Raw genomic sequence first — 144179 nt, forward strand, 5'->3', positions numbered from 1 at the left:
CAGCTCATGGAAGGTGCTGCGTGTAGTATGGCTCCTGTCCTCATCCAAACAAGCTTCATTTACTTCCATATTGAGAACGGCTGAATTCATGGTTTGGAAGGTAGACCTAGGGATGACCCTCTGAGGAGATACAGAGGTGGACTAGGCAGTCCATTTGAATATGGACAGGCCAAGAACCTGGGATCAGAAGTGGTGGAGTAGGGGGTAAATAGAATCAGAAGATTATGAAGAAAAGTATCTTTAAAAAGATTTCTGGGGCAGGGCGTTGGTGGCGCACGCCTTTAATCCCAGCACCCGGGAGGCAGAGACAGTGGATCTCTGTGAGTTCCAGGCCAGCCTGTTCTCCAGAGTGAGTGCCAGGATAGGCTCCAAAACTACACAGAGAAACCCTGTCTTGAAAAACTAAAAAAAAAAAAAAAAAATTTCTGGGTAGTAACTTTGACAAGAGACTGTTGTGGGATATTTTCACACTGTGTGAAGGTGTATTGCTATGACTGGTATAATATAAAACTGAATGGCCAATAGCTAGGCAGGAGGTATAGGTAGGATTTCCAGGGAAAGAAAAGAAGAGGAGGAGGAATCTAGGTGCACAGGAGATGCCAGGAGACGTGGAGAGAAGGAACTAGGAAGATGGAAGAGAGGTAATGCCACATGATAGAACTTAGATTAATATAAATGGGTTAATTTAAGTCGTAAGAGCTAGTTAGGAACAAGCCTAAGCTATAGGCTGAGCTTTCATAATTAATAAGAAGTCTCCATGTCATTATTTGGGAGCTAGCTGGATAGAAAAAGAATAGTTAAAAGAGACTCTCCTAACATCCCAGTGTGCATAAAGGCCACCACTCCAACCTTACACAGAGCGTACTTCTATAGGGACATCTGCCTAGCAACTGTTTGTTCTCCCTGGGACTATTACCACTCCTAAGACCATTGTAAAGCTGGGTTTTTGTGGCTCACACCTGTAATCCCAGTGCTTTGGAGAGTGAAGGGAAGGATCCCAAGTGTGAAGTCAGCTTGGGAATACATATTGAATTCCAGGTCAGCATGGGCACATGTGGACCCTGTTTAAAAACAAAAATAAGGGGGTGAGGGGAGGGATGGCTCGGTAGTTAAGCACACATGTTTTTGCAGAGGACCTTAGTCTGGATTCCATTATTCACATGATGGCTCATGACAGTTCAACACCCTCTTCTGACCATGCACATGGTGTACATACAAAACATCCATGCTCATAAAATAAATATACAAAAACAAATGAAATGACCTCACTCAAATGAGGATTACATCAGATATTTTAAAAATGACAGCTATTATATTTTATTTATAATTTATTTTACTTATACCTTCATGTATTCCTGAGACAGGAGAGCCCAGGTGAGGATGACCTTGAACTTTTGATCCTCTTACTTCCACCTCTCAAGTTCAGGCTTCATGTATGCTAGGCAGGCACTTTACCCACTGAACTACGTCGCAGCCCTTATTTATTTATTTTATTTATTTATTTATTTATTTATTTATTTGAGATTGTATGTCATGTAACCCACTCTGGCCTCAAACTTGCCAGGTAGCTGAGGCTGACCTTAAAATTCTGATCCTTCTTTCTTTACCTCCTAAATGCTAGGATTTACAGGTATGCACCTCCATGCCTGATTTACATGGTACTGGGAATTAAACCCAGGGCTTTGTACATGTCAGTCAACCATTTTATTGATTAAGTTGTATCATCGGTTCCCTTAACAAAACTTTTTTGCAGATTCTTGATATGTAGCCCTTTCTACTCTCTGATTTCCTAAGTAGTACCGGGATGGCCTAAATTTGTGGTGATCTTCTTGCCTCTGAATCCTGAATGTTGGGACCATAGGTATGTGCTACCATGCTTAACTTTCCTACCCTAATTTGCCTACCCTTTCCTTCCCTTGGGTAGGTAAGAAGGCTCACTGAATAAGGGCACTCACCACCAACTCTAATCATCTGAGTTTGACCCTCAGGACTCACATGGTGGAAGAAGAAAACTGACTTTTAAAAGTCATCCATATGTACAGGTTAAATAAACAAATAGATGTAAGCTGAACTTTCTGGTCTGTGCCTTTAATCCCAGCTCTAGGCAGAGGCAGGTGGATCTCTGTGAGTTTGATGCCAGTCTGGTTTACATAGTGAGCTCCAGGCCAGCCAAGGCTACAGAGTGAATCCCTGTCTCAAAACAAGCAAACAAAAACAAAAATAAGTGTAAAAAGATTAGAACTACAACAACAACAACAAAACTGGCCCTACCTGCATCAATTTGAATATGCTTACAGTTTACTGTGACATGCCATAGTTATAAACATTTCAATGCTTTACTATTCCAAAATAAGTCCTGTAACAATAAGTCTTTACTCCAAGACACCTGAGCCCTGCCGCCATGTGGGTGCTTTCTGCCAGCTGCCCGAGTTCTGCCTGCCGCCACTTTAAGGTCCCAAGTAACACACAGAGACTTATATTAGGTACAAATGCTGCTTGGCTAATGACTAGGATTTTTCATCTGCTAGCTCAGTCTTAATTATCATAAATCTATATATTTTATCAGACATATTATAGAGGATGCCTTCCGCTGGCACCCTCTTTTGCATGGCAACTCCAGAGCTCAGACCAGGAGGAAGAGAGAAGGGAACTTCCTTCTTGCCCTTGCTTATATATGAGTCTCCCTGCTATGTCACTTCCTGCCTGGATCACCACTTCTTTACTACATTTCCCAGAATCCTCCTTGACTCCTAGTCCCACCTAACTTGGTGCCTCATTGGCCAAACAGTACTTTATTTATCATCCAATAAGACAAACACATGCACAGAAGCACTTCCCCCATCAAAGTTCCATTTCTTTGGACGCTCTTTCTCTCTTGGTTGACAGTTCTTTTAGTTATTTATTTTCTTTTATGTGTTTGGGTGTTTTGCCTACATGTATGTATGTACACTACATTGTTCAGTGCCCTCAGTTTTCCTGAAACTGGAGTTACAGAAGGTTATAAGCCACTATGTGGACACTGGGGATGGAACCATGATCCTCTGGGTGCTCTTAACCCTAAGCTATCTCTCTAGACCTGGGCTGACATTGCTGTATGGGGAAAGGAGGAGTGTATAGAAGCCCTGCAGGAAGAAAACCAGCAAGATCCTGAGGACTTGGGTGGTATTTTCCTGAGGTGGTAAAGTTCACTTTGTGTCCTGTGTGATGAGTAGGAGAGAAAGTACTCATTGTTTTAATTTGACTTCTGGACCCAGAGCATTGTGGCTTGTGTGTCAGTTGGAGAGAAAAGAGAGTGGGGGGTGGGGATGAATTTATTTTGGCTCATGGTCTGGGAGCTGCAAGGTTGAAGGTGTGCATCTGGTGATGATCTTCTTGCTGGCAGAGTCTAAGCACAGGACATTGCAAGACCAGAGATAGGAAGTGAACATGTATATGCGTTATGAGTGTATTATCTAGTGCTATGTTATAACTCAGTAGTAGAGTGTGTGCTTATGATGCAGGAGGCCTGGGTTTAATTCTCAACACCAACATTTTTACTATGGTTTTATAATAGGTCTTTCTTGTTAAAGCTCCCCTCTCTCCCCCCCCTCTCTGGAAGACATGGTCTCACTATGTAACCTTAGTTGGCCTGGACCTCACAGAAATCCAGTTGCCTTTTCTTCATGCCTATAATATCAGCACTGAGGTAGGAGTTTGAAGCCAACCTGAGCTATATAGTGAGTTCCAGGTTAGCCTAGGCTAAAGAGAAAGATCTTGCTCAGCAGAATTAGAGAAAGGTTTGTTTTAAAGAGAGGTCAACTGAGTAGGAAACAGATTTATTCTTTTTTCTCCTTTGGGTTTTCAAGACAGTGTTTTTCTCTGTTGCTTTGGAACCTGTCCTGAAACTTGATCTGTAAACCAGGCTGGCTTCAAACTCACAGAGATCTGCCTGCCTCTGCCTCCCCAGTGCTGGGATTAAAGGTGTGAGCCACCACTGCCTGACTTCCTCTTTTTTTTTTTTTTTAGATTAATTTATTATATATGCAGTATTCTGCTTGCATGCAAGCCTGAAGGCCAGAAGAGGGCACCAGATCTCATTACAGATGATTGTGAGCCATTATGTGGCTGCTGAGTATTGAACTCAGGACCTTTGGAAGAGCAGGCAGTGCTCTTAACTGCTGAGCCATCTCTCCAGTCCACAGATTTATTCTTAGGGCTTACTAATAGCTAAGAGAAGAAAAATGATGATGAAGAAAAAAGCGGGGGGAGGGGGTACTGGGGACATGCAGAGGTTTACCTAGCATCAACAATAATGAAAACTATAATGCAGACCCAAGGAGGCACAGAAAGGGGAACCTGTGAGAGACAAGTCAGGAAAAGGAAGGAAAAGGAAGAGCCACATAAGCATGACTAAGGGTGGTGTGACAGCTGGAGAAGTCCCCTTTCATTTATAGTGATTTCCTACTGAGGCTGTTTGTGTTTCTTTTTTTTTCCTTTTTTGGTTTTTTGAGACAGGGTTTCTCTGTGTAGCTTTGGAGCCTATCCTGGCACTTGCTCTGGAGACCAGGCTGGCCTGGAACTCAAAGAGATCCACCTGCCTCTGCCTCCCGAGTGCTGGGATTAAAGGCATGTGCCACCAACGCCCAGCATTTTCTTTGATTTATTTATTTATCATGTATACAGTGCATGCCAGAAGAGGGCACCAGATCCCATTACAGATGGTTGTGAGCCACCATATGGTTGCAGGGAATTGAACTCAGGACCTCTGGAATGACAGCCAGTGCTCTTAACCCCTGAGCCATCTCTCCAGCCCCGCTGTTTGTGTTTCTAATAACTGTAACTAAGAAAAGAAAATCCTACATAGGGGCTAGGGCTATAGTTAGTTCAGAGAGTGCTTGACTAGCATACAAAGCCTGGGTTCAATTCCCAGCATAGCATAAACCAGGTGAGATGATGTCCACCTGGAATTCCAACACTCAGGAGGTACAGACAATAGGAGCAAAAGTTCAAGGCTGTTCTTATCTAAAGAACAAATCTGAGGCTAGCCTTGGCTTAAAGAGACCCTATCTCAGTTTATTTGTTTGTTTGAGACAGTATTTCTCAATTTCTCTTTATAGATGCCTTGGCTGTTCTGGAACTTGCTCTGTAGACCAGGCTATCTCAGTATTAAAAAAAAATCTGGGTGTGGTAGCACACACCTTTATTCCCAGCACTTGGGAGGCAAAGGCAGGCAAATCTCTGTGAGTTTGAGGTCAGCCTGGTCTACATAGTGAGTGAGTTACAGGACAGCCAGAACTACATAATGAGACCCTGTCCAAAAAAGAAAAGAAAGAAAAAAAAAAAAGGAAGGAAAGAAGGAAAGGAGTGAGGGTGTTGTTGGCTCCTATATTTGCCTTGTGTTGGTTTGCCTTGTTTGGGATGGGGTAAGATAGTCCCAAAGTTGACCAGTTATGGAAACATCTGACAGCCCTATTGCATAGGTTTAAAGTTCTGACTTATGGCTTTAGAGCCTCGGGGCTTGCGGTTGCTAACAGCTATCCCCTGGCGTCTTGCCTCTTACCTCTGACCTCACAGAGGCCATCAGGGCTTCATGCTTATAGCTGCTGGGAATAGCAAGGCCCTGTCACAGACTGGCTGACTGCCTAAGTGACAGCTGAATATTTGCCCTACCCTACTCTTATCTTTGACAGCAGGCTGCCTGTAGGCCAAAAGTTGCTGTTCTGGTAGATGAGCCAAACGTGGTAAGAGCTAAAATGGCTGCCAGAGTATCTTCAAGACAATCTCGAGTTTCACAATTCCACCTTTCATGTTAAATGACACATGCTCTAGTGCACGGCCAGTTGCCATGGTTACCACCAGACTCATAAAGACAGTGGAAGAATTCAAAGTCCAAATTCCTAGAGAAATCGCCATTCATTCCCAGGGTAGACATGGCTATTCCTTCTAGTTACTGGCATATTCCTCCAAAAAATATTTTACTCTGCATTTATTACCATAAAGCATTAAGATTTGGAAATTTGATTTTTTTTTTCTTTTTCTCCCCTGGCTCCTCCATCCCAGGCTGGGCTTCTCTGTGTAATAGTCCTGGCTCTCTGGGGACTCTGTAGATCAGGCTAGCCTCAAACTCACAGAACAGAGATCCACCTGCCTGTGCCTCCCAAGTGTTGAAATCAAAGGTGTGGGCCAACACTGCCCAGCCCAGCCCAGCCCAGGCCAGCCCAGCAAGTTGATTTTTTTCCCCAGGAAGTTGATTTTTAAGTGTGTCTTCTAGTTGTGTTCCTGGCCAAGCATGAAAGTCTCCTTCACTGTTCAACTGCTCCCTTATCTTGTTACTGGTTCTACAATTCTGAGAGAGAAAAAGAATCAGGTCACTGTGGAGGTTTGTCACCATGGACTGCCCTAGTCACCCTCTTTCCAGGCTATACCAGGTATCCTGGGGAATCACAGGCTCAGAGGACAAAAACAAAAATTTAGTCTACAGATCATTCTTGACTTTATTTGCCATTCCAGAATAAGGCAACACTTTACTCCCCAAACACATGATAAGTGATCTGAGTCTGGTGCTGTAGACCTGTAGTCCAGAAGCCTGGGTAAAAGAATTGAAAGTTCAAAGCTTCCCAGACAATGAAGTGGTACTTTGTCTCAAAATTAAAAAAAAATACATAAATAAAAAGAGGGCTAGGGATATAGCTCAGTGATAGAGGACTTACCTAACATGCCTGAGGCCTTGTGTTCCTACTCTAGTGACAAATACAAAAGAAGGAAACAAGCATCCCCAGGGTCTAACCAAAGGACACTGGTTTTACAGACAAGGAAGGACTTGAAGAAAACAGAAACAACGTGTGGGTTGTCATTTCAAAATTAACAATAGTTCTTATCATGCCAGTGGAAACTGGTCTGTTTGGAAAATTTGGCCATTATCTCTCCACCCCATACTTCTCTGGAGGTCTGATGAATGGCTGTTTCTTTCTTCTTTCTTTTGTTCTTTTTTGGGGGGTCGAGGGACAGGGATTACAAGACAGGGTTTCTCTGTGTAGCCCTGGAACTAGCTTGGTAGACCAGGCTGGCCTCAAACTCAGAGATCTGCCTGCCTCTGCCTCTTGAGTTCTGGGATTAATGGTGTATGCCACCAGTGCCTGGTCCCCCCAAGCCTCTTTCTTTCCTTTGATTTAGGATCTTGTTATATAGCTCAGGTTGCCTTGAACTCACTATGCAGCTCAGGCTGGCCTGGAACTGGAGGTAGTCTTCCTGCCTTAGGCTCCCCAGAAATTGGCATGAGTGACTCTGTTTTGGTTTTTCATTTGGTCTGTCAAGAAGCTTGCTCTAAAATAATAGCCTTCTGTGAGGCAGAGTCTCAGTACTGAGGCTGGCCTTGAACTCCTGACCCTCTTGCCTGCATCTCCCCAGTGCTAGGATGACAGATGTGAGTCACTACTCTTCTAACTTTAATTTTAAGACATTATTTCTGGCCTTGTTTTTCACAAAGCCATCAGACACTGACTTACCCAAACAGCAGCCTCTCATGGACACCACTGAACTAATGACGCAGAGCTCTGAGGTTGCCTGTTCCAGATTCTGTAGAGTTTAGCTGTTAAGAGTGCTTTGTGTTTTTTTAGAGGATGAGAGTTCAGATCTGAACCCTCACTTCAGCAGGCTCACAACCACCTATAGCTCCAGCTCTGGGAGGTGCTGCACCCTCTGCGGGCCTTGCACACAGGTATGCAAACACACATACACACACATACACAAATAAAAGTAAATTTAAAAAAATCTATCTCACAAAAATGGAGAGAATGGAGTTACTGTTGACCTGCCATTCCACTTTCAAGAATTTGTCCTAAATAAGTGCATATACTAAATACCACATATATTCAAATAATTAAGAGACAGAGGGGAAGTTGAGAATGTTAACCCCAGCACTTAGAAAGCAGAGACAGGAGGATCAGGAGTTCAAAGTCATCCACTGCTACACAGTGAGTTCTAGGACATCCTAGACTACATGAGAACCTGATTTTATAGTTAGTTACTATGTAGGTTATTTTTATGTGCATTGGCGTTTTGCCTGCATGTATGTCTGTGTGAGGGTGTCAGATCCTCTGGAACTGGAGTTACAGACAGTTGTGAACTGCCATGTGGGTGCTTGGAATTCAACCCAGGTTCTCTGGAGGAGCAGTCAGTATTCTTAACCACTGAGCAATCTTTCCATCTTATGTATAGGATATTTTTATTTTTAGACTTTTTTTCCTGAATTTGGAAAATGGGCTACCTCCTGAATTTCAGGAGTGTATACCATTAGTATATAAATATGTTTGTATCTGGGTCTCAAATTAGAGAAGAATGGTAACAACTTTCTCTCCTCCTTGTTTACAATGATCCTCTAAGCAGATTCGGAAAGTCTTCCCCATCTCGAATGCCTACAAACTCCATTTTCACAACATTCTGTACACTTTCACACAGCCTCACCTCTTGTCCCGTTCAGATCTTTCCTGCTTGTTGAAAGCATTCTATTACATTTATGTATCTTATTTGGTGTAAGCATGAAGGCCAGAGCAGGTAGGGGTTGGAGTCCCCAGGAGCCCTTTGGCTCCTAAGCTGGCTGGCCCTTTCCTAGCTTTGGCTAGGACTTCTGTGCTTCATTCAGCTCTACACCACTTTCTGTCCTGGTTTGATGACACTTTCCATTTTGCTCTCCTACTTTGTTCAGACATATCCTTCAGCATCATCCCAAAAGGGGACACAGAAGTGAAACCTTAGGATATTATGCATGTCATATTCTAAGTTAAAATTATTCTTAATTCTGAAGTTTATGAGCAATGAAACATTGTCTTCTGTCATGGAGAAGTTCAGTTTATTCTAACTCACAAGGGGGCTTGCTCTCCTTTTTTTCCAACCTTTGAAAGATTTGCCCCTCCCCCTTTGCCCAGTGTTTAGGGAGTTTGAACTGGGTAATACCATCGGGAGAGAATCAGGAGGACTGCCAAGAGTTCAAGACTAGCTTGGGCTACATAGTGAGTTTTAGATCAGCCTGCCCCATAGAGTGAGATCCTGAAAAACAAACAAACAAAAGTAATAGTGACCCCTTCCACTCAAAAAAAATTTTTTTTGGTTTTTTTTGAGACAGGGTTTCTCTGTGGCTTTGGAGGCTGTCCTGGAACTAGCTCTTGGTCTCGAACTCACAGAGATCCACCTGCCTCTGCCTCCTGAGTGCTGGGATTAAAGGCGTGCGCCACCACGCCCAGCTTCAAATAAAATTTTAAGACAATTATCTTTCCACCCCAAGACAAATTTTGTTCCTGGGATAGAGTTTCATGAAGCCCAGGCTGGCCTCTAATTCTTTGTGTCCCTGAGGATGACTCAATTACTTCTAATCTTCCTGCCTCCAATTCCCAGAGTGCTGACATTCCAAGTGTGTGTCTCCACACTCAATTTATGTGATGCTGGGAGTTCGTAGTGAAGGCTAGACCTGCAGTCTACCAATGGAGCTCCAACCCCACCCAGCTCATTCCCTCCTTCCCCTTCTTTCTTCATCAGTTTTCTTTTCATCCCTCCATCCCCCCTTTCTTTCCCTCCTCATAGGATGTGAGTCTTCTGCTGTAAAATCTTAACCTCCCAGAGTGTAGTAATTTACTTTTCAAAATTCTTCCTCTGCCACCTGGATTATCTGTTATCCCTCAGATCTTCTTTTCTCCTCCAGCTTGTTTGTTTTGGTGTCTGTCTTGTTGTTGGAAGCTTTCCTCTAAGCCTTAGAGGCCTGTTGATCCATGATGTCTGTTCTGGCTTTCAGTGGACTTGTTGCAAATCTGATTGGAAGCTCGGAGTGAGGAGGCAGGTCTAATTGCTGTGAGGTTATTTTTAGATTGATGAGGTAGCCAACCAGCTTGGGTGGGGGTGTTCCTGCATGTGCCTGTTTCTGTAGGTATTTTCTCCGTAGCAATTTAGATTTAGGAGAGAGAGTTGCTTATCTCCTGCCAGGAAGAATAACCCTGACTTCTGGTGTTGTGGGCCAGGGAAAGGAAGGAAGGAAGGGAGGATTTAGTATCTGCCCACTGTGCCTCAGGCCACACATTTGGTTCTCCTCAGAAATGGACTGTGGGGTGGAAAGAAGGTTGTTTAACTGATGTAGGGCCCTCTCCCTCTCTTTTTCTCCCTGTGTCTCCCTCTTCTCCTCTCTCCTAGGCTTCTTTTCTTCACTCCCTCCCTTCCTTAGTGGTCAATACTTGAACTTATTGTACAGCCCAGGCTATCCTCAAACTCTCCATCCTTGTGCGAGGCAACCCCCCACCCCCGTCTCCCCAGTGTTGGGTAACAGATGTACCCACCATGCCCAGCTTACCCCTTGCTGATGGCAATGTCTCGTTCCTAATACCGTCTTCCTAATACTGTCTTCCAGCTTTCAGTTGCTGAGGCTTTCTGGGATGTGTGGCTTTTCTCTGCTCTCCTAGTAGTTACCATTCCTCTGCTTTTAGTGTTCATGTGATGTAGGCTTGTGGCTACAGATGTCTCTAGTTTTATGGAAAGGAGGTTTGTTTCCATTTATTTTGCTTGTGTTTCTGAGAAGTTTTTGAAAGAAAAGGTTAGGGCCAATGAGGTGGCGCTATGGTTAAAGGTACTTGCCACCAAGTCTGTGACTCAAGTTTGATCTCCGGGACCTCATGGTGGAAGAAGAAAACCACCTCCCTCAAGTTGCTCTATGGCCTCTACGTGTACACCATCAAAGGTATGTGCAGCACATGCCATGATTTTTTAAACAGTCAAAGACTATGCATAGACATATCTAAAGGGAGACATACAAATTTTAAAGAGCTATATGAAAAATTCTCCATATCACTAATCATCAGAGAAATTGAAACTCAGCCACAATGTGTTATCATCTCACTTCTATCAGAAGATGAGGGATTCTATTGGAGAAGACAGAGGAAAGGGAACCCTAGCATACTGCCGGATGAACGGTAGTTATAAACAACACTGCTGAGCCATCTCACCAATGCCAGCATTGTTTTGAGACAGGCTCTCTCACTGAACCTGGAGCTCAGCGATTGGCCAGGCATGCTGCCCAGCAACTAAAGAGCCACTTGGCTCTGTCTCGAGAGCACCGAGATTATGGTTCTCCTGGGTTTGCATTTGGGTGCTAGAGATCCTAATTCAGTCCTCACACCTACCTACCATACACTTCACCTGCTGGCCATCTCCTCAGCTCCTGAGTTAATTTTTATGTGGAGGGAAAGATATTGATTTGATTTCATTCTTTTGATGGTGAATATCCAGTTTTGCTAGTGCCATTTATTTAAAAGCTGTTGTCCTGGCTAGTTTTATGTCAACTTGACACAAGCTAGAGTCATCTGAATTGAGGAAACCTCAACTGAGAAAATGCCTTCTTAAGATCCAGCTGTAAGACATTTTCTTAATTGGTGATTGATGGGGGATGGTCCAGCCCACTGGGGGATACACCACCACTGCCAGGCTTAAGTAGCCTAAAATGAAGCCAGGCATGGTAGCACAGGCCTTTAATCCCAGCACAGATGGATATCTGAAATCAAGGCCAGCCTGGTCTACGAAGCAAGTTCCGGGATAGCCATGGCTACATAGACAAACCCTGTCTCAAAAACAAACAAGCAAAAAAGTATCCTAAAATGATCTTAAACTAGCTCCTGATCAATCTTGCTTCTACATGCCAAGGGCTAGATTTACAGATATGTAAAGGTTGCCCAATGCTTTTTGTTTGTGATTATTTTGTTGTCAAATTTTGTGTCTGTTCATCAATGAAATTGTTCTACAGTTTTCGTTTTGTTATTTGTTGTTGTCTTGTTAACTGGTTTCAGTACTAGGATAATACTAAGTTTGATCGTCTTATTTCCCTTTCGATTTGTGGGAATAATTTGAGAAATGTTGGTGTTATCTCTTCTTTAAAGTCTGGTAGACTGTCCTGGAACTCACTGTGTAGGTCAAGCTGGCCTTGTGCCTTTCTTGTTTCCAGCTACTCAGTGAGAGCCACAACATGCAACAGGACTGAAATATAAATACATATGTTAATATATATACATATATAATTCATTATTTCTGTTCACTAAGAGGGACTAGGAATAGTGAGACCTTGTAGCAATACGTACACCTCCTACTCAGATCTTGGTTCCTCAATACAGCTCTTTAATTAAAAGAAAGGACCAGGAGTGCCTTGGAAAAGTACTTAATTCTAGGACTGGGACATATTGAACCTGGTACATCTTAGGTACCAGGAAATAAAGAAGTGCTTGAGGCCGGGTGTTGGTGGCAACATGCCTTTAATCCCAGCACTCAGGAGGCAGAGGCAGGTGGATCTCTGTGAGTTCGAGACCAGCCTGGTCTTCAGGGCGAGTGCCAGGACAGGCTCCAAAGCTACACAGAGAAACCCTGTCTCGGGAAAAAAAAAAAAGTGCAATGAAAAGTAGAAATATCAAAAGGACGCATGAACTAATGAACTTCTCTAAGTTTCCACTGCCAAACCTGAATGATTTGAGAAACAAAATGAATAAGTATAATGCACAGAATAAAATCAATGTCCATGAATCCATACTGACATCAATATAATTAAATGAATGGATGAGAGTTAGGAAAGGGTGTTTGTCACTGATGATTCCAATTAATAGATGCGAAATGAATGAGGGATGTGGAGGTTAGGAGCGCTCTTCCTTAGGCAAGCACAACAGAAGTAATGGTTGTTTGCAAGAGCTGGTGATACATGCTAACATCACGGCTGCAACACTAAAGAGAAATAACATGTTTGCCTACTATGAAAGTATCTCATATGTATGAGCCTGCCACCAGGAAACCTACTATTTTGTACAACTAATGTATGTTAATAAAATAAACAAAATGTCTTACCTAAGCTAGATACTATCAGTGCAAAAGAGAAAACAATAACTTTACTGTCTGGCTTACACCAGCTTAATGCTTCTATCAAGAGTAATGTTACCAGTAGTAAGATATTGATGTCATGAACTTAGAAAACAGGATCTCTTCAATGGTATTTTTGCCAGAAATCCATGGCTTCAATCAAATGATGAGAAAAATACAAGAGCCAACTAAATTCAGAGACATTCTACATAATGACTGTAGTGGATCCTCAACTTATGAGGGGGTTACATTTGGATTAAAGCAGTCTGTGATGGTTCCTATAGGGTGTCAACCTGACTAGATTGTAGGATGTCTAGAGAATTGTTAAAGTATGTTTCCAGAGAACATTGGTGTATGGATTAGGCGTCTGTGGTTAGACCCTCAATGTGATCAGTGATCCAGTCAACTAGAGCCCACACTGAAGAAGAAGGGTTAAGAAATGGACTCTGACTCTTCTTGGTGAAGTGGGCATGCCTTCTGGGCCATTGCTTCTAGACATCAGACTCCAACTTCTTCAGCTTCAAACTGTAGCTTGCACTAGCAGTCTTCTTTGGCCCTTATTGGCCTTTGGTCTCAGACTGGGGGCTGCATACCCAGCCTTACTGGTTCTGAGACTTCTTTCTTGTGGAAAATATTCAGCTTCTCTGTGTGAGCCTGCCCACCAATAAATAGCAACAACAACAACAACACACACACACACAATGTGTATAAGTTGAAAATACAGCAACTTTAAAATGCGCTTATATTTTCTTATTTGGTGTGTATGATGTATCTTTGTTATATGGAGATCAGGGTACAATTTATGGGAGTTGGTTCTCTGGTTCTCTTCTTCCACCATCCTTCAGGGACTGGGCTCGGGTTATCAGGTGTGCTAACAAGCACCTTTACCCGTTGAGACATCCTGCCTGCTCTGAGAAACATTTAATATATCTAAGCTATGGAAATTCTTCATTGACAAGATAGTACACTGTGTGGGTTTGTAATCCCATGGCGGATTAGGAGCTGCAGTTTTCTCCTGCTGCTTAGTGTCATAGGAGAGTTTCCTACCATGTACCACCAGCTCCAAATTCAAAACTCCAAGTAAAATTTCTTCTGAATGTTTGTTGTTTTTACATCTTCTTCAAGTTAAAAACTGCATATTGAGCTCTTGTAAATTGCAGACTGTTCAAGTCTTGATCAAATGTGCCAAGATCGTGAGAGAGGAAAGGAACTATCATAGATGGAAGGAAACTAAGGAAACAAGACTGAGTGCTGTGTGGGATTCTAGAATGGATTCTAGAACAGAAAAAAAAAGAACATTAGGAGAAAGGTGGTTAAATATGCATAAAGTATAGTTGTTGTGCTAAATATAAAATTTCTCCCTAAAATGAATGCGTGAAAGATGTGGTCACCAGCTAGTGGCACTATTTCGAGAAAACTTTAGGAGTTAGGCCTAGCTGAAGGAAGTCAGTCACTTGGGACATGTCCTTGGAGGCTGTTTTCTCCTCCCAGACCCCTGTCTGTGCCTCTTGTCAACTTCTTGGCTGCCATGAGGTAAGTAGCCTCTTCCACAGACTCCCCATCCCCTGATGTCTTATCTCAGACACTAAGTAAAGGAGCCAGTGTACTTTGAACTGAAACTTGTGAAAGAAGGCTGGAGAGATGTTAAGATGTTAAGAGCACTGGCTGCTCTCCCAGGGGACCTGGGTTTGATCCTCAGCATCCACACAGTAGCTCACAATGTCTGTAACTCGAGTCTCATGGGATCTGAAACCCTCTTCTGGTGTACAGACATGCATGCAGACAAAACACCCATACACATAAAATAAATAAATGCATTTTAAAAAGGAACTTGTGAAAGAAACAGGGAGGCAAAATAAGTCTTCAGTTCTTCAAACTTTTCTCTTAGGCTTCTGTCATGGTGCTGAAATGCCCAGAGCAATAGTTTCTTTTGTAGTAGTACTACCCTATTAACAAGCTGGTTCTGAGGACTGTGCTTATGCAAGTTGAAAATATGGGAAGCTGGGTGGAGAGTGTTATGTGAACTCTTTTTTAAAAAAAGATTTATTTATTTATTATGTATACAGTGTTCTGCCTCCATGTCTGCCTGTAAGACAGAATAGGGCACTGGATGTCATTACAGATAGTTGTGATCCACCTTATGGTTGCTGGGAATTGAACTCAGGACCTCTGGAAGAGCAGTCATTGCTCTTAACATCTGAGCCATCTCTCCAGCACAAACTCTTTATTTAATAACTTTTCTGTTTGTGTGAAATTATCTCAAAAAGTGAAGGTTGTGGATGTGACTCAGGTTATAGAGTGCTTGCTTAGCATGAACAAACTCCCAGTACTGTATAAAGTGTGTGTGGTAGTATATCAGAACATGGCCCAAGAATGAAGTCATGTAAGCAGATTTCTGAGTGATTGTGAGAAAGCTCCAAGAAACCAAGACAAGAGTCTTGTGACCTCAGTTTCTTCCAAAACACAGATTTGTTCTTGGATTGTGCTTCCCCTCCCAAGTGTACTGGATATGAATGAGTTTACTTCAGATTATTCTTTACAATTGGCTATTGTTATTTGTTTAGATACCTCTATGGAAGAACATGTTTTTTGCCATGTGTGGCTTTCAGCTACATGTGACTTGCCCTTATGATAGTATACTTTACTCATGTGACTCCTCTTAATCCTAGGAGTATAAATTGTCTGATGCTCTGAATAAAATTGGCTATTGCATGAGACTTTAGTCCACCTCCCAGGTACCACTGCCTCTAGATTGTAAACAGTGGTGCATGCCTGTGATCCCACCACTCAGGAGAGGGAGGTAGGAGGATCAGAAGTTCAAGGACATCCTCAATTTGAGGCTATATCTCATACTGAGCAAAATGAGACCATCTCAAAGGAAAAGGGGGATCGGGCATTGGTGGCACACGCCATTAATCCCAGCATTCGGGAGGTAGAGGCAGGCAGATCTCTGTGAGTTTGATGCCAGCCTGGTCTACAGAGCAAGTTCCAGGACAGGCTCCAAAACAATACAGAGAAACCCTGTCTCAAAAACAAAACAAAACAAAAAACCAAAAAACCCCAGAAAAAAAAACAAAGGAAAAGGGGGGCAGGTAGAGAAGAGGGGTGATCCAGATGAAGAGCTGGATACAAAGGAAAGAGGAGCTTTTGGAGGAATGATGTCCCTCCCTCAGAAAAGTTGGCATAAAGTATGAGTGGTTGTGGGGGGCTGGTTTACTGATTTACTGGTAGGGAGCAGATAGAGTTCAAGGACACACTACAGCTGTACCTTCAATATCAACTCAAAGGGCCTACCATAGAGTCCAGACTCAAGTGATGTTTATTGACTGTGCTTGCATGTGAGATATTACCACAATATGATGCAATCATTAGTTCTAGCTGTGTGGCCTTAGGAAAGTTACTCTGTCTGAACGTCAATTTCCTCTGAAAATGGAGATAATTATCCCTATTGTCAAGGAAGAGATTACTATGTATTTGATAAAACCTGTTTCTACTTCTTATGGTCACATAACTAGATAATATTTGCCAACTTCTAAGTAGAGTTGTCACATAAATGACTGTACCTCAAGTTACTGTTCATCTGTGTTTGATGACTTAAGGAAAGAATAGAACCATTGATATTCATTCACCAAAATGAACTTTGATTGGTGATTAACCCTTCTTGTTGTTTTGTGCAGATTCTCACACTGTAGCCCAAGGCTGTCCTGGAATACACTCTGTAGCCCAGGCTGACCTCAAACCCACCTTGGTCTGCCTGTCTTAGTCTTCCAAGTGCTGGATTGTGCAGACTGGCTTTGAACTCACTCCATCTCAGGCATGCCTAAACTTGTGTTCAGTTCGTCTCAACCTCCCATGTAGCTTGGATTACATTCCTTTGCCATTAGGCCTGGCCCCTCCATCCCTTCCTTCCTTCCTATCCCCGTCCCCCCGGGAAAAAAAATCTTTAAGTTAGCCAAGTTTGGCCTCTAACTTGCAATACTGCCTCAGCCTCCCAAGTGCTGGCATTGCAAGTGTGTACCAACTTCCCCAGCATTAGGTTTTCCTCGACTTTATCAAGCTAAACAATTATTGAGCCACACAGGTAGTTACAACCCATCAGCCAGCTTGTCAGGAAGGATGAGTTGAGAAGTAGACTTGTGTGGCTTTGCCCTGGCTTCTTTTGTTCTTTGGCTAAGAATAAAGGACATGACTTATTTTACATAATCCTAATTGCTAATGACTAATCCTTTCCCAGTTAGGAGCCATGAAGAAAAAATCATGTATTCTTAATTCCCTCTCATTGGATAGAACTGTAGGAAAATAATAGCTGTGGAAAAAATTTGCTAGTATGTTTCTTTCTTCATCCCCTTGACTGGTCTGAAGAAGGAAACTCTGAGAAGCAGTATAAGGATAGTGGGGTAGTTGTGCTTAGAAAATGGGAAAATTGAACCCCAGCTAATAAAAACTTGCTACAAGATTGAGTCTTGTAGGGTTGTAGGAACTTGGATCAAACCATCATGGCTCAGATTCCAAACTTGAACGTCTCTGACTCAATAATGTAAAAAAAAAAAAAAAGAAAAAAAAAGAAAAGAAAAGAGGATCCATTCAACAAATGTGTTGCATGACTCTGTGGGTTTTCATATTGTCTCTTGCAAGCCAGTCTATTGATTTATTATATTAAGAATATAAAGCAGATTGCTTGCTTACCACCTACTTCAGACACTCTTCTTCTGTAGAAAAACCTTCAAGGGAAGCCCAATCATAGACTATTTTATGGTTAATGGCAAGTTGGAGCAAGATGGCAAGACTAGGGTGAGCAAGTTATGGCACACCAATGTCTTAGTCAAATGACAGGAAACCATATAGTCAGACACTTGCAATATGCCCTCAGTTCTTAAGTATCATGGGACTACACAAAACTGAATGCAACCATCTTTGCAATAAGGATAGAATTTCTAAGATATGCTTTGTTTTTCTTCCTTTTCCTTTCTTTCTCTCTCTTTTTTTTGAGATGTAGTCTCTTATAGCTGGCTGATCTCAAATTTGATGTGTAGCCAACGTTACAAGGCTAGCCTTGAACTCTTGAACCTCCTGCCTCCATCTCTTAGGTGCTGGGATTATACATGGTGAACTGATTCTTCTATGCTGATACTATCTTTCTTGGGAGTTGAGCTGAAGTGCTGTAAATTCTAGTTTTTTGCTACCTCTTCACTGATTCCAATTGAGGGGAAAGAGATGCTTACCAAATAGACTCTGGAAGAACAGCCTACACTTGCTGGTCTCAGCTCTTCTTTCTCTTAAGTAAATCTGCTCTCAGAGGGCACACAATTCCTCCAGGGGTCAGAGGTCACCATGGCCAATTTCTCTATCACCCAAGGAGAGACTATGGTTCTTTCAGGCATCCATAATGATTTTTGTATTTCCTTTAAAATCAGGAGGAAAAGAAAAACATTTGTGTTGGCACAACCTGTAATCCTGGTATTTGGAAGCCTGAGGCAGGAATTTTGCTGAGACTTTCCAGTCAGCCTGGATTGTACATTGAGTATCTTCTGGCCAGGGTTACATAGTCAGACCTTGTCTTAAAAAGACAAAAATCAAAAAACCTAATTGGCTAGGGAAGAGACTCAGCAGTTAAGAGCATTTACTGCTCTTGCAGAGGACCTGGGGTTTGACTATCTGCACTGGTGCCTTGCCACCATCTGCATGTGACTCTAGTTTCAGGGGATCCAATACCCTTTTCTGATATCCTCGGGTACCAGATACATATGTGGTGTACATAATATATTCAGACAAAATCCTCTTACATATAACCCAGCACTTGGGAGGCAGAGGCAGGTGGATCTCTGTGAGTTCGAGGCCAGCCTGATCTTCAAAGAGAGTTTCAGGAAAGTCTCCAAACCTACAGAGAAACCCTGTCTCGAAAAACCAACCAACCAACCAACCAACCAACCAACCAACCAACCAACCAAAGAATGAATAAATTAAAAATAGAGCTGAGAAGATAGACTGCTTCCTTAGATATTCATAAAGTCTCATGTTTCGTGTTAAGCAGGACATATGACAGGCTTGGTCATGCAGGCTTGTAATCCTAGAATTTGGGATGTGGAGACCGGAAGACCAGAAATTCAAGGATAGTCTTGGCTACATAGAGAGTTAGTATACATGAGACACTATCTAAGACATGACAAGCAAAAGAAGGGCAGATAGGACTGTTCAGTGGTTTGCTGTGTTAACATCAAGACCTAAATTTAATTCCTGGAACCTACATAGTGGAAGAAGAGAACTGACTCCCATAGTTCTCCTTTGACTGCCACACATTCACCATGGCACACATGCATCCATACTCACACACATATCACACACAGTCATCACACAAATACACAATAAATATTTTAAAAAGCAATTCTTAATGCAAAAATTAAAAGCAAGAGGAAGTAGCAGACTTTTGTAAGCCTAAAGTAGGGGTAGCTGGCATGTTTGTATACGCCAACACTTGGAGGCTGAGAGTGGCTTCAAGTTTGATGTTAGCCAGGGTTACATAGTGAGTCTTACCACTTCCCTGTTTTTTTAAACACATAATTTTTAAAAAATTTATGTGTGTGGGTGTTTTGCCTGCAGAGGTGAGAAGGGAGTGTCAGATCCGGTAGAACTGGAGAACCTGGGTCCTCTGGCAGAGCAATAGGTGCTCTTAACCTCTGAGCCATCTCTCTAGCCCCACTTCCCAAAGTTAATATGTAATATCAATATATTTCCTTAATACCATCATAGCTTTACATTTTATTATACTTATTTATATGTGGATGTGTATGGGTATATACATGCTACATGTATGTGGAGGTCAGAGAACTTGTGGGAATAGGTTCTTTCTTTCCACTGCATGAGTCTTGGGTTTAAACTCAAGTCATTAAGCTTGGCTTGACTGGATCCTGTCCCAAAATAGGTTCTTTTTCTTAGTTTTTCAAGACAGAGTTTCACTGTGTATCTTTGGCTGTCCTGGAACTTACTTTGTGGACCAAGCTAGCCTCAAACTCACAAAGATCCACCTGACTCTGCCTTTGGAGTGCTGGGATTAAGGGGATGGGCCACCACTATCCATCAGGAAGAAATATCTTTTAGTTACTGTGGGTGTAGCTTTTAACTAGAGGAAAATATCTCACAGTTTTAGTTAAAAATATGTGTGTGTGTGTGTGTGTGTGTGTGTGTGTGTGTGTGTATGTATGTGTATGTGTGTGTGTGTGTGTGTGTATGTGTATGTATTCCACCCCCCTCATCCAATAAAAAGCTACCATTGCAATGGAAAGACAGAAGAAGAGGGAATATAGACATAGAGGAGAAAGAAACAATTCATTGGTTTGGACATCTGGGAAAATTTTACTGGAAGATCATTTGAATTGGATTGTAAAGTTACAGATAAGTGAAAGTGAATGGTGAAACAGGCACATGATTGATTGTTGGAAACAGAATGTATTGGGAAGATTTTGATTATTTCAGATGAAAGATATATTAGAGAAAAAAAATGTCAGATGTCAAAAGGCCTTGGATTTACTTCTTAGTACCAGAAGGAAAAAAGTGAGCGTGACTCACCTGTAATCCCTTGACAATAGAGGTTGAGGCAGGAAGATAGGACCTAAAACAACCATTGTGTGTATGTGTGTGTGTGTGTGTGTGTGTGTGTGTGTGTGTGTGTGTGTGTGTGTGTCTATGTAGGTATTTGCACACGAGTGTAAACACCTAAGGAACACAAAGGATTAGAACTCCCTGGGGCTGAAGTTACAGGCTGTTGTGAGCTGCTCAGTGTGGGTGGTGGGAATGAACTCAGGTCCTCTGTGAGAGCATTATGTGCTCCTAAACACTGAAGATCTCCAACTTCAGAAGATCAGGATTTTGAGACCAGCCTCAGCAATACAGTGAGACTCTATCTTGGGAGGAAAAAAAATCACAGATAAGGTTATAGGTTGCAGAAAAAGGATACAGTGTAGTGAGTCTTTTTCTGTCTCATCTGACAGCTCTCAAGTAATTACATGGAGACTTCTTATTAATTATGAAAGCCTGGCCCATATCTTAGGCTTATTCCTAACCAAATCTTATAACTTAAATTTATCCATTTATATTAATCTATGTTCTATCTCGTGGCATTACCTCTCTTCCATCGTGCACCTCCTGTTTTCTCTCCATGTCTCCTGGCTTCTCTTGAACTTAGTGCCTAGATTCCTCCTCCTCTTCCTTTCTCTCTCTACCCAGAAATCCTGCCTATACCTCTTGCCTAGCTACTGGGCATTCAGCTTTTTATTACACCAATCACAGCAATATATTTTCACACAGTGTACAAATATCCCACAATATCCCCCTTTTGTCTAAATAAAAAGGAAAGGTTTTGACTCTCATACAGTGAAATTATATACAATAAGAACAACTATCAAGTAAGAATTATACTCACAATGTCCATCCATTTATATTTGTCAAATTTGAAGAAATCACTCATTACATATTTAATCTTGATGAGTCCATCATTTTATACCTAAACCAATTTCTATCATCACTTGTATTACCATCCTAAAAATATCTTTCTAGACCTTAAAACATCTTAGATAAACAACTTAAGCATTAAGTTTTTCAACCTTATAAACTTTACATGTCTTGCCGGGTGTTGGTGGCGCACGCCTTTAATCCCAGCACTCAGGAGGCAGAAGCAGAGGCCTTTGAATCTCTGTGAATTTGAGGCCAGCCTGGTCTACAGAGAAAGTGCCAGGAAAGGCTCCAAAGCTACACAAAGAAAACCTGTTTTGAAAAACAAAAGCAAAAAAACAAAACAAACGCACTAAAAACCAAAAAACAAAACAAAACAAAACAAAAACAAAACAAAAAAAACTTACAATGATTTGGTAACAAGGAAAACTAACTACAACTATCTTCAATTCCATCAGAGACATGAGAAAGTATATAATATTACCTGAGTAAACAGGAAGTACAGAGCAAGCAACTTCCAAAACTATAGAAATGACAGAGACAGCTGACTGCCTGGACAGTCACCCAAGGTTCCTCTGCAACATTGGGGCATCCAGCCTAGGCCTACAGATCTATTCATCTGACAGACTTTTTTGTGCAGCAGGAAATGTTTAAAGGAGTAGCCTTCCTTGTCTTGGCAAAGTTCAGCAGCCACCCTCTTGTGTGTCCTGTTTGTTCAGACAGCATACTGTAGAGGCAAGGGCAGTTTCTTGCCCAGTGGCTGACTTTTCTACAAAGAAAGCAAACTCCATATGGAGGTTCTTCAATGCCCATCATCCTCCTTTGAAGTAGATTGCTGCTGCCAGGAACAGATATAGCTGACTGTCATGAAAAGCCTTATGTTATTAAAACATCTTAAATGCCATATTCTGTAGATCTCTTAAGTGTTTGAAGACCATGTATTTAAAATATATTTCTGTGTGATCTTTAAACCATACCTAACATGACTACAAGTTTGACTGTTAGATGACTAACTACTAACCTGCATTTCTTAATTATCCTAAATAGCTTCTAAGGACTAGAAATTTTTTTGAGGGGGGGTTTGAGACAGTGTTTCTCTGTGTAGCTTTGGAGCCTATCCTGGCAGTCGCTCTGGAGACCAGGCTGGTTTTGAACTCACAGAGATCCGCCTGCCTCTGCCTCCTGAGTGCTGGGATTAAAGGCGTGTGCCACCAATGCCCTGCAGGACTAGAAATTTTACATTATATTTTAAATGAGTTGCATAGATACAATTCCTTAAACAGGAATAGGAACATATATATAGTATAACAAAAATAACCTTAAATTTGTATAACTATACAAAAATCCATACCACGTAAAATATTTGAGACTAGTGGTTGTTCAAATGTAGACTCAACAATCCACCCATTCATCCCATCATTCTATACTATATCCCTTTTTTCTCTTCATAAAGAGATCTCTGAATCTAATCTCCTTTATTCAACTTTTTTTCCTCATCACTACCAATAACAACTTGTAAACACTTCCTTAAATAATGATAAACATTCATAACCCATTGAATGACCCCAAACCATCCACCCCACCTCTTGGGAATGTGGGTATCATGTTCTCAAGATTGCTTCCTATTGTTTGATGGTGACTATCTTTAGGGGATTCTGAGAAAATTGGAATAATGGTCAAGTCCTGTAAGAGCTAGCTGTATTATTTTTTGTTTAGTCTCTGTGTGATGGGAAAATATAGAGCTTATCTGAAGTCTTGTCTAGATAGTCCGTGAGGCTGAACCATCTCAGCTAGTGGCTTTGAAGTTGTTCTGGATGCAGAATTTTGAGGAAACTAATAGGCATTCTGAGAGGCTGGATCACCTGGACTACTTGTCTTTATTGGTGTCTGGTCCTTTTTATCCCCTGAAAACATACAGTCTCAGGGCTATTCTCATGTAGAGGGAATCAGCATATACATCATTTGTCCTGTAGTCTTTCTTGGTTTCTTTTTTATGTTTTAGCCAAGATTTCCAGGAGGTCTCCCCCAGTCAAATCTGATCTTCATTAATTTGAAAAGAACCATAACTTTCTTCCTGTGCAAACAAAGGCATAACCTCTCTCCCAACACATCTTTTTTGACTTCCATTTTGAAGTTAAGCATTTAAAAATATATAGCTTGGTTTAACTTAGCAGTTTCCTATTGTGAGAAATTACCAATACGGAGCCAGGTAGAAATATAAGGGTATTTAATAGGGAAAAAGCCTGACTTACAGAGTGACCTAGCCAGCCGGCATGGCAGCAGTCTATACAGCAAGCCGAAAGGGAAAAATGAAAGTGCCCAGCCACCTGAAACTCTCACTCCCAGGCGTGGTCAGACACACCTGTAGCCAGCCCCTAAGTAGGCGTGGCTACGGCTTCCCCTTCAGTTGCCATAATCCAATGTCTCTCAGCAGTCATTTTTGTTTGTTTGTTTTGTTTTGTTTTGTTTGTTTTTGAGACAGGATTTCTCTGTGTAATGGTCCTGGCTGTCCTGGAACTCATTTTGTAGACCAGGCTGGCCTCAAACTCAGAAAGAGCTTCCTGCCTCTACCTCTGTCTCCCAAAGGTGTGCACCATCACTGCCCGGCTTAAGCTATTGATTTTTGTACATCAGCATTTAAAAAAATTCAAAGTTAACAAAGCACCATACAGGATCCAGTTGCCCTGTGTATTTCCATCCTTACGTGGCTCTTTCTTTCTTTCTTTTTTTTTTTTTTTTTTTTTTTTTTTTTTTTTTTTTTGAGACAGTGTTTCTAGGTTCAGCCCTGGCTGTCCTGAACTCACTCTGTAGACCAGGCTGGCCTCGAACTCACAGAGATCTACTTGCCTCTCCCTCCTGAATGCTGGAATTAAAGGTGTGTAGCACCACCACCCTCCCAGCCCATCACTTATTCTTTTTATACCCATTTTCTTTTTCTTTATTTAGCATCTAAGTACATTTTTAAACACACTGTAATCTGTTCAGAGGTTGGCCAGCACCTTCCTTTGTTATTTAATTAAATTAATTTATTTTTGTGCATCTGCAGCCTCCTCTGACCACACAAGCCAAATCTTAAATTGCTAGGCTACTGCTGCAGGGCTTTGCTTAGCATGTGGCTGGTTCTGCCCTCCCCCTCTCAGTTCCCTGACAGCCTACTCTCATGTTGGCTGGAGCCACATTGCCAGGCCCAGCTCTGGGAATTTGTTGTGTCTGCCTGAAGCAGGAGTTTGTACTAATGAAAGACCCCCAGACCCCTAAGGGCCTCAGGATCCCAAGGAGCCCCTGAGACTCAGAAACCAGACCAAGAGCTGCAAAAGCAAGAGGGTTTATTGAACAAATGCACATTCGGGTGTCAGCAATATCAGGAAAGCTGTACACTCTAGCATGGTGTGCAAGTCCTTATATAGGAAAAAACCGCAGATCAGCATACAGGCAAGGGCACAAAGTGATTGATTACAGAGTATGATCTCATGTTAGAGCGGTCACCCAGGTGTGACCTGCTTTTCTACAAAGGAAAAACCACAGAACGTACCCTGAAAAGTCCTTGATTGTCTGTTGGCCAGCCAGGTGTGACCCAAAGAGGGTTGTCTTGGCGATTGCCCCCGTCTAAACCATAGGATGTGCCCAGGTTTGGGGCCAACTTCCTTGTAATGGGCCAAGGCCTGTGGGAAACTTCTCTCTGTGAACTAAAATCTTTTAAAACTTTTTCTCTCAGCAAACGAAAACTAAATGCTGGCTGTTTAAGTGCTCAGCTGTACAATCGGGCCTCTTAAAAGAGTCTCACCTCTGTACACCAAGCCTACCCAAGAGACAGCTTTCTCAGGCCTTTTGTGAATATTCAAGCTTTCACGTTGGACACCATATGTAACAAGTCTTTTTCTGTCCCTCTAGTCAGCTCCCAAATAACAACATGAAGAATTATTAATTATAAAAGCTCAAAAAGGGGGGGGGCTGGAGAGATGGCTCAGAGGTTAAGAGCACCTGCTGTTCTTTCAGAGGTCCCGAGTACAGTTCCCAGCAACCACATGGTGGCTCACAACCATCCATTATGAGATCTGGTGCCCTCTTCTGGTGTGCAGGTATACATGGAAGCAGAATGTTGTAGACATAATAAATAAAATCTTTAAAAAATAAAAGCTCAGCCTATAGCTTAGGCTTGTTCCTAACTACCTCTTATAACTTAAATTTATCCATTTATATTAATCTATGTTCTATCTCATGGCGTTACCTCTCTCCCATCTTGCACCTTCTGTTCCCTCTCTGTGTCTCCTGGTGTCCCCTGCCCACATAGATTCCTTTCTTTCTCCACTCAGAAGTCCTGCCCATACCTCCTACCTACCTATTGGCCATTTATTTGTCTTTTATACTAATCACAGCAATCTATTTTAACAGTGTATAAATATCTCACAACAATATAGTTTCCTTCCTGGTTAAAGGTGATGGTGGTGGTGGACATGTTAAGCACTGAGCTATATATCCCCTGCCAAGATGTGAAAATTCATAGTTATATAAAGCAGGCAATATAATCATAGCCATGTCTCCAGTCTGAGATATGGCTTATCATAAAGTTCTCACAAAAATTCAGAGCTTATCCCAGAAATGAGGGCACTATCCTTGGCATACCTAGCTGGTTTTTATTTTTTTAAATAATCTTTACCAATCCCATTTCTGTCCTTTTAAGATTAGAGTCTGTTGCATGCTTGTCTATTCATGTTGAGAGATTGGGTAAAACAAACGTCTGTTTCTCAAGAGTGCCTGTTTCAGGTCCATTTCTGCAGGAGTGGCTGGCTGGATATCATCATTGTAATATTTCTGGGGAGTGGCTCTATGGTCTCATGCATCCTAGGCAAGTGCTCCACCACTAACCTGCATCCCAGCCCTCTACATTGGTCTTTATATTGTGAGACAGGGCCCATGAAGTTGCCTGGGCCAGACTTGAAGTTAGATCCTTCTGAGCTGGGGTGTGGTAGTGTACACCTTTAATCCCAGCACTCAGGAGGCAGAGTGCCTAGATCTCTGTGAGTTCAAGGCCAGTCTGGTCTACTGAGTGAGTTCCAGAATAGCTATAGCTGTTACACAGAGAAACCCTGTCTCAACCCCCACCCCCCAAAAAAGATCTTTCTGTCTCAGCTTTGCAAATAGCTGGGGTTTCAGGCCTATGCTGATGGGCCTGGCCTGAGTAGCAGGATCTGGAAGCATGGACTATCAAATGAATAGATAAATGTTTCTTCCTGAATACAATCTGAATAAAGCCAGAGACACTTGGTTGTAGTCAAATAAGTTTGCAGGTATTTATTACTACAACTCTCTCTTAAAGTTCATTATCATATGAGTATCTTAAAGGCTCTATGAATTAAGAGGAAAAGCACAGAGGACTAAGAAAAGCTCTCCAGTTTAACAAACACATATGGTATTTACTCTGTTTTTTCATAACTTTGAGAAAGCCTATTTTTAAATCACCTATTTTAATTTCCTTATCCTTTGTGTATTTTCTCACAACTTTGAAAAAAGCAAGCATAGTGGTGAGTGCTATGTTTCTGAGGAGAGACATACTAAGTTTTGTGTTTTTCATGAGGTTTCACTCATGTCAGAGTTCTTATTGGTAACTCCTCTGGCTGGGTGGGGAAATGTATGCCTGTGACCCCAGCATTCAGGGGGCAGAGATAGAAGACCATGAATTCCAGGCCTACTTGGGTTAATTATTGACAACCTATCTTAAAATGAAGACAAAGCTGGGCAGTGGTGGAGCACTCCTTTTTAATCCCAGGCAAGGCAGACAGATCTCAGGGAGCTCAAGGCCATCCCAGGCTAGAGTGAGTTCCAGCACAACCAAGGTAACACAGAGAAACCCTGTCTTGACAAACAAAACCAACCAACCAACAAAAAAAGGACAAAAACAGGGGGCTAGAGAGATAGCTCACTGGTTGAAGAGAGCTTATTGCTTTCCAAAGGACTCAAATTTGCCTACCAGGATGTTGGACGGCTTACAACTTGAGTGCCTGGGACTCCGATACCTGTGTCTGGCCTTGGAGGGTGCTTGCATGCACCTGACATGTACAATACACAGAAAAATACATCTTAAAAATAGGAAACAAAATTGTTTTTGCTCTTTTTGGTCTTTTTGAGGTCCCAACACCCAGCTCCCAAATAAACCACACATGGAGTTTTATTATTACTTATGAATGCCTTGGCTTGTTGCTAGCCAGCTTTTCTTATCTTAAATTATCCTGTCTCCCTGTTGCCTTTGGGCTTTTCCTGTTCTTTTACTTCTGTAAATCTTACTCTTACTCCATGGATTGCTGTGTAGCTGTGTAGCTGTATGACTGTGTGGCTGGCCCCTGATGTCCTCTTTTGGGGCTCTTGCTCCTCCTATTTTTCTCTCTGCCTGCCAGCCCTGCCTATCCTTGCTCTCCTGCCTTGCTATTGGCTGGTCAGCTCTTTATTAGACCATCAGGTGTTTTATTGGACAAGCAAAGAATCACAGCTTCACTGAGTTAAACAAATGCAGCATGGACAAAAGTCACACACCTTAAGATAATATTCTACCACACAAAATCTCTTCTGATAGATGCTCATAGTGTTCAGTCTTTTATTCAGGACATTTTTTTTTCTTTGTACTGTATGGGTGAGTGTGTGTGTGTGTGTGTGTGTGTGTGTGTGTGTGTGGTGGGAATGTGTATACACAGGACCAAAATTGACCTTGATCACTCTCATGCTATTTAATGAGTCTCTTGAGCCCAGAACTCAATTGGACTAGTCTGGCCTGCTGAGTACATGGATCACAGAGGGACACCACATCTACCCAGCTTTTATGTAGGCTTTGCAAACCTGAACTCTATTCTTCATGCTGACACAGCAAGCACTTTATCCACTAACCATCTTTAGCCCATTCACTGAATTTTAAAAGTTAATTTTGTAGGTTAGGATACAAGGTAATGGGTTTCATCATGGTCTTTTCTGATTTGCATGTGTGCTTGTATGCATGTTCACATTTGTGTGGGTGCATGCATGTTTGTGGCTAGAAGCCAACATGAGGTATTTTCATTCCTCTCCACTGTGTGTATTAAGGCAGGATCTCTCCCTTGAACCTAGAGCTCACTGATGTGGCTATTTGCAGGAGGGATCATATCTCCACCTTCTGAGTGTTCTGATTATAGGGAGGTTTCCATAACTGCTGTTAATCTATGTCCTGGGGATTTGAAATCTGGCCCTTACACTTTCATGGCAAACACTTTACCCATTGACTGTATCTGTCCCCAACTCCTGACAACTTTAAGTGATTCTATCTTCCTTTTATAAATAATTGTAGAAAATTGTATTTTTTCATGACTGAGCCCAACATATCTATAATAATTTATTGAGCTTCTAGCATGTGTTCATTATTTAATTAATCAAAGACTAGAGATACTATGAGTTTCAACTGAAAGTTGAGGAAACGGGAGTTTGGGGTACTAAATTCTCCAAGGCGGCAGAACTACCATTGTCTGAGTGTGTTAAGAAGTTTTTGTAGCGTCAAGGCTTCACACACTAAGCCAGAGTGGGCGCTGTTACTGAGCTACAACCCAGCCCATATGAGACCTGAAATAAGACACAGGATTTCAGTGTATGTTGTTTTATTTTCTTTTAATAACATCCTAGCAACAATTTGAAGTGTTAATTGGGAATGAAAACAATTGATCAGCTATTATGTAAGTAAGGAAGAAAAACCAGACATATTTTCTTTTGATTTGCCATCTGCTGTCATAGGGCATGCTTACTCCAGCTTTCACTCAGCACATTGCTTATGTTGTACAAGTATCTGGGTTTGGCAGTGAGGAAAACAGCTTGAGCAGGAAACAATTTATCTTCCAGGAATTGATAACCCAGTAAGGGAGATCACACAATATGTAAATAACTAGAATTAACCAGAATGCTGTAAATCAAGGGCAGAGGAATATAAAGGTGCCAAAGGTTACTTTAGTTGGAATGAAATCATACTTAGGTTCTAAATGCAAATATAAACAAGCAGGTTTAGAATTTATCCATTACATCTGTCCAAAGTGGCTCCAGAGAAAGAGAGTAATAGATTTGTGATGCCTTGGCAATTTTATTCACAAAATTCGATGCTATTTTCCAAAACATTTACAAATTTCACTATTTCCTTAAAGGTTAGTCTCTTAACTAAAATCTGTGGACTTACCTCATTAATAAATTATTAGTAGGCATTTTTGCCATTCTTCACATTCACCTAGTATTTTAAAGAAACATTACTTTCACATAATTAATTATAGCCAATTATACTAGAGTCAACTGGAACTCTGCAGAGGGTGGATCATGAGGAGTAGCACCCATCAGTAATTCAAAAAAATCTTACATTTCTTCTTTGAAATTACAGGACACATGAGCTTGAAAGAGAATGAATGTGATAAACAATCCATTTATTCCAGTGCTCTCTCCCCCTTTGAAAGATGTGTTGTACTTTTCCTATTGGTTTAGAATGTGAACCAATAAGGAACCAGGAACCTTGTAACTATTCATAAAGCAAGCCTGGCATTGTGAACGCTGGTAAAGATTGCTTTGTTCTTTATGTCTGATTTTCAGGATTTTATGGGGTTGACATTTTCTTTTGAAATAGTAAGCAAAAATAATTCAGTTTGTATGGCGTTTGCCTTGAAATATATTCTCTAATGTTAATTCCTTTTTTATTGTTCAGACTTAAGATGTGATAAATCTTTAACAGATGTTCAAAAGAAAATCAAGAACTTAAGTTTTTATCATGTTGAGCATATTTCAGCTGAACAAAATTAATATAAATTTTCTAGATTTGTTTGAAGTTTATAATTACTAAGGTTTTTTCATTTCAAAAGTGGCATATATTAGCTATTAGCCTCCTAATAACTGCCCGGAAGCAGAGTTAATGTTAGGTTCTCAGCAATAGATATTTATGCTTGGGATTATGATTAACATTTTTATGATATTTAGAAAACGCCTTAATAAAGGTGTTTGCGTAGCATTTTTTTCAACACTGAAACTCAAGATCTCTAAAAAAGACAAAAAGAAAATGAAAAAAAAATCCTTTTATATTCTTCTCTGTGTAGATTTTTCAGAAAATTTACCATCCTAAGGTCCGTGCTTAAATGTACTCTTCTAGAAAAAAACCCAGTAGCCCATCTTCTCATTGTGAATGTTCAAACCAGACCTAAAGGAAGGGAAAATTTTCAATTGTATTCTCTCCAAATTTACATTCAGTTTAAGTAATTGCCGTAACAGCATTGACAGATAATCTGTCTCTTTGATGTAGATGAATACTTTATCATGAGGTTATTTTTGCTGCGGCGGGGGGTGGGGCAGTGAAAGACTACAAAGTAATTGCAAAGAAAGAGGAAACTCCTGAAGAAAACAGAAAAGAAAAAAAAAATCGAAAGGGCCAGTATCAGAAGGCTAGTGTGAGACACTTTTGTACTCTGAAAGCACCGATCATTTCGTGTCAGGACAGAACAAATTAAACAGGGAAGTCAGAGTCCAGCAAGGAAAACATGGAGCGGGCTTAAGGGAAGGGCTAATAACCCTGGATCGCAAGAGGGAAGGGAACACTGTTGCTTTTTCTTGGCACCTGAAAACTCCAGCCCCACAGGGGCAAAGGCCGCGGCTCTTTTGGGCTCGGGCCAGCGTGTTCCGACCGTACGTTGGCGGCGCGGGCCGGGTGCCGGCAGCCTCCGTCCGAGTCGCTGCGGCCGCGGGGCCCTTTGTTCCCGCGGGGCGCCGCCGCCGCCTGTCTGCCCCGAGCGAGCGGCCCCCGTGGGGGCAGCGCGGGCCCCATCGCCTCGCCCCGCCGACCTCGCAGCTGCAGCCCGGCCCGCCCCAGCTCCCAGTTCCTCCCTCGCTGCCCGGGCCAAAAAACGACCTTGTTTTGCTTTTCGGGTTCGGGAGAGAGGGAAGGGCTTGCCCTGGCCCCGGGGCTCTTTAGCGGGCCCCGCGTCACCGCGAAGGGACCCGCGCCCGCCCTCTTCCCCGGAGCCCGAGGGGACGAGGGAAGCGCTGCAAGCTTCCGGGAGAGCCCGAGGGGCTGCGGGTCCCAGGCTGCGCCGCCCGCCAGGCCCGGGACTCACTTCTCTTAGGGAGCCGGCGTGGTGCCAGCACCGGTGGGCCCGGGTTGCGGGCCCGCACTTCGGCGTGGGCCGACGCACTCTGGAGGAGCCCGGGGGATTGTGTAGCAGAGGTCACGGCCCTGAGCCCGGGCGGGGGCGGAGAGCGACGATCCACCTGGCTACGTGGCAGCCATTGCGGCGGCCTCGAGACCCCTCCCCACGCGGCCGCCCACCCGCCCTCTCGCGGCGGGCTCCTGCGCGCGGAGGGCTCCGGCGAGGCTGCTCTTCCCGGGTCGGACGGAGAGCGGCAGTGTGATCCCGCTCCGCACGCTCCGCTGCTGCGTCTTCCCCCCCCACCGCGGCCACAGCTGCTCGCCAGCCCCGCGCCGCGCCGGAGCGCGCAGTGGCGGCGGCGACGGCGGGAAAGGGTTGCGGACCCGCGGCGCTCACTCGACGACGCGGCCCGGGCCTCGACGTCCCGCTCCTTCCCGCGGCAGGTAAAGACGGAGAGCGGGGGCGGAGGCGGGGGGAGGCAGGCGACGGGACCGGGGGAGAAGGGGGACAGCGAGGAAAAGAGGAGTGTGTGTGTGGGATCCCGCGAGCGCGGAGCCCCAGAGGAGGGCCCGAGGCGGGCGACGAGCTACGCGGAGCCCGGGCAGGCGCGGGCCGGGCGCCGGGCGGAAGGGGAGTGAGGCGTCGCGGGAGGCGGGCCCTGGCGCGCGGCCCGAGGCCGAGAGAAGGCGGGCGCCGCGGCCGCTTCCCGGGCCTTCAGCGCCTGGCGGGCCTCCAGGCCGCGACACACCCCTCCCGCCCCCGGGGCTCTCCCGGTGCCTTCTCGCCCCGACTTGACCCCGCGCTCCCGCCAACCTTCCGCCGTTTCCCAGGCCGAGCCTTCTGGGAACTTGGGCCGCCCGCCCGGGCACGTAGTGCTAGTAGAGGTGTTTATTTACTCACTCCCAAAGCACACACGCACGCACGCACGCTCGCTCTACACCGGCGGGCTGGCCTCCCTCGGGGAGTGTGCGCCTGCTACCCCGGCCCCTTCCCAGCCCTAACTTTCCCTCCCGCTCTCCCTGACCCAGTGCGAGCTCTCTGGAAACCGGGCTTTGAGTGAGTGAGTCATCCCGAGGGCAGAGTTTATCCCGTTTGCGCTTTTTGGTTACACTTTGATTCCCCCAGAAAAGAGAGCCGCAGGGATTTTTTTTTTTAAGTCGATGCCATATTTGAGCTAAAGCTGGCTGGCTCTAGGGAATCCTTCCGCAACTGTCTTTAGGAGTAGGAGCTGGAATTTGCTGCACCGACAGGTTTGTACACATTCTTGCCATGCAGTGGTTGTAATGTCTCCATAGCACAGTTCTGAATCGGGAAGGATTGGCTGCTTTTTCTACTCCATACCTCCGAGCCAATCAGGAAGCGCGGCTTGCCTGGAGACTGGTTAACTCAGAAAAGGTGGGGATTGGTTGAGCTCCGAGAAGAAAATCCCGGAGATAACCTGGCCTTTTAGAAAACAATGACTGATTTGCCGCTGCCTCACTGCTCCCACTTATTTATTTTAATACGTTATCCTTTGATAACAATATTCGCTTTTGCAGTTCTTTAAAGATAGCACTCCCACTGTTGTCTTTCAGATTAGCTCTCGACTGCAACTCATTTGAACTCCTATGGTTCAGTTTTCCCTGAGATAATCCTTACGTATTTTAAAGGGATATAAATATGCGTTTTGTGCTTTGATAAGTGTGGTTCAGTTTTCTTTCAGCCGATTTTTTTTTTGTTGTTGTTGTTAAAGGTCACAAATGAAGTCAATTTTCAGTTACTATGCCAACGTATTATTTAAATGTTCAGCGAGGATGGGGGCTCCAGTGGTGGAGATGGTGGGAAGAATTAGAAAGAAATGGCTGCTGCTTCTCTGCAGAGATACAGTGATCTAGTTAACGAGGAAAAAGCAAAACACCAACCTGGAAAGCAGTAGCAGACCTGCCTCCCCTGCAAATTAGCATACAGTACTCAGCGGGTCTGTGCACTTGTTGGCTTCAGTCGCTGTGAAGGGGAGACAGTGACAGTACAGTACTTCATAGAAAAACTTCATAGAAAAATGACAAAGGCTTGTATCTTGTACACAATTAGAGGCTAACTACTATCATTGTAAATGTGTTTTTAAAATTCTTTTAAAACCTCCATTATTGCCAGGCGTTGATGGCTCATCCCTTTAATCCCAGCACTCAGGAGGCAGAGGCAGGCAGATCTCTCTGAGTTCAAGGCCAGCCTGGTCTACAGAGGGAGACAACCTCCAAAGCAATACAGAGAAACCCTGTCTGGAAAAACCAACCAACCAACCAACCAACCAACCAAACAAAATAAAAAAACTCTATATTATTAATCCTGATTATCCTTGCCTTTTGATATACAAAGGAACCTTGTGGTCAATCACTGAGCCTCATTGGATTGAAAATAGTTTGTGTAGGAATTGAGATTGAAGTTTTGATACTCCCTATGCTAGGCAGAGTAATACCTCATTCCCTTTATCGTCTTCATCATCATGGCAATAAAATCACACAGGTACTGATGCCAGGTACTGTGGTAAGGACTTTATGTGTAATATTTGTGTTTAATTTAAATTCATCACATTCTGAAAAATTTGCATGCATTGTTATAATCTTGTTTTACAGATAAGGAGAGACTGGGAACCATTCAAATTACTAAAAGTCACCCATTTTTATGATTCTAACCTTTTAACACATTTCCATGGGCCTTTGAAACTAGAACTTAATTTGCTTTTTATCTGAGATAGGGTCTCACTATGTAGCTAGCCTTGGGTGGCCTCCAACTCATAGAGATCCACCTGCCTCTATCTCCTAAGCTAGGATTAAAGGCAAACCCCATCGTGCCTGCCCTAAATCTTTGATACCCAGAAAATAACTACATTTTCAAAAATCCATTTAGCCTATCAATTATAAGATATTTTATGTGCTAGCATGAAAAAAATATTCCAAGTAAACTGACATGTCATTGTTGGGTCAGTTACCAACATCTACAAATATGTCTTATGTGGATGAAATAAGATATATTGGATTCTCACCTGAACATTTTTCCTTCTGTCACTTTAGTTTCCCTCTGTATAAGGGTAATACGATTTTAAAAATGGTTAAGGATAGTGGTTATTGGATTTACTTGTATCCTCCTGCCTGTCCTCAGGAGGTCTTCAGCCCAGGGTAGGTTTTGCATCGATTAGAAGAAAGGCCTTCAGGAAGCTGGAGGTACTTTTCTTCTTACCCCAGAGCTCAGAGCTCATTGCTGTCCAGTAATTATTAGTATATCTAGACTACAGTTAATCGATTCTATTCAGAACTTAACAAATTAAAAGAATACTTCATTGATTTCGGCGGGACATTAAATTGATGAGTCAGCTGGATTTTTATGACTACTGATCAATGGAATAACCAGTCAGATATCCTACATTGCTGCTCCTGTTGAAGCTGGTTAGTATTGCCAGGCTCACTGAAAACACCTAGACTGATGGTTAACAGTTCATTGTTTTAAATGTGGATTGTTGGTTCCTACACTTTTGTTTTTTGACACAGTGTTATGTAGCCCAGACTGACCTTGAATTCAGTATGTGACTGAGGATGGATGGTCTTGGGTCTTGCTCCTGATAAAAACTATATCATATTAAATGTCCCAATAGATAATGAGAGAACTGCAAGAGAAATCTAGTCTAGAAATTATTTTGTTTCAGAATTTAAATTGTAATTAAAATAGGATTACTAAACCCAAAAACAAGCAGAGAGTGGTGGTTCCCACCTGTTATCTCAGGACTTGGGAAGCTGAGGCAGGAAGACTGCCACAATAAGTTCAGGGTTAGCCTGGGCTACACAGTCTGAGCTGGAAATCCTACCTCAAAAAGCTACCATCCCTGGCCAGGATTTTCTGCTGTTATTATGTATGTACTGATAATTGTGTAACTATTTAGCCCAAAGCTCTTTTCCGGTATCTGGACATCTGTCTTAATGACATGCCCATTGGATATTCTTTCAGGTGATTCATACTCTGCATATCCCAAGGCTGTAGTCATCATCAGCTATCCCATCCTCACACCAAAAAAGTATGTAGGACTGTCTTTTCCATCTCCTATCTCTAGGAGATTAAACTAGGTAGTGCATATATGTATACACTATGTGGCAGAAATATAAGCTATTCCATGTATTCCTTTTCATTTTACTTGTGGTCAATCACTGAGCCTCATTGGATTGTTTCTCAGATAATCTCTTGGATATGTTTCCTTATCCTTAATGTTGCCATTGTATTCCATAGTTAACATTATCTCAAATTGTTTGCTGTAATACCTTCTTCACTGGTCATCCCGTTGGTTTTTGTGTGTTTTCACTGTAGCCAGAACCATTGTTCTAACATATTTGAGTTGAGCAAGTAACTTGATTGTGGGATTGTTTGTTTTTGTTTATTTGAGACAGGTCTCTCTGTGTAGCCCTGGCTGTCCTAGAACTCCGAGATCTGCCTGCCTCTGCCTTCCAAGTGCTGGGACTAAAGGTGTATGCTACCACTGCCTTGATGGTTGTGGGTTTTTGTTTTTTGTTTTTTTTTTTTTTTACTTTTCTCTTCATTGCTCATGAACTAAATGTGGCTTTCAGGATCCTCATAATTGGACTTCAGATGAACTTTATCCTCCCTTGCCCTTCCCTTTCCCCTCAGTGAGCTAGTCTTACTCAGTCACTTACTCAGTCCCTTTAACATGCTGAGTTCTTTAAATCTAGGCATTATTACAGAAGCTTTTTCTGTCTTGAATGCCTCCTTACTTCCCTAGTTACCTTCACTTTTGTTTGTTAGTCATACTTGTCTGCCATGTCCCAGTGTGGGTGGTACTCTACTAAAGATCTCTACTAAAAGATCTCTTTGACACAAGACTGGGAAATACAAGCCCCATGTTTCCTTAGTACTCTGTGTTCTCTTAATCACACTGTAATTGCTTGCTTATTTGTCATTTCGCCATGTACTGGTTTAAGGTATAACAAAATGCTTGAAAAATATGATCTGAGTTGCATTGAAATATAATAAAAAAAGCAATTAAATAGTAATTTGGGAGCTTACTTAGTAGAAAAAGAACAGAGACATTGGTTCTAATAGATGAAAATTATCTAAGCCTGAATATAAAATATTCTTTGACATCTAATTTCTGTCTATTCAGTTTTCTTGTTATTAGGTAGGGCTTTTTGGAGTTGATGTTCTGGAAATGGCCTGTGAGGGTGGGTGTTACTGGCTCATATGACAATATAATAGAACTTGTATGGTGAAGGTGGCCATGAGGGTTGGAATTTGACCATAGCTGGGCCTTTCCTGTACGTAAAATGTATATGGGCCTCATTTCTCCTGCTGAGGATTCGACCTGGTTCCTATCAGCAGCACAAGTTTGTTTACTTAGAGTCTCTTCATTGTTTGATGGCATTATTTGATGATAGCCTGTGTTCTCTTAAGGAGGAAGCTGACCCCTGATGGAGGAAGGGATGTGGAAAGAGTTCTGGGCAGGTATAGAGAATGTCCATTTTCATTCTTAGTTGCTTGTCTCATCATGAATTGTTTTTTGTAGGTACTTTTTATTTGTGGGAAGGAGGTGTTGTGTATTATGGACTTGAGTATTCCAGGTGCTGAAATGGTAAGTCTACTCATTTGTTTATTTTTTTATTATCTATCTGTCTGTCTGTCTGTCTATCTATCTATCTATCTATCTATCTATCTATCTATCTATCTATCTATCTATCTTTGTTCTTTTCGAGACATGGTTTCCTCTGTGTAACAGTCCTGGCTGCCTTGGAACTCTCTGTGTAGACCAGTCTAGTCTCGAACTCACAGAGATCTGTCTGCCTCTGCCTCCTGAGTGCTGGGACTAAAGGCATCTGCCACCAGTGCCTGGCCCAGTCTACTGTTTTAAAGAACTAGCAGTAGTTTGGTTTACACTAGTTAGTATACAGGATATTTATTGATTTTGTTTGTTTGTTTGTTTGCTAAATAATACACATACCTGCTTTCGTAATAGTATTCTAAAGTGGGGATGGAATGATGGGTCAGTGGTTGAGTGCTGACTACTCTTTCAAAGGACCCAGGTTCAATTCCCAGCACCCACATGGCAGCTCACAACTGTCTGTAACTCCAGTTCCAGGGGACCTGACTCCCTCACACAGACATACATGCAGGTAAAACATCAATGCACATAAAATAAAAATAAATTGTTAAAAATATAGTCTAAAGTCAATACAAAGGTGTCAAGATAAAAGTGTGCTTAGGATGCAGTGGGAGTTGAGTTGAAATCAGACTTTGGGAGATTGAGTAACTTTTCTGAAAGACAGTTAATTGAGCTAGGAAGTATGGCTTTGTGGGGGGTGTTATAGAGGGACATCTGGGTTGAGCATGTATGAGGCAGAGATCCATGATATTGGCTTACCTCTTGATAGAAGCAAGCATGCAGATACAGATGGAATAGAGCGTATGTAAAGAGGGTGCCTCTATTAAGGTGAGGGACTAGGTCATAAGAGTCCTTGAATGCATTACTAAGGAAGTAGAACTTCTTGTTGAAAGCTATAGAGTCATTAAAAGTTTTTAAGTTAAAATACCCATGGAATATTCATGTGGCAGTTAACTATATAATTTGGGAGAGAATTCCTTAATAGAATTAGTTATAGCTGTTGAAGCTATGAGCTTGGATAAACCTAGACACAGTGAGTAGAATAGAAGACTGGTGATGTGACACAACCCAGGAGGAACAATGACATGAAACAAGTGAGCAGGAGAGAAGTCCATGGATGAGACTGAGAGTGCTAGCTAGCTAAAGAAAACCGGTGGAGTAATCGCCATTATGCACTGGGGATATATTCCAAGACCCTAAATGGGAGCCTGAAACTGCAGATAGTACTGAACTGTATGTGTATTATATTTATCTTTTTTTTCACTCTATATTTATTAAAAGTTCCCATGTAAAAAGCACTCTGCTGATGTTTTGTTGTATATAAAATATGCTTTGTTTTCATGATCTCAAAGTCTAATTAGGAAATGAATAGTGAATGAATAATGACTGAATACGAATAAAGGGACCAGCAAGATGGTTTGGGGGTAAAGGAACTTGCTGTCAAGGCTGATGATTTGAGTTTAATACCCAGACCTTACATGATAGAAAAAAGAGACTAGATTGCTTTAAGTTGTTTTCTGACCCCATGTGCACAGCATGGAATGCACACGTCCACATACGTGCATCATACATACGCATGAAATTAAATAAATAAATAAATAAATAAATAGAAAAACATCTTAAAAGAAGAACAAAAGAAAGCAAGAAGTTGGAGATGTGGTTTGAAGGCGACAGAGGAGATAGAGGTGGAGGGAATAAGGATACATCTGTATGAGAGGATAAGGCTAAATGATGGTTTCAAAGACCATCACAGTCAAAGTAAGGAATCTCAGGGTGGTGCTTCACTCTTTTGATCCCAGCACTCTGGAGGCAGAGACCAGCCTGGTTTTTAGAGCTCACTGCAGGACAGCCATGGCTACAGGAAGAAGCCCTGTCTTAAAAAGCAAAATAAAACAAAACAAAAAGAAAGGAATCAAGGATTATTTTTGCTAAATATATGGCTTGAGCCATTGGGGAGTGGAAGCAGTTTAGGAGATTGAGAATATTATTGAGGGCAGAGGTATAAACTATGCATTGTGAAACATAAACTCTGAGATGGTTTTAGATATGTAGTGCATTAGGAATCTAACTGGAGGCAGGACACTATGACATGCACGTGGGAGGTAAAGACAGGAAGATGCTCTCTGCTACATAGCAAGTGTTAGGCCAGCCTGAACTACATAAAACCTTGTCAGAGTGGGAGAAGGAAAGGGAACAAGAGTACATATGTAACTTCCAGGTTCAGTCCTCACTACCACTACAAATCAAAACAAATAAGCAGAAACCTAAGTTGAAGTATAAATACAGATACCCATATAGAAATACATATTGTTCAAGAAAAAAGGACTTGGGCCAGGCTGTGGTGGGTGAATGCCTTTAGCTCTAGCACTTGGGAGACAGAGGCTAGCCTGGTCTGCAAAGTGAGTTCCAGGACAGCTGGGGGCTTTTACACAGAGAGACTCTGTCTTGAAAAAAACAAAAAACAAAAACAAAAACAAAAAAACAAAAACCAACCAAATGGACCAAAACAATAAAAGAAAAAAGGACTTGCACTGGAGGTCTTACTCTGTGGTAGAATACACTTCCTACCATGTTTTCCCCATATATATAAATACCTACAATAAAGTATAATTTATGACTTAGGCATAGTAGGAGATGAGTAACAACAGGGAATAGAAATGGCAAAATAGAAAATGGTAGAATGGTTCTAACAATATATTGATATATGAGGCTAGTCTGGTCTACAGAGAGAGTTCCAGGATGTCTAGGATTACACAGAGAAACAAAAACAAAACAAAACAAAATGCTATATGAATGTGATCTTTCAAATAATACTATGGGGGCTGGAGAGATGGCTCAGTGGTTAAGAGCACTGGCTGCTCTTCCAGAGGTCCTAGGTTTAATTTCCAGTATCCACACGGCTGCTCACAACCACTTGTGACTGCGGTTCCAGGAGATCCAGTGTTCTCTTTGGGCCTCTGTGGGCATCACACGTTCATGTGGTACACAGGCATACATACATATAGGCAGAACACTCATACACATAAGAAAAAAGATTGAAAGATCACACTCCTACTTCTTGTGATAGGAGGTCAGTTGTACATAAGTGTGATGAGATAAACTTGCCATGACCCTCTTGCCTCTGTCTCTGAGTGCCAGGATTACAGATGTACAGTGTCATATCTGGCTTTCAGAGGACCATTGTGAGTAGGGAGGAAAGATTTATTGTCTCTGGCTCATGGTTTCCAAAGTTTCAGCTGGCCCTGTTGTTATGGCCTACAATGAGGCATGGCATCATGGTGGCTGGAGTATGAGACAGAACATGATTGCTCACTTCATCCAACCAGGAGGCAGAAAGAGACTGAGAGGGGGCCAGAGACAAGATACCCTTCATATGACATGCGTCCCGTGACCTGCTTCCTTTGGCCAGGCACTGCCTCCTAAAGTTTCTACCACCTCCCAAAACAGCACCAGCTGGGGACCAACTCTTCAGCGTACAAACCCATGGTGGATATTTTCTATTCAGAAATCAAATTTAGGCCTTGTACATGCTAGGTAAACACTACCACTAAGCCACTTTAAATAATGTTAAGGTAAATAGTACCTAAAATGAAATGTATTGTTCTGTCATTTTAACGCCTCTCCTCCCTTTTTATGGTTGAAGTTTTTTTTGAGATAAAGTCTCACCATGTAGCCCAGTCTGGTCTCAAACTTGTTAGGAAGTTCAGGCTAGTCTCAGACATTGACACTCTGTGTTAGCCTCCAGTGTGCTAGGATTTCAGCATAGACTTCCACACCTGGCTATACAAGGTCAATTTCTATCAACCTTTCTAACAATGGTCTGGAGAAGCAAAAACAAGCAAACAAACAACAACAACAAAACCAACAAAAAAAGGTGTGCTCTTATTTTGGATTTTTATATATTTAAGATTATAATTTGAATGCTGGGTATGGCAGTACACATACGCCTTTAACCCCAGCATTTGGGAGACTGAGAGATGATGGATCTTTGAGTTCTTGGTCAACTTTGAGTAAGTTTTGGGGCTACATAGTGAGACTCTCATGCCCCCTCCCAAATTGTAATTTGATATGGGTGTGCCTTATAAGCATATTTAAGTATGCTCTTGTAGACCAGGCTGGTATTGAACTTACAGAGCTGCCTGCCTCTGCCTCCCGAGTCCTGGGATCAAGGGCATGTGCCACTACCATTGGGCTATTTTAAGTATACCTAACATTGCATTTCATTATTTTCTAGTAAGAAGACAGTTTTAGAGTTACAGATGTCAACTGTGGCCTTCCTAAGCACACTGGTATCACCAATGCCAGCCAGCCAGACAAGACAGTAAGGACTACTACAATCATAGGGGATGAATATTTTACAAGTAAGTTTTCAAGCTTTCATTTACGTATTTGAGTGATTAAAAGAAAAATCATGAGAAAGCAGGTATCAGAAATGTTGGTTACTGGAATATGTGGAAGAGCTTGTGTTAGGGTTGTAAAACAGTGTTGACTTTAACAACTTAACTGTATTATGGCCCCAGTTTTTCCATTTAATGAGTGTTTTAGTCTCTCTTTCCCTAAAATTTCACTTCTTGATCTTTCATATTTACATATCTTTAGCCATGTACACATATCTTTCATGTGTCTTATGTATGGGACCATGTTAAGAACATGATCTGTGTTCTCAGAAAACATGCTTGTCAGGGAGGTGAGCATCTCCAGATGAAACTGTGTGGATACCCTCGTCAATCACTTTCTCCAGGTTCTGTCATGTAGGCAGCACAGTGCTCTGTGCGACGTGGTACAGTGCCTGCCCAGTGTTCAAGACGAAAATGAGCTTTGTGTTGTTCAGCACTGTGGATTCCTCCAGCCTGTCTGGGTTCTGAGGGACAATGTCAGAGAAGACTCGTCGATCAGGTGTATATAAAACACATTACATCTAAAGATACTACAGAAAATACAAGTTAGTGAATTAATGACGGAAAGCCCTAAAACAAGCAAGATGACTATTGCAGTAAGTAGGAAAGGACCTCAGAAAGTGTTGGAGGATTGTAGAGAGGTATAGCTTCTGTCTTTTCTAAGAGCAGGGTGTCTCAGAGCTCTCAGGATTCTCCAGAATACTGTATTCTTTTCAATTGCTACATAATACTTACAGGGTATTATTGCCATAATTTAACCATTTTGTTTTCTGCTGATATTCAGCATGTCTTCATTTATCAATTACTGTCGTTTTTATGATATGTAGGTGTATGTTAAAGACAATTGGTTTTCTTTTCTTTCTTTCTTTTTTGGTGTTTTGAAACAGGGTTTCTCTGTGAAACAGTCTTGGCTGTCCTGGAACTTGCTTTGCAGACCAGTTGACCTCAAACTCAGAGATCTGCCTGCCTCTGCCTCCTGAGTGCTGGGACTAAAGGCTTGTGCCATCACCCCTTGGTTTAGCATCATATCTTAAATCAAAACAAATAAACAAAATCCTCCTTTAAATATTATCTAAAATCTGGACTCTAGCAGCTTGGGAGGCCAAAGCAGGAGAATTGGAAGTTCAAGGCCTCCCTCTGCTTGAGTGACTTTAAGACCAGTTTGGGAAACTTAATGAGGCTCTATCTTAACATAAGACAAGTGAGAAGGGGTCTGAGAATGTAGTTCAACAGTAGAGCACTTGTCTAGCATGTGTGAGGTTCTAGTTCAACTCCTAGTAGTACAAAATAACCAAAATTTAGCCCTGATTGTTCTGGAACTCTGAAGACCAGGATGGCCTTGAGTTCAGAGATCCTCCTGCAGGGGGGAGGGGGGCCCTCTCCCCCCATTAAAGGTGTGTGTCACCACTGTCTAGCTTATTCTTTAAATAAAAAAAAAATACTTTAGATAATTTCTTGCTGTGTTGCCCATGCTGATCTTGAACATCTATACTTGAGCAGTCTTTGTGCTTTATGCCCACAGTAATCTGGACTATAGCTACACTCTTCTACATTCAGCTCAAAACATAGTTTTTAGTGACTGCCTGTCTTAGACACTGTCCTTTTGCTGTGAACAAACACCATGGCCAAGGCAACTCTATAAAAGAAACCATTTAATTGGGAGCTTTAAAGTTTCAGATAGTTCATTATCACGGCAGGGAACATGGCTTTGGGCAGGGGTGGTGGTGGAGAAGTAGCTGAGAGTTACATCTTGATCTGCAAACAGAGAGGGATTAGGACTGAGGCAGGGGTAGAAACAGAGACTGCAGAGCCTGGTCTACACCTCCTAATCCTTCTAGCCCTTCCCAGATAGGGCCACTCCCTTGTTATTAAGCATTCACATATTTCTTAGTCAGACCACCACACTGCTTAAAATTCTGTCTTATTTAGTAGAGCCTTGTATCTACTTAGCAATAAAACAACTCTATTTTATTTATTTATTTTTTAAATAACCTTATTATATTGTTGTTATATCCTGAAATGCTTTCATCTCTGCTTGCATAGTTTGGGTTACAATATACAGGCCATCTATACTGTTAGATATGGCCTGAAGTGCTTGTGCCGTTTTGGAATTTCCTGTTTGTATCTGACTTATTTCTGCTTTTAGAGGTTCAAGCATAGCTGCTGCTATACCTCCTCCCATAAGTCCTCCTAATAATGCTCCTACAGCAAATGCTCCTGCTGCCAGGAACTGTAGGGGTTTCCTGCTTAATTTTGTGGGCGAGGAGTATGATAGGTCAGTAAGGCCTACAGCAGCATCTACTGTGGTGGTGCTTTTAGTTGTGTTAAATCTAACTTTATAGATATTTTCCTTATTCTAGGAAATAAAATGACTGATGCCATAGTTTTTAAATCTGGTACCATCATTGGTGCTTTCACCATAGTTGGGTATTCTATTTCTGGCATTATATCTATTACTTCCTTTAAGGGTGATTTTCTATTTAGTCTAGGCCTATTATTTAATTCATATACTGCTATCTCTAAGGCCAGAGTTATCTTAGTATCTCTCATAGATTCTAATATTTTTCCTTGTATATATAGAGTTTATTTTTTTCACTTTTATCATTTTTTTATTTGAATTAGAAGTAAGATTGATTTACATGACAATCCCAGTTCCCTTCTCCCTCTTGTCCTCCCCTAACACCTCCCCCAACTAAAACCCTATCTATCACATACCCTTTCTTCTAATCTACACCTGACTCAACCTTTCTGCTCCCTCATGACCTCTGCATCCTTACTCTTCTTCCCTTCTCATTCTCGTAGCTCCCTCCCCCCTCTTCCCATGCTCTCAATTTGCTCAGGGGATCATGACCCTTTCTCCTTCTCCAGGGGACAATGTTTGTCTTTCTTAGGGTCCTCCTTGTTTACTAGTTTACTAGTGTGGATTGTAGGCTGGTAATCCTTTACTCTATGTCTAAAATCCACATATGAGTGAGTACATATCATGTTTGTCTTTTTGTGACTGGGTTACCTCGCTCAGAATGGTTTCTTCGAGTTCCATCCATTTTCCTGCAAATTTCAAGATTCCATTGTTTTTTTCTGCTGAGTACTACTCCATTGTGTGAATGTACCACATTTTCTCTATCCATTCTTTGGTTGAGGGGCATCTAGGCTGCTTCCAGTTTCTGGGTATTACAAATAGTGCTGCTCTGAACATCGTTGAACAGATGTCTTTGTTGTATGAATGTGCTTCTTTTGGGTATATGCCTAGGAGTGGAATTGCTGGATCTTGTGGTAGACTCATTCCCATTTTCTTGAGGAGTCGCCATACTGATTTCCAAAGTGGCTGTACAAGTTGGCACTCCCACCAGCAGTGGAGAAGTGTTCCCCTTTCTCCACATCCTCTCCAGCATAAACTGTCATTGGTATTTTTGATTTTAGCTATTCTGACAGGAGTAAGATGGTATCTCAGAGTTGTTTTGATTTGCATTTCCCTGATGGCTAAGGATGTTGAACACTTTCTTATGTGTCTTCAGCCATTTTAGATTCCTCTACTGAGAATTGTCTATTTAGTTCTGTACCCCACTTTTTAATTGGATTGTTTGGTGTTTTGGAGACTAGCTTCTTGAGTTCTTTGTATATTTTGGAGATCAGCCCTCTGTCAGATGTGGGGTTGGTGAATATCTTCCCAGTCTGTGGGCTGCCATTTTGTCTTGCTAACTGTCTCCTTTGCCTTACAGAAGCTTCTCAGTTTCAGGAGGTCCCATTTGTCAATTGTTGATCTCAGTGTCTGTGCTACTGGTGTTATGTTCAGGAAGCGGTCTCCTGTACCAATTAATTCAAGGGTATTTCCCACTTTATCTTCTAAAAGGCTCAGTGTGGCTGGGTTTATGATGAGGTCTTTGATCCATTTTGACTTAAGTTTTGTGCAGGGCAAAAGGCTTGGGTCTATGTGTAGTCTTCTCGATGGGGTCTGTATACTCACACATAACAACTCAGTTTTAAAAGGAGCAAGTAATGCAACTAGACATTCCTTCAAAGAAGATACACAAGTGGTAATGTACATTTAACATTGGTCACATTAAGTGTTAGGGCAATGCAAATCAAAACTAACTTGCCAGAGTAGATAAATCTAAATAAAATTGCCATAATTAAAAAGAAGATGCTGGGCAGTGGTGGCACATGCCTTTGATTTCAGCACTTGGGAGGCAGAGGCAGGCAGATCTCTGTGAGTTTGAGATCAGCCTAGTCTACAAGAGCTAGTTCCAGGACAGCCTCCAAAGCCACACAGAAACCCTGTCTCAAAAAAACAAAACAAAACAAAAAAAACAAAAAAAAAAAAGAAGAAGAAAAAGGAAAAGGAAAAACAAAAAGAAGAGCAACAACAGGTATTGGTGACAGGGATATAGTGAAATTGGAACCCTTGAAAATTTTACTAGGAATTGCAGTGATGCACCTCAAGGAAGAATAGTCTAGTAGTTCCTCAAAAGGCTGAACAGTTACCATATGATTTAGAATTCCATTTTAAGGAATGTGAAAACATGTATCTAAAGCTCATTCAGGAATTTTCGAATGGGGCTGGAGAGATGGCTCAGTGGTGAAGAGCACTGGCTGCTCTTCCAGAGGACTCAAGTTCAATTCCAAACACCCACATGTTGGCTCACAACAGTGTCTAATTCCAGTTCCAGGGGATCCAGTGTTCTCTTCTGGTCTCCTTGGGCACTGTACACATGTGGTGTACTTATATACATGCAGGCAAAATACCCATGCACATAAAATAAAATAAATACTAAAAAAGAATGTTTAGAGTAAGATTATATATTATAATCAAAAGTAGATATTCTAATTTCCATCTTTTGGAAAGTTGTTAAATATGGTGTGATGTGTTCGTACCATAGCCTTTTGCTCAGCAACAAAGTGAATGAAGTGCTGCTGTTATAGGCTACAACTTAGGTGAAGTTTGAAAATGTTAAGCCAGTGAAACAAACCAAAAATGTGATAAAAAGGCCATATTGCATGGCTCCATTTGTACAGTTTCCTGAGTAGGCACTCTATATAAATAGGGTGAGAGGAGGGGAATGGGATTAAGCACTCATGGACGAGGATATGTTAGGAATGTTCTGGGATTAGATTGTGATAGTTGTACAGTTCTGTAAATAAACCAAAAAGCCTCTGAGTCGTGTGCTTCAAAATGAATTTTAGTCTAGGGGGGGTATTGGCTGAGTGATGGAGCACTTGCCTAATATATATGAGGCCCCGGGTTTAATCCTTTGCGTCACAAACACCAAAAAACCCAAACAATAAATAAAAACAAAAAAACCAAAAAGAAAGAAGAGGTGGCAGAGGTGTAGCTCAGCAGTTATATAAGCACTTGCTGCTCTTGCAGAGGACCAGAGGACCTGGGTTTGGCTCCCAGCATCCATTCTGTGCAGTTTACAACCACCTGTATCTCTAGTTTCAGGAATTCTGACACATTTTTCTGGCTTTTGAGGGCACCTGCACATGTGTGGTGCACACATAGGTAACCAAGCCCAAACACATACACAACTATAAATAAAGAAAAAGAAAAACACCCCTAAATCAGTGGTTCTCAACCTGTGGGTTGTGACCCCTTTGGGGGGTTGAATGCCCCTTCTGCCATGGTCACTTAAAACCTTTGGAAAACACAGATATATTAAGATTAATAACAGTAGCAAAATTATAGTTATAAAGTAGCAACGAAAATAATTTTATGATTGGGGTCACCACAATATGAGCAACTCTATTAAAGGGTTGCAGCATTAGGAAAGTTGGGAACCACTAGACAGTGAATTTTATGGTATATATATGTATATTCTGTTTTAATAAAGATGATATGTCTAGACAGGATGCTGTCTTTAATCCAGGTGGAGATAATAAGAATTGATTGGATTATCAAATGTATCTTTTTAAAATTTTTTTCAAGACAGTGTCTCAGCTGCCCTGAAACTCATGATGTAGACCAGGCTGGCTTCACGGAGATACACCTGCCTCTGCCTCCTGAGTACTGGGATCAAAGGCATTACCCACTGTGCTTTGCTACAAACATATTTTGAATTTGGACCTATAAGGTTTTATAAAGTGCTTAAGATTTGAGTTATAAGGGAAATGGGAGTCGAGCTGCTCATGTGGTACCAGCTTCTAGTCCCAGCACTCTGCTAGGTGGATGCCAGCTGGGCTTACAGTGTAACACCATAAATAAAAGACCCAGAGACTGATATTGGGGTTCAAACTTCAAGCTGACTAGCAGAAAAGCTAAGCAGCTGGCCACTAGCTTCTTACCTCTCCCTCAGGCCGAATGGGCGGATCCTGTCTCCACGAGCTTTCATCAAGCCTCAGACTGTAACCTCTCTTCAGTGTGGCTGGAGAATGAATGCCTGATACTGAGATCCTGCTCCTATCTTATTTACCTCTCTAGTGCTGGGATCAAAGGTGTGAGCTATAATTCTCTTTTAGACTGATTCACTCTTGTGTCGATCTGGGTGGCCTTGGACTCACAGAGATCCATCTATCTCTTAATCTGAGTCCTAGGATTAAAGGTTGTACTACTACCTCCTAGCTCTGGCTTCTGGGATTAAAGGTGTCTGCCTGGCTTCTATGGCTTGTGGCTGACTTTGCTGTCTGAAACCTAGGGCAAACGTTAATAAATCATAAATAATATGTCACTACACTACTGAGTGTGACATCGTCTCCAAACAACAACAGAACAACTATTAGGTTTTTGGTTTCAGCAACTGGCAATTGCTCTTAGCTGATATTTACATATAGCTGGCTTGGATGTTTATTGAGTACTGTGATCGACGAACAAGCAATGGAGGAAAGAGTTTAAGGAAGGATTTATGCAGCACCTTGTTTCCAAGGCTTCTGGCTCCTTTGATCCGGGCCTCCGGTGAGGCAGAACACCGTGGCTGGAGCATGTGGAGAGCAGCAGAGGAGTTTCCTCCCTGGAGTGGAGGAGTCAGGTAGGGCCAGACAGACTCTTCATGTCACACCTCCAGTGGCAGTGACCTACTTCTACTTCCTCTAAACAAGCTTCACCTCCAGGTTTCTACCATTACCCAATTGTTAATCCATCCACGTATTAATCTTGATTAGGTCGGAGCTCTCTCCATCTAGTCACATCTCAACCATCGGATCTACCAGCTGAGGACCAAGCTCAGTGGGGAGTGTGACATCAGGGGCAGGGAGAGTTGCTTGCCAAATTAGAACATGTTAATTTATTAGCATGTTGCTTGGGTTTTAAGCAATTAGTTTGAATGAAACCACCAAAGAGTAGAGGAAACAGACAAAAAGAGGTTTTAAGACACTCCATTGTTTGAAGGTGAGCGATGAGAAGACCCTGAGAGTGGTAGTGTCCTTAAGAGGCTAAGATCTCAGGATGAATTGAGCAACTGTGGAAAGGTAAGGATGGAGAAATGAAGTTGAGATTTATATTTTCCTGACTTCTCCTCTCCCTTTGCTCACTGCTTCTCTTTTCCTTCCCCTTTGATATTTCAGATAGATCCCAGAGCAGCCACATGCTTACTGGATAAGTGTTACACCACTGAGCTATTTCCCTAGCCAAATTCCCTTTCTACCTGTTGCTACTATACAGGAATATAGATGGGGCTAGGGTAGAGCATTATTATACAAGCCTGAAGGTCTGAATGCGATCTGTGGAACTCATGTAAAGGTGGAGGGAGAAAAACTAACTCCACAGTCTTCCCACCTCCACATGTGTACTATGGCACACACACCCCTACCCTAGCCTCAGGCACATGTAATAATAACAACAACAACAATAAATTCATTAAAGAAATGCCATCAATCTTGCTAAATTACCCGATGAATTCAGTACTCTATAATGATAGTTCTTTATATGTATTTCTTTATGTTAGAACATTTCATTTTTCCTGGATTTTGGAGCCATAGCCTGGCTGTCCTGGAACTCAATATGTAGACCATGCTGGCCTGGAACTCCGAGATCTGTGACCTGTCACACCTGGCTTTTTCCCCTAGACCTTTTATTTCCTTTTCTTCTAGCCTTACCCGCTGCCTGTGACCTCTGGTACAGTGTAGTAGGGAAGTGATTGTGGCAGGATTCTGCTTTTCTGTTTGCAGAAGGAAAGCTGTCAGCAGTTTGGGGCATTTTAAAGTGCCTTCATCAGTTCCTTTGTGTTTCCAGTTTGTTCGAGTTATCTTGAGCACCTGTGGATATTTTTTCAGATCAGTGGCCTATGCACAGTGAGTTGATTATGTCATTTTCTTTTGCTTTGTTTAATATGAGGAGTTGTATTAATTGATTTTTCAAACATTAAAAAAGTCATAGTCAGTAAACTGATGCATTGCATTTTTATGTCCCTAATGTAACTTAAGTGGTTTACGAATGAAGTGTCTAGAGGGATCTGTGTTAAAGGCTTGGTCCTTAGCTGGTGGACATAGACTTTGAGAGGTGATTGGATCATAAGGGGTTTGATGTAATCATTGGATCAGTTCACTGGTTAATTCATAATTTGGCATTAATTTAAAAGGGTGGAAACTAGGAAGTGGGTCTGTGGTTGGAGGAAGTAGGTGATGAGTAGGGAGGTCCCAGCACTTGTCATTTCTCCAGGAGCTGGCAGGAAGCATCCTCCCTACCTGCTGTCTGATCTGCCTCATCATAGGGGGCATAGCAATGGAGCCTTGAGACCAGAAGCTAAAACAGGAAACCATGGCTGAAAATAAATAATTCCTCTTTTAGTTTATTGCAAATACTTTGTCACAGTAATGAAAAAGTGTAGCTTATCTGTTACTGTTTTGATATCTGTTTGTATTAGTGAGATACTCCTATAATTTACAAATGTAATGTCTTTGTGAGTTTCATTTTCATGGGTTGGTGGGCTGATCGGCCAGTCAGCTCCAGCTCTCTTTCCTTGCCTGCTGTGGGATTATAAGCAACTGTACTATGCCTAGCTTTTTATGGGGTTCTGGGGCCTGAAGTCAGGTCCTTATGCTGGTGCCCCAAGCTTTTTACAGATTGACCTATCTCCCTAGCCCCAAGACTTGGTCTTTTTGATCAGTTAAAAGTATGTTGCTCAGGTTCCAATTGTTTGAAGGTTTTCCTGTTTCTGTTACCGATTTCTAGTTTGTCTCTGTGGTTAGAGAGCTTATCTTTGGAGCTTGTTAAAACTTGTTATGCCATATAGGTTATGGCTTATCATGGTAAACTTCTGTGTCCCTAATTGTTGGTGGTGTTGAGTTCTGTGTTCTTGGGTATTGTCTAGTTTTTCTACTGCTGATAGTGCAGTATTGAGATCTGGACTAAAGTGAAATTTGTTTACTTTTCCTTTTAGTTCCTTTTCTTCCCTGCTTGTAGTTATGTTTTTGATGTATAGAATTTAGCTTTATAGCTTTATATTTTTTTCTGGTGGATTAGTCCTTATTATTACACAATGACACCCCCCCCCCGATAATCTTTGATCTAAATTCTACTTATATCTGATATAATATATAAAAGTAATTTTCTTTAATTTTAATTAATTTAAATTTAGGCACATGTGGCTGGTGGCTGTCATATTACTGGAAGGTGGAGGGAGCTATGACACAAATTTAATTAAAAGGTAAATTTTATAGTATGTTAAAAGATGTTAAGAGCAATGAGTTATTAGCTAGAAAGGGGAGCTTGAGAGATGGAGTGTGGGATATTTGACTTTGAATTGGATAGTCAGGGAAGAAATTCTTGAATATGACACTTGAAAAGAGAACAAAAACTTTAAGAGTGAGAATTATCAACGCTAGTAATCATGGCTGGCAGGGAGGCAGGCCATTGCATGAACTTGAGCTTTTACTCTGAATGACCTGGAAAAATACTTGAGAGCTTAGAGTAGATACTGATCCATGCCAGCTTGGGTTGTATAAAGATTACTATGGCTGATATGTTGAAAATAGACACTAGAGGAATGTGGAGACAAGTTAGGGGATAGGAATGTAGGAGCAAGATGAAGGTTGCCAGACCAAGTGGTTGGGTTGGATTTTGGGAAGAATATTAAGGCATTTAATTTCAGAGGTTATCATCTTTTAAAACCTCTGTAATTAAAGATAATTAATTTTAGAGATGTTAAGTTGGAGGTGTTTATTAGACATATCCAAGCAGAGAAAACAAGTAGACTGTGGATGTACTCCAGATCCACAGTCCCTCTTGTTGAACTTACATCCTACTGGATATGGTAAATAAACACAGTCAGTGAGTAACATACTAGAAGATAACAAATGCTTAGGAAGGAAATCCAAGTAAGAAATGAAGTATGTTTGAGGAAAGTGAGGATGCAGCTCATTTAGTAGAATGCTTGCCTAGCATACATAAATAAAGCCCTGGGTTTTGATCCTGGCTCCACATAAAACTGAAGGTGGAAGCAAGAGGCTCAGAAGTTCAGAGTCATTCTTGGATACATAGGGAGTTCAAGGTTACCTGGGCTACATGAAAAAATCTTCTTGTTCTGAATTAACATTATGGTCACATTTGAGTAATAATAAGGTGATGAGAAAATCCATCTTATAGATAGATACCTGGTAGAAAAGTAGGTGGAGGGAGCCAAAGTGGTCCCAGGTGGGAGCATGGCTGAAACCTTGAAGAGGAGCAGAAGAGCCAGGAGGCCTAATGTGCTTCAGGTGGCAAGAGCAAAAGATTAGGGAAGGTACTACCACAATGGCAAGTGTTTGAATGACAGGCTATTTTAATGGCACTCTGTCTGAGTGAGATGGGAAATTAGAGACACTTTAGCAGAAGGAAAGTGGCATCCATCCTATGGATTAGCTGTCACTGCTTGTGTTAAGTAGGCTGAAAGAAAAAGAATGGAAGTGGGGTGATTGTTCAGTCTGTTAGTGCAATCTGGTAGAAAGGTGGTTATAATTAAGTCTGGGGGGACGGCAGTTGAGGGGATAAGGAACACGCTTTAGAAATTGCATTGCCAGATTGTCTTTCCACTTGGATGAGAGGCAAGGATTATTCCAAGACTTTGACCTGAGCATCTAGAGATAGAGTTATATTAACTGAGATGGAAATACCAGGAGAGCAGGTTTGAAGGGAGTGATGGGGGTGCTTAGTATTAGAGATGTTAAGTTTAGGATGTTTATTAGATATCCAAATATATATGTTCAGTAGACATTCTGGTTTAAAGCCCCTTTTATGCTTAAGAGATTAACTAATAGTATTAAAACAGTAATTTATTATTTAGAAATATGTTATGCTGTGTTGTTATTTTAATTTTTAACATGTTCAATACTGACAAAACTAGAGTGTTTTGGAGATCAGGTGACTTGCTTTTGGCTTTGCTGCCAGAGTTGGTGGGACTTTCTTAGAGTTACACAGAGATGTCATTCCATCTTAGAGGTGGAAATATAATTATGTAGTCTGAGTATTTTTACTTGCTTTCTATTTTAGGTCCTATTACTACTGGATTTGCAAGATTTTTAATACAATTTTTCTTTGAGTTATGATTTAAATGTCAAAAATCTTTAAATTTTTTTAAAAAGGGAACTATTTTAGTTTTGGAAGTCAGAATGCCAAGGAAAAGGAAAAGTCTTGGGGGAACTCCTTTGCGGAAGACTGCAAACTCTCGGGAAATTGTCGTGTCCCGTGTTGCTGGTCATGAGGAGCCAGCCACTACTCTTCCTTCCATGTGTGAGACAAAAATTGATCAGGAGGAACTCTTCACCAGTATCTCAGAGATGTTTTCCGCTCTGGATCCTGATGTAGTGTATTTGATGCTTTCTGAATGTGATTTTAAAGGTGAGAAAAGTTTAGTTTGAACCCTTTGCATCTTATAAGAAGATTGAATAGCAATGCAGAAAATGATGTTCTTATTTTGCTTATCATAAGTTATCTCCCATGGACAAAGGTACAGAGTTTGGTATCACTAGAGATGTGACAAATCAATGCTTCTTACTGTGAAGAAATGTATGGTTGTAGCTGTAAGATGCATGAATACAGATGTAGTCTTCATTTTATTCTCTCTTGTCTCCTCTAGACAGGTTGGTGCTGTTGACGTCTTTGAGTTTGTTTTCCTAATTTGTTAATAAAATATAATAGTATGTATCTTATACGGTATGACTTTCTTGGTGAGGATTAAAGGTTTATTTTGTTGTTTGATTTTAGTAAAGACTTTAGTAAATAGGCAATAAATAACCTGTATTAAATTGTTTAGAGGTATGTTTGCAGGCAAAAAGAACTCTTAAGTTGGCTGTGTGGATAAAATTTAATATTGTTTTTGCTATGGTTATTATAAGATAAAATCATTTAGATTTGAAGGTTTTGCTAATGCCTGGTAAACTTACATTCTAAGTCATTTTGTGAGCTGTGATGTGAGCATTTCTCTCCTGTTATGATATATACCAAAACCTAGGTTTCATTCGGTGCTCAGAAGCAATAGCAGGTAGCATGCTGTAAATGACTGGTGCACTTATTTCCTAATTTTGTTGTCTTTACATTTTATTTGTTGAACATACATGTATGAAGCATTGGAGAATCACGACTATGTTATCCTGGGTCCTAACAAACTCATTTCTCTTTTTCAGGATGTCCTGTAGACCTTCTTAATAAACACTTGATATTATGAGTACCTTAAATAATAGTATTGATGACATTTTATATTCTGCTTTTTTTTTTTGGGGGGGGGTTTCAAGACAGGGTTTCTCTGTGGCTTTGGAGGCTGTCCTGGAACTAGCTCTTGTAGAGCATGCTGATCTCTAACTCATAGAGATCCACCTGCCTCTGCCTCCTGAGTGTTGGGATTAAAGGTGTGCCACCAACGCCCGGCTATATTCTGCTTTTTAAAACATCATATAATGAAAAAGTTTGCAGTGCTCTTACAGATTTCTTTGCTTTATAGCAAGCTTTCTGTGTTTCTCTTAGGTGGCTTCCCAATGCTCCAATGAGTTGTACTCTAATCTATGTTTCTCATAAATCATCATTATTACAAAGAACATTTCAGTGAAGTTGTCTTTTGTTTCTTTTGGCTTTCTTCTTAGCCCCAAAGCTTTACTTCTTGCAGCACAGGTTAAGAATAGTGTTCTGGGGTTGGAGAGATGGCTCAGCAGTTAAGAGCACTGGCTGCTCTTCCAGAGGACCCAGATTCAATTACCAGCACCCACATGGCAGCTCACAACTGTATGTTACTCCAGTTCCAAGGGACCTGACACCCATGGCAAAACACCAATGCACATAAAATAAATAATAATAAAAATAAAAAAATAGTTTTCTGGTCTTGGGAATATTCTGCTAAATTACCTACCAGTGAGGTATGCCAGTGTGTAACACCACCACAGCCTTCTTAGCATTGTGAATAATTATTTTAAGGTTTTAGTAGGAATAAAATTGCCTTTTCTTACCTTTTTAAAATAAAGAATAATGTTGACCATTATTATATTTCTCATATTCTATAAGTTATTCATTTAGTTTTTAAGGTCTTTTTGTATCAAGAGTTTTAAATTTCCAGCAATCTGTTTAAGACTTCTATTTAATGATAATTACCTCTGTATCATGGTATTTTACTTATACTGTGTTTCATTATAAAATATGCTAGTTTTCTAGTTGATCATTTTTGGTTCATCTACCATGTGAGTTTTTTTTTGTTGTTGTTGTTGTTGTTTGTTTTTCTTCTGTTTGCTTTTTTTCCCCTATACTTTGTTTCAGTGTTTAGGGCTTCTTGCCTTTATAGTTTTGCTCTGTTCTCCTAACTGACCTCTCTGTCAGGCCTGCCCCTCCAACCCCTCTTTGTTTTTCTCTTAAGGGAACATTAATTGGGTGCTTACTAGGTGCCAGTCCTTGTGCACCGCACTTTTCATGGATTATCTCATTTAATCCCACATCAACCTATGAGGTAGGTACTTTTATTACCCCCTATTACAAACAAGAACGTCGTCTTAGGGAGGTTAGCGAGCTTGCTTGAGGTATCATGTCAAGCACGTAGAGATTTAAATGGTGGTGTTCTGACTCCAGAACAGAGCTGTGTCCTATGTGCTGTTCTTTCCCATGTTTGTCTTCCTTAAAACAAAACAATACAAAACGGAAACTTAAAAAAAAAAGATCTCCAAATTTTGAGTGCTTAAATTACTTTCTTTTCTTGAGGTGCCTATTATCAAACCCAGGGCCTCAAGTATTCTCACCAGGCACTCTGCCACTGAGCAGTGTCCCTAGCTCTTACATATTTAAAACCTGATGGCTCTCTGACACTGTTGCAAGCAGTCAGACACACTGGCCCTGGCTCTGTTACTGTGTGACTTGGCTCTAGTTCCTAATACTTTTTTGAGCTTCAGTTTCTTTATGTTTTCTAGAACAATAGATCTTACAGTATTAATTGAAGATTCAGTGAGGTGATCTGTGTAATGTTCGTAGCCCAAATACTGTGGCTGGTAGTTTTCCTTCCTTACATTCCCTTAGAAAACAGTGTGACATATAGGACTTCTCAGTTTTACCCGGTCTCCTCCAGTTTTATCTTCCTCCTTTATCCATTGCACAGAACCCTGTGTACTAACTTTCCAACCAACTTCTTTGAATACTTGAAACAGGTTTTATGTTTTCTTTTCTTTGAGACAGGGTCTCACTGTGTAGTCCTGGCTGTCCTGGATCTCAATCTGTAGACCAGGCTGGCTTTGAACTCAGAGATCTGCCTGCCTCTGCATTCCATGTGCTGGGACTAAAGGCAGTTTTGTATTTTCAGGCTTGACTTTAACTTTTGCCTTGTTTGGCATTTTGATTTGTTTTTGTTTTTGTTTTTGGTTTTTTTGAGACGGGGTTTCATTGTGGCTTTTTGGAACCTATCCTGGCACTCGCTTTTGTAGACCAGGCTGGCCTCGAACTCACAGAGATCCACCTGCCTCTGCCTCCGGAGTGCTGGGATTAAAGGCGTGTGCCACCAACGCCTGGCTCGGCAATTTGATTTTTAATCTAAGTGCCAGATCATATATTACTTTATGTGAAATCTTTCCTTATTCTCCTTTCTATCACTATAGTATTTCTGTATTATTAAAAGTACACATTGTTTAATTTTTACTATGATGTAAATACATTTTTATGTACATGTCTTTATAGTCCACTTAAACTTTATATAAAATCCTTTGTTTTAAAAATGTCTTCATTTTTGTACAAAGTATTTCTGATTCATATATTTTTCTGTTGTGCAAAACATAGTGTGGACCATATACATGAGTAGGTTAACTAAGATACTTAAAGTACCTTATCCTCAATAGGACATACAGTAGGTCAATAGCTGTTGAATGAGTCAGCTGGCTCTAGGACCTTTATAAATGGTCCTCATATATATGTGTAGTCTATGCTTAGTAAACTGGTCAAAAATTTGTAATTGATAGTAGTTTATTACAGTTTGAAAGAATACCATTCAGTAGCTTTGTCACTGATACTTCTCTAATGTAGAGTTTGATTTAGTAGTGTTAATTTTTAAAAGATGGCCTGAATGTTGATACACTTTGAGGGTATATATGTATTTTTGTTGTTCCCTGTTATTGTTCTCATGCAGTTGAAAATGCCATGGACTGTCTATTAGAATTATCTGCCACTGATGCCAAGATGGAAGAGTCACCTTTACAAACTTCTGTTGCTTGTGAGGACAAGGCAGGTGCGTCAGGAAGTGCAGTAGTGGAGATGCATCCTCCTGAAGATGACGGCGAGGATTCAAAACTGGATTCATTTTTGGATATGCAGCTAACTGAAGACTTGGATTCTTTAATACAGAATGCTTTTGAGAAATTGAATTCTTCTCCCGATGACCAAGTATATTCATTTTTGCCTTTACAGGATGCTAAGAGTTTTAATGACCCTTCTACCTTTATGAATTCAGATTCAGGTGGTATGACTCCTGTTCTTTCTGTACAGAATACCAGCTCAAACAGTGAAATTCTCCAGAATTCTGCTGCTTCACCAGGTTCAAACCCATTGACTCCACATTCAGTTAGGAGTGAGCCTGAAAGTTTTACAAAGGGTAGCACACTGCCATTAGAACGTAGCTTCCCAGAAGATTCTCCTCTCAGTAGCTCTTTAAATCCAACAAATGACTCTATTCCGGGTTGTGGCAATTTTAGCCAAAGACAGAAAGATCTTTTAGAACCCGAGTGTCCTAGTGCACAACAGTCTCAAGCCCTTGTAGATTTGGGTACCAGTGAACCTCAGGTTCCTTCAAATCTACCTTTGCAAAATCCAGGGCGTGATTTACCAGGTACCAATGGAGATCAGAAATCTGCTTCTGTGCCTGACGTTTTTGTGCCCTCTGAAGGGTTCAGTTTCAAGCCACACAAACATCCTGAACTGCCACCAAAGGGGAAGGATATGAGTTACTGCCCAGTTCTTGCCCCTCTCCCTTTACTCCTTCCTCCTCCGCCACCTCCACCAATTTGGAACCCCATGATTCCTGCTTTTGACCTCTTTCAAGGAAACCATGGCTTCGTAGCACCTGTTGTAACCACAGCTGCACACTGGAGACCTGTCAACTATACATTTCCACCCTCCATGATCTCTCATACTTCCCCAACAAAAGTATGGAGAAACAGTGAGGGAACAAGTGCTTACCAAGTGCAAGAGGCCCCAGTGTCCCAGCCTGTGAGGAAGAAAACCACGTCTTATGTTGGCTTAGTTCTCGTGCTTCTCAGAGGGCTGCCAGGCTCGGGGAAGTCCTTTCTGGCAAGGTATGAAGTTTTAATTGGCATTTTTTAGAAAGTATAATACATGAATTTGTACAGCAAATGTGAATATACAGTACACTTTGCTTAACAGGTAGTTAATAACTGAAGTATTTTTTCTTTACTCTTTTTTCTTTTAAGATAATAATCATTAGTCAGATAGTGGTGGTATACTCCTGTAATCCCAGCACTTGGGAGGCAGAGGAAGTCGGATCTCTTGAGTTCGAGGCCAGCCTGGTCTACAAATCTAATTCCAGGATAGCTAAGACTGTTACACAGAGTCATTCTGTCTTGAGAAACCCAAACCAAAAAAAAACCCATTATTTTTTCTAAAAGTTTTTATTGAAATCTTTTTCTCAGAACATCTTTGACAGACAAAGGAAAAATGTTAAAGAAGAGTGAGACTGTGAAATACCTTTATGTGGACCAGAGCAAATAATTTGATTGGGAGAAAGATGAATTTAGCTTAGGGGTATAAAAACCAGTCTTGAAAATTAAGAATAATTGGTAGATATGGTGGCATACTCCTTTAATCCTAGCATACAACTTCAATCCCAGCACTCTGGAGGCAGAGACAGGAAGATACCTGGGTTCAAGGCCAAACTGGAGTATAGAGCAAGCTCCAGGACAGCTAGGGCTACACAGAGAAACCATGTCTCAAAAACAAAAACAAAAAAACTCCAAAAAACAAAACCCAAACAAACAAAAATAAAACACCCCACAAAAAACAAAAGAAACATGATTATAAGGAAGTTATAAGAAAGAGATGAATAGCAGTTATCACACAACTCAACAATCTTAAGCTGTTTATTTTTGGCTTTTGAAATAGGGTCTCTGTAGCTTTGGCTAGCCAGGATCTTACTATGTTCACATTAAAGGTTTGTGCTACTATTCCTGGCCCAAAGTTTTATTTTGTAGGAAAATACAATTCCCTTGCTTATGTTGTTATGCCAGTTTTGTAGTTTAGGTAGGTTGTTAGTGCTTTGATGTGGGAGACCAGAATTAAGGTTAGAATAGCCCTATGATTATGGCTTCAAAGGTATTCTTAAGAGAATTGCTTCCTTAGTTCCTCTCCAGAGCCCTTGGCCATTAACTTTTAAGATATATTTGCTTTTTTCCTCCTAAATTTGAATTTATTTTTGTAGCCATAGGCTTTTCTCATTGATTTAGTAATACCCCCCCCTCTCTCTGTGTGTGTGTGTGTGTGTTGAGATAGAGGGTCTTGTATCCTAGTCTGTTCTCAAACTCACAGGTACTGTAGTCAAGGTCATGCATTTCTGTACTCTTGCCTCTAAACCCTCAAGGGCTGGGGTTACAGGTGTGTGCCAAAATAGCTGATGTATGATAACAGGGATCAAACCCAGAACCCTGTGCATGGCAGGAAAACATTCTACCAATTGAGCTACATCTCTAGCCTAAGTAATAGCAATATAAAGTAATGTTACCTATATTCTATAATAAAAGTATTAATAGAAAGTCAGTTACAGCAGTTGTTTGTGAAATTAATGGAATGAAAGTAATACTTTAAAAGGTGATAGATTGTCGAACTAGGTTTCAGAGTGGGGAGAGAAGTTTTTGCCACAAAATAGGAGCTATATTGTTCATAGAAACAAGTGGGAGTATGGTTTATAACATTAAGTTAGCATTAGCATGTGACAGGAAGATCAAATGGAACAGCTAGGTTTTGGGATTTATTGGAAAAGTAATCGATGGATTTTTTTTAAAGATTTTATTATTTATTATGTATATAGTCTTCTGCCTGCATGCAGATCTCATTCAAGGCAGTTGTGAGCCACAATGTAGTTGCTGGGAATTGAACTCAGGACCTCTGGAAGAACAATCAGTGCTCTTAACCGCTGAGCCATCTCTCCAGCCCATGATGGATTTTTTTTTTTTTTAATATAATTTTCTTAAACTATAAGGGTGGAAGACAGAGGCTAAGAATTGATCCTGAAAGAGAAGTTGAGAAAAACTGAAAGGAATCCCACAGTGTGGTTTCACCTTTTTTCTCTTATGTATGTATGTGTTTGCATAAGTTTGGGCCCATGTGTATTTGCAGGGACATATGTGTGCATGTGTGGAGGCCTAGGTTGATTTTGGGTGTCTTCATCATTCCATTCTACCTTTTTCATTGAGTCAGGGTCTCTCAATAGAATCCAGAGCTTGCTACAACAAGTCTGGCTAGCTGCCTTGCTCCAGGTATCTCCTGTCTCCATCTTCCAAGCACTGGAATTACTGGGAGGCTGCCATACTCACGCAGCATTTACCATAGGTCCTGGGCATCTGAACATACTTCAAGCTTACATGACAAGTAGTTTATGCTTGTGCATTAACCATCATCTCCCCAGCCTGTGATTACAGTTTTATTTAGATAGCTCAGATGTGTGCACCTTTGAAAGGAATAGAGCACCATGTCTGCTGGTCATGCCTGCAGTCTCAGCACTTGAGATGTAAAGGCTGCAAGACTAAGGGTTAAAGGTCACCTTGCTTAGACAGTAAGTTTGAGGCCAGCCTGAACTACACAAGATTCTGCATAAAGCAAAACCAAACTGCATTTTTGAATAATTTGTATAAAGCAGAATAGACCTGTCTTATCTTAGTTTGTTTTTGAAGTGTTGAACTTTTTGCTTAGATAATTTCTAGTGTAATTTATTTGAATTTTATTGATCCTTTAAATATTATTACTTGGATTTTTATTTGAATTATGACTAATAAAGAAGAGAGATTTTTGGAAAGAAAATTAATGGGAGTAATCCCCTTTGTCATTCATAGGACTTTGCAAGAGGATAACCCAAGTGGAGTCATTCTTAGTACTGATGATTATTTTTATATAAATGGACAGTACCAGTTTGATGTAAAGTACTTAGGAGAAGCCCATGAATGGAATCAGAATCGAGGTAAGAGTAGGTGTGAGGGTCTGCATGATGTTAAAAGTAGTATAAAGAGAAAGTTTTCTTTAGGATTGGTGTTTTGAGAGACTTAGCACTTTAAAGAACTTTGTTTACTTAGGTTTTGTGGTACTTACACATGCTATACAAGTGTGCTGCCACTGAGCTATGGCCAGTGAGAGCCCGGAAGAATTTGTAGTTAGCCAGGTGTGGTGGGTGGTATATGCCTTTAACCCTAGCACTCCAGAGACAAAGGCAGGAGAAAGACCTCCAAGAGTTTGAGACCAGCCAGGTCTGGTCTACAGAGTGAGTTCCAGGACAACCAGGGCTACACAAAGAAACCTTGTCTTGAAAAACAAAAAACAACAACAACAACAACAAAAAAGAAAAGAAAGAGTTAGGAATTCTTAGGTTTCGCAATAAGAGGTAAATGAGAATTAACAGTTAAATTTTGGGGCACAAGGACATGTGCTCAATTCCCAGCCTTCACATAAAAGTCAGTAGTATGTGCTTGTAATCCTGGCGCTAGGGAGGTAGGGACAAGGAGGGTCCCTGGGGCTTGAGAGACCCTGCCTCTAAAGTAAGGTAGGAAACTACTAAAGAGAATATCTATGTTGGGCAAGGTGGCAATGCTATATTATTCCCAGCACCCACACTGGGAGGCAGAAGCAGGTGGTCTACATAGAGAGTTCCAGGATAGTCAGAGCTACATAGTCAGAGTTCAGTGCCAGCCTGATCTACAGAGCAAGTTCCAGGACAGATTCCATAGCTACACAGAGAAACCTTGTCTCAAAAAACCGAAAAGAAACAGCAACAACGACAACAACAAAAAACAAAACAAAATTATTTGGTCTTTTGAGACAGGGTCTCTCTAATATGTATCTCTCAATGTCCTGGAACTTGCCACTGATATAGTCTGTAGGTCTTGGTTGGGTTTGTTTTGTCTGTCTGTTAAAGAATTAAAAGGCAGGAAAATCTGCAGTGCCACAGGCAGCAGCAGAGACACCTCAAGCACCCAGCAGTTGAAGAAAGGTATTTACTGGGGGGTGAGGAAACACACACATGTAACAACAGACATTGTTAGTATTCAGGCATCTCTGTCTGGCCTGCCTGTGGGGTCTTGACAGGATATGACCTCAGTTGCTGCCGCTAAGAGCACCACCTGTGCCTATTCACTATGTTCCCTTTTAAAAGGGCCCTGCCCACCTCGTATCCTCTTCTCTCTTTCTTTCTTGACCCCTCTCTTGTCTGTCTGTTCCTCTCTGTTTGCCCCCCCCTTCCCCCCCCTCCCCCCTCCCCCCTCCCCCTCCCCCCCCCTCCCCCTCCCCCTCCCCCCTCCCCCCCTCCCCCCCCCCCCCCGCCTTTCCTCTCTCCTGATGCTCTTGTCTGTGAGTCCAGTCTTCTCCCCCCAATCCCCTTTTCCTCTTTTTTATGATCCCTTTCCTTAATAAAAAACCCTCTGTTTGAACCCTGTTGCATGTCATCTTTCTCTCACGGGCTGCTTTTCTTAAATTACAATAGACATACATAGAAAAATACCCTCTGCAAAGCAGAGAGGGGACACTGGAAGAGAAAAAATCCAGTCTCTTCTCTAGGGCTGGGATTTTCAAAGCCTCTGAAGAGTTTTCCTCCTAGTTTATGACTGGTCAGTTTGAAGAAAGCCAGGATGGTTGGTTGGTTTAGAACTGTTGTGTGACCCAGGTCTCTGAACGGGCCTTGAACTGGTTGAGCCAGTTCATCAGTGAGGGCCTTCTGGTGGCAGACAAAAGACTGTGTAGCCACCCTTTGTTTTAAGCCACCAGGCTTTTATCTCAACTCAGGAGTTTGAGGAAGAAGCTGGCCATCTTGGAAACTTTATTACCTAGCCATGTCCCCTCTCTCTGTTGTCTGCCTACCAGGGAATCTGACTCCTAGTCTGTCACCACTATGTCCATCCTGTATTTAAAATTACTAAAATGATGTCATTTTGTATTGTTTTTCAGCAAAAGAAGCATTTGAGAAGAAGGTATCTCCAGTAATTATAGATAATACAAATCTCCAGGCATGGGAAATGAAGCCATATGTTGCTTTGGTTTGTACCATAAGTTTGTAATATTGGGTTTGGAGTCATTGAGGGGATGTTAATCTCACAAGTGGAATCTCAAGCACTTGAGAATATCCTGGTTTGCCTTAAACTGAGTTTTCTTTAATTTTCAGTGAAAAGAGAAGAATAAGGCTGAGCTTTTGTATAAAGCTAAGTTTACTCAGCTTTAAAATTCTGATGTTCAAATGTTATCCTTGCTTTTCCTCCCCTCCCTATCATTGAATCCTCTAGGTATAGCTCTGTGCTTGATATATAGTAACTTTATTGACTAAATCTGATAAATGAAGCTTGTGTGTGTGCGCGTGCGCGCGATAACACTCAACGTAGTCCAGAGCGCTCAACGTAGTCCTCTTGCACTGGAAGCAGAATTTATGCTTCCTTAGTTGAATGCATATTGGAGTTCCTTTTTACATCCTTAACGCATCTGGGCTGTTGTCTATCTCATTTGTTTTACTAATGTCATGGGTCTGCAGTCACTCAGAGATTCACCAGCTTTATTAAATACTGGTCAGGACCATGGATACCAGCCAAGTCGGTACCCAAGACTCATGCTTAGACTATGGCTCCAAATGGCCTCAGTCAGGGGTTTATAAAGGCAAAACTCCCAAGGTTACTACTTCTTGCCTTCATGCAGTCAGAGCAATTGTACATCCAGTGCAACTGGGGCAGCTAACCTTGCTTACAGAAGTGAAAACAAGTGGCCTGTTACCTTACATGAACATCAGTCCCCAGTATTTTAGGAAGTTATTTCTGTCCTTGAGCGAGTAGGGCTTACTGGTTAGAGGCACTTTTGTTTTATAGATCTCTTAAGCACAATAGTTTAAACTTAAAACATAACATTAGTCATCATGTTTTGTGTACTTGAACTGTTTTTAAATTATAATTCTTCACCTTTCTGGGAAAAAAAAATCCCAGTGGTAGGAATAAGACCACTACCAGACCCTGAGCCCATATTTGAAGCAAGGTTGATTTTTATTGGGGTACTGGCCAGCGACTGCCTCCTAAGTTGGGTTAAAGAGAGCAGCCCTGAATGTATTTCTTGGGTCCCATTTAAGGAGCGAAATCAGGAAGGGAATCAATAGGGTAATAAGGAAAAACTTCATCATGAGGTCACCCCCCTCCCCCATTAAGGGTCAGGGAGAGTCAGGGAGGGTCTGGGTGGGTTAGGGTATTCTCAAAAACAAATCAAGGTCGTGGGTTGGGGAAGGTCAGTCTCCAGGAAACAGCCACTAAACTTTTTTTTTTTTTCCATTTTTCGAGACAGATATTTTCTGCATAGCCCTGGCTATCCTGGCACTCACTCTGTAGACCAGGGCAGCCTTGACTTGACAGAGATCTGCCTGCCTCTGCCTCCTGAGTGCTGGGGTTAAAAACCTATGCCACTACCTCTTGGCCATAGGTTTTTTTTTTTAAGACAAAAGGAATCTGTTAAATAGCTGGTACATGGAAAGTAGAATATGATGAGAGAAATAAGTGGAAGGTATTTATATATTATGGAATTAATTCAAAGGAAGAGAAAGATGAACAGTGTCTGAGAGAGAGGATTGCTCAAATCAGTTCTTCCTGAGGAAGGACTAGGTACAATGCAAAAGTGCAGTGGTTGATGGGTGTACTACAGTCACACTAGTGCTCTGAAACATGGAATAAGCAGTTGTTGGCAACAGGTTTTAAATTATAACGACATGGAATTAGAATGAGGTTATTATTCTTCCATGGTGTGGTTGAGGAGAAGGTTTCAGTGTAGATATGAGGAAGAGAACAGTCAGAGGCATCTGGAGGAGTCCAGGTTGAACATGGCCAGCAGAAGAAACCAGGGCTATGAGGGGAGAGAGAGGAAGAGAAGAGGAGGCCAAGAGGACCAAGAGAGTGCATGGAAACCAAGAGGTCACCCAGCCAAAATGCTGAGTTAGATAGGAATTAGAAGCTAAACCCAGTCTCTGGGTGGGAGAGGCTCAGAGTAGTAGGAGTCAGGGTGAGAAGTAATGGGAGGAGCCACAAGTCTGTGCATATTTGATAAATACCCAAACTTTAAAACAATGCCTAAAGTCCCCTTTTCCTAGAGAGAAGTACTTTTAAAAGTATTTTAAAAGAATCTTTCCAGATGTTTTCTGTGCATGTACAAATGTGTGAATAATTCTTTTTTTCTCCCAAGTGAAAATTGTTTGTCTTATTTTCTCATCAGTTTATTTTAAGGGATGTTTCTCATTTTCTCATTTAATACAGAATTTTAAAAATGGTGTTTTGGGAGGTTGAAGAGAGATGGCTCAGCGATTAAGAGCACTTGACTGCTCTTCCACATGGTAGCTCACAACCATCCATAATGGGATCTGCTTGTGTGCATGATGACAGAGCACTCATATACATGAAATATATGGATAAGTAAACTGACACTTAGGAGTCAGAGACAGGTGGAGCTCTAAGTTTGAGGCCAGCTTGGTCTACAAAATGAATTCCAGGACAGCTAGGACTACACAGAGAAACCCTGTCTTGAAAAAAACAAAAACAAAACAAAAGTTATTTTATGTTTATATCCTCACTTCTTTAGATAAATTCATATTAATAGTCTGACCTTTTTTTTTTGTCCTTTTGCTATTACAAATAATAGTGAACTAAATATCTTGGTATGCACATATATTTGTATCTATTCACGTTTGTTCTCTTTTACCACTATCAGTAACATAAAGTTTTGGAAATAAATTGCTGCATCATGGAGATTGTGTAAAATTCCATTTCTTCCCTATTCCAATTTATCCCAATTTCTTAATTCTGACCCACTTTAGTCTTCTAGGGTAATATCTTAATTAGGTTTCTATTGCTGTGAAAAGAACATGGTAACTCTTATAAAGGAAAACATTTAATTGAGGTGGTGGCTTACAGTTCAGAGGTCTAGTCCCCTATCATGGCAGGGAGCATGGTGGTGTGCAGGCAGACTTGGTGGAAAAGCAGCTGAGAGTCCTACATCTTGCAGGCAGCAAGAAGTGAACCAAGACACTGAGTGGTATCTTAAGCATATATGAGACCTCTAAGCCCACCTCCACAGTGGCATACTTCTTCAATGAGACCATGCCCACTCCAACAAGGCCTCACCTGCTAATAGTGCCTAACATTCCCTTTGGGGGCCATTTTCTTTCAACCACCAGAGCTGTAGAATGAGCAAGGAAGACTAGGAAGATGATGAAAGTTTAGATAAGACTCCTAGGTTGAGTTTTCCGGTTTTTGCCCTTGTTTTTTCTGATGTTTGCTAAGGAAAAAGAATTATGAATAAATTAGAAGAAGATAGGAGGTGGTTCCAGCCCCCAGTGTCCCTGCTTCCTGCTCTTTCTTTGACTAGAATCTTCTACCTTGCAAAATGAATGTGTTCCCTTTTTCAACTTCTAGTGTTTCTCACAGGAGACAGAACCACTCAGTAAGAGCCAGATGTGGTGGTGCTTAGCAGTAATTCCAGCTTTTCTACAAAGCAAGTTTAAGGCCAGTCTAGGCTACTTGAGACTTTGTCTCAAAACAAACAACCCCAAAACAATAGCTGCAGCTCAAATCCTCTCAATAATCCTTGCCATTTTTCTGAGAGCAGATAGATCTTTTTCTAAAGACCTATTTATTTATTTATGTGCACTGAGATTTTGCCAGTATATATGTCTGTGCAAGGATGCCAGATCCCCTGTGGGTGCTGGAATTGAATCTGGGTCCTTCGGAAGAGCAGCCAGTGCTCTCAACCACAGAGCCATCTTCTCTCTGCAGACAGATTATTGATCAAGTCACCTGTGAGGGGCTTTCATTTTTATTGTGATACAATTTGCAAACATTGCATTTAATTTCATGAAAAAACTATTTACATCCCTTTTTGTCTTTTCTGTGTGTAGTCTCAGAAGCATAAATATAAGGTCCTTTTCCGGGAACCAGACACATGGTGGAAGTTCAAACCAAAGGAACTTGCAAGGTAAAACTTGGAGGTTTTCTGACATAGCTTTTTATTCTACAACACTGATTGAAAGTTTATCTAGATTTTTTTCCTTTATAAATGATGAGTGAAACAACTGATTAGATTTTGACTTGCCCAATTAGAAATTGGTAACATTTTATATTGTGTATACTTTATCTCATTTAAGAAATAATTATTTTAAAAATGTTTATGTGCATGTCTGCATATGTATGAATGAGTGCAGGCTCACATGTCATGTCACTCATGTGAAGGTCAGAGGAGAACTCTTTGGTATCACTTCTCTTTTATGCTAGGGATTAAACACACATTATCAGGCCTTCAAGCATGTGCCTGTGCCCACTGAGCCATCTTGCTGGCCCTTACCCCTAATTTTGTGAAAAGTTGGGAGCTTTATAATACATGGCCAAGAAATTTCCAGTTGTCTTATATGTTAGTTGTGTACTTCCTTGTATACAATATGCTAATGTCTACAACTAGAACAGACCCTGGGGGTTGGTACACTTGAGCCATGTGCTTGGAGCTTATAGAATACTAGAAAGTGGGAGAGAAAGGTAGCAAGTAGGTACTTTGGTTTCCTACCCCGACTCTTTATTTGGTTGCTTGTCTTGAATTAAAAGATGTTGTTTAAGAGATGAACATTTGCTGATCTTAGTGGTGTACACCTTTAATCCCAGCACTGGGAATGCAGAGGCAGATGGATCTCTGTGAATTCCAGGCCAGTTTGGTCTGCATAGTAAGCTCCAGGACAGCTAGGGCTATACAGAGAAACCCTGTTCTCATAAAACAAAACAAAACAAAACAACCCAAAACAAGAAACTCATTGGTTTTTTCTTTGTGCTGTGTATTCTCATAAAAGATTTAACTTAATTTTTGGATAGTTTTTTTGATAATTTCAATACTAACTAAAGGGCAATCTGACTTTAATATATTCACAATGTTCTATGACCATCACTACTGTCTAATTCTGAAACATTTTTGTTTTGTTTTGTTTTTTTCACAAAGAAATACCCCAGTTCCTTTTCCCTTGGCAACCCCTACTGTGTATTCTCTCTAGGGGTTTTTCCTCTTCTGGACCCTGTATATACAATGAATATGTGGAGCTTTTTTGTCCAGCATCTTGCACTTAAAATGTTTTCACTGTTTATCCATGTTGCAGCATGTCGTACTCAATTTCTTTTTATTGCCTTTTGATGTGTTAGTAGACCTGGTTTCCTTTGTTGTGTTTGGAATTATTGCATTTGTGTAGATGAGTGGGGTTAACAAGCAGCTTTCCCCTCCCTGAGCTGCCTTGCCTGATTTTGGTATCATAAGCTAAGTGAGAAGTGTTTCCTCTCAGTTGGAATTTTCCCTATCCCATCAGTACTGGTGGCCCTGTAACTGCATACATAGATCTGCCTACCTCTGGACCTCCTGAGCTCTGGGGTTTGAGACCTGTGTCATCATAACTGGCTCCAATTATCATTTCTTAAATGTTCCATACTTGCTTAATGAGTGTGTGTATTGGGGCTTGTGAAAGGGTTCAGTAAGCAAAGGCACCTGCTACCAAGCTTGAGGACTTGAGTTTGAGTCTCAGGGTTCACATGGCTAAAGGAGAGAGCCAACTCTTGCAAGTTTTCCTCTGACCTCCACATGCGTGCTGTGGCATGTCCGTACTCATACATATACAACACACACATGCATATAAAACCCCACCATGTACTGGTTATGTTGTGTTAATATGGTCTCTAGTCATACTTAGCAATTCTACTGTCTAGTGTGTTCTATAGCTTTCTGTGTTTGCTTTTCTTTTGGTTTGTCTTATGGGGTAATTTTTGTTGATGGATGGTAAACTCACCAGTGTGAGATAGTGTGTTGAAAATTGCCTCTCATAAGTTTCTCTCTGTCGACCCACCGGTGTTTGCTTTATATATTTGGAAGGTGGTAGTTGAAATTCCTAAGAGCTTGTCATTTTTGACAGTTCTCTAAGTTGACTTTATCCTTTTCCAATGATTTTTCTTTTGTCTTTAAGAATAACTTTTGCTGTGAAGTCTGGGTTGTCAAATAGATAGAACTGTACCAGCATCCTTTTAGTTAATATTTGAGAATTTTTCTCTTTTCATTTACTTTTACTTTCAATGTTTTAATATCCTTAATGCTTATATATTTATGTACCTAGTATGGCTGGTTTTTAAGTTTTTTTCTGTCTACCTTGGCTTTTCTTATGTGTGTGTGTGGGGGGGTGCAGGGGTTTGGAGGGGGTTCTGTAGCCCAGGCTAGCCTTGAACTCATGATCCTCCTGCCTCCACCTGTCAAGTGTTAGGATTTCAGGCAAACACCATAGTGCTCAGTCCCATCTTAGCTTCAAATGATGAGGCAGCTCTTTTATGGGTGTTTGTTAGTCATACATTTGGCCACCTTCTGTTTATCTTTCCTATTATTGTTGTTTAGTTTTTTTTTTTTTTTTTTTTTTTTTTGAGACAAAGTCTCACTGTGTAGCCTTGGCTGTCCTGGATCTGACTCTGTAGACCAGGCTGTCCTCAAACTCACAAGGATCTGCCTGCTTCTGCCTATCAAGTAATGGGATTAAAGCATGTGCCACTATGCCTGGCTTCTATGATTATTGTTATTTAAATATTATATATTCACACACACACATATATGTATGTGTATGTATGTGTGTGTGTATATATATATATATATATATACATACATATATATACATATATATGTATATATATATAGTTTTTCTCTCATCATGTTTTAGAAAATTGGAGTAATTTATGTCTGTTTTCTTCTATAGCAGTTTCTAAATTATGCTTTGTTGATATTCTTTTAGTGGCCACCTTACATGTTCACTATTCAGAACTCAAGTCTAAGTTAAACCATTCTTAGCTGTCCTCCTCACAAACACAAGGACGTTAAATAACTTCCCCATGATAGAACCTGTTAGCTTTCATGGTATCATTATGCGATTTATACATGAGTGTTTGTTTTTGTTCAAGTATTTCCTTTGTGCTTCATTTTCTCATTACAGCATAGATCTTTCTTTAGTCTGAGAGTTTGTCTGCCTGGTGTTTACTTTTAAATTTTCTTTACAGTAAGGGTCTGTTTGTGTGAAACTATTGCTTTTTAAGTTTTCATTTGAAAATCTTTTTGTCATCTAAGTGTCATTCCTCTAAGACACTTATTGTATATATTCTGGAATGTCAACTAGTGTCTGTTGTTGAAGGTAACATTTATGTTTTATTTATATTACTGTTGTTAAATCTTCTCATCCTATTCATTGACTCCTATTTATATGACTGGCCTTTTTTTTTTTTTTTAACTTTTTGCTTAATGTCATCGGTTTTCTTTGGTGTGTGACAATTTTCGCATGTTTCTAGTTATAGATTTCTTATGCTGTTACCTTGTTTGACTCCTGAAATCAGGACATAGTGTCATTCATCAGTTCTAGAAAATCTCAGCATTTATCTTTAAATTGCTTTTGTTCATCCCTCTCCTCTCTTCTTCAGACTTGAATCAGTGGTATACGAGACCAGTTTTTTTGCTCTGGCCTCTATGTCTATGTTTCTTAACCTCTCTCATATTTTCTATCTCTTTGCTTCTCTGTGATATGAAACCAGACAAGATCGAGGTAGGTAAATATGAAAGCCAGATTTACCCAAGAGGCAAACACTAATATTAGCCTTGAGTCCTGACCAAGTTAAAAGAGTTACAACTGAGGTGTTTTCATTAAGAAACCAACCCCAGAGGGACTAAAGCAGTGCAAGTCCAGAAAGTAACCTTAGTCTGAGACCTAAGGATTCCTGTGTTAAGGCTAACTAACTGCAAGTTCATTAACAAAAACACACAAGGAAGTGAGCAAGACTGGGAACACAAATAATAAACTTCATATTTGGGCATCCAGAGACAATATCCTAGAAATTTGAAAATAACTGTTTGAACTTAAAATGTAATAAAATGTGTTTGTTTTGATTTAGCTGGGATCTGGTTTTATTATAACAGGAAGGCACTTTGGGACATTTACTCAGTCACTAAAGTGGGATACTTATTGCTCATAGTTAATTAAAACTTTTGAAATGACAGTCATTGTTTTATGAGCCTCTTCAAACATTTATCTATTGCAGAGCTTTAGAACAACTTTTAAGGTTATTGAAACCTCTTTTCCTCCTGAATTAGTAAAGGATATCTGGGAAAAATTGTGTAGGATGATTGATAAAACGGCAATTCAAGAGAGCTTGACTGGGCTTGGTGTGGTGGTGGAATCCCAACACCCAAAAGTCTGAGGCAGGAGGATCCCAAGTTTCAGGTCAGCAGCCCAGGCTTCATAGCAAGACCACATCTTAAAACAAATGCAAACAAACCTCCTGAAACAAAATGAGTTGAAAATGAAATTAGCACTAGAGTGTATGAATCATGTAAAAACCAGTTCTGCCATCCTTACTTGACCTCACATTAGAATGTGTCGTTAATGTGCTAGGGATATAGCTCAGTGGTCAAGGGTTTACCTCGCATGCCTCAGACCCTGAGTTCAATCCCTGGTACCAAATACAAAGATAAGAAATATGCTATTCTCCTGGACTTTGAGTGATCTTTTTGTTTTTGTTTTTAACTTTTTGTTTTTTCCCCCCTTGGTTGCTTGTAATGTTCTTTCTACCTTTCTGTTCCCTGGCATTTTCAGGCGTAACATTCATGGAGTAAGCAAAGAGAAAATAGCCAGAATGCTGGAGCACTACCAGCGTTTTGTGTCCGTGCCAATAATCATGAGTTCCTCAGATCCAGAGAGAATGGAGCGGATTGAGTTGTGTGCATACTCTTGTGAAGACAGAGGTTCTAGGTAGGTTAAAGTATGTTATGTAGCAAACATTCAGTTTGGAGCTATATTTTGTTTTTAATGATAACTTTTGAAATCACTTCTATTTGAATGTGTCACCTGGAGTCAGCTGAGGATGTTAGCAAGAGAAGTCAAAATTCATGTGAAAGATGAGAGTATTTTCTCTTTGAGCTGAGGGTTTGTGAGTTTGTGGTTATATGAGTACATCTCTTTTTTATTTTAGTATTTCCCATTTTCTCTTTGTTGCTACTTCATAGCTCTAATTTTGCTATTAATATGAATTGCAATGTAAGAGAATTGTGTTTTCTGATGGTCTTAGGTGACCCCTGTAAAAGGGTGTTTGAACCCCCCAAAAAAAGGTCATGACCCACAGGTTGAGAAGCAGTTCTGTAAATGAAGCTTCCTCTGTAATAATGGCAGATGGAACTAGAGGTAAGCTGATATGCTGTACCCCGTGCTAAGCTATGGATATGAAAGAAGCCAGCACAGTAATGTCCTCTCATGTGACACATTTAGAACCTTCATTGGGATAGTTAACACATAGCACTGTGACTGACAACTTCAGGTTACTGTCCCATTCAGTTTGCTTTATGTATGCTGCACAGAATGCCAGGTGCTAGATTTAGAAGAAAGGATTGTGGTTATGGTATTTTAGGGAAAGGTAAGATTAGCTCGTAAAATATTTCTTCCACTAGTCCGGGGATTGAACTCAAGGACTGGTCCCAAGTTTGTTGGGTGGGTATCATGGCTCTGAGCTATTCTACTCACTTATATCCCCATCCCAGGTTTTATAACTTTAGTGTAATTTATTTTTGAATATTTAGAATAAATGCTAAATGCTGTCTGGTTACATGCTTCTTTAATTTAAATCACAGTATTAATGGTACTGTGAAGAGACTTTCTTACCACACTTCAAAAAATGTCTTGTAGCCCAAGAGACAATGAAGCTATTACCTCTGAAAAGGAAGAAAATGTCTTACCCACATCTTCGAAGCACTTAGAGTTAATTGAGGAGAAGACACTTGATGTGACCAAAGAAGCAGTGTTCCCAGAGAGTGTTCCCCCCATCCCTCGTGCAGGTTTAGACAGAGGAAGAAAGGAAATGAGTGCTGTGGGTCATGGTGCACACAGCCCCTTCTTGCGGGAAGCCCCGAACACATGTTTTCCTCACTCTGAAAGCAAAATTCAAGCCACAGACAAGAGTGAGAAAGAGCAAGAAACAATGGTGTCTAAAGACTGTTCTGAAGCAGATGCTTGGAGTCGAGCAGACGGAGCATCATCAGGTAGTTACTGTGCTGAGAATAATCAAGAAGCCAGTGAACTTTCGAGTGCTGGGACACTTCAAAGTGGAAACCTTCCACCTCCTGAAATACTGGAAGAAAGAACAATAGGAAAGAAAAAGGCCATTGGAAAACAAAAAAGCAAATCATCTTTGGAAAAGTTTCCAAAACATGAGCCATCAAATTTTGTAGGTGACTGGCCAGTTGATAAGACAATTAGCCAGAGAACCAAAAGGAACCGGAAAACTGAAAAAGGTTTAACTGTACAAAATGACAAAAAATGTAATCGTCCCCAGTCGCACAAAGTATTAGATACTAGGGTATCTGTGAATACGGATCATATCCAGCAGCAAGGATCTCCACATGGAAACGATGATCTTTCAGAAGTGTCTGGTAGCTGTCAATATGATACTTACAAAAGTACTGAGCAAACCTCATTCAGCATTGTAGGTGACTGGCCCTCATCTGCGTCTTTAGCTCAGAGAGAGCACAGATCGAGAATACCAAAAGCTGGCTTAAATGAGCCCAACTTAGAATTTGGAACTAATGACAGCATGGGTGAAATACCCTTATATCCTACACATGAGGCCTATTGGGGCACAAGTCCTGAAGAACTGAAATCGCTGGGTTCCACCCTTCGTAGATCTGAGATGCTGCCTCATAAAACAACTCATGAGAATCAGACTTCCCTGAGTAAAACTCTTCCTAGCCAGCACACACTGCCCCTTTCCTTTTCCAGTAGTGCAGCAGCTCTTCCTGGAGTCATGGGACCTCGGTCTCTAGCAGTGGGAGTCTCTGGGGTAGACACAAGCACATGTGCCCAGACTGAGCCCCAAGATTTTGCTCTTTTGTGGAAACTAGAAAAGAATAAAATCAGTATTTCTGATTCTGTCAGAGTGCTAACAGGAAAGTTAGATGGGTTTAAGCCAAAAGATTTTCCTGTTGATACCAAATTAAATGTTCAAGAAGCAATTCCATACAGAGTAATGCACGATAAAAGTACGTATGTGGAAGAAAGTGAGCTTACCAGTGCTGACGAGTCTGAAAATCTTAACATCCTTTGTAAGCTGTTTGGGTCATTTTCCCTAGAAGCCCTCAAAGATTTATATGAGAGATGTAATAAGGATATTATTTGGGCCACAAGCCTTTTGTTGGATTCTGAGACTAAATTATGTGAGGATACTGAGGTTGAGAAACCCCCCAAATCCTATGATGAGTCCCAAGTTGGGCCATTTTCTATGGGGTTGGATTTGAAGGAAATTATTGGCCACAGAGGAACCTCGGAACATTCTAATTCTTCTATGTCCAAGTTTAATGCTGGGGTTGGTGTCAGGAACACTACTAACACACAGTCTGCTGGTGGTGCAGAAAAGGGGAGCTCAAAACAGGAAGAGATAAGAGCTATAAATCCTGAAAACCCTGAATTAATAACCAGAATATTTCCCAATGCTGCTGTCAGTGCAAAGAACAGTAATGAAATAGTTTCTAACAGTCGTGCTGAATTGTCAGGTGCATACGGCTGTAAGCGGTCTTTTCCACTTACTCCAAAATCTAATGTCTTTCAAGATGTTAGTGAAATGGACAAAAATCTAGTAGCCACAGAAACTGGCGGCAGTATTCATTCTTTTTTAAATTTATCTGATATTATAAACTCTGCAACAAACACTTCAAATCCTGAATTAAATGAAGAAGTTTATCTTACTGGCTCTTTGGAAGCAAAGAAAAATGAAAATCTTCCTTCGGATTATGTGAAATTTGGAAACATGCAAGAATTTATCAATGAAGATAAACAGGAAATGGAGAAAATTCTAATGCCAGGAGCTAGTTTGTCAGCTGGAGTTAGTGAAGAGGATAAAACCGAGGTAGTGAATCCCACACCAATGATGGCCAGATCTCTGACCATAGACTGTCTGGAGTTGGCATTACCCCCTGAGCTGGCTTTCCAACTTAATGAATTATTTGGCCCAGTTGGTATTGATTCAGGTAAGGAAAAAGAAAATTATCTGTGGGTTTGTGGGTGCATGCGCACGTGTGTGTGTGTGTGTGTGTGTGTGTGTGTGTGTGTGTGTGTGTGTGTGTGTGTTTATTTGTGTATAAATAAGCAGTATATACAAGTTTCTGTTTCAGTTGCAATTACTTCATTGGCTGAATGTGTCAGTAATTTATGTCACAATTTTATACAGTACCTTATTTTTTGACATGACACGTTTTAAAGGATTTAAAATAATTTGAAGTGGAAATATTTATATAGAATTTCATATCTCAGTATATCCATGAATATGTTGAAAGTTTTCTCTAGTATTTGCCTTACATTTATTTGCAAAAGTGAACTTTGTGTCTTTTGGTATTATTTCAGATAGATTTAAAGCAGGAAGTAATTTCTTAGAACACAGTTATAGAAAATCTTAACTAAAGGAATGTACTGTTGTTGAGGCATGGAGATGTGAGCCACTTAAAGAGATTTGTTATGAAGCTTTGCATGTTGCCCCAGCTAGTATGAAAACAGTGATATAGAACATAAAAACATTTCAAGTAAATAGAAATGTGTTAGTGATTAATGACAAAATTTAATATTATGCATTCTCTGCAAATGTATGATGAGTAATGATTATATTTTCTCTTCTTTTTTCTTCCTTTCACAAGGGTCTTTAACAGTTGAGGATTGTGTGGTTCATATAGATCTGAATCTGGCTAAAGTGATTCATGAGAAATGGAGAGACTCTGTAATGGTTGGTAGCTTCCTTGTATGAAGAGCTCCCTGTGCTTGTTTTATACATACCCACATGCAGACTTACATACATGCATGAAATTTTAAAAAATAGTGAAAATAAATCTTAAAAAATAGAGCTTTGTAAGTAAGAAATATATATATATATATATATATATATATATATATATATAGCTATGCCTGGTAGTTTCATTTATATAGTTTCATTGTTTTACTTAATTGTAATAATGATTTCTAGAGAAAGCCGCTATAACTTTGTAGCTCAGTTTCCCAGTGCACTGTCCTTTGCCAACTTTTGCTCTGCCTTTGTGTTCAGGAGCGACAGAGACAGGAGGAGGTGTCTTGTGGCAAGTGTGTGCAAGGTAAATACAGTACATACCCTGACTTTCACTTTGTCTTGATGTTGGAATGTGCTCTTTTTTTGTTTTTTTGTTTTTTGAGACAGCGTTTCTCTATGTAAACACTCTGGCTGTCCTGGAACTTGCTCTGTCGACCAGGTTGGCCTTGAACTCAGAGGTCTACCTGTCTCTGCCTCCTGGGTGCTGGGATTAAAGGTGTACTCCACCACCTCTGGCTGGAGTAAATCTTAACTCATTTTAAATATTTAGGTGGAGATCTTCTGTTTTGATTTACAAATGAAAAAAATACCCCCCATTTAAAAAAAAAAAGAAAAAACCTGTCTTTTTGTTGTTTGTTTATTGAGACAGTCTTATTCTGTAGCTAGGGCTGGTCTGAATTCACAGTGCTTCCTTCTTAAGCCTTTTGATTGCTGGGATCACACTATGCCCAGCTGCAAATAAAGGTTCTCTCAAAAAAATTTTTACATTGAATCTTGATGCAGAATAGAATCATAGAGAAAATAAGGCTGTGCACTGTATATGCAAGTCAAAGTGCTCTGAATTGAGAAAAACTAATTGGGTTCATTTTCTTGATAGTATTGTAGAATTATTTCTTTCTTTTTTTTTTTTTTTAGATTTTATTTATTTATTATGTATACAACATTCTGCTTCCATGTATATCTGCACATCAGAAGAGGGCACCAGATCTCATTACGGATGGTTGTGAGCCACCATGTGGTTGCTGGGAATTGAACTCAGGACCTCTGGAAGAGCATTCGGTGCTCTTAACCTCTGAACCATCTCTCCAGCCCGTAGAATTATTTCTTGGCTATTCATATCTTTATTGATATCAGAGTACCAACAACCTGCTCTTTTGGTAAATCCTGCCAACTTGAAGGTCCCTGGTTCCAGATGACTTCTTACACAGTATAGTCACACTGGTTTATGGCATGGCAGACCTGCTAAGAAAGAGCACTGTTAGTACTTCTTTGTCCATACCACACTGCAACCCAGGCCAAGAAGTTCAGGGTGAGGGTTCCTGGACTCCAATTTATTTCACCTATGCTCATGTTGTAGCTTCAAGAGAGAAAACTGGCTGGCTACCTGTCTAAAAGTATGTAGGCAGCACTCATAAGGATTGATGGACTTTGAAAAATGAAAGACAAAAAAGTTTTGGTCCATCTGGGGTGGAGAGCAGGTCTGGGAGGAGATGGGGGAGGAGGATGAATATGATCAAAATGGTGTGTGAAATTTTCAAAGAATTAACACAAATAGTTAAAAAGAGAGATAAAGTTGGCTGAGGGTAGAAGTGACTAGACTATATTATGGCTATAAAAATGCAAGTAGCTGTAGTGGCTGCCTTTTCTTCACTCCCCATAGAGACAGAACTAGGTCAGAATGTGTCTGTACCCCTTAGAGATGCTGAAGTGTTACATGTTAACTCCTATCACTGTGAACTTTGTGGGTTGTTCTTTGTTTTCAATATAATTTGCTCAGTATCTATAGTATGCCTCTGGTCTGTCACTATTTGTCAGCGTGTTGTTCTTCTCAGTTCCAGGAACAGTAGAGGGGCTAAGCAGGGCTCTCCCAGTTGCTCACTACCCAGCACTGATTGACTAGCTTTTCTTGGGGGTGGGGGCGGGAAGGAAGAGAGAGAATCAAAGTGATATAGAAAAGAATGGGAAGCATTAAACTCATTGATAGTTACACCTTGGTCATTGCTCATTTGAAAGAGTCCTTGCTTGTAGTTATGTGAAGGTTTATTTTGAGATTTCAAAGTTGTGTCATATTTACAAGCTGAAAAGGATTTTAATATCCCATGTTTCTTTTGTCTTGTGACTAAGAATTTGTACATCAATTGCTGAATACATGACTACTTTCCTACTCTTGTAGATCCTTCGCTGGCTGGACCTGCTGTTCTTGATAATTCTGAACAAAAATCATCTCAGAAAGCAGGCAAAAAATCATTGAAGACTTTAGCGGCACTTGAGACACTGGATCCCTGGAACACTCAAACAAAAAAAGTTTCACTGAGAGAAATAATGTCAGAAGAAATCGCCTTACAGGAGAAACATGATTTGGTATGGGAAGTCACAGCTACTAATCTGTGGTCTCTGACTGCAGGTTGTTTAATATGTGATTTGCGTTTAATTCTGTCTCCTGATCTGGACTTCATGTTTAACCTGTCTGAAGTCGATATTAAAACTGAAAATGTTTTAAATAGAATCTGGTTGAGGCATTGCTTCAAGCTAGGTGGTACTCTGACATACATAGGTCATCTGTGTTAAGTAAGTGTTTGCACGCTGTATCATTGTTGGTTTTTAACATTTACTTCTGTAATCTTTTGCTTATAGAAAAATATGAAATCTTTCATTTGAAGATAGTATTTAGTAACAATAATTGTATTGCTTTTTAAAGATGTGCCTATCTTTAAATTTTAAAACAAAAAAAATTGAGAGAAAAAAATTCAGAAACTTGGGATTTGTATTTACAATTCAATTTTCTTCCTTCTACTCTTCAACTAAAGTTCAAATAGAAACTTTATTTATTTATTTATTTATTTATTTTTGGTTTTTCGAGACAGGGTTTCTCTGTGTAGCTTTGGAGCCTATCCTGGCACTCACTCTGGAGATCAGGCTGGCCTTGAACTCACAGAGATCCTCCTGCCTCTGCTTCCCTAGAAACTTTATTTTAAATCTTACTTTTTGTCTTTTACTTCAGTGTACTTATTTGAAGCCATTGGTAAATTTGATTTCTTTCATATTTCTTTTCAAATTTTGAAAGTGACTACTAAGGAATTTAAAAATTAAAATGGGAAGGCTTTGGAAGTGACTTACTCTAGTTACGGGAAAAGAGATCCTTAAGTGGTGACCAAGATGCTTTATACATGACTGTGTGTGACTCACAGTCACCTTTTTTATTTGGCTGCAATGCATAGAATTAGGTGTAGGAGGAGCGAAGATTCTTCAAACTTATTTTCCCCTTGTCTTTATGATTAAGTTCCTGTCATTGCACCCCTATATAAAGTAGCTTCAAGTAGTATCTTAGAATTTTGCTGCAGTTTCAGATATCCTTCTTAAGTGTAGTGAACTGGAGAAATGGATTCTCTTAAAAGAAATAGGAAAACCTAACTAGGCTTGAATAGTGTAAAAGTGTTACTGAAACTTATCTTTTGCTTCTGACCTACGTCATAATCTCACTAGTAGTTAACAAATGAATACAAATGAATGTCTTTTGACTTTACAATTTAATGCATTTTATTTATTCTGTCAATCTCCCCCCCTTTTAATTTTTTTTTTTAAACAAATTGGGTAATAGAAAGTAAATAAGAGCTTGGTGGTGGTGGCGGCACACTCCTTTAATCCAAGCATTCTGGAGGCAGAGGCAAATGGATCTCTCTCTCTGAGTTCGAGGCCAGCCTGGTCTACAGTGCTAGTTCCAGCATAGCCAGGGCAACACAGAGAAACCCTGTTTTTTTTTTTTTTTTTTTTTTTTTTTGTAAAGAAAAAATAAAGTAGACAACTTGGTTTAAGAATAAATACTCTTTAAAAGAATCCTCACTTTAAATGAGACCTTAGTAAGAGAGTTTGATGTTTCCTTTTCACTGTTCCCCCAAGGAGAAAATACACTTTGGTATGTTCCTGGAAGAAAGACATAGGAAGCAAACATCACATATAATAATAATAAAGCAGGAACATTAACTGTAGGATGATAAGACCTTGAGTTTATAGTTCATCAATGTTAGAATTCTTAGTTTAGAAACATGATGGCTTGTTAGATCACTAGGAACTCTGAATAGCATTGAGGGTTTTTTTGGGATGGGGGTGTAAATTCAGGCTATATAGAGCATATGTCAAATATTTTATTTTTATTACTACTTTTTGGTTTTTTGAGACAGGGTTTCTCTGTATAGCCCTGGCTTTCCTGGAGCTCGCTCTGTAGACCAGGCTGTCCTCAAACTCAGAGATCACCTGCCTCTGCCTCCTGAGTGTTAGGATTAAAGGTGCATGCTACTATTGCCTGGCTTCTAAGATTCTTTGTCATAATCTTAATTTAGAATTTGAAAGAATTCAGGGACTAGGGAGAGATGGCTCAATGAGTAAGAATGCTTGTTGCCAAACATGAATACTTGAGTTCAAATCCCCAACTCCATCATAAAAAGGTTTTTTAAAAACATTTTTTAGATTTATTTTTTATATATATAGCATTTGTCTGTATGCCCGAAGGCCAGAAGAGGGTGCCAGATCTCATTACAGATGGTTGTGAGCCACCATGTGGTTGCTTGGAATTGAACTCAGGTAGTCTGGAAGAACAGCCAATGCTCTTAACCTTTGAGCCATCTTTCCAGCTCCCATAAAAAGTTTTTAAAAACTGGGTGTACCAGGACCTGGGATGTTGTGGGTGGAGACAGGAAGATGATTGTGGAGAGCCTGTCTAAAAGAAAGCGGGTAGAATGTGTGGAGCCTCCACAGGGAGCATGTGGTACACCACACAGATGGGCTGCCAGGGGATAGACAAAGAATGGATTTTCAGGAAGTTCATTTAGGCTGACAGTTGTACTTTAGTTACTTTTTTATTTAAATTTCACTTTTTGTGCTAGGATCTCAACATATAGCCCAGGCTGTCGGTGAACTCCTGTCTTTCTTTCTTAAACGTCCAGCATTATAGGTGTATGCACTCTGCCTGACTGGAGTACTAATTTTGAATAGGCAGCCTTATGGATTATGAAAGTTATTAATACTCACCGTTATTTTTGAGTAAATATATTTGTGAAAACATTTGAAGTAATTACTAGTTACAAGGTTTTCTGTCAACCTGAATTTGCAGTGTTTATACATTGTTGTTTCTGCCCATTAAGGAGATGTGTTTTTGAGGACATTCACAGCATCACACACTACTGTACTTCTGAGCAACTGGCTTGTATTCAATTTATGGACACTGAGAGTGTTTCTTTCCCTTTGCTTTGGCCACTAAGGGGGCTCAGAACTAAATTTGTAGCAACTGTTCAGGATTTTGTGGCATGGACTTACATACTAATTTTACTTGCTAGCTTTATCCTATATTCTTGCCTTTATTTTCTCTAATCTTTGTCTTTGTTTACTTATATCCTGTTTCTAAATATATAGTTATTGATTAATGATGAATAATGTCTCAAAGCATCATTAGGTGATTTGTTGTATGAATATCATAGTGTATTTACACCAGCCTAGTATAGCTTACTGCACACTCAGGCTGTGTGGTACAGCATATATCAGTATATAGGTGGATCCTCCTTTACTGAAGCATCGTTATGTGGTTCATGACTCTGGAGCTTCATCCTTGTTATACAGTATCATAGACTTTGTTGGGTTTGTATATGTATGTGTATATATGTGATTATATATATATATATATTTATGAACACCTTCCAATACTTGGAAAAATGGGCTATAAATAAATAGTGTAAGAATACTTATATTACTAACCTTAGCCTTTGATCAGTGAGGAAAGTCTATGATTTCTTATAAATTGTTGGTCTTTTTGCAAAAAAATAATTATATTTTGGTTCAGTATTGTCTGGCTTACAAATTTCATCTTAAGGGTGATTTTTTTTTTCTGTTCTGTTTTAGAAAAGGGAGACACTTATGTTTGAAAAAGACTGTGCCACTAAACTAAAGGAGAAGCAGCTCTTTAAAATATTCCCAGCCATTAACCAAAATTTCCTGGTGGACATTTTCAAAGATCACAAGTGAGTATTAGAAGAACTGATTGCGATTTTTACTGTACTATTGGAAGTATATCCCAAACAATTTCTAGTGTTCATTTTTCTGATTGAATATATTATAAATAATTAACTTTAAATTTAATATACATAATTTGGAAAGTAAATTTCTAGCCATTTGTATTCCTTGTTATTTTTTTTTTCTTTAATCTTTTTGTTACCTTTTCACCATGAGAATCCTGCCCAGGTAACTTGGGGCTGAAGGGTAGACAGTGCTTTGCTTCCATTTTAAACTAGAACCTCAGACTGTTAAATGGAGTTTGTTACAATATTAATATTGGCATGGAGGTGTTTGATTTTGGAAGGAGATAATCTATGTATAGATTCCAGAAAGATTTATGGAATATAGATTAAAAGAAACCATGCAGCTAATGTGCCTCAAATAAGACCAGGAACTCAGCATATAGGCTACAGGCATGTCACAAGTTCTGAAGGTTTTTGTTCAGTTTTTCTTTTTTTGTTGTGTTTTGTTTTGTTTTTTTTGGGTTTTTTGAGATAGGGTTTCTCTGTGTAACAGCTCTGGCTGCTCTGGAACTCACTATGTATACCAAACTAGTCTCAAACTCACAGAGATACACCTGCCTCTGCCTCCCTAAGGGCACCACTACTGATTTGGGGGGGGGGCACATACTTTTAATCCCAGCACTCAGGAGGCAGAGGCAGAGGATCTCTGTGAGTTTGAGACCAGCCTGGTCTACAAGAGCTAGTTCCAGGACAGCCTCCAAAGCCATAGAGAAACCCTGTCTTGAAACCCCTCCCACCCCCCATAAAAAGGCCATGTGCCACAACCGCCTGGCAATGCCACAAGTTCTAGACTAACAAGGGCTATGTAGCCTGACTCCAAAATAAATAATTAAAAGAAATTAGGAAATGAGTTATCAGTGTTACCACCTACTACTTTGGTATTAGGGATTGAACCCAGGACCCTACATACCATTTTTTTTTTTTTAATCAACTAATGGTCTATGATTCCCAGGCTGTCCTTAAATTTGTTGTGTTGCTAAGGATGACCTTGAACTTCTGACCTTTTTACCTCAAGGGCAAGGGCTAGGATTACAGGCATCTGCCATTATGGCTGGTTCTATACAGTTCTGGGAATCAAACCCAGGGCTTCCTGCATGTTAGAAAGTGCTCTACCAACTGGGCCATATCCCCTGCCCCATTAATTTTGACTGGCATATAAACACAAAAGTGTATATTAATGAGTCACATGATGCTTTGCTGTATGTGCACATTGTGTAGTGATTAATTAGGTTAAACATGCTTTTTCTAAACACCAGAATTTTTGATTGTGTGTGTAAGCAGTAGGGTGGAAGTGGAGGTCAGAAGACAAGTGTGAGACTTGGCTCTTCCTTTTCAATATGTGGATCCTAAGGATCAAACTCAGGGCATCAAGTGTGGCAACAAGAGTCTCAAGAGTCTTTACCTGTTGAGCTGTTGTCTGCCCATCATCATCATCATTGTTAATTATTAAAAACTTTCAAAGTCTTAGACTAGAAAGATGGCTGAATGGTTAAGAGCAATTGCTGCACATCAGAGGACTCGAGTTTGTAAGCCACATGGTGGCTTACAGCTGTCAGTAACTCCAATTCCAGGAAATCTGATGCCTTCTGGCCTCCTCAGGTTTGTTCCAGGCATGCATGTGGTACACAGACACACATGCAGGTGAAACACCCATACACATAAAATAAAACAGATCCTTAAAGGAAGGGTGGGTGGGTGGGTGGGTGTGTGTGTGTGTGTGTGTGTGTGTGTGTGTGTGTGTGTGGTGTTGTTGTTGTTGTTGTGTGTGTTGTTGTTGTTGTTGTTGTGTGTGTTGTTGTTGTTGTTTTTATGACAGCATTAGGGAGGCAGAGGCAGTCAGATCCCTGTGAGTTCAGGCCAGCTTGGTCTTTTTTGTAGTAAGTTCCAAAGCAGCCAGGGCTATATTGTGAGACCTATCTTAAAAAGAAAAAAGAGAGAAAAAAAAAAAAAAAGAAAAGAAAAAAAGAAAAAAGAAATGGGACCAAATTACTTATTATTTTTCCTTGGATTTTCCAGAGGTTGTTTTTGAAGCTTCATGTACATTGTTTCAATATTAAAAACTTAAAATAAGCTAGGCAGTGGTAGCACACACCTTTAGTCCCAGCACTCAGGAGGCAGAGACAGTCAGATCTCTGTGAGTTCAAGGCCAGCCTGGTCTACAGAATGAATTCTAGGACAGCCCAAGCTGTTATACAAAGAAGAAACCCTGTCTTAAAAAAACAAACAAAACAAAAACCCCCCAACCAAAAACAAAACAAAACAAACCAAAAACCAAAAACAACAATAAAACCCAAACTTAAGCCAATTTCTTACACTTAAAATTTATAAGTATATTTTTTCTTTTATGAATGTGAGTGTGTGCCCCATGCCTGTATACCTGATGCTCACAGAAGGCAGAAGAGGTATTAGATCTGGAACAACAGTTATATACTGTTGGGAAAACCAGGGTTCTCTGCAAAAGCAACCAGTGCTCTTAACTGCTGAGCCATCTCTACAGCCTGTTTTTTTTTTGTGTGTTGTTTTGTTTTGTTTTTGGTTTTTCGAGATAGGATTTCTCTGTGGCTTTGGAGGCTGTCCTGGAACTAGTTCTTATAGACCAGGCTGGTCTCAAACTCACAGAGATCTGTCTGCCTCTGTCTCCTGAGTGCTGGGATCAAAGGTGTGCACCACCACCGCCTGGCCCGTTTTTTTCATATTCTTAGAAATTGCTTGGATTTATGCTACAGAACTTTGATTTTTATTTTTTAATAAATGTTATATTTAAACAGCTATTCCCTGGAACACACGGTACAGTTTCTAAACTGTGTTCTTGAAGGAGACCCTGTGAAAACAGTCGTAGCTCAAGAATGTGTTCACCAAAATGAGAATATCACTTCTCATACTGCACTGAAAGCAAAAGATAAAAAGGTAAGGAGTTATTTGAACGTTTACTCCATTGGCAAATAAATGTATATTAACATATTGCTTGTTTATTGAGTATAATAGTTTAGTGATTATTTTTTACCATGATCTGTGTTCTCTAAACAATGAATTTATGCCTAATTGTGTTTTTGTTTAATATTGATGTACATGATAAGCACTTAAATTCCTGTAGATACTGTGTAGACTTTCCTAGGTAGACACAGTAGAGTGTGAGGCATAGTTGAATAGCAATGATTTTTATTGTATCTTAGAATCTACATATGTATTCAAAATATTTAACCTTGAGTGCCAATCTTTTACCTTGAAATTGTTTTATTTTATGTTTGGGTTACTCATTATAAATTCATAGAGCTTGAAGTCAGGGACGGTGATGCCTCCAGAAGTTCCTTTATTGTACCAGGGTTGTTTTGGCTATCCTGAGTTTTTTGTTTTTCCATATGAAGTTGAGTATTTTTCTTTCAAGGTCTGTGAAAAATTGTGTTGTGATTTTGATGGGAATTGCATTGAATTTGTAGATTGCTTTTGGGAAGATTGTCATTTTTATTATGTTGATCCTACCTATCTAAGAGCATGGGAGATCTTTCCATTTTCTGGTATCTTCTTTAATTTCTTTCTTTAAAGACTCAAAGTTCTTACTATATACAGGTCTTTCTCGTTTTTTGGTTAGTGTTATCTCAAGATATTTTATGTTGTTAGTTGCTATTGTAAAGGGTGATGTTTCTCTGACTTCTTTCTCAGCACATTTATCTTCTGTATATAGTAGGGCTACTGATTTTTTTGAGTTAATCTTGTATCCTGCCACTTTGCTGAAGAGTTTTTCAGGTCACTTATGTAAACTATCATATCATCTGTAAATAGTGAAAGTTTGACTTCTTCCTTTTCAATTTGTATCCCCTTGATCTCCTTTTGTTGTCTTACTGCTCTAGCTAGGACTTCAAGTACAATATTGAAGAGAGTGGACAGCCTTGTCTTGTTCCTGATTTTAGAGGAATTTCCTTGAGTTTCTCTCCATTTAGTTTGATGTTGGCTGTTGGTTTGCTGTATATTGCTTTTATCAAACCAAACCCTCTGAATGTGGGTGCCAGCTAGGAGGCCAAGACAGTCTGTGGACCTCAAACGGTGGAGCCAGTCTTTAGATCCTAGAACACAATGGACTTTGGGAGCCCATTCCCTATAGAGGGATACTATTGTAGCCCAGATACAGCAAGGAGGGCCTAGGCCCTCCCCCAAAACGATTTGACAGACTTCGAAGGTCCCTGGTGGAGGGCCTCACTATCCCTGGGGAGGAATTGGGAGGTGGGTTGGGGGGTTGGTGGGGAACATGGGAGGATGGGAGGGCGAGGGAATGGGGGATTGATATGTAAATATGAGTAGTAATTAAAGAATTAAAAAATAAATCCATAGAAATATGGATTTTTACATATTAATCTCGTATCAGCATTAGAATTTTTTGTTGTTGCTTTTTTATTTTATGTGTTTGGGTATTCTACCTGCATCCATGTATATATGTGCACCATGTGTATGCAGGGCCCATGGAGGCCAGAAAAAGGTATCAGATCCCTTAGAACTCCAGTTACAACAAATTATGAGCCTCAATGTGGGTGGGTGCTAGGAACCAAACCCCAGGTCCTCTGTAAGAACAGCAAGTACTCTTAACCATTGAGCTATATCTATAGCCCATTTTGTTTGAGACAGGGTTTCTCTGTGTAGCCCTGGCTAGCCTGGAACTCTCTATGTAGACCACCAGGCTGGCTTCAAACTCAGAGATCTGACTGCCTCTGTCCCCCAAGTGCTGGGATTAAAGGTGTGTGCCACCATACCTGACTCATAATTAAATTTTTTGAAGAATATGGTGAAGTCTGTTCTTGCAAGCCTCTACAGTACCAGGGTCTCAGCAAAATGGTAGTCAGGAAATTATATAACCAACTGTTATTTATGTATTAGGTCAGTTTTTGCATATCTCACTTCCCTTATTTTTTATCAATTAGAGATATGTATCACATAATACTTAGTATTTTTATAGTATTATTATAAATTAAATGATAGACTATAAAATTTTAAACCTATCTCTCATTGAAGATTGTTTTATATAGTACATTATAAATATAATTCTTGGTAATATTTCTAAGCAAAATGGTAATTTCCAGCTTGTTAAATTTTAGTCAGTAGCCTCAATCAAATTATATCAATAAAAGAATGTTTTTTAAAAGTATTGAAAATTATCATTTTGAATACATGTGAAATGTTTATTAAGTTACATAGTAGGACATGTATGACTTATAATACTTTTTTTTTGGTTTTTCGACAGGGTTTCTCTGTGTAGTTTTGGAGCCTATCCTGGCACTTACTCTAGAGACCAGGCTGACCTAGAACTCACAGAGATCCGCCTGCCTCTGCCTCCTGAGTGCTGGAATTAAAGGCGTGCACCACCAACGCCCGCCTGATTTTTAAGCTTTCAAAGAAACGAATTGAAACCATACATCTCTTAAGATAAAGCTAAGATTCTAGGTGGTGGTGCACGCCTTTAATCCCAGCACACAGGAAGCAGAGGCGGGAAGATCTCTGTGAGTTCGAGGCCAGCCTTGGGTGCTGGGAGAATAGGAGTGCAACACTATCCAAGAAATTTTTGAATAGGCTTAACCAAGAACCACAGTTTGGATCTGTGTTGAATGTTTTCATACTGCTCTCTGACTATCTTCTGTCTTTTGTCTTGATATATGACCTGATTATATTTTAATGATTTCGGTGTCCTAAAAGTTGGTTAAAGGAGGGGTAATGTTACTGACATGAAAAAGCTAATGGCAGTACATACTTGACTTACAATGTAGACACTGAGGAAATCTCTTTTGAGGATAAAAGATAAGTCTAGTTGTTCCCTTGGTTTCTCCTCTCTCTCTCTCTCTCTCTCTCTCTCTCTCTCTCTCTCTCTCTCTCTCTCTCTCTCTCTCTCTCTCTCTCTCCTCTAACCTCTCTCCTCTCTCTCTCCTCTCTCCTCTCCAGTGTCTCTTTGTGTCGTCCTGGCTATCCAGGCTGGATTGTATTGGTCTTGAACTGAGAGGTTTGACACTCTCTGCCTCCTGAATGCTAGGATTAATGGTGTGCATCACCATGCCTGGCTGGTTTTTCCTTTGATCAAACTCATCTCTCTGGCCTCCAATTACTGTGTAGCCAAGGCTGTCCTGATCATCCTGCCTGTTTATGACCATACCACCCTCAAGACATCTGATTGTCTGATCTTCCTGCTTTTGCTTCCCAGCTAAGTACTAGGATTATAGGCATGTACCAACATGCCTGGCTCACAGCCTGGTTTGTATATGCATTTTCTGGCGATAAGACATTAATTTTTCAACCTATATTTGTGTATCACGTATTGTGCTCTTCTAGGCAAAGAAACCAAGAGAGAATGACGATATCTCAGGTGACTCGTCTTTCCAGGATTTTGAGTACCCTGAGTATGATGATTACAGGGCAGAGGCTTTCCTGCACCAGCAGAAGAGAATGGAGTGCTACAGCAAGGCCAAGGAAGCCTACCGCATGGGGAAGAAGAATGTGGCCACCTTTTATGCCCAGCAGGTAAAGTGGGAAACTGGTCACAGTTTACCAATTCAAGTAGTCTGATACTTACATTAAGTTTTGGCTTAACAATTGTTGGGGGAAGAATTTAGAGATTATGTAAGTGACGGATAAAGTATCCTAACATGAAAGAAGAGCCCTGTGATTTTGAGGATTCTGTCTGCTTTGCTCAGTTTAATCATTGCTTTTGTACATGGAGCTTCATGAGTCCCAGTTGTTCCTCATTCATCAGTGTGACTTGCTTTCACATATGCTAGGACAAGTGCTCTGGCTGCTGAGCTGCGTTCCTAGCCCTCTTTATTTTGCTTTTTATTTTCTTCTTTTCCATTATCTTTTATTTTGAGACTGAGTCTCATAAAATTACCCAGGCTGGCCTTGAACTTGTGATTCTTGTGCCTTAGTTTTCCAAGTTGCTGGGAGTATGGCTGTGTAAAACCGGGCCTGGGGAATTGTGGTTTGTTCTCTCCTTGAGATCAAATGGTCTTGCGGTGGTCTGAGCATCGTGTTGTGTTATTTAGTAGCATGTCTGAACAGATAGAGGTTTCTTGGAGGAAAGAAAGCAGAAAAGTTTGTTTTAGACTGGAATCACATGGGTCTATAGTGTTTGGGTTTTTAATAAGGTATCTATCTTATATTTATTTGTGTGTGTGTGTGTGTGTGTGTGTGTGTGTGTGTGTGCGTGCGTGCGTGCGTGCGCGGTATGTTTTGTGTATATATTTGGTATATGTATAGGACTGTGTTAGTGCATGTTGACCTCAGATCTTGAAGCTTGCACAGCAATTGTTCTTAACCATGGAGCCATCCCCCTAGCCTCCAAGCATCACTTTTATGTTCACAAAGAGGAAGAAGATACTAATATTTTTCAAGAGAATAAAATTTCTTGCTAGGCTCACTTTGCATGGTAATGTAAGGAATAAATACCCTTTTCACTTTTGTGGTTCCATGTGCTTACTCCTTTGATACTGAGCAGAAGGTGTCAAAACTCGTACAGCCCTTTGAGGCCTAACAACAGACCTTGAGGGGGTCGATCATCAAGCTGAGGCCCAGGATTATCAAAGAATACACATCATTAATCAAGCATTAAACCAATTGGTTCTTTCTTGAGCTAACTGTTGTTTCCTTTTATGTTTTTTGATTAAGAATTTTTTTATTTTTACTTTACAAACTATGATTGAGTAGTTTAAGAACCATATTATTTAGTTACTGAGTTTTTCCAAAGTTTGATTCATCCTTGTGTTTTAGCTTGTTACATCAAGATGTTAGATTCAGTGTTCCAGTTTTTATTTAGGGCACTTTTGCTTCTTGATTGTCTGAGTCAGAAGTTCCCAACCTATGGTTCTCAAATTGAACATGGGTATCAGATATTTACATTATGATTCATAACAGTAGCAAAATTACAGTTAGGAAGTAGCAAAGAAATAATTTTATGATTGGGGTCACCACAACATGAGGAACTCTATAAAAGGGTCATAGTATTAGGAAGGTTGAGAACCACTGGACTAAGTGGTAATTATTAAAAGTGGTTGTTGGTGGTATGTTCTGATTAAAGGGCAGTCTTCATGAGCAGAAGATGAAAGAAGCCAACCACCTTGCTGCTGTGGAGATCTTCGAGAAAGTCAATGCCTCTCTGTTGCCTCAGAATGTCCTAGACCTCCATGGGCTGCATGTGGATGAAGCGATAGAGCATCTGACAGCAGTTTTACAGCGGAAAACAGAAGGTAGCAATGTGCTAATGACCTTGGTATTGATAGACTTTGACAAAATCAGAGAATCTGCCTGTGCAGACTGAGGGTGTGACATTAAGATTTCCTTCTCGGATTTATTTATATCCCTTTGTTACATCAGTTAAAGAATGATGTACAGTATAATGTGGGAGTCTTCTGTGACATAAATGGGACTTGCTTTTAATATTGTCTGCAGTGGATGTTTGCTCAGATACAAAAGTAAGTAAGGTGATAGGATTTTTGCAGAACTGCTTCAAAGGCAGACTTTCTCAATGCCTGTAGTGTGTCACTGCTCCTTCCTTTCTGCTGGTATCTAGTCACACAGGTCAGTATGAAAGGTCACACCTGCAATTTCCTAACATCTTTCCAGGACCTTCAGTTTGAGATCTTTTCCAGACTTCATTCAGTGTCATGCATTTCAAATACATTGAAGTGTCATGTTAGTATAATGTCTTGCTTGTTTTTCATCATCAATTGGTAGTATTCCATAGAAAGTTCAGTCTGTTTTAGTTATCTCAGACACTAATACTGGAAGTTATCTGTTTGTCATTACTGGAGAAGTTTTGAATTATAAAGATTCCCTGCATTGTCATTCTTTATATATACATTTATCAATGCAATATACTTTATGACTTTTGATGAAGTAGTATTGATATGTCAGATTGAAGCATTGCATCTATATTGAAGAGGTTACAGAATATAAAAAATGCCCATGGACCAATGACTCCAGTAACAAAAGTGTAGACATTTTACTGTTTCTCATTTTTAAAATGCTTCCTATTATACTTCTCCCCAATCTGTCTCTTCCTTTCTTTTCTAATGGAAATCAGCATCTTAAAATTTATTCTGTATCTTTCCTGCCCATTAAAAGCATCTTCGCTGTATATGCACACACCTCTGTTCAGTATATACAATTCCTTTTCTGTTTTCTCTACTTTATTTTTTGAGTTGGGGTCTCTTATTCAACTGGAACCTTGTTGATTTGACTGACTGAGTAGGCAGCAAACCCAGGGACCCTCTGTCCCTGTCTTACCAGTGTTGACATTACACTCAGGTGCCACTCTTTGAGCTTTTATGTGGGTGCTGAATTCAGGTCTTTTGTGTTTGTGTGACCGAAACTGTATTTTATTTTTATTTTTTGTGCATTTATGTTTTGCCTGCACTGGAATTACAGACAGTTGTGACCTGACGTGGGTGCTGGGAATTGAACCCAGGTCCTCTGGAAAAGCACCCAGTGCTCTTAACTGCTGAGTCATCATCCATCTCTCCAGCCCCAAACTTTCTTTCCAGACAGGGTTTCTCTGTCTAGCCCTCCCTGTCCAGGACTCTCTATATAGACCACGCTGTCCTTGAACTCACAGAGATCCACCTGCCTCTGCCTCTGAGTGGAATGCTAGGGTTAAAAGGTGTGCACCCTTCTGTACCAGTACTTTAAAACAGCTGTCTCCACAGCCCCTGAAAAGTATCTTTTTTTCTGAACCATGAAAATAAGTTGTAGATGTTGTGGTGATTTAACTCTAAATCCCTCAGCAGCTGTATCTCTTGAGGACACATTCATTCTCCTGTCTAGCCATTACACTCTATTTTTAAGACAGTGAACATCACTAGTAATATTGTCTAACACACAGGTCATACTCTAGTTTTTCTACCTTTTGTGCATACTGTTCTACATAGTTGTACCTTTCCTCTTTCTCTCTGGGATCTAGTCAGGTATAATGTGTCTTAGTTGGTTATCCTAAATACTTCCCTATAGTATGAAATAATTTTATCTTTTTCTTTTTTTTTCTTCAATGCCATTGACATTTATGTGGGCTCCAAGCTTATGCCCTACATTTCAAATGTGTATAATTATTTCCTTTTCTTTAAACAATTCAGGTTGAATTTAATTTTTTAATATACTAGATGGGTGACTGGAGAGGCTGCCCTATGTTACATTGTAAGATATCTTTAAAAACTATGTTGGTTACATTGGTAATGTTTCAGTTGTTCTTGGAGAATAATAGATCAGGACACATTCCCTGATCTATGGCTAGTTTGTCCTAATATTAAAGAGGTTATTGAATGCCTAGTTAAGTGAAGACTTCTATCAGATATCTCTGTGGATGAAAATATACCTTTACCTATTGAGCTAATTATTAATCTTCTGTGGTTGATACTCTGTGACTCTTAACCCACTGTTTTCAGAATATTTTATCTAATGGTTTTAGCTTCTGTTGATGGCCCTTGGCCAAATACTACATTGGTGATTGTATGATGGAGTTAAAATTTTTTGTTTGTTTGCTTGTTTTGTTTTTTCACAGAGAAACATTTCTCTGTTTAGCCCTGTTGTCTGGAACTCTCTCTCTTGAACATGCTGTCTGCAAACTCAGAGGCCTGTCTGCCTCTGCCTCCCAAGTGCTAGGATTAAAGGCATGTGTCACCATACCTGTCAAGTTATAACTTTTAAAATTCTGTATTTATTAGCTGAAGTTGTTTTATAGATCTTCCTACTCCAGTACTTAAATTTTTAAAATTTATTTTATGTATATGAATTTTTCGCTTGCATGAATATCTGTGCACTATTTGTTTGCCTGGTCAGAAGAGGACATTGGATCCCCTTGAGTTAGAGTTATGGACGGGTGTGAGCCTGTGTGTGTGTGTGTGTGTTATGCTGAACCTGGGTCCTTTGTAAGAGCAGTGAGTACTTGTAGCTGCTGAACCATTTCTCCAGTCCAGGACCCTAGCACTTTTAAAAACTTGAATCTTGGTGTCAGGAGATTGTGTTGTGTGACACTAGGAGATAGAAGCAAGTGCTCAACCCAGATAGAGAATCCGTGACAGAAAAGCTAATGACACCACTGAAGGCTAACTTGGTGAATCAGTGAGTTTATTGGGGTTATTTACAGAGGTATGGATGTGATGGTTTGGATGAGAATGGCCTCCTGTAGGCTCATATATTTGAGTCTCCAACTGGTGGGACTGTGTGGGAAGGATTAGGAGGTACAGCCTTACTGTAGGAGGTGTATCTGTGGGGATGAACTTTGAGGTTTCCAAAGCCCAGAATATTTCCAGTTAGCCTCTGCCTCATACTGTTGGATAATGATGTAAGCCCTTAGCTACTGCTCAGCAGCATGTCTGTGCCCCCTGTCATGATGGTCATAGGCTGTAACCCCCTGGAAATGTAGGCTCCCAATAAACTTGCTTCTATGAGTTGCCATGGTTACTGTGTCTCTGCACAGCAGTAGAAAAGTGACTAAGACAGTGAATGGGTGAGGAGTTATTTTCAAGAGCAAAGCAGACTCTACAGTAGGGGTGACTTACACTTATACTGTGTAGCAGTATTGATAGCTGCCATGCTGTACTTTAGATCTCAGAACTCATTCCTACAGTTGAAAATTTATGCCTTTTGATTCACATCATGCTGTTTTTGATTCCCTCTCTTGTTCTGCCTTGAATAACTCTATAGTCTTTCTATGAGTCTTTCTATAACCTTTCAGATTACACATGTAAGTGACATAATGTAGTCTTTTCTTTCAGTCTGGCTAATTTCACTTAGTGTAATACCTTCTAGGTTCAACCATGTTTGCTCCTTCCTTCCTTCCTTCTCTCCCCTCCCTCCCTCCCTTCTTCCCTCCCTCCTTCCTCCCTCCCTCCCATCTGTCCTTCCATTCCTCCTTTGTGCGTGAGTGCGTGTGTATGTGTGCGTGTGTGTAAACGGAATGTAGTAGATCTATTTAATGGAGTTTTACTTGTCCATGAAGATGAAGTTCTCATACATGGATGATCGTGTAAGGTCGGGCAGTGGTGGCACACACCTTTAATCCCAGCACTCGGGATGCAGAAGCAGGCGGATCTCTGAGTTCGAGGTCAGCCTGGTCTACCAAGTGAGTTCCAGGACAGCCTCCAAAATAATATAGAGAAACCCTGTCTCGAAAAACAAAAACAAAACAAAACAAAATGCTATGTAAAAGAAGGCCAGAACAAAAAAGTGACATTTATATGAAATGCCCTTAGAGGCAGAAAGTAGATGAGTGGTTGCTTGGGCTGGAACTGGTAATATAAAGTAACTGCTGTCAGGGACATGGTTTCTTTTTGAGAGGAGGGAGTGTTGGAAGCAACAGTGTTGATTGTATAGCTGTAGCATTGTAGATAATGTTAAAAAAAAAAAACCCAAACAACAAACACTACTGAATAATAAGGGTTGTTTTATTTTGTTTTGAGACAGGCATGTCCCTAAGTTGCCCAGGCTGGTGTAGCCCAGGTTGACTTTGTACTTGAGAGTATACTGCCTCAGCCTCCCAAGTAGCTGCAACTAAGGCTTTCATCACCAGGCTCAGCCGAACTGTAAACTTTTTAAATAGAGAGTATTATGTTATGTGAATTTTATATCAATAAAGATTTAGAAAACAAGAGAATTCAGTAACTTGCCTGGGCAGTATTTGTTCACATCCAAGGTGCAAATAAGTAATTTTCTGAAGCCAAAGCCATCTTGTGTATGCTTGTGGTAGTGTGTCCACCACTTACCACCAGATGGCAGGATTGTTGAAGAGAAAGTATTTGGGGTGAGGAGAGGAATCTGGGGGGAATCCTTGAGTTAGTTTTAGTCATCATATAAAAGCACTTTCAAATCTGTGGATGAATAGAGGTGCATGGGTCCTGTGTGCCCTGTGAGTGAAGTACACACCCACCTGTGAAGTATTTCTGCCCTCAGATAACCGGAAAGTCAAGAGTTTGAATGTGACTAGTAATAGAGATTCACAGGGGACAGAGGAACAAGTTAAAATTACAATCAGCAAAATAAAGACTGGAAATCTAGGATAAATAAAGGGAAGGAAAACATTTGGATTTATAGTTACCTAAAACATACATCAGACTGGCACACCTTTAATTCCAGCACTCAGAAGGCAAAGGCAGGTGGGTCTCTGAGTTGGAGGATACCTGGTCTACAGAGCGAGTTTCAAGTCAGCCAGAGCTATATAGTAAGACCCTGTGAAACAAGCAGACATATCAACTGGGACATGTAATCCTGTAATCTCAGCACTTAGTAGGGTGAGATAGGAGAATCATCATGAGTTCAAGGCCTGCCAGGGCTACAGAGTAAGACCCTATATTTTAAAAAAAGGGGTGGGTGGGTGATGGTATTCTATGACTTTAATTGAAGCACTCAGGAGGCAGAGGCAGGCAGATCTCTGTGAGTTTGAGGCCAGCCTGGTCTACAGAGCGAGTTCCAGGACAGGCTTCAAAGCTACATGGTACCCCCCCACCCCCAAACAAACAAACAAACAAACAAACAAAAAACCCCAAGTAAATCCACTGATTGAAATGTTATTTCAACCCTGTAACAGTAAGTCTTTCTGCTGAAGCCACCCAAATCCACATGGGCACTTTCTGCCAGACCACCCGAGTTCCGCCCACCGTGTTAGGGTCCCAAATAACACACAGAGACTTATATTAGTTACAAATGCTGCTTAGCCAGTTGACTAGGATTTCTTATATGCTAGCTCAGTCTTAATTATCATAAATCTATATATTTTATAAAACTTATTGGACACCAGCGGAAGCATCCTATCTTCCCTGGCTCACATGGTGACTCTGCGCTTTCTCCTACCTCTCCCAGAATTCTCCTAGACTCCTAGTCCCACCTATCTTGTTTTCCTATTGGCCAACAGTACTTTATCAACCAGTAAGACAATCATATACACAGAAGAGCCTCCCCCGTCATCTCCTCTTTTCTGTCTAAATAAAAAGAAGGGTAACTTATCTTTTATAATAACTGAAGAAAACTATAACCATAACTATCTGTCTTCAACTCCCATCAAAGACCACAGAAGGATAATATATAAACTCTAGAACTGACAGAGACATCTCATTGCTTGGATAGTCATCCAAAGTTCCTCTGTAATGTTGGGGCATCCATCTTCAGCCTATAGGCCACAGTGTGTCTGTCACACTAATCCATTTCAGCAGGAACCCTTCAGTACTGTCTTATTAGTAAGTTCACAACTTCTTGGTAGCAGCATTTTCTCGATTGGGCTCTGTTTGCTAGAGACAAGCAGAGACTCTATTGGTTCCTTTAAAAGAGATTTACATTGATATGGATTTTCATTTATTGATACAAATTTAAGGTCAATTTTGTGATATGCATAATTAAATACCGATTATATAGTCACCTATAATAGTCACAACCTACAGTTAGGTTAGTTAAGTTTTCTAGATATACAGAGATGTATTTGAGATGGATAGATATTCTTCAAATCTTTCAAAGACATACAGAATATATGGCATTTAAATGGCTTAGAGTTTTTCTTAACAGTGAGACACAATGGCTCTTGGCACACCAATTACGTCAGAAAGGAGATGGGCATTGAAGAAACTCGTTATGGAGTTTGCTTTCAACATGGCAAGATTAGCCATTTGTGCAAGAAACTGCTCTTGCTTGGACTGTTTGTTGCTATATAAACTGGACATACAGGATCCACAACAAAGTGACTGTTAAACTTATAAAACAAGGCAGTATTGAAGGGAGAAGTGTGCCAGACACACTGTGGCCTATAGGCTGAAGATGGATGCCCCAATGTTACAGAGGAACTTTGGGTGACTGTCCAGGCAACGAGATGTCTCTGTCAGTTCTAGAGTTTATATATTATCCTTCTGTGGTCTTTGATGGGAGTTGAAGACAGATAGTTATGGTTATAGTTTTCTTCAGTTATTATAAAAGATAAGTTACCCTTCTTTTTATTTAGACAGAAAAGAGGAGATGATGAGGAATGTCTTTCTGTATATGTTTATCTTAATGGTTGTTGAATAAAGTACTGTTTGGCCAATGAGGCAGCAAGTTAGGCGGGACTAGGAGTCTAGGAGGATTCTGGGAAATGTAGTAAAAAGAAGTCTTGTGATACAGGCAGGAAGTGAAATAGCAGGCAGACTCATGTATAAGTAGGGACAAACAGGAAGTGATCCCTTTTCTCTTGCTCTTCCTCCTGATCTTTGCTCTGGAGTTGCCATGTGATCTGACAGCAAGAGAGGGAACCAGCAGGAGGTGTCCTGGATAAGATAAGTCTTATAAAATATATAAATTTATGATAATTAAGACTGAGCTAGCAGATGAGAAATCCTAGTCATTGCCCAAGCAGCATTTGTACCTAATATAAGTCTCTCTGTGTTACTTGGGACCTTAACGTGGCGGTGGGTGGAACTCAGGCAGTCTGGCAGAAAATGCCCACGTGGCGGCAGGGCTTGGGTGGTTGGAGTTAAGATTTATTGTTACACAACCCCAATTTAAAAAAAATAAATCACTCCATAAACACATTTCAGGTAATTGGGGAACTTTGATTAAGAAGATGAAAATCAAGAGTTTTTTTTTTGTTGTTGTTGTTTATTTTTTCCGTTCTTGAGATAGAGTCTCTCTCTGTAGCCCTGGGTGGCCTGGACCTCACTAGGTAGATCCGACTGGCCTCAAACTCAAAGAGATCTGCTTGCTTCTGCCTCCCAGATAGGGGGATTAAAGGTGTGCAACACTGCCTGGCTTGTTAAAATTTTTTAGATGAGTCCTTTTGGGCAATCATTTGAGCATTTGTAGTTTAAAATTGTTAGCAATCTAGGATGTGTTTCAGACTAAGTTAGGCAGTTGTTTCAAAGGCAATAAATATCAGGAGCAGTCTGTAATTTTAGACAGTAAATATGTATATTAATAAGACAGCTCTCCTTTGAACTGCTCTGTGTTTGGAGGTGTGGGAATCAACTGAAGAGCAGTTTCAGGGAAGCAGTGAACTATTAGAGAGTTGATGGCTGACTGACCTGCCATGAAGGTGCATGAAAATGGGTTCAAGAAAAGTGAAACGGAAGCTTTCAGCTGGTTTCAAAACAGGCCCTTTCATGTAGGTAGCCCAGGCTAATCTCATACTCATAACCTTCCTGTCCTAACAATATATCCTTTTAAAATTCCAAGCTAGTTGGGCATGCAGATAGATCACTGTAAGTTACAAGACAGCCTGGTATCCATAGTGATTTCCATGCCAGCCAGGGCAATATAGTGAGTCCCTGTCTCAAATCAGTAAGCAAACAGTAAGCAAATAAATAAATGTACAAGCCAAGTATTGCCCTGTATATAGTGAGACTTGAAAAACAATATTTTGGTTGTATTTGATTAAGGTAACTTAATGAACAGAGTGTGGAATGTTTAATGTTTTATATTATACTAAAGATAAAAACTTAGGCCATTTATGAATGAAAATAAATCTGTTACATTAACTACTTTATTATTAATAGGACTTTTTGGTTTGTTGTTGTTATTCTATTAAAGCTTTTATGTTATTGATTTCAGAATTTATATATTTACCTTCCCATGATCAAATATGAAGTAACAACTGCATTCTTTTTTGGGGGGTGGGGTTTCGAGACAGGGTTTCTCTGGCTTTGGAGGCTGTCCTGGAACTATCTCTTGTAGACCAGGCTGGTCTCAAACTCACAGAGATCCGCCTGCCTCTGCCTCCTGAGTGCTGGGTTTAAAGGCATGGGCCACCAACGCCTGGCTACAACTGCATTTTTTATTTTTATTTATTTATTTATTTATTTATTTATTTATTTATTTTTGGTTTTTCGAGACAGGGTTTCTCTGTGTAGCTTTGGAGCCTATCCTGGCACTCGCTCTGGAGACCAAGCTGGCCTCGAAATCACAGAGATCTGCCTGCCTCTGCCTCCTGAGTGCTGGGATTAAAGACGTGCGCCACCAACGCCCGGCACAACTTCATTCTTTAAAGAGATCAGTGTGGACAGTGGTGGCACATGCCTTTAATCCCAGCACTCAAGAGGCAGAGGCAGATGGATCTCTGAGTTTGAGGCCAGCTTGGTCTACAGAGTTGAGTTCCAGGACAGCCAGGACTCTAAAGAGAAACCCTGTCTTGAAAAACCATAAAAGGAAGGAGAGGGAGAGAAGGAGGAGCAGGGGAGATTAGTGTCATTCAGTATTTTTGTTTTTAATCTCTCCTGGGAAGAATTTTAATGATGGATTATCTTTGAGAGTAGGTCTGTGTTAGAATTAGATTTGCTAATAGCTCCTGGAAGATAATATACAAAGCAGTGGCTGTTATTATGTACCTTTCCTAGTGTGAAGAAAAGACAGGCACAAGAAACTAACTCATTTGCCCATGGTCACACACAGTTAATTTCTGGCAGAACTGTGATTCATACAAAAGCTGGTTTGGTTGGCTTTAAAAAAATTTATTAATAAGGTTGTTACGGAGATTCTAACTCACAAAAAAAGCAGTGTCTGAGTCCATGTGTTTAATAAATTTTAGATGTAATTAATATTACTGCCATATTATTCAGAAAGACTTGTAGAGAATGGAAATTGCTCTCCTAACTTGAGCCTTATTAATATTTTTCTTTCCTGGTACGGTGTTTTACTATGTACAGACTTCAGACTCACCTTGTAACCCTGGCTGCCTCCAAGTCCACATCCTTTGTCTCTCAGCTTGTGCTATCAAGCATGTGCTGCTAGACCTAGTCCTTAAGTCTTTAAATGGATAGATTGCTCTGAGGTTTATGTGCTTTAAAAACAAATTTCCCTTAGCTTTTAAATCTAAAACACCATCAAATTAATTTCCTGTGCTTTTGAGTAGATTTTGTTGAAAATGTAGGAAATGATTTTAACTGTTCCAATTCCCATTTTAACAGAATTTAAGCAGAATGGTGGTAAGCCCTATCTTTCTGTGATTACGGGGAGAGGAAACCACAGCCAGGGAGGAGTTGCTCGCATCAAGCCAGCTGTCATTAAATACCTCACAAGCCACAGCTTCAGGTGAGTGCAGACTTCTACTGTCGTATGTTCAAAGCTATAAAGATAGCTACTTCAGCCCAGCTCTCTGATTTCATTCACAAATTGATGGTTTAATTGTGGGTAGCTTTTCTTGCTAGATTTATATTGTCTGGTAAATGGGAATTCAAAGGAAAATATGGCTTTTGTTAGTGGTCATCTGTTAAGACTTTCTATCGTAAATTTAAAATTATAAAAATGAAATCTCCTTGCATTCCTTCTTAGTGTGGTATTCCGAAGAACTAGATACACGATAGTCTTAAGACTTGCTCATTTTGAAAGACAGAGTGTATTTGTGGGACTTTGGTTGAAATGGTTACACATTGAATGTGTTTAAACTTTAGCTGAAGTTCTAAATGAATTATATGTCCACATAAGTTAAATGCATTAATGATTTTATTGGCATATTGAAGTGTCCTTTTCCACTGTAGTCAGTACTAGAAACTGACAAGGAAAATTCCAAATATAAAGCTTTGTTGCTGAATAGATTCTCTGAAAGTATCAATCCTTAAGTCTCTCTCCACTTCCTTCCAGACTTCCAGTTTCAGTTAGTGTAAGACTTTTGTGTATGCCATGCAATGGGATATTACTTGATGAAAGTTAGAAGCCTCCTAGGGCTAGTTTTTCAATTGGGTTGGTTAGAATAGAGCTGTGTCATGTTAACAAGCCATTTAGCTCCTGGTGTGCCCATTGAAATCGACACGGGACAGTTGAAAGCCTTGCATGGTCAGAAGTTTCTCCTTGGTGCATTCTTGATGCACAGGAACAATGTCATACACAACCTTATCTTTCATACAGCAGGCTCTTCTTCATGAAGGTCAGATTGAGAAGTTTTGAAAAATCTTATGTTATATTGACTAGTAATCTAGAGATAGCCCACAGCTTTGGGATTGTATTTGCTTTGACAATAAATCAGGGGGATTGCAAACATAGATAGTGGTCCTGGACGTTAATAAAGGCTGCAGTGTTAGTAATAAATATGAAGTATAAGTCATTTAAATTGATTATAAGATCTGTCTTAAGTAGTTTGAAATATTTACATTTTAAATAACTCTTTTCTCATTTCCACAGGTTCTCTGAAATTAAGCCTGGGTGCTTGAAAGTCATGCTAAAGTAAAATTTATAAGCCTTTGACTGAGAGGCAAGAAGGTTTATAGGCTGAAATTGGTTTTATCTGCAGTAATTCAGTCAATTCTACTCTCAAATGTGTTTTATTAGAAATATAAAACAAGAAAATTTTTTTCTGTATTCAAGGAAATTTTTTTCTGGATCAAATGCCAATCTATTACTTATTAAAACATTAAAAAGAATTTTTATTCATTGCAAAAATCTCTAAAAAAAATTACCACCTGCAGTTTAAAAGTCTTAAGTTCTCTAGTTCATTCTTAGGGAAAAACCCCAAAACAACAACAAAATTGCTGCCTTTGTATTAACCGTTTCACATTTAGAAAAGTCCTGTAGACGTGTGTGAGGGGCAGTGTGCTTTGAAACCGGGTTCCTGGCTTTCGAAGGTACTGTGCTTTCGAAGCCTATCACAGAGTAGCTTGACTTTGTAGTAGTGTGCAGATGGGCGCACACTCGGTTGTTCTTTCCGTGACTCTGATCTTGATTCTTTCCCTTCTGGGCTGTTCTGAGCCGTGCATTTTCTGGGAGGAAAGCTGGGTCTGAGACTGACTTGCAGTCTCATAGCTTCCTCAAATAGTAGACATTTCAGAGAAGGAGAAATCCTTATGGGACTGCTTGTGGAGCTGGCTGTTAGTGGCTCCAGACAGTGCTAAATGGCTGGTTTATACTTGAGACATCATTTCTAAGCTATTCTAAGTCAAAAATCCTATTGACTTAAGTGTGAAAACATTTTTTGGTATAATTGTAAAGAAACCCTTGTAATTAGGAAGATTTTTTACTTTATTTTGAAAAGGAGCCAACTTTCTGAAAGAAAAGTCTCATTGACTTATTGGGCTAGTGTCCTGTTAGTATGTAAATTCTCATTTCCTTTATACAGACTTGTATGGTGAAGTGTAATTTTTCTATGAGACAGTAGTTAAAATAAATTTAACTTTGGATATACAGAGTATTTTCAACATATACAGTGTTTGCAAACAATTATGTTGCTTTTTATTTAGCTTACAAAATCACCTTCATCAAGAATGTGGCATTGCCCTGACAGAATGAGCTCCCAGAGAGCAGACTTGGAAATGTGAATAAAACTCAAAACCACGTTCTTACATCTTGTGAATCATGCTTTTAAAAGAAGAGACTTACCATTGAATTTTATTTCCATAAAAACAAAAATCTATGTTTATTACCTACAAATGGTTAGTGATTACTGATATTCAAGTATTTATATTTTTAGACTTGTAATAATTTGTTTTAAAAATTGCAGTAGTGTATCACACTGTTTTTGGTAATGCTCAGAAGTTCCTTTTACAAGTTAGTACAAAAACCATAATCAGTAGTTAATAAAGTAAGCTAATTTCTGTTCTCAAGTTAATACGATTTAAACAATAAGGAACAGTATTAAACCTAGAATAATTGGAGTGTGTGCAGCTGCATACTCATTTTCTGTGTTTTATATTTTTTTCACCCTTTTTTAAAAAGTCACATTTGAGTACTCCAGATAGACTTACTATCTTACTGTGGTTATAATTAATAAGGGAGCAATGAGAAGAAGTACAAGTGTGGCTCACTGTGGTTGGAGGCCAAGGGAAAGCAGTTGTTCTGATGCTGTGCCCAGCCTGAGTCTGAGAAGTCTCATAGTAACCTAGTACAGACCTTGAAGTCAACCACAAACTCAGAATCCTTCTGCCTTACACTCCTTAATGTTGAGATTATAGGTGTGCTTTGCCGTGTTTGGCTTCATATTCCTCAATTGCGGTCTATAAATATACAGAGTTTGAACATTATATATATTTGTAGTGCCCAGATTCCTCCCCACCTCCTTTCTGGTATGTTTAAGCAGATACAATTATGAAAGAATGTCCTCTGATCTTTCTTTTGCCAATCTCCAAATCTCATGTCCCAGCCAGAGGTAGAAAGACTTTGGGGATTATCAGATTTTCTTCTGCCCACTTCTTCATTTTGTATATCAGAGGTAAAGATGGTTTAGAAGTGACCCAGGTTAGAACTCTGTAAACCTAGTATTTTAAAGCATTTTAAAAGTATAGCATTTCTTAAAAAAAAAAAAAAAAAGAAAGAAAGAAAAGAAAGAAAGATTTCAGTAGCAGTTACATACATCTTAATAGTCTATCATTGGTATCAACCCAGTGAAGAAAGAGAATTGATAGGGACACCACAGTGAGAGAGCAGCGGGGCCAGGGCTCTCATGACCGTTTTCAATCTGTTTCCTGGTTCCTGTGAGGCCATTTGAGCATGTTCTCTACATTCATTACCTGTTCATATATTGCTGTTACTTACGAGTTGAGGTTTTCTTCTGTTTATTAGTTGTTTTTAAGTATCATCCATATTATAGAGTGGAAACTGGAGCTGATATCATTTGTATTCTAACATATATGGAAAAGAAAAGCTTCCAGTTCCTCTGGGTGGTTTCCTGTCCTTTGTTTTAGTCTTTTTCTCTTTAAATTCAAGTGTTCTGTTCACTTTAGAAGGACATGTGTAATGACAAAGTTATTTCTGAGCTGGCAATCGGAAACTTTTGAAACTCAAGAAATTGCTCTGACAATGTTTTAACTGCTCTCAAGAAAATGTATGGAATGGACAAAAATAATGTGTGCTGTTTTTTCTGAGTGCTTTTCTGTTGTGCAATGAGGTGACGTTTGATAATGCTCTGTGCCGTGCTAAATGTTGCTTATTCTTAATTACTTGTAAAGAAAACAGATCTAAATGTCTGTGTGGCCAAAACCAAGTGCCATTTAAAAGGAAAGTAAGTCGATGTAGAATGTATGTTAATGGTGCTTATTTTTAAGGTGTAATTTACGTTTACAGTATTACTTGATGCCTCTTTACAGAAGGGAATAGAGAAGCAAGGCCAGAACATCTGTGTCCTAACACCTCATGACCTCAGTTAGGTGATGACGAAGTTCCTTCATTGTGTCCTTCACAGTCAAGCAGTTGACTTCGTGACGAACCTGTTGTTATTGTTGAGTTTACCCCACGTGTCTCATTAATGTGCCACATTGCAGCTAGCAGTTGAAGAATAGACTATAAGCTGCTCAGACAGTATTAGAAGCAACTGTTTTTATTTGTACTATAAAAATGTGATTTTTGCTGTCAAGTCTATACTTTTTTATTGAAAATGTTTATAACTTTGCTTTTAAAATTTCTTATGAAACCATTTGCAAATTACACAGTTAATTTAATAAAATGCTTTAGTCACAGTCCAGTGTGAGGAAATTTTTCATTTGATGTGGTAGCTTTAGTGGCTTAAATATTAAAGAATATTTTTGCATGTATCTTTGTGATTCTCTGGGAACAGTGTCATAAAGTTTCCATTTCTGTACAACTGTGCCAGCTTGTGTTGCTTTTGTAAGTGGCCTCCCTTTTGGCCCAGAGAAGCAGCTTAGCCTTCTCTCTTTACACCCTTGTATCGTCTGATTGACATCAAAATTAGGAATTATTATTTATGTCTGTTAGGAACACAGATAATACTCTAACATTAGCTTTATTCGGCTCAAAAAAAGCAGAATAATTTATCAGTTATCAAATATATTTATTCAACGAATACTTATTAAGCACTTGTTACTGACGATACAGTGCAAGACAGCTTCCACCCACAGGCATCTTACATTCTCACCAATTGGTATGTGTATAGTGATTTATATTGCCTAATTATTTCACATATTTCCTTGTGGATCTCTAGGAGATCTTCTTACATAGAAGGTGCTACCCCAATTCAATGGATAGAGACATACAGGACCAGAAAAGTTAAGTGACTTTCCAGTTAATGGCAGAGGTACAACTCCAACCTTGATATCTGTTCTTTAGTGTGTAACAGCTGCATATATCCTTAAAAAGGGAGAAGTAATCTGGGGGTGTGGTGCACACCTTTAATACTGGCACACGGAAGCAGCACAGGCTGGCCCATCTCCATGAGTTTGAGGTTAGCCTGGTCTACACAGCTCATTCCAGAACACACAGAGCTGTGGTGAGACCCTGTCTCAAATAAGAATAATTAAAACAAACAAAAGGGTAGGGGTGGCTGGTTAGCATGTCTAAAAATCTCCCATTTACAAAGTTGCCTTTGTCCTTTATCCAAAGAAAGCCAGTATTTAGGGGGGCACCAAGTACTATGAACAAAACACAATGGCTTATTTCTCTCTTGCTATTAGATGTCAGAGATAGAGATCCAGGACTGATGTGTGCTCTTTTCCATGAAACTTTTTGGAGGATTTAAGGTCCTTTTAGTTTCCTGCCACACCCAGGCCTCTAACCAGTTCATTTTGGTAAGAGAAGGACAGGAAGGTATCGGTAGGCAGTGCCAGCACTATGAAAGGTCCTTTTTGGAAGCTGCTCTAAGACATTTCTGTTTACATCTTATTAACCAGAACATAGTCATGTCATTACATGTACCTACAAGAAAGGCTGGTAAGTTAGGTATTTCAGATGGGCCTGTATTCAGCTAAGTTTTGAGCATTCATTGTCTTTAAAGAAAGAAAATCGATGTAGGGATGAATAGCAGTCTCTGCCTTATCATTTTTGCTTTGATGTATAAAAATGGAGAAATTAGTTCTCCATGTATCCCTTTAGCAGGTGATTGATAATCTCCAAATACTAAAGAGTACTAAGATGGAAACCCATAATGTTACCTGTTTTGATTTTAAATGCTTAAAGTGATTTTAGTAATCAACTTGGCCGAGGAAATGGATTTGTGGTTCATAATTTAAGTGTTTACAGGATCACTTTTGGTTTGACAACTTAGTTGTAGCCACTAGGTGAGACCTGTAGGTTATTTCTTGTGATAGTAATGCTTAGTTAATTCATTTGCATATTACCTTATGCCTCCCCTGTTATTACATCCATGTTCAAAAGCTCAATATTTAATGCATGTGATTTGCAACAAGTAGAACAGGCTAGGAGACAGAACTCTTATCTCTGAGAGCTCAGAGGCTGCTTATAAAGAGGGGACTGTGGAGTTCTGAAGGACACTGCTTGGCAGATGGCGGGTGAACTTAACAGTTCTCCTGCTTAAAATGTCTGTCTAAATGTCTTTCTATAAGAAATGTTGAAACATTTTGAAGTCTATATCTTAGTCTTTATGTGAGTTCACAGACTTTGTGCCTTGCTTTTGCTGAGGTTCTAGAGCACTCATGGTAACCTCAGCCTCTTCCATTTGTTAGAAATTATTTAGTTTTAATAGCTAAAGAAACACTAGTTGCTTAATATTACTGAGGTTTCACAATATAAGCATATTCATTACATAAGGGATGGAGCAATGCATGGTCTGTCTCCTGCCAGCTGCAGGCTGTGGAGTGGCCACTTATTTATAAGCTATTGTAAGATAGTACTGATTATACTTTCTTTCCCATGGCATCAGATAAACAGTCTTATAAACAAGCTGTGAAAACATGTCTAAGAAACCGACTTGCTTTTGAACACCTTGTCTTTAGGTGTGTCTGTTAATGGTCTAGCTAGAGAAGTTCTATTAGGAATGACATTATAAAGTGTCCACATTTTTTAAAAAATCTGAGAAATTTAGGATGCCCTCTAAAGAAAATGAGAAGTATTAATACCCTTTATCTGTGGAAACAAGTCCTGCTCGCAGCATGAGGGGATCTTTGGGGACTGCAGCTGAGTGGTCTTCATTAGGAGATGAAATAAGCGACATGGCTCTCAGTACATGCTCCTTAAAGGGCATTTAAGGCTAATCATGTTTCTGGGATTGCTACACCAACCTAACCTGTCTGAGATATATGCATGTTTTGTACATACTTAAACTGCCGCATTGGGGCAGTTGGGTAAACTACAACTTTGGAGTGAAAGTATTAACACTAAAAACATCAGATAGTTGGCAGTTGTTAGGGTTATGCCAAAGCCTGGTGAAAGCACCTTTTGTAAACTGCCTCTGATCACAACTCAGTTTGAGCTTGGGGCACTGAGACCGAAGACAAGGCCCAGAACACGGGACTAATAAAAGACACCCTGTTAAACTAGCATCCTTAAGGACTTCACCCTTGAAGGGACAAGAATAAATGAAATTCTTGTCTTCCCACCCCAGAAGGCTGCAAGGAATATTGCCTGGGCCATGAGCAGAAGTTTTTAATCTTTGGTTTTCTCAGATTAATGGCCTAAAGACACATAGCCCATGGTAGTCAAAAAGCAACACAACTCCTTTCCTCTTTCAAGCTCTGAGCTGAGTTGTAAGTGCTCCCAGACTTTTGTGGGGCCACTGGCAGTAGGACCAGAATCTATTGCTAGTGTATGAACTGACTTTTTGGAACCCGTTTCCTGTGGAAAGATACCTTGCTCAACCTAGACACGGGGGAGGGCCTTGGTCCTGTCTCATGTGGTGATGGGACAGACTTCATTGACTCCCCATGGGAGGCCTTACCATTGCTGAGGAGCAAAAGGTGGGGGGAGGAGAAGGTGGGGGGAGCAGGAGGAGGGGAGAGGGGGAACTGGGATTAGTATGTAAAAAATAAAATAATTTTTAAAAAGTGTTCCCTGACTGCTAATGCCATTGTTAGCTACCTGGCAAGAGGCTACTGCAGTTCTCAGAAAACTCACCTTCATCTTGGAGGATGAAGCCTAATGAAGCTTTTGTACTCAGCAATTTATAGGAATTATGGAAGATGGAAATATGAACTAACAAACCATCGGTCACAGTCACCAAAATACAGAGTGGGAGCAAACAAGATGATCCCTTCAAGTCCAGTTCCAGAAAGAAACCACGCAGATGAAGGGAGGACTTAGAGGTCAAGGCAGAAGTGTGTCAACTGGTTGCAGTTTCTGGACTTATATTTGGGTACTGGCTCTGCAAAACAAAGCAAATTGTATTACAATAAAAGGTGACTGACAGTGTGAACACTGAGTGGATTCATAATTACACTGAACTTTTAAAAGTGCATGCTAAAAATTGATACAGTTGAAATTTGCTTCAAAAATAGGTGGTGGGTGGAGAACTAGTGCTGTGGCTCAGTAGTAGAGCACTTGCCTACCATGAATTGGATGTGGTCCCCCAGGCAGAGGTGAGGGAATGGAGAAGGTGGTAGGCAAATGTACACTGTAATTCTAGCTCTTGAGAGGCAGAGGCAGGAGGATCATGAATGTGGAGTTACCCTGGGCTGTATAGGGAGATCCTGTCTCAAAACCACAATCAGTTTGGGCATAAGTTAGTAACTGATGAAGATGGCATGGGCATGGATTATGCTATAATGTCCACTTTTGAATACACTTAATATACACTTTTTAGTTGTGGTGAGATTTTTGTTGGTTTTGATTTGTCCTGTCTTATGAGACATGGTCTCACTAGGTAGCCCATGCTTGTTCCTCCCATTTCAGCCATCCAATGTATGGGAACTGCAGATATGTCCCACTATGTCCCAACTGGAAACTATTACTGGTTTTTAAGGTAGGTGGACTTATCTCTGGGAATGCATTCTTGAGCATGGCAGAATTGACCTACCTAGTAACTACCACCTCTGTCAAAGATGGGACAACAGGAAGAAAGCTGCTATGGCATCACCACCACAGCTGTTCCTCAGCCTACCCAGAGTAGGCATCAGAAAAGCTTAGTGGAAAACCCAGATAGCTCTACTACACGATTTCTTAGCAGAGTGAACAATAGCAAAAGATTGGTGCCCTGTACCTTACTTACTTCCAGACCCTGAATGGAGAGTTGTGTCTATAAGCATGGTCTGGGAGACAAACTTTCCAGCCCTACAGTACAGAAAGTGCATTAGAAGTAGAGCAGAAGGACGGTGTCCATGTTTGCTACACTGGTAAGACTTGTCAAACCATGCAGTAGAAATAAGATTGACTGGGGGCTGTTATATGTCTCTTTAGTTCCAGATACTTGGGGGTCTTAGGGGAAGTACTTGAGCCCACATGTTTAAGATCACTCTGTGCAGCATGGCACAGAAAAACTAGAAGAGTCTGGTATATAGTAGTTAGTTTTGCTGTGCTGTGATGAAATACCCGACAAAAGCAACCTAAGAAAGAAGGAAAGGGCATATTTGGCTCCCAGTTTGAAGGTGTATAGTTCACCATCACAGGGAAGGTGTGGCATTGCGGGGGTGGGGGGGTGGGGGGGAGTAGGAGGGAGGGCACTGGTCACTGCGTCCACAATGAAGAAGCAGAGTGGGAGGAAGGCTGGTGTTCAACACATTCCTTTTTATTCAGTCAGGGCCTCAGCCCATGGGAGGGGCTCTCTACAGTTAAGGTGACTCTAGCCCCCTCACAGACATTCCCAGAAGTGGTTTTTCCATGGTAATTAACATCAGGTTGATAAATGAAGCTAGACCATGGCAACTGGGAAATACAGAAGTGTGCCAGGGAGCCGGGTGAGTGCACACTGGCAATCCCAGTATTCAGGGGAGGGATGAGGCAGGAGAATTAGGAATTCAAGCCCATCTTTGTCTTGAGGAGTTTAAGGTCTCAAGCAAAAATATTCAAGAAAGCAGCCTAGCTCCAGGATATATTTAGTCTTTCTCCCAATAGCATCATTTTTTTTTTGTAGCAAATGATATACATTATTATTTGATGGAACTTTTTCCTTTTGTTTTTTTAAGACAGGATTTCTCAGCTAGGAACCAGTCCTGGAACTCCTTCTGTATCCTCAAACTCACAGAAATCTGCCTGTTTCTGCTCCCAAGTTCTGGGAAAAAGGCATATGCCACCACCACGCAGCTTGTTATAGCTTTTTGTGTGTACATTAAAACAAAAATGGGCATGTTAGGAAGAATTGTAAAATTTACTTTGATTTTTTTAATGTAAAGAGTAAGACTCAAAAGTTTAAAAAGAAATTACTCTTCCACTTGGCGATGGTGGCACACGACTTTAATTCCAGCACTTGAGAAGCAGAGGCAGAAGGACCTCTGAGTTCGACTCTGCCTTGAAATACAAATAAAAAAACCCAAAACAACAACAACCCCCCCCAAAACCCAACCCCCCAAACAAACAAAAAATCCAAAACAAAAAACAAAAAAATTACTTTCCTTCAGAGTAGTGGTTCTTAAGCTCTATACACAAGAACTATAGAATGTTTTATTCAAAGTGGAGATTTCTGCCTTCAAGATTGGGCCCTGCATTCTAAGTAAACTTGCCAGACACTTAAGACTAACAGTCCCCTCCAAAGACTTCCCTCTTGGATCCTACCCAGTCCTGGCTTATGTACCCTTTTATGTTTACATGCAATAACTTGTCCTCAGTCCTCAGGACAATTCAGGGTGGAAAGAAACTGAGGTACAAAGTTTAGCACCTTGACTGGGAAGTGGTGGAACCAGGATTCAAGTTGAGGCAGTCAGGCTCAGAGCCTGCTTGGGGCATCTCAGCGTTGGTCTTATTTAAGTTGTTGGGACTTGTAATTAGTTAAGGGGAAACCGGGACTCAACTACATGCTGTTAACAAGACTTACTGGCCTCATGGATTTCCCTAACTAGTCTCAAGGCTGTTGTTTCCACTTGTTTCTTAATATTTTCCAGCTCTGTCCCCTTCCAAGTTCAAATCTCCCATCTGCATGCATGTACATACACGCGTGCGCGTGCAAAAGCCTGAGAAGGAGTGTCCTCCTTTATTACTTTCCACCTTTCTTTTTGAGGCATGGTCTCATTGACACTGAAGCTCACTGTTTTAGCTAGGCTGGCTGGCCAGAAAATTCCTAAGATGCCCTGTCTCTGCCCCCAGTGCTTGGGTTATAGGCAGTGTTAGATCAGGATGGATAGCAACATGGAGATTTAAGAAAAGACTGACTTCTTTAGAAGCAGTTTGACCTTTAATCAGGACAATGAAGGGCAGAGGGGGCTTGTGGGGTTTATTGGATAAAAGGGGAACTCTGGGGCTGGAAGAGTCCTCCTGCTGGTCTGTTACCTTGCAGTCTAAACGTGCAGCAGAGGTTGGCATGTTGATCTTACCAGAATCGTCCTGGATCCTAACAGCCTGAAGGTATTAGCAATCAAGTCAACTTTCCTGGCCCAACTTTCTCAGTCCAGCTGAGCTTTTAGGTCACTAACCCTTCAGGCATGTGGATCCATGCTTGGCAGTCATGGGTCCTGGGAATGCAAACTTAGGCCTTCATGCTTGCACAACAAGCATTCTTACCCATTGAGCCATCTCTCCAGACTCTCACATTTTCTTTTTTTATTTAAATTAGGCCTCTCACATTTTCAAGTCTTCAGTTGTACTATGGTAATGACAAAAATGTGCCTAAGGCATAAACTTCATGTTTTGATGTACACATGCATTAAATGTGTGCATTGTATACACATTTGTATACTCACCACCACAACCAAGCTAATTAGCATATCCATCACTCTTCACAGTTACCTCCTGACCTGAGACAAAAACCTGGTAGCTTAAAACAAAGGTCTAACAAGCCTTTGTTCCTATCATTAGCTACCCCAATCCCCTTGAATGAAATTCAAAGTTCAAAGCCAGATCAGAGCATATTTACCCTAATATTGTGGGCTGTTAGCTTCCCTGACTTGTTAAACTGACCAACCCTAAGTTAGGAGAGAAAGACCCCTCAGAGCGTCAAATCCCCCAGCCCTCTTGGACTGCAGCTCCTGGAGTACCTGCCTGGCAGATGGTCTTTATATGCCTTGCTATGCTGTGCTTTTCCCCACCCCTAACAAAAGCCTTTCTTTACTGACTGACTCTGCTCTGTCTGAAGATTTCCTCTGCTATTGTCCTTAAGATTTTTTCCCCTGCCTTTTGGTTCTTTAACTGGCAGAGAAAACAAACCCGATCAAAACCCATGGATGTAACAACTTTGTAAGTCAGCCTGCTTTTCTGAATTGCCCAGAAAAGCCCAACTTTCCCTTCTGTTCATTGCAGAAAAGCCCAACTTTCCCTTCTGTCTGTTCAGAGCATGATTTCCCTGAAGCTTTGGGCTTCCTTACTCTCTCACCATAGTGCTGCTGGTCCACCATGCTGCTGGCCTCCATGCTGGCTTAAAATGGCATGGCTTTGATTCCCTCCTCCACTCTCCTCTGGGAAGCTGCTGAGATTTACAGCTTACAGCTCTGGGAGTTTTCCCCTAAATGCTAATCAAAGTGTCCTCAAGCTTGGGCTTCCGTTTGAGTCCATTCTTAAATTATTTTATTAATGAGACAAAAAAAAAAAAAACAAAAAAACCCAGGATGGGACTCTATTCCATGATATTGTCTTTTAAACATGAAGGGTTCCCCCAAATTTCCAATAACAGGAGCAATTCAGGATGCTGTATGTCTAGGGGTGAAGTGGCTATAAAATATGGGTCAGGCAAGGAATCAAGTGGGAATGGAAGTGGTACAGGGAATTGGAAGTTGAGTCTTGCCAAAGAGCAGCTTCAGAAAGTCAGAATCCGAAGGAAAGCGATAGGAGGTGGAAAGGGAGAGAATTTCCAAGTTTGAAATATTAGCGACAAGGACACTTCTGTTCCCAACAGTTTGATTTGTAGGATAGCCCAGAGATGGCTGTCATCAGAGTAGAGAAGGTCAGAGAACTAATAGCAGATTTCTGGGCCATCCACCCTATACACATTATCCAGGAAGGTGACAGGCAGTGTGGTCGATTTCGAGATTGAAAGCCTGCTGGGAGGATGGGTGAATTAAAAAATGTTTTCTTTATTTGTACGGTCCCCATCTTTCACACTGATTGGATCTGACTCAATGCAGTGACACTCAGAGGAAGGCTTTGTTAGGATCATTCTTTACTCTGCTGTTTTGTATTCACTGCAGAGAGGAGATGGATAGAGCAACCAGAGAAGCTGAAAGGATCATGGGAAATGGATGTGCTCCCGGTCTTTCTGAATCATTTTGCAGTGGGACTTCACTGTTTGACGTTCCTTCTTTCCTGTTTGTTTTCCCATCTGAACTTATGAAAAATCAATAAAATGTACTTTTAAAAAGATGGAGCTGGTGGAATGGCTCAGTGCATAAAGATGCTTGCTGGCCTGTAATGCAAGCCTGGTAACCTGAGCTTGATTTCTGAAACCCACTTAGAAGTGGAAGGAGAGTGTCCACAGAGTGTCCTCTGACCTTCACACATGAGCCTCTCTCTCTTCCACATCACACACACATTCATGCACGGACACGCTCGAGCATACACACAATTAAAAAGATGATGAACTATTCTACAGTGCTGCAGTTTTATACAGATAGAAAAACTAAGGATTCATCTTGACTGCCCTTAGTCTCTTTGATAAGATTTGGAAGTGGTCAAATCTGCATAGCAAGAACTCAGTAGCTGGGCGTTGGTGGTGCACACCTTTAATCTCAGCATTCAGGAGGCAGAGGCAGGAGGATCTCTGTGAGTTTGAGACCAGGCTGGTCTACAAGAGCTAGTTGTAGGACAGCCTCCAAACCACAGAGAAACCCTGTCTTGAAAAAAAAGGAAAGGAAAAAAGAAGAGAAGAGGAGGAGGAGGAGGAGGAGGAAGAGGAGGAGGAGGGGGAGGAGGAGGAGGAGGAGGAAGAGGAAGAGGAGAAGAACTCACTAGCTTTTTAGGCTCAGGGACAGTTTTGTTCTATATTTCACTTTATTTGTTATTAGTGTGTGGGACTTTCCACAGCATATGTGTGGGGACCAGAGGACAGCTTTTGGGTGTGGGTTCTCTCCTGCCTTGTGGAGTCAGGGGCTATCATTTCTGCGTACCCCAGGCTAGCCCACTGTCTTCGAGCTACTGTACAGTTCTCCCACTTCCACTTCCCATCAAAAGTAGGGGTTCTGGGATTACAGGTGTCAGCCACCACAAATGACTTTTTGTGGATGCCAGGCATTGAACTCAGGTCACCAGACTTAGGCAGCAAGCATTTTTACCCACTCAGTCCTGATCTATTTTTTTTCTTGGGAAAAATTAATTTCTTTCCCTTAGAAATAATTTTCTAGCAGTTGTTAGTACTTAGGAATCCATTTTAAAAAGTGCCTTATTAATTTTGTATTATACTCATGGAATTATTAGCTAGAATTTCTGAATATAGTTTCTCCCTTGGTTCTTTTATGTCTTGGTTCCTGTCCTCGGTGTCTGAAATCACAAGCCTTTGATTTTATTTAGCTAACTCAGATTGTTTTTGGCGGGGTGGAGGGTGGGTGGAGCGAGGTAGGCAGTTCAAAAATCTGTGCTTTTGAGGGGAACAGAAGCCAGGCTGGTGAGATGTCTCAGTGTATAAAGCCCTTGCCGTGCAAGCATGAAGACCAAAATTCAGATCTACAGAACTCACATAAAAGCTGGGCAGCCAGGGCAGCTACCTATAATTCCAATACCCTGTCTCAACTCCCCCATTGCCCCCAGCCCCAAATTAAGACAATCCTTTACAGAGTCTGTCTGATCTGTATTTGTGCTCCTTGGTGGCTTTACACGAAGCACTTGTGTTCTGCGTAACAATGGGTATGGACAGCTCTCCCCACAGCCTTCCTTTTTCACACTTTTTTTTTATAAAGATTTTATTTATTTCTTATGTATACAACATTCTGCTTCCATGTATGTCTGCACACCAGAAGAGGGCACCAGATCTCATAACGGATGGTTGTGAGCCACCATGTGGTTGCTGGGAATTGAACTCTGGAAGAGCAGTCGGCCCTCTTACCTCTGAGCCATCTCTCCAGCCCCTCTTTTTCACATTTTCTCATCTTTATGGACACCCGAAAGTTTCTCTTTCCATATTTCTTACATCCCTGCCTTTTCCTTTGCATTTTTCTCCCTGTAGAGCATAATTCCAGGTCTTTTGGGTACAAACCTTCTATATTGAGTTCTTTAACTCTCTAACACCTTTGTTTGCATTTACCTTGTCTGACAATAAGCCAACAGGAAGGTGGCGCTAGAGATGGAAAGTGATCAGGGTACCAATGTCAGAGGAGGAAGGAAACTGTGAACACTTCCACGGTGATAATTTTTGTTTTTTGTTACACATGAAAAAATTCTGAAGACTTTAAGAAACAATTGTGGGGGATGGCTGAGTGGGTCAGAGGTGGGAAGTTATTCTAATTTCATTGCCTGAACAGTTATTTTGTAAATGATGTATATAGTTTTTAAAGCTATATGCATTCTAAAAGCTAGATTTTTAGTAAAAATCTAAAAGCTAGATTTTTACACATAAAAATATACTAAAATTGTCTAGTATGCAAATTATGTATTTTATGAAATAAATTATATTTATTTATGTGTGTGTGTGTGTGTGTGTGTGTGTGTGTATGTGTGTGTGTGTGTGTGTGTGACAGGGTTTCTCTGTGTAACCCTGAATGTCCTGGAACTTACTCTGAAGACCAGAGTGGTCTTGAACTCAGATTTGCCTGTCTCTGCTTCCTGAGTGCTGGGATTAAAGCTATGTAGCATTACATATTAGAAAGTCTAGCTGTTGGCCCAAGGCCTTAGCCCAAGCCAGAACTCCCATACCTGGGTGCCCAGTGTAGTCAGGGTTTCCACACAACATGGTACCTGGAAGAAGATTCGAGAAGGTGGCAGAATTGTTTTTTCTAACATGGTCACACAGTTTGTGCCTCATTCTCTCTGCAATGATGGGGACTGACCCTTCCAGGTCCCAGGAGAGGGCAACTCGATTCCACATACTTGGAATTCATGGAATGTGCCGAACAGGACACATGGTGATTGTTTCTGGACACAGAAGCTGCTGTAGATCTAGATGGGTTCATTTGAGGACATTGCAGGGTGTTAAGTAAACAAACATACCAAAGTCCAAAAAAATGTACCCAGTGCTGTTTTGTAAAACCATCAAGGGCAACTCTGATAAATACGTGTATTCATGACTTTAAAAAGAAGCTGAAAGGTCTGTAGAGGTAAATGGCATGTAGGTAACATGGGCTAAAGGTGTCCACAGGCCAGAGGATGGTGTTGGGCATGGAGGTGAGGGGACACTGCTTATCAGTCTCCTCTTTCCTTCCACTGTGGGGTCCTGGGTTTTAGGCTTTGAGACAAATACTTAAGCTCACTAAGTCACTTATCCCCTTCCTTTATTTCTTACGATAGGGTCTCAGGTAGCTCGGGCTTGCCTCAAACTCGCTGTCTAGCCAAGAACAGCCTTGAACTTTTGGTTGTCCTGCCTTCACCTCCCGAGGGCTGGATTACAGGCATGCACCACCACATCTAGTTTATGGGGTACTGGGGATCAAACCCAGGCCTTCACGCATGCTAGGCAAGCACTCGGTCAGCTATATACCTAGTCCCCAGGCTTTAGCTCTTCTTAGGCTGTCTTGGACCCTTTGGGAAATCCCTCCAAGCCACAGGGCTAGCGCATGTTATCATAATGATGGGGACAGTCTACATGTAACCTAATTAGAAAAGCAGTTTAGTGTTATCTGAGCAGATCTGGGTTTAGCTTCAGATTGTCTCTTAAATATAGATGGAGATTAGGGGTAGGATTCTGTGTCTCCCAAAATCCATCTGTGGATATCCTAACAGCATTTTACAATGTGATCCAAACTGAGGCAAGGTTAGTCCAGGGCCCTGTGTGATCACTGGGGGAGCTTGGACCACACCCTAAATATCTTGCCCATCACCCTATGCTTTTCTCAGCATTAACTGTCTCATCTTCCATTATTTTCCTTCCCTTTCATCTTTTCTCATTCCTCCTTCCCTTTCTCCAGAAATAAGAACAAGAAATGCAAAGCACAGGTTTGTAGTTTTGAGCTATTGGCTTCTTTGCTTATTTATGATTACAAAAGCAATAAATGATTGTGACAGAAAACATTGAATAACACAAAAATACCAGGAAACTGGGTGTGGTGGTGCACACCTATAACCCTGGCATTTGAGAAGCTGAGGCAGGAGGATCTGGAGTTCCAGCGACCTGAGCTACATAGTGAGAACCTCTCCCCGAAAACAAATCAAATAATGCCTCCCCTACTGCTTCAAAAGGACAAGGAATGGAGAGGGTAGGGGAAAAGGAAGTCCTTGTACACCATTGGTGGGACTGTAGGTCTGGCCAGTCATTATGGAAAACAGTTGTAGGCATCTAAAGAAGATTAAAATATTATTCCCATAGGGCCCAGCTATCCCCCTCTTTTCTGGGCATATTCCCAAAGTTAATGAGATCACCACTTTGTGAAGACATCTGCACCCCCATCTCACTGCAGCACTGGCTAACATATGGAAATGATCTCAGCGTCCATCAGCAAATGGAAATGGAGAAATGGAAAAATAAATTGTAAATATGCAAAGGAATATTACTCACTGTTCTAAAAAGAGGAGCCCTTTGCCATAACACGGGTGAAATCAGAGGCCATTAGGCTAAATGAAACAGACCAGACATGGAAAGGAAAACACTGTACCATCTCAATAATGTGTGGAATTAGAATAAAGGGGGAAAAGTGAGATTTATAGAGACAGAGGATAAAACAGTGTTGCCATGGATGGGGTGGTGGGAGGAAAAGGAGAAATATAGGCCAAAGGACATAAACCACAGAAATACAGGATGAGCCTCCAAAGCAAATGTATAGCCTGAGCCTGTGGTTAATAGCAGTGTGCTGTGATCAAAATAAAACAAGCCCCTGAATCAGTGATTAATATTTTGCTTCATCATATTTTTGTGCATATGAAGTGTTTGATTTTTAATAGTAAAAAATGCTATTTACTGAAATTGCTGATATTAACTTATTAGATGCAATTGTCTTTGCTTTGCAATGAGGATTATTGTTGCTTTGTTTTTTAAGACTTCTTGTTCAATTAGAGCAAGGCTCAATGTAGGAATAAATGTTTTCTCTCTCTCTCTCTCTCTCTCTCTCTCTCTCTCTCTCTCTCTCTCTCTGTGTGTGTGTGTGTGTGTGTGTGTGTGTGTGTGTGTGTTGGTGTCTGTGTGTATGCGCACACTCAGGCCAGAGAACAGACTTTAGAATCATCCCTCAAATGCTGTCCACCTTGTTTTGTTTTTGTGAGACAGGGTTTCTCCCTGGCTTGGAGCTTGCCAGGTAGGCTAGGCTGGCTGGCCAGTGAGCCCCTAGGGATCCACCCAGCACTGGAATTAGGAGCATACACCACAATTCCCGGCTATTATTGTTTGTTTGTTTGTTTTTTTGAGACAGGGTCTCCTTGTGTCTTCCTGGCTGTTCTGAAACTCACTGTATAGATGGACTCAAGTTCATGGAGATCCATTGGTCTCTACCTTCTGAGCACAGGGATTAAAGCTGTGTGCCACTGTACCAGGCAAGGCTTGGCTTTTTAACATAGGTCCCAGATATAAAATTCAGGTCTTCATGAGGTTTACTGGTAGAGCTACCTCCCCAGCTTTATATGTTGGATAAATGCTCACACTTTCTAGTCTTGAGTTCTCATTGCAAAGGATAGGGTTCTCTCTAAGGATACCCTTGGTGTTATCTCTGGTTTCCTCCAACATCACAGGCAGAGGCTTTGGGTTAGAGAGCAGCTCCCCTTCAAAAGCCTTACAGGGCGTTGATGTTTGCCAGGATCCTTTTGTCCATGGGAATTCAAACCAAATTGCCTCAAATAACTAAATGCTTTTACAATGAACTGAGAGGAAGGGAAAAGAAAATGACTAAGCACTTATAACAGCATTTAACTTATAAGCTTATAAATAACTTACAATAAAATAATACAAATAATGTGGAATGAATTATTTGTTCTGAAATATGTACAACTGTTGGACCTGGTGTAGGCCTGTAATCTCAGCTATTCAGAAAACTGAGGCAGGAGGATCACAACTTTGAGGCATAGGCTGTGTAATAAATTTATGCTCAGCCTGGGTAACCTGGGGAAACTCTTGTCAAGAAAACCCAAAAACCAAACATGCAAACAAACAAAACTGAAAAAAGCCTATCTCAAAACAAAACAAAACAAAAACCTCAAAGCCAAACCTCCCAGTCTCTGTATAAGAAATGTCCAACACTTTGGAAGAAGTTGAAGAACTAAGAGGAACTCATGGTTCTGAGGGCATCATAAGCTTTTCTGATGAGTTTCAATGATCATGAAATGGACATTGAAACCATGAAATGGTTTCAATGAAATGGAAACATTTCACTGAAGAATGTTTTCTCTCTCTCTCTCTCTCTCTCTCTCTCTCTCTCTCTCTCTCTCTCTCTCTGTGTGTGTGTGTGTGTGTGTGTGTGTGTGTGTGTGTGTGTGTGTCCATGAAATGGACACATTTCCTCAGCATGAAAACGATGACCAATCTTCCTGGGCTACTGTTGTTCTACAAGGATCAGGCTCTTGGGGGGTAACAGAATAAAGTCTCCCAAGACTAACCTCAGATTTGCAGAGGTCAGCAGGGGCTCCTTGAGGCTGGCTCCAGGGCTGGGAGTCCACTGACTTCTGACAGGAACAGCAGATTTGTGTGAAGGGATCAGATGAATTTGCTCTGGTTGCATCTTGGGAGCTGCTTATGAAGACCTAGAATCCTTTGCTTGTGATCTTCTATTTGCTCACAGTCAGTTGAGTGTCTGCAGCTGGCACTTCGGTTTGATTTCCTGTGTGGCACTCTTCGCTTCTCATTTGCAGCCTTCAGTTTTCTGTCGTTAGATGGGGAGTTTCATATTTATCAAGATGGGCAGGTGATGAGAAGCATAAGCATAAGGGCTGTGTACGTGAGTGAAGGACTCCTTTATGGGTTATTTAAAAACAAAAGCATTTTGGAAAACTGTCATTAAAATCACCAATATAGTAGCCCAAACAGTAGCTATTGTTCATTGAAATAGTGAGTTGCAAAGAGGGTGGCTGGTATGTACTAATTTGTTAATCCTCTCAATAATATGTTGAGGAAACCATGTATGTAAATAAATGTAAATAAATTTACCATGGCATGTAAATAAAACCAACTTCCTTGAGGTTTCTACAGAAATGCTTCTCATGCACAATTCCATTCAAGTGCTACATTGTTTGGTACAAGTATAATGCCTCATAATGGCCCCAAATGGAGTTGACATCAAGGTAGAGCAGGTAAATGAATTGAACTTTCCCACCACGGGATACCAGGCAACTCAAAGGATATGCCGAGTTCGTTTTCCATAACTGGAGAGATATCAGCTTTGTACCAACTGGTTAAAAATAAAATAAAATAAGACCAAACTGCAAAATGGGTGTGTTGTATGCTTCTCTCTCTAGTCTAAAGAGAACGCTGTGTGCAAAAACAGACATGGCACGGGCTGGAGGGATTCTTGCTTTGTTCTCAATACTCTTAAATATAATTGTGGTTTTCACTTCATAGTTCAAGGTAGTTGCTCAAACTTGACTTCCAAAGGAGGATGGTAGGACAGGGAGAAAATTGCTCTCATTGGAGATACTCCTGGCAGTCGCTTGGTGGGGAGGATTGTGGGAGGAGTGGGGGTGCTGCTAGGTGGAGGAAGTGCATAGGGGTGGGGGTGGGGTGTGTTCCTTACTATTATAATTCCAGACCTGTGCCATGTGACAACTTCATTCTGAGCTCTGTGTGCTTACTTAAAAATAATGTTCTATGGAAGGGAGTTAAACATGTATAAGAGAGGATGAATACTTTCTTTTTAAACTGTATATTTAATCAGGCAGTGTTTTGCTAATTTGATTTATTATTATTATTTAGCTCATCTGTCCACTGTGTATTTAATATTCACAATTTAAAATAGAGCAATGCAGTTGGTACTTGGAACAGTCCTTATGGTGTCCCAGTGTCAGGAACAGCTTTTCACTGGGGGCACGAGGCCTTCTTTGCTGTCCCAGAGGGCCACTTTGATGTTGGAGCTTTTGCCAGAATGCTCAAGAGTTCCCTCCATTTTATTATTTCTCACAGTGTTACATGGTGCATCAAGTCAACCTTTGGTGTCTAAGTAGTTTGTAGATAGAATAAATTGAAACATGTCCATTGCTCAGCTTTCAGGAATTCTTGTTCCTACAGGGGATGCCAATGTTATCGGCTCACTTTCCTGTGTTCTCACCATCCTCAGAAGGGCAGGTCACCCTTGTGGTGGGTACTCTCCCGAACTGCCTTTCCTTAATATTGCTGCATTAATATTTGGTAGAGAAACTGGGTCATTATCTCCTTCACCCCCCATTCTGAGTCTTCCAACATGATCTGTGTGGTCCTGGTGTGTTTAGTCATATCATTAACTGTCTCTCCATTAGGACTCTGCAACTTAATCAAAGGCATGGCTCTTGGTCTCAAGAAGATGGGAGGCTGGAAGCTGATGGGAGCAGGGCAGCATACATATAAGAAGAGAATGACAGAGGATAGGTTGCTGTTAAACTGATTTTAATTGATACATAAAATATTTAAAATGTGCATATTAATGGGGTACCATGCAGTACTTCAACACATGCACGCATTTGTGCTAAATATACAAATCAAGCATGTGTCATTTCTTTTCTTCCTTTTGTATGAGAGTGGGGAGGGGAGGGGGTTTCTCTGTATTGCTTTGGAGCCTGTCTTGGAACTTGCTCTGTAGGCTAGGCTGGCCTCGAACTCACAGAGATCCACCTGCCTCTGCCTCCTAAATGCTGGGATTAAAGGCGTGTACCTCCGCCAGCACCCAGCATGTGTCATTTCTTTATGATGGAAATGTTCAGGCCCTTTTCTTCTAGCTTCTGAATCTCTTTGAAGTCGAGGCCTTTTAAGCTGGGCTACGAACACAGAGGCAAGAAAAGGCATGTTTGAAGTGGCTGTCACAGGACATGTGCTGGAGGATCAAGCTGAAAACATAGACTGAGAAGTTTGGCATTGCCTTGTAGACAGGAAGGAGTGAAACATTTTCTGAAATTTAATAAAAATTCTTCCAGGGATTCAAAAGGGATTTCTGTCTATCAGAGTTACTTTAATCTAAACATATGTATGTATACATATTTTTGGTTTATTCTTTGAGACAGGATCTCATTCTGTAGCCCAGACTGGCCTAGAATTCACTATATAGCCTATACTGGTCATGAACTCATGGTGACCCTACTAAGTGCTGGAATTAAAGGCAGGAGCCATTATGCCCAGTTGTTGATGCTTTTTAATATAAAAAAATATGCTCCTGTGGTTCACCGTTTAGATAATGGAGTGATAGATGAAACAAGCAATGGGCAGCCAATCCTACCTTCCTCACAGATCCTTTAGTGGTTTCTTGAAGGTTCTAAAAATATTGTCATTGCAGGGAAACATAATCTCAGTCCTACCTCCTTTTGTGCTTTCTCTGTTCCATGTTGTCTTACTTCCCAAGCAGCTCTTATAAGACACAAGATTTTCTTAACTACTGTGATAGTTTTTATTACTTATTATTGCTATAATTATAATTATTATTATATATGGTGCTGGGGGCCAAACCCAAGGGTCTTGTGTATGTCCGGTGAGCTCTGAACTACTGAGCTTGACTAGCTGTACTACTCAGCACCTGAATATTATTTTTAAATGCTTATTTATGGGCTGGGGATGTAGTCCAGTTAGTAGAGGGCTGGCCTAGAATACACAGAGTCCTGGCTTTGATCCCCACCATTAGATAAAACCAGATGGGATTGCACATGAATATAATACCAGTACTCAGGAGGCAGAAGCAGAAGGATCAAAAGTACAAAGCTATCCTTGGCTATGAGTTCAATGCTAGCCTGGGTTACATGAGACCCCCAACTCAAAACAAAACAACCAAACCTACCCGTACAATGACCCAATAAAATAATCTAACCATTTCTAAACATCATTCATTTCATACTGTTGGTTATTTAGGTTGGAATTTGGCTAAGTTCGTATATCTTTTATAAAATATTGGTAGTATTAACTTCAAGTCTTATTTATTTTTTGTTATTATTTTGATATTATAACTATATCATTAAAAAGCATTCAGTTTCAGTTATGAGAATGAGGAAACATGGTTTAGATAATTGAATCATTTCATCATCTCACATACAAAAAGAATAAGAGGTGGTACACAGGTCAGCAATGCCAGGCTTCTGCTGGGTCTCTGCAGTCTTCTTGTCTTCCCAGCCCTTGGCACCCCACATCTCACTGAGTCTTTATAGCAAGAAAAACAAAACAAAACAAAACAAAAATGATAGGGTCTTCTGCCCACATTTCCTGGGTTCTACTGGTTAGGAAGCAAGCCAGAAGATTTCCCCCAACATTTCATTGTCTTGAACTGGGTGACATTGACACACCTAGCTGCAAGGGAAGCTGGAAAGCCAAGAAGTAGATTTTTTTTTTTTTGTATCATCTTTGACTGGACAGCATGATTCATCTCCTGGTATGGGACATCTACACATCTTCAAATAGCGTTTCTTTTAGCAAGGAAAAAAAAAAGAAGTGAGTACTCGACATGGTGGAGATGATAACCACAAAAATGGATTTTTGGGGTTGAGTTCTCAAAACCTACTCTATATATTATGTGGACCAGAATGGAAAAACACACTCTATAAATAGTGCATTGTGTTGATTGCATAGTAGGGTTTTTTCATTTCTAATGATCTAGTTTTATGTGCACTGGTGTTTTGTCTGCCGGTGTATCTATGTGAGGGTGTCAGATCACCTGGAACTGGAGTTATAGGCAGGTTGAGTTGCCGTGTAGGTGCTGGGAATTGAACCCAGATCCTCTGGAAGAGCAACGAATGCTCTTTACCACCGAGCCATCTTTCCAGGCCCTAATTTTCTTTACTTCCTTCCTTCTTTTTTTCTCCCTTTCTTTCTCCCTTTCTTTCTTTCTTTCTTTCTTTCTTTCTTTCTTTCTTTCTTTCTTTCTCTCTTTCTTTCTTCCTTTCTTCTTTTCAAACCACACCTGCCTTTAAAAATTAAAATAAAATTCCCAGGTTGGGTGGTGGTGACACCCCATAACATAAAACTAAAGAAGTAAAATCAAATATAGTAGATAGTCACAAGAGAGAATGAGGTAAATGTAGACAGCATAAACACAGACACCAACATTTATCATTCTTGTTACGGAGTTAATTCTCACTGGTTTACTAAAAAATGTGCAGAGTCCACACAACTAAGGAGAAAAATGAGAGAAAATATCTCCAATGTCACCTATTACTACTCTGCATAATCATTCTTAGCCTTCAGACATATAGATACATTTTTATTTCCACATATAATTGGGAGTTGGGGGCTGGAGAGATGGCTCAACAGTTAGAGCATCTGCTGTTCTTCTGTGACTGTTCTGTTCTGCCTAAGACTCCACCTCAATGGGATCCAGTGCCCCTCTGGCCTCTGTGGGCACACACACACCCTCAGTCCCCCACATACACTCATGTACAAATGCACACACACACATAAAATCAAAATAAATCTTTAAAAATTATTGATTTTGCTGAACAGTTAACTTTATAACTTACTTTTGTATAATAAATCTATGACCTCTGTGGAATAAGTTGAATCCCTCTGTTCTATTCAGTGTGACCTCTTATACTATAAAGAACTAATTTGGAGAAGTCATTTGGTTTTGGGAAGAGCAAACTTGATAGGAGTCAAGTGATCCCAGCCGTTCCTCCCTCTCTGGTTGGGTGGTCTTGTGTAAGTTGCTGAGCCTCTCTGAGTTTCAGATTTCTCATTTACAAAATGGTCAATGCTGGTGATATTTATAAAAGTGAGCTATAAATTGAAAAATAAAGATTTAAAGTAAGATAAAATAAAACTTAGGAATGGTAATATAATCCTTTCAAAGTACTTTTAAGAAACTTAAAATTTTTTATAATTGAAAGATGAAAAGACAGGAATTAGCAAAAAAAACAAAACAAAACAAAACAAAACAAAAAATACCCCCAAAACAAAAACCCCACTATATTTTGGATAATGAGCATCATAGTGATAGGTCGTTCAAATGGTAAGAGCTGATTTGTTTTTCCATACACATTTAAGAAATGGAAAGTCTTATTTGGAAAAACTATTTTAATAGCAATTTCACAAAAAATATTTATGCTGTTAAAGGAGTAAAATGGACAGGTATTTATGACTTATCTCAAAATTTTAAATGCAATTTAAACAGTGCCTACTTATGAGAATTACAAGAACACTTCTTTTTCTTCTAAATGATGAGATGTGCACAGTCACAATAACTTAGGTAACAATAACAAGTAAGAAGTGGGTTTAGTTTGAAACCCTGTCGTGTCATCGTTGACTGCACCTGCCACAAACATGTTTTCCCTTAATGAGCATCAAGCATTTCCCACTACCTCTTTCTTTTTGAGCTCAGGCACTGAATTTTCTGAAAACCCCACTTTCTTATTTCTGAATGCTTCTTCATCTTCCCAGAAGAAGATAACTGGTAGATAGCCTCGGAGAGTTTTCCAGCGGTGACTCCCATTTGAGTGCAAGATTTCTAATAGGCTTAATCCCAGAACCTCTGGTGTTTCCCACTGAGAGAGGGTCTGTCTGGGAGCCGCCATTCACATCTGGTTGGAATAACATAACCATGACCTTAGAGAGGCTGAAGGCCAGGAAGATGATGACTTTGCTGTACTCCGCTGTGGTTCAGCGATTTCCCTCTGAGAATCAACTGCTATAAAATCAGTGGTTGTTACACAAAACCTGTTGAGGATGAAGCAATGCTAAGAGTTTACAGAAGAAACTTAGGTAGACTTGCTCAATGGAGTTATAAAAAATAAAAAAAAAAGTTTTAAGTGGCATTTGTTTTGCTGAACAGTAAGTACATTGTGTACACATTGCTCTGTCACTAAAGATTCTGTGATTTTCTGAGTTGATATTGTCTTCTTGGGAGTGAGGTAATAGCTGGAAAGACCGAGATCAGTATCTTCAAGAAGAAAGTAGAGGCCACTGCTCTAAGGGACTTGCTCCTTAAGTCCTTGACTATCCCCAAAAGTGATGTCAGTTGGATGACATGCTACTCTGTTTTACTTGTTTATCTGTAGGCTGAATTTTAATTTATAAAAAAGTACAGGTGTTCTGGTACATAGTTCTCTCCACAATGGTTGTATCAGCAAGAAAGAGACTAGAATTCACACTCTTACCAAAATGAGTCAACATGTATCATTTATATTGACCACGTGGGAGTCTCCAGGACATAATGTTAATTAGGGGAGCAGGAAGTAGCTCAGGGCTTGCCTTGTATGCACAAGGCCTTGGATTCTATGCCCAGTGCCAAATTTTAAACAGCAAGTTGATTAAAAATAAAAATAAAGCCGGGTGTTGGGGGTGCCTACCTTTAATCCCAGCAGAGGCAGAGGCAGACAGATCTCTATGAGTTTGAGGCTAGCCTGGTCTACATATTAAGTTCCAGCACAGCTAGGAATACACAGAGAAACCCTGCCTCAAACAAACAAACAAACATACACACAATAGCAAACCAAATAAAAATACTATTTTCAACTCAGGATGTGCTCCGATTTCCTTGTGTCTTAGTTTATAAATAAGTACAGATATCTATGCAGAGATTTCTGTTTTTGAAGGTTACATGTGTAAGACAGGGAATTCATATTTTTCTTAAGTGATTCAACAATTGTAATTTATATTGACCATGTGGGCATTTCTTTGATTTAAGATTTATTTTTATATTATTTATGTGTATATGTGTGTGTATGTGTGGGTATGGGTGTCCAAAAGGCCAGAAGATGGCATCCTATCCCTTAGTGCTATAGTTATTGGTGGTTGAGGCTGCTTGATGCTCACCTGGCACTGGGAACCAAACTCAGGACCTCTGGAATGGCAGTCAGTGCTCTAAACCACTGAGCCATCTCTCCAGCCCCCAGCTAGTGGATGTTTCTAAGACAAGAGATTCATATAAGATGCATTTTATTCACTTGAGAGCTTTACCTGTTCAGATTATGAGTAATTCTACTTTTGTGTGGCTTTTGGAAGGCAGTGGCAAGCCTTGTGTGTGAACCAATGCAAGTCTATAAGCTTCCAGAACTCTTTCAAGAGAGCATATAAGGCCATCTTCACACAGCATAACTACTGGGTCATAGTTGAAACTCCTCTTGCTTAGTTGTATAGTGACAACAGCTCATCAAAATAGCACCTAAAAATCGGTATGTCTGAAAGTTTGTGCCCTGTATGCTAAAGAAGGAAATGAGAGGCATAGGATGGGGGAGAGGGAGGGAGGGAGGGAGGAAGGAAGGGAGGGAGGGAGGGAGGAAGGGAGGGAGGGAGGGAAGGAAGGAAGGGAGAACTTAAGAGTCAATGGAAACTCCTCTTTCCCAGAGGTTTATTTATTTATTTATTTATTTATTTATTTATTTATTTATTTATTTATTGAGATAGGGTTTTGTTGCATAGCCCACATTGACTTCAAATTCTCCATCCTCCTGCCTCAGCCTCTCTAGTCTTGGGATTATAGGAATGAGGCCGGCATATAATAGTAGTTTTAAAACTGATCCTCAGAAGCCATTTTGACTGCAGGATGAGACTAAGAAGTGAAAGCACTCATCTTGTGTGCGAGAATTAACAATTTTCTTTTTTCTTTTTCTTTTCTTTTTTTCTTTTCTTTTCTTTTTTTTTTTTTTTTTGGTTTTTCGAGACAGGGTTTCTCTGTAACAGTCCTGGCTGCTGGCTGTTCTGGAACTCGCTCTGTAGAAGAGACTGGCCTTGAATTCACAGAGATCTACCTGTTCTATGCCTCCCAAGTACAGGATTAAAAGCATGTGACACCACTGCCAGGCTTGGAGAATTAACACTATTTAAAGGATATGACTATCACAGATTGTATCCAAATTCAAATGGCTGTCACTGTGAAGCAACACAAAGAGGGCCTCTGGGACCAGGGTGGGTTGTATTGTATTTGTGACCCTCAGCAAGATATTGAGCTGTCTGTTCCTCCATTTCTTCCTTTGTAAACACAGATAACTCTGGTACCGTCCCCGTTCATGACTGCCGGGTGATTGCCTAGGAAAACTCATACAGGTTAGGTGCTTAAAAAACAGTACAGCAGTGGTCGTCAGGTCTATTGTAGGAGACAGCATCTAGCAAGCTGAAAGAAAACAGCCTTGTGATACTGGCTGGGAATTGCTCAAAAGGCATCTGAGCCCTTGTTCCTCCAAACTAGCCAAAAGCCAGCAGTCTGTTAATGAAAAAAGACTGGGGATTCAGAGAAGAGATACAAGAGAGGCTCAGAAATGTGTAGGGTCAGCCGGGTGCCTTTAATCCCAGCATTCGGGAGGCAGAGGCAGAGGCAGGTAGACCTCTGTGAGTTCGAGGACAGCCTGGTCTCCAGAGCAAGTGCCAGGATAGTCTCCAAAGCTACACAGAGAAACCCTGTCTCAAAAAACAAAACAAAACAAAAAAAAAATGTGTAGGGGTACTGGAGTTCAGAGGAGGGCTGGCAATTTCGGGTGAACATGAGCTAGGTTCCCTGCTGTTGGTGAGGAAGGGCAGCCTTTCACCGCTGAGGGGTCAGAGGACATGGCAGAAGAGGAGGCCGGTTCCTACAGGCACAGGAAAACTAGGACCCAACTAGAAAAATTACCCTTAGTTTAGGGATTGATGTTGATGTCAAGGATCTGATTAAACAGAAAAGGGCCCGAGATAGCTCCAAAAAGCGGTTGCCTACATCCTCACTAGAACTTTCTCGACCGCCCTGTTGGCATGTGCAGCCTCTTCCCTTCCCTTCCTTGCTCTATTTTCAGTTCTAGTTATCAGCAGGATAGATCAGTGAATTACACATGGATATGGCTGCTCTTCCCGGTAGACAAACTCAATTCAACAGCTGTTATTTAAGGTGGGGTAAACGTGAGAGTCCAAGGTCCCCAAGAGGTCAAAAACTGAAAACAAGAGTGGCAGTACTGGCACCCATGGAGAGTGCAGCCACCTTACCCCAAGTGCTATACAACTTTAGCTAATTAACTTGTTATGAGATGGGTCTCACTACATAAACAAGGGCCTGGCACTGAACTACCACCCCAGCCTTCCTATTGCTGGGATCTGGGAACAGTAGGCGTTGGCCACCGAACCAGGCTAGGCATATTTTTAATTTTAATGTCAAGGCTTGACAGGAGTCTACCTGTTTTGCTGATGTGACCGTCAGGAACTTGTTCTCAGAGAGGAGTTGAGGTTTGAATCATGTCTGGTTTGAACCCAGACTTATCCTTTTCTTCCACACTTTCAAACTGCCCTTGTGCATGTTTCAAGCTGTTCCATCCAGAACTGCACCAAGATCAGTCACACTGAGACTGGCAAGTGAGTGCACCGCCCTGTAACTGAAATGCTTGCACCCAGTGCTCTGAGCAGATGTGCCGGGTCACAGTTATCCTGTGATGTCTGCGCCCAAACTGAAGATCCCTATCATGGCATCGAGTTCAATCGCAGCGTGAGAAGAGGCAGAGGAGGCCCTTCATCTTCATCTTCCTCCTGTATAGACAAATCCAACCGACTGTGCGGGTGCCCATGGCATTGCATTTGCAGTAGTTCCTTAGGCGTTCATGCACTGGGCTCCCAAATGCTGCTCTCAGTCCCCTCACATTTCACTTTTTCTCTCGAGGATTTGCTCTCAGAGCCTGCAGCCCCTTCTTTCAAAATGTCGCTGTCTTTATAGATGGGATTTGATTTTCCCCAACAGTCACACGCTGCCCTATCCAGTGAGTAAGGTGGATGAACAATTGGCTATTTTGTGTCAAAAACAAGTCCTGCATAGGATGTAGAGATCCTGGCTTTATATGCAGCCTGTCAAGCTGGCCCCGAAGGATTTTGTAAGGGCTCTAAAACATTATTGATTAATATCTGCAATGCAAGGTGCGTGCATCTGGGGCTTCTTGGAGGAGTAGCGGTCACTTGACTGCATCAGCTCTACTTGACAGTCTCACAGAAAGAGGTGAGACTGGCTGTGGAGCCCTAGCTTGAATGACCCCTCTGGCTGTCATCATCTTCTGTAACTAGACTACATTGCTATGAAGTGAGCTTTGCAACCAAAAGAACCACGGTGTAAATATTTGCTTGATAAACGCAGATATATGAGGCAAACAGACAGGAACATAAAGTGGCAGCTGAGAATCCTGAGAACATAATATTCACAGGAACAAAAAAGCAATATGCTATGTTACACTAAAATCTTAATGTAAAAATAGATGATGAGAATAACAGCAGGGGGAAATGATGGTTTTATGGTTATGTCTGTAAGAGGGAAATGAGAGAGTGTTTGAAATGATATTCTTATCTGGTCAGGGAGCCTGTGGTTTGCAATGAATTAGAAATTGCAGGGAGGAAGTCATTTGTGAGATTTCTAGCCTACAGCATTCTGAGATCTTTTTAATATTTAGAATTTTAAAGAGCATTTCATGTGAGTATAATTTTACCTTGAAAAATGACACATCATAATTCAGATCTTTTCTCTTAAGTAGAGCTAACATTTTATAATCCCTATCATAAAAATTTCCCAATCAGAAGGAATGGGTATTTTGTTCTAATACTGTCACTTACCGAGTTACATTAGAACAATTCCAGTATGACTAGTGCCCTGGTTGGAAACTCAGAGCATTAAAACAAGATCCAGCCTCTATTTTCCAACTTCAGAACGCTGTTCGATCGGGTGGCACTTCACAAACATCATTTGGTGTGAACAAACACTCCCTACTGGACCAAAATAATGTTGAGTAATGCAGTCATGCTAAGAAAAAGAGGTATTGCATAAACACAGGGCCAAAATAGCTCAGTAAACGACTCCTGCTGAAGGTCTCCAACATTTGCTGTTCGTCACAGACTATGGTTGTTACATACGAGAGGCTTTTCTACTATAGCTGACAGCAAGCCTGTGCAAGACCACACTCACGCATGAGTTCAGAATACAGAGTCGGGTGGCATATTATTTAAAAACTCTCAGTGAACAGCTTCTCATGCTTGCAGGCCACTGAAGAAATACTTAGGCCTCCTGTGGCCCTATTAGAGAGCATTTAAAGTCAATTGAAGTTGTTTCTGAGAAAGTCTTTGGCTTTTGTTTTTCTTTTTTTGACAGTGGCTTGTGTATCTATGGCTGTCTGTGAACTCATTGTGTAGTCGAGGATGACTTTGAAATGTTTTTTTTGTGTAAATTAACTGCTTAATTTTTTACTGTTTGTTTAGCAGGTATGTGTAGTAGTGGGCATATTGGTCTGTGTGGTGGTGGCACATGTATGGAAATATGTGTGGTGGTGGCATATGTGTGGAGGTCTATGTGGTGACATGTGTGGAGGTCTGTGTGGTGGTGGCACATGTGTGGATGTCTGTGTGGTGGCACATGTGTGGAGGTCTGTGTGGTGGTGACATATGTGTGGAGGTCTGTGTGGTGACATGTGTGGAGGTCTGTGTGATGACATGTGTGGAGGTCTATGTGGTGACATGTGTGTGGAGGTCTGTGTGGTAACACATGTGTGGAGGTCTGTGTGGTGGTGGCACATGTGTGGAGGTCTGTGTGGTGGCACATGTGTGGAGGTCTGTGTGGTGACATGTGTGGAGGTCTGTGTGGTGACATGTGTGGAGGTCTGTGTGGTGACATGTGTGGAGGTCTGTGTGGTGACATGTGTGGAGGTCTGTGTGGTGACATGTGTGGAGGTCTGTGTGGTGACATGTGTGTGGAGGTCTGTGTGGTGGTGGCACATGTGTGGAGGTCTGTGTGGTGGCATGTGTGGAGGTCAGAGGATAATGTGCAGGAGTCGGTTCTCTCATTGAACCACTCGGATTTTGGGGATCAAGTTCAGCTCTCAGCCTTGGTGTCAGGTGTCTACCTGCTCTGCCATTTCTCTGGCCCAGATGTTTGCTTCTTAACTGTCCCATTGATGGCATTTGCCTACGAATCTCAGGGGAGGGATGTTTGAAACTAAGAAACTAAGAAAATGGACCACTGGCGTTGTATTACTGACCTCCCCTCCTTTCCTACCGTGGCCCAGCTCTGTCTGGCCCAGGCTGGACTAAAGTGTGAGAAGTGATAGCCAGATAGGATGGCCATGTGTGTGTATGTGTCTGTCATGTGTAAATGTAAGTTACCAGCTTCCTCCTTTCTTTATCAGTCCTATTTAAGTCCATTAGAAACAAAACAAAACAACAATAACAAAAACAAAAACAGGAAGATGAGAAAGAGAGAAAGTGACGTTCCTCCTCCAGGCGGGGAGAGCAGGTCTTTCAGAGAGGAAGTGTGGTCAGCCAAGGAGTCCAGGGATGGAAAAGAGGAACCTTGCAGCCAGATGTGGCTGTGCCTTCCCAGTTCCTTCCAGGCTGAGCACAAGTTCTGGGGCCCTGAACACACTCAGCCCTGCCTGACCTGGGGGCATGACCACATTTGTGAAGAACATATGCAGAGGATGAAGAGTCTAGCTTCTGGACCCCGCTGTGGAACCTCTCGCTTTGTTTTCTGAAAAGCAGAAGCACCAACCACACCCTCTTCTGGAGGAGGAAAGGTGGTCCACGAGGGTGGCTGCTGCTGTCCTACTCCACTTTCCTCCCAGAGGAGGCACATCGCACGGTCAGTCGTTTCCTTTCCCTTCCCCCATAGGTGGAGCATCTTGAGCGGTTAAGTTTTGGAGTACCAAAGCTCATAGATACTGGGTGAGAAAACACTTTGGTGGTACTTTCTCAAGCACAGCTGAAGTCAATCTTCATTTCTGGGTTGAACTAGAACAGCCTGAGGGGACACACATGGTATAACAGTGCTCTGTCACAACTGTCCCTGTGGGCTCCCTAGGTCGTGAGATGAAATCAGCCTGGTCCCAGGACAGACGTGAGGACTCAACTCACAAAACTTGCTGCTGGCCGTTGAAGGACAGCGATTTCCTTCCTCCATGACACCTTCCCTTCGATTATCTAGAGGCAAAGTATCTATGTAGTCTTAGCACCCCGAAGCCAGGGGAACTCTTCCCCAGCTAGGTATCTAGTTTTGTTGGTTTACTTTTGTGTTTTGGAAAAAGTATCACTCTGTAACCCAGGATGGCCTTGAACTCACGGTGATTCTCCTGCTTTTGCATCTTGAGTGCTGGGATTAGCAGTCTTGAGTATGGTTTTACACGCACAATTTTATCCAGCAAGTGCTGAGTTTTCTATATCTGTTTCTCTGCTGCCAGAATGCTTAGAACCACACTGCAGGCAGTTTCTGTTTTACCTTAGCCCCTTGTTTAAGCTTAATTTTTGTTTTTTTCTTGGCCTCACTTCGATATACATACATACCTTCTTTATTTAGTTTTGAAACAGGGTCTCATAAAGCGGACTGGCTTAGACATTCTCTGTGTACCCCAAGATGGACTTGAATTCCTGACCCTTCTACTTCACCCTCCTGAGAGAGGTCTTGTGTCTGACTAATTTCATCTGACAAAAGTTGCCTATGTCTGTAGGAGCTGCTCTCATCCTCAGATACACAAACTCGGGCAAAGAAAGAAGTATCTTCAAACCACTTGTGCTTTGCTTGCCCTGTGATCAAGCTTCCCACAGGGAATTTTCTGGACAGAGAGTGTGTTCGTAAGAGAGATTAGGTCTTACTTCACTGTGAGTTGCTATCTGGGTCCCTTTAAGAGGCTTCTGCGTGTCCGTGTGCAAGCCTGACCATGCTTATGTCCTTTCCTGCCGCCATGCCATGACTCAGGTGCATTAACCTACCTTTCTTTCTTTTTTTTCTTTCTCTCTCTCTCTCTCTTTTCCTTTCTTCGTCTCCTTTTTTTCCGTTGAGACAGGCTTTCTCTTGTGGAACAGCCCTGGCTGTCCTATAACTCTCTCTGTAGACCAGGCTGGCCTTAAACTCAGAGATCTGCCTACCACTGCCTCTCAAGTGGGGGATTAAAGGCATGGACCAATTTAAAACTGCTAGATACGCCAACATTTCACTTCTCCTAACTTGTTCTCCCTTAGGGTTTTTGTGCTGTGTGCCTCTGTTTGGGACCACCCCTCCCCAGCCAGCCTCTTTCTTACTCATGACAGCCATAGCTGCACTTCTAAAAAAAACTGAGGAGTGGGCATGAAAAATAATGAGATTTTTGTAGGTAGCATCCTGGAACTGATAACTTAAAAACAACAACATCAACATCTCAGACATTCTAATTTTTCAGTCAGAGTTGTTTCAAGCTTTGTCTTCCATGTGAGCTGCTCACACCACCTCTAAGATACATCTGTTGTCTTGCTATTCGGCTTGATTTCTCTGATTCTGTTTTGATAATTGCTTTAATTTGGAATTATGGGTTCTATTTGGATATTTTTGTCTTCCAACCCTTCCTAGGGTTTTATGCTGTAAGGATAGACTCTGTCTCATTTGGGTTTTGTATATTTCCCTGCATACAATATCAGGCCGTAACAGTGTTCCAAGTCCAGATGTGCCCTTTTGTACTGTTGACTTAAATGTCATTGATTTTGTCCTCATGGCCTTTTAAGAAAATACTATCTCGGGCAGTAGCATTTACAGTGATTCAGGACTCAGAGTGCAGGGGCATGGATGGAAGGGGGTTGCTAATACTCCAGGAGGGTCAAATGACTGGCTTAGGTGTTTTGGCTGTAGTCTACATCGCTGCAGATGGTCTCTACACCTGGGTGGCACAGAGGGATGGGGCAAGCACAGTTGTGTTTTTAGGCAAATAATGAAACTCAGAGGAGTCTGAAAACAGCTCAGAGTCCAGTACCTCCCAGCACAGGTGCCGTTGTGTGACAGTTGCTTGAGCTTTTACTGTGGCTCAGCCTGTTCTTTTTAAACCGTTACTAATACTAGCAGCACAATCCATTATTAGTAAAGCAGAGTAAAGCAGAGAACCCACTACTGTCTCCAGCCAGGCTGACCATGAACTCTGTGTAGCTGAGGATGCCCTTGAACAAGGTCTTCCTTTTTTTTTTTTTTTTTTTTTTTTTTTTTTTTTTTTTTTTTTTTTTTTTTTTTTAAACAGGGACTCTCTGTGTAGGCCTGGCTGTTCTGGAACTCTCTATGTAGACCAGGCTGGCCTTGATCTCACAGAGATCCATTTGCTTTTGCCTCTTGGGTGCTGGAATTAAGGGTGTGGACCATCATGCCTGGCAACATTGAATTTCTGATGCTTCTGAATGCTGGGATCATAAGGTGTGCTACCACATATGGATTTGCTTGATACAGGGATCAAACCAGGGCCAGGCAAGTGCTCTACCCACTGACTCCTTCCTCACCTAGAAGATAAGGTCGAAGGTGCTTTTTACCTAAGCTTAAATTAACCAAGACCAGTTAGTGCAGTGAAATTATTTTTCTTCTGTTTCACTTCCTTAAAGAACCATCCTGGTTTCCCCTTCTTCCTTTCCTCACTTGTATGTAGGTGATTTGGGCTTGGAAACCAGAGGGAATCTGGAGAGAGAAATGATCAAGGAAGGATAAAAAAAATTAATTAAACACAAATCCAGCCATGCAGCAAAAGCCCACTTCTGCCTCTTGGCTGGGTAGGTTTCAGTCTCACGGCGGGAGGCGCACATGTACACACACCCCTAAACCCACGCAGACGAAACCCCTCTGTGGAGAAGACAGTGACAGGAAACTCACTTCTACACAGGAACTTGCTAATCGCTTTTGTCACTTTTGGAGTGTTCCTGCTGCTGCCTGAGTCACCTCGAACACTGAGGCCCACTACCTCAGGCTGGACTCTTCCAGTCCAGTGTTGCTGTCCTTCCAGTGTGACTCACTCTCTCTCCTCACTGAGGAGAGAGAAGTGGATCCCAGGAGGAACTCAGCGCTGATAGGGCTTCAGCTACATTGACTTTTACAGGGCTGTGGGGAGCAACTTAGACTTCCGGAGTCAGTCATCTTGGTGTTGAGACGTTCTTTTGGCATTCTACGACAGGTAAGACTTTTGTCTTTTCAAAAATGATTCTTCAGGGTCCTGGGAATCTGTCATTTTGTTGAGATTTTTTTTTTCTTGAAACTGTACATTGTAATTACCTTGTTTAATCTGTTGTAAAGCATAGACCAAACTTAGAGGTGGGGGTGTGCTCTGCTGGGTACCCCTCTCCAAAGTGGTCACAAGACACAACTAGATTTTCTTGTCTTCTTTGTTTGTTTGTTTTTATTTTGAGATGAGGTCCTGTGTAGTCTAGGCTGGCTGATCTGTAGTCAAGGGTAGCCTTGAATTCCTGATCCCCCTGCTTCTACTTCTCAAGTGCTGGGATTACCGGTGTGTGCCACCAAACCTGGAAGGCCGGGCATAGTTCTGAAACATTAAAAACAAGATTCTTTTGATTTCTGAGGTGTTTTCACACAGAGAAAATGCCTGTCCTTGGAGCTTGCTTTAAGCATCATGCAGTGGCATTGATGAGGGAAATCTCCAACGTCCAGAGACAACAGTTTTAAAATTATCTAACTAGGTAAATAAATCAAAATAAAAAGCATATAGATTTGGGTCCAGAATTGCTACCTAGTTATCCTCAATGCTAATGGTCCTTTTCTATACATTTCTATTAAATTCAGTTTCTGAAGTGCTTTCATGCTATGAACTGCCAATTGATTGCCTGGGTTGTAGCAACAGCAGCAGCAAAAACTCTGGAAGTCATTGGTTTTAGGTGCTTTGCTAAATTAAAGTCATGACCTGACATATTCAAGCAAGAAGTAGTTGACGATCAAGAAGGGTGTAGGAGTGAGCTAGAGCAGTCAGGAGGAGTCAGGGCTTCGGAAGGATGTGAACTTAGAAGATGGACAAGGGAACGGTTGTTTTAGACCTGGAGGGCCATGTGGACGTTACATAGAGAGGAGACTAACTGGCTGGATTAGAGAGACTGGCCAAAGAAGAGAAGGCAGTTTACCCAGTACAGGATAGGATTAGAGAGACCGGATGTGGGCCAATTGGTGGGGCCAATGAGAATAGATTAAATTTGGCAGTTTTCTAGCCTCCTTTAGCCATTTTCAGGGAGACTCGAAAAGCTTTGCATCCTTGGGCTGCCTTCCATTTGCTCATGACAGATTTGTGATACCTCTCGGGACTCTAGCATTGTTCCTTAGTACATCGTGGATACAGAGAAAGGCCTGTGGGAAACCTCCATGGCTGTTTTTCCCATTTTAAGGCAACTTTGAATCATCTGGTGCTGCAGGTGGCTTTCCTCATGGGAGGCTGAATAGGTGGATAATCAAGTCTCCGTCCCTGGAAAGTGCTCCTTCAAACATTCCGTGAGTGTCCCTTGTGCAGAGAGTGGGCCATTTTGGCCACATAGCTGTTGTTTCCAAGGACATTCTTTTGGAGAGACACTATTATAATGATTTCTGGACCACGGAGACTGGAATCTAAATAACAGTAAGATGAGCAAGAACTTGGAGCTAAAGGGTCCATGTTGAGCCCTGGCTCTATTATTTCTGTGCCGTGGGAACCTCAGATAAGTTACTGAAATTCTTCACTATTCCTTTTTTTTTTTATAAGACAGCTCTAACAATAGTAGTAATAACTGAAAAATGTTACCTCAAAAGGTTGCTGGCCCGAGAGCAACCTGTCTACAAACTTGCCTATTTAAATACAATATTCCTTCTAAGGGAAGGTTGGGGTGACTGGTAGAAGGTTGGGAATTAGCATTTTTGAGCACTGGTGATACACTAGACCCAGGGTTTAGAAATTCTATAGTGTTAACGTGAAAAAAAAGAACAGATTAAGAAGTGACATTTTAGGTCTCCCCACTCCAGCACTTCTAACTGCCTCCTCTCTCAGCATCTCCAGATGTTTGTGAACATCTGGATGGATGTCTGAAGCCTGTAGGTGGAATTACAGAGGTTCTTGGAATCTGAGGCAGAGTGAAGGTTTTATTTCTTGGTCCAGTTTAAGTTAAATTGCATAATTTTAATATTTTAGTTGCAACGCTAGCAAGATACAGCTGAAAATCCATTCCTCCTCCACAGTTGGGATACTCTTGGCAATGAGTCCTTGAAGTATTGCTTCCGGGTCTGGATGCTTTGGTCCGGTGAAAGGCCAGGTTCAAAGCTTTCCCTTTCCTCTCTAAATGACAGGTTCATCTGGATTGGAAAGGCCTCCTTTTACAAGTGCAGTGACAGCTGGTATGCTAATTATGAAGCTGATTCTCAGTTATATGTCAAGATAAGTCAAAAAGTGACATGTTGCTTTCCTTCTGGAGACCTTCTGAGGATGTGAGGGGGAGCTTCTGGGGGCTCTAACTAGAGAAAGAGAGAGGCAGCAGCCAGAAAGGGGGCTCTGGATGGGAACGGGAAGGCACCATGGCAATATTAGGGGATGAGCTGGTTCGTAGAGGAGGAAGCCTTAAGTGATGGAAGGAATAGCTAGAGGGAAGCAGGGAGTAGGGTGAGTGCCAGAAATAGGGCCTCTGGCCCTGCCTGCCATTTCACCCCAGCAGCTGCTTGACCACTGCAGCATTCTCTGGGAAGTCTGCACTAGGAATTGTCTCGCTGTTCCAGGATACAGTCGATTAGTCTGGTTCTGTCTGGATCTCAAAACCATGCAGGGAGCTTTAATTTTTATGACACAGAACCAGTGTCTTTACAGAAGGTGATCTTTTTTTGGGGGGGGAGGGGTTCGAGACAGGATTTCTCTGTGGCTTTGGAGGCTGTCTACAACTAGCTCTGTAGACCAGGTTGGTCTCAAACTCACAGAGATCCACCTGCTTCTGCCTCCTGAGTGCTGGGATTAAGGACATGCACCACCAACACCCGAGAGCCATTAAAGGAAGCTTTCTCCTACCAGTCTGCAGATGCCAAGATGGTAGCTGGAGACAGTGCTAAAATGAGGGTTACTGTCCTCTCTGTTGTGAGTGACATTCGAACACCAAAGAGTGTTTTCATTTGTCCTAAATTTATTTCTTGAGATAAGTTTCTGAGATGACTGTCAAGGGGTCAAGGGTGTGAGCATTTTTAGCTCAATCCTATTTTCATAAGGTGCTTTCTTTAAAACCTCTAGAGCAGTGGTTCTCAACCTTCCAAAAGCTGCGACCCTTTAATACAGTTCTTCATGGTGTTGTGACCCCAACCATTCAATTATTTCGTTGCTACATCATAACTGTAGTTTTGCTACTGTTATGAATCATAATGTAAATATCTCACATGCAGGATATCTGATATGTGACCCCCCAAAGGGGTCGTGACCCACAAGTTGAGAATCACTGCCCTAAAATGTTGCATGAATGTAGAAGCAGACAGGAGTTATGCTGCAGGAGTTCAAAGAAAGACATTTACTATCAAGGAGAAAGAGCCCAATCAGCTCCCCCCCCTTTTTTTTTCCTGTAGAATGGAATGTTGGGAAGAAATTTCCAGAGCATTGCTGAATGTTCCACGGCTTCTTCTGTTGTAAGCTAGGGCCTTCTGATCTTGCCAGTTGGTTTCTGGTAAAACTGAAATCAGCAGTGACCTCTTCCCCATTTCCTAGAAAAGAAAACCAAGGCAGAGCCTGGTGAGGTAACAGGCCTCGTTCTCACCGCACTCCTGCGAGCTACGTATCATCACTCATTCAGTTTATTGTTGGACTAACTGGTTAGCTACATACATGACCTCATGGGAGATGATGTCATGAAATAAACACACCCAGTGAGTTGGTTAATCAAGTACCCCCCAAATAGTATTGCTCTATTTTTTTATGATTTATTGGTTATTTAGATAATCTGCTGACAGACTCTCATTTGATGAACAAATGAGAATAAGGACCTTTTCAGGGCCTTTCATGAAAAAAAATTGTATGAGCAGTGGTGGCACACGCCTTTAATCTCAGCACTCAGGAGGCAGAGGCAGGAGGATCTCTGTGAGTTCGAGGCCAGCCTGGTCTACAAAACAAGGAAAATTGCTTTTGGGAAGTACCAATTGATACATTTGCTGTTGTGTTCTAACACCAGTCTGTGCTAGCTTGCAAGAGCAGACTGTAGTATTTCCAGAAGTTTTGGGAGCTGCTCAAGTTGCTCGCAGCTGTTGGTCTATTTATGAGCATTCTGAAGGACTAGATGCTACGCGATCCTCTCTTCATCTTTGCTCAGTGATCTTGTGTTGTTAGCTAGAAATCAGTCAAGGAGATTTACACTACCAAATCAGCAAACACAATATGCTGCTTAGAAAAGTACATTTAAAAGTTTCACTACTATGCTGATTTTATGATGAATGAGAAGGGGGAGCCATTAAGAAATGAAGTCATTAGCGCTGGAGAGATGGGTTAAGGGCACCGCTGCTCTTCCAGATGGACCTGGGGTTCAATTCTCAGCACCTACATGACCGCTCACAACTCCAGTTCTAGGGGATTTGACACCCTCACACAGACATAAATGCATGAAAACACCAATAAAATTCACTACTATGCTAGGTCAGTTTAAAAGAAAGAAATGAAAGTATTTTGTGTGTAAGAATGCTAAAATAGGATTTGTTTTTACTTCACTTACAGTAACTATGCATGTACATTTTCTAAAAGCTGGCGATGGTAAGAGAGGGCCAGGGGATTTTTGAAGTGCATGAGCCTTGCCTTAACCTGCAAAGCTTGGGATGGGTTCCTTGGGCAGGACATAGTAAAGGGAGTTTGGATCTGGGCCATGTAGAGTTGTGAATGCTGATGGGTTTCCTTTGAATAGCTGAGAGTGGAGGAAGTACCTGGGCTCTGAGGAGTTTGAGCAAGTACCCTGTAGGCTAGAAGACCAGTGTCATCACACATTAAGGCCCTACACACTTTCTGGACTCAGCTCTTCTTTATGTAGACTGAGAACCAGTCAATAGAAAAGCTACATTTGGGAGCTGGAGCAATGGCCCAACAGTTAAAGAAAAGTTACACTCTAAGGCCAGAGGAGCCAGGTATGGTGGTGCATGCCTGTAATCCAGCATCTGGGAAGCTGAGGCAGGGGCTAGCCAGGCTTCAGTGCCAAGAATGTTTTAATGAAAAGCAAGCAAACAGTAGCAACACAAAAACAAAAAGCAAGAAATTCACCCAAAAGAGCTAACTGGTCCAATGTCACAAGGGGGAGGGTCACTGTGATAATTATTGGGAAAAATATTGAATCTACTCTTCCCTTACAGTTAAATAAAGCTCTTATGGAGGAGGAGAGAAACAATAAAACATGGTGAAAAATAAAAAGAAAGAAACAAAAAGGCCAGAGGGAGTGAGAAGAGAACGTGTCTTAGGAAGAGGCTGAGGTGACGGTTCCAGAGGTGGCCAAGTGTATGTAGCAATAGTTCAGTTTTGATTTTAAGAATGAGGGTGTGAACTGGAGAGGATATAATTCTCCTGAATCATGGGTTCTCAAATGTATGTGTTCAAGAATCACCTGTAGGATGGGGATGGGGCATGCTAATACACAGCATCCTAGGTTGTCTCCCTCCATGTTTTCTAATAAGGAGGAGACAGGCAAAAATATGCATATACATTTGGGGGAGGTCTGATGTGGGTAGTCTGCAGGCCACAGTTTTAGAGACACTGTAGATTAAAGTGTTATAGTTTGCCTTAGAGGAAACACACACTCTCTCTCTCTCTCTCTCTCTCTCTCTCTCTCTCTCTCTCTCTCTCTCTCTCTGTGTGTGTGTGTGTGTGTACACTGTGGGTGAGGCTGGGGTCTGGAGGCTCACAATCCAAGAGCTTGTCTTGTGAAGCAAAGACAAGAGAGCAAAGACAGAGTTAACTGTTTGCTACAGAAATAAGCTAAAGCCGAGAGGCTGTGTTCACTATACTCTTCTGATGTAGTTAATACTACAGAATTCCCAAGAAAACAGCTTTTGGCAAGAATTTGATCACCCAGGGAAATTTGAAGACCCATGAATACTTTTGTTTCAGCTGACTGGTAGTCATTAAGAATAGATTTACAGGGAAATATGGGGGGGTTATGCCAGAAACTATTGGGGGTCTTGGAGAGTGATACTATTATATTACAGGAAGAGAGAAGGTATCGTTTTTGATAAAATGGAGTGGTAACATAACCAGAGACCTCTAGCAATCACAATAGTAACGACAGATTTACATCATAAAATAAATGTCAAAAGTAAATGACATCCATGTATCAGTAGCTGTGGCCCTGAGACCACTTGTTTTGTTTTCCTGCCTTTAGATGACCTGTGACTGTCATAAACTCTCAGACAATCTTTAGAGTCCAGTCCTCACATCTCCCATCACCAGGGCTTCTAATCTCTCAGGATAGGACGTGATAAATCAAGAACAAATGGAGAGCCCATCTTCCCACCAGAGGCCTGATTCAGGGTCTACTGACTACGAAGCATCGGACACTTAGAGTCAAACTTTGTAAGCACCTGCTGGCCACCCTCATCCCCACATGTCTGTATGTCTTGGGATTGGCTTATGCTTTAGAATAACCCTCTGCCTCTTTCCTTATACCCCACCCATCTACCCACCTCTCCTCCTTTCTCTTTATTTCCTTCTTTTCAATTTTCCCTCTCTCCTCTCCCTCCCTTCCTCCCTTCTTCCCTTCTCTTCCTTCCTTCCTTCTTTCCTCTTTCTTTCTTTCTTTCTTTCTTTCTTTCTTTCTTTCTTTCTTTCTCTCTCTCTCCCTTCCTTCCTTCCTTCCTTCCTTCCTTCCTTCCTTCCTTCCTTCCTTCCTTCTTTCCTTCCTTTCTCTCTCCCCTCTCTCTTCCTCTTTCTCTCTCTCTCTCTCTCTCTCTCTCTCTCTCTCTCTCTCTCTCTCTCTCTCTCTCTCCCTAACAGAGTCTCACTCAGTGGCCCATGGTCTAGAGCTTACTCTGTAGTCTAGGGAGGCCTCAAACTTTTGGTGATTCTCCTACCACTTCTCATGTAGTGTGGAGATTATAGGTATAAGCTACCAGCCTGGCTAGAGAAGTCTTTCTTTTAAATGATTTATTTATTTTTGTTTTATGTGTTTTACCTGCATGTATGTCTGTGTGAGGCTGTTGGATCCCCTGGAACTGGAGTTGCAGACAGTTCTGAGCTGCTATGTGGGTGGTGGGAATTGAACACGGGTCCTCTGGAAGAGTAGCCAGTGATTTTAACTGCTACATCATTTCTCCATTCTCCCCCCCAAATGTTTCTTAATAAGTTAGGAGGTTATCAATTATTTTGGGATTCAATGAGAAGCAAAGACCTCTGAGAAAAAGTATGTATATCTATGGGAACATGGACATCTGACATACAGCTTGGGAGTGTGTATGTAAGTATTCTCTAAAGCCTTCCTACGGATCTATAGGCTTCACATTAAGACCGATGTCAGCAGCTCAGAAGCTGTCAGTGGCACAGGGGAAGAGGAAATCAAGTTCTGCTTATTGTGATGTCAGATTAGACAGAAAGCTAACCCTCTACTGATGCTAATGGACAAGATGGCGGCTTGCGGGTGCATTGGATCCTTTAAGTTGAGCAGCACATAGGCTTAAACAAGTTTCTTCCACAGAATGGATAATCACTGCTCTAAGTCCTTCCTTCTGAATCCTCTTCTGTGAGGACAAGGTCAGGGAAGAGCAACTCCATTTTAGTGTCTTATGTACAGCTACGTGTAACCTCGGACAGCACCAGAGACACAGTGGCTTTGCATAAAGAGGGGTCAACTGGGACTACAGAGTAGAGTGGGGGGAGGGTCAGGGGTCATCTTACACCTCCAGCCAGGTGGTGAAAGGCAACAGTTGATATGTGTGCTATTCCCGAGTGTAAGATGTAGCCTTCCCTTCCCCTCCTCCTTCTCTGTCTGTATATGCATGTGTATCTCTCTCTCTCTCTCTGTGTGTGTGTGTGTGTGTGTGTGTGTGTGTGTGTGTACACGTGCGTGCATTTGTGTGCATTTGTGCACAGCGTGGGGATTGAATCTATGGCTTCATGCATGGACTAGGCAAGTGCTTGGGTATGGAGTCATATCCCCCACCCAGATAGAGTATTTCCTCCCTGAAGCTGAATATCCAGTTGGACCTTGACAGCCCTGGGGCTATGACTTTTGGCCAGAGATGCCCACTTGCCCAGCTCAAGACTCTGAGCTCTCTTCTCAGTAGAGCAGACTTAGCCCAAATCTGCCGCCTTTAGCCAGCCGACTCTGCTGAAAGCAGAAGACGATGCCACATTATGGAGTCATGGTGCTAGGATGGGCTGCAGGATGGGGTAGGAAGTGTGCCCTTCCCCAGCCCTCCAGAGAACAAGTATGTGAAACTAGCTAAGAATTTATGAAGTACGCATCAGAGTAACAACATTGCATTATACAAGCACCAGTTACAGCCCTAAGCACTCAAGTGTAGATTTACAACGGTTAAGCTTAGGATTTTTCTGACTTTAGAGTGGTTCCCGTACAGCTGTTCTGCCTTTCACTCTCCATACAGCCCTCCATCCATGACATAAGACAGTCAACATTTTACTACGAAATCATCTTCAAGTTAGATGACTGTGGCCAGCCTCAGGCTGATGTTAGCATTCTTAGCGTGTTACCTAGTGCATTTTCAGTAAACAATACCTTCGATTAAGATGCTTCATCAGAACATAATAC

General features: G+C 41.0%; 1 protein-coding gene across 10 annotated transcripts; it reads left to right on the forward strand.

Annotated features, from left to right (window-relative positions):
- The first annotated feature begins 32184 nt into the window (after positions 1 to 32184).
- Positions 32185 to 104292, forward strand: N4bp2 (NEDD4 binding protein 2). 10 transcript variants are annotated; one of them, XM_035452394.1, is made up of 22 exons: positions 32185 to 32665; positions 36958 to 37023; positions 41285 to 41411; positions 48766 to 48845; positions 49545 to 49667; positions 50954 to 51022; positions 52935 to 53190; positions 56936 to 58097; positions 60864 to 60988; positions 62962 to 63050; positions 66923 to 66999; positions 71663 to 71818; positions 72746 to 75078; positions 75739 to 75824; positions 76140 to 76185; positions 78055 to 78242; positions 81771 to 81889; positions 84715 to 84853; positions 88253 to 88441; positions 89991 to 90159; positions 99820 to 99943; positions 101030 to 104292. In XM_035452394.1, exons 7-22 carry the CDS (start codon positions 52962 to 52964, stop codon positions 101073 to 101075), a joined length of 5277 nt encoding a protein of 1758 aa, XP_035308285.1. In that variant the 5' UTR covers positions 32185 to 32665; positions 36958 to 37023; positions 41285 to 41411; positions 48766 to 48845; positions 49545 to 49667; positions 50954 to 51022; positions 52935 to 52961; the 3' UTR covers positions 101076 to 104292. The 10 variants fall into 10 exon arrangements, with proteins under 10 accessions (XP_035308285.1, XP_027246569.1, XP_027246574.1 ...); XM_027390768.2 differs by lacking the exon at positions 48766 to 48845 and having other exon boundaries at positions 52843 to 53190; XM_027390773.2 differs by lacking the exon at positions 48766 to 48845.
- Positions 104293 to 144179: the final 39887 nt, after the last annotated feature.

This window comes from Cricetulus griseus (assembly GCF_003668045.3).
Source record: "Cricetulus griseus strain 17A/GY chromosome 1 unlocalized genomic scaffold, alternate assembly CriGri-PICRH-1.0 chr1_1, whole genome shotgun sequence".
Taxonomy (NCBI): domain Eukaryota; kingdom Metazoa; phylum Chordata; class Mammalia; order Rodentia; family Cricetidae; genus Cricetulus; species Cricetulus griseus.

Excerpts from the sequence above, each read along its gene's own strand:
- N4bp2 (XM_027390765.2), top strand. Across the intron at positions 53,191-56,935 it reads TTCTGAATGTGATTTTAAAG|TTGAAAATGCCATGGACTGT; the intron begins GTGAGAAAAGTT and ends GTTCTCATGCAG. Across the intron at positions 88,442-89,990 it reads CCACCTTTTATGCCCAGCAG|GGCAGTCTTCATGAGCAGAA; the intron begins GTAAAGTGGGAA and ends TTCTGATTAAAG.